General features: G+C 39.0%; 6 protein-coding genes across 10 annotated transcripts; 4 read left to right on the top strand and 2 right to left on the bottom strand.

The window, feature by feature from the left end:
- The first annotated feature begins 20,847 nt into the window (after window positions 1-20,847).
- ube2g1b (ubiquitin-conjugating enzyme E2G 1b (UBC7 homolog, yeast)) lies at window positions 20,848-24,636 on the top strand. The gene is made up of 6 exons (XM_046376049.1): window positions 20,848-21,298; window positions 22,051-22,153; window positions 22,258-22,355; window positions 23,067-23,245; window positions 23,555-23,665; window positions 23,848-24,636. Exons 1-5 carry the CDS (start codon window positions 21,256-21,258, stop codon window positions 23,639-23,641), a joined length of 510 nt encoding a protein of 169 aa, XP_046232005.1. The 5' UTR covers window positions 20,848-21,255; the 3' UTR covers window positions 23,642-23,665; window positions 23,848-24,636.
- A 570-nt stretch (window positions 24,637-25,206) lies between these two features.
- Window positions 25,207-28,819, bottom strand: arpc3 (actin related protein 2/3 complex, subunit 3). The gene is made up of 7 exons (XM_046376048.1): window positions 28,671-28,819; window positions 28,191-28,290; window positions 27,457-27,533; window positions 27,008-27,076; window positions 26,570-26,696; window positions 25,866-25,960; window positions 25,207-25,470 (listed from the first exon to the last, which is right to left on the bottom strand). The coding sequence occupies exons 1-7, from the start codon at window positions 28,674-28,676 to the stop codon at window positions 25,408-25,410; spliced, it is 537 nt and encodes a 178-aa protein (XP_046232004.1). The 5' UTR covers window positions 28,677-28,819; the 3' UTR covers window positions 25,207-25,407.
- Window positions 28,820-28,843: 24 nt separating this feature from the next.
- On the bottom strand, window positions 28,844-31,500 carry gpn3 (GPN-loop GTPase 3). The gene is made up of 8 exons (XM_046376046.1): window positions 31,307-31,500; window positions 31,043-31,151; window positions 30,467-30,634; window positions 30,056-30,180; window positions 29,802-29,917; window positions 29,569-29,665; window positions 29,346-29,474; window positions 28,844-29,239 (listed from the first exon to the last, which is right to left on the bottom strand). Exons 1-8 carry the CDS (start codon window positions 31,352-31,354, stop codon window positions 29,174-29,176), a joined length of 858 nt encoding a protein of 285 aa, XP_046232002.1. The 5' UTR covers window positions 31,355-31,500; the 3' UTR covers window positions 28,844-29,173.
- Window positions 31,501-31,625: 125 nt separating this feature from the next.
- On the top strand, window positions 31,626-37,187 carry rnf170 (ring finger protein 170). The gene is made up of 7 exons (XM_046376047.1): window positions 31,626-31,869; window positions 32,672-32,835; window positions 33,275-33,350; window positions 33,907-34,021; window positions 34,292-34,365; window positions 34,979-35,110; window positions 35,479-37,187. The coding sequence occupies exons 2-7, from the start codon at window positions 32,696-32,698 to the stop codon at window positions 35,746-35,748; spliced, it is 807 nt and encodes a 268-aa protein (XP_046232003.1). The 5' UTR covers window positions 31,626-31,869; window positions 32,672-32,695; the 3' UTR covers window positions 35,749-37,187.
- A 1,481-nt stretch (window positions 37,188-38,668) lies between these two features.
- On the top strand, window positions 38,669-62,585 carry hook3 (hook microtubule-tethering protein 3). Of its 3 annotated transcripts, XM_046376044.1 has the most exons (25): window positions 38,669-38,865; window positions 45,213-45,298; window positions 45,534-45,606; window positions 45,922-45,972; window positions 46,179-46,311; window positions 46,394-46,461; window positions 46,715-46,777; window positions 47,264-47,347; window positions 49,801-49,964; window positions 50,076-50,216; window positions 50,927-51,014; window positions 51,191-51,304; window positions 51,448-51,558; window positions 51,687-51,771; window positions 51,872-51,941; window positions 53,650-53,790; window positions 54,079-54,166; window positions 55,924-55,958; window positions 56,132-56,214; window positions 56,330-56,430; window positions 56,560-56,664; window positions 56,843-56,914; window positions 57,489-57,625; window positions 57,803-58,214; window positions 59,081-62,585. In XM_046376044.1, exons 1-24 carry the CDS (start codon window positions 38,809-38,811, stop codon window positions 57,813-57,815), a joined length of 2,163 nt encoding a protein of 720 aa, XP_046232000.1. In that variant the 5' UTR covers window positions 38,669-38,808; the 3' UTR covers window positions 57,816-58,214; window positions 59,081-62,585. The 3 variants fall into 3 exon arrangements, with proteins under 3 accessions (XP_046232000.1, XP_046231999.1, XP_046232001.1); XM_046376043.1 differs by lacking the exon at window positions 57,803-58,214 and having other exon boundaries at window positions 38,670-38,865; XM_046376045.1 differs by having other exon boundaries at window positions 38,670-38,865; window positions 57,489-58,214.
- A 10,239-nt stretch (window positions 62,586-72,824) lies between these two features.
- Window positions 72,825-131,224, top strand: trabd2a (TraB domain containing 2A). Of its 3 annotated transcripts, XM_046375832.1 has the most exons (10): window positions 72,825-72,898; window positions 74,016-74,085; window positions 75,181-75,295; window positions 75,380-75,696; window positions 76,670-77,230; window positions 101,116-101,262; window positions 101,792-101,966; window positions 121,822-121,912; window positions 125,902-126,174; window positions 130,148-131,224. In XM_046375832.1, the coding sequence occupies exons 4-10, from the start codon at window positions 75,595-75,597 to the stop codon at window positions 130,344-130,346; spliced, it is 1,548 nt and encodes a 515-aa protein (XP_046231788.1). In that variant the 5' UTR covers window positions 72,825-72,898; window positions 74,016-74,085; window positions 75,181-75,295; window positions 75,380-75,594; the 3' UTR covers window positions 130,347-131,224. The 3 variants fall into 3 exon arrangements, with proteins under 3 accessions (XP_046231788.1, XP_046231787.1, XP_046231786.1); XM_046375831.1 differs by having other exon boundaries at window positions 75,181-75,696; XM_046375830.1 differs by lacking the exons at window positions 72,825-72,898; window positions 74,016-74,085 and having other exon boundaries at window positions 74,982-75,696.
- Window positions 131,225-144,179: the final 12,955 nt, after the last annotated feature.

Below are 144,179 nucleotides of genomic sequence, written 5' to 3'. Positions count from 1 at the left end.
CAGCATCCCATACAATAACCATCGCTTACTTTCACTGCCTCTTTTCAGTTATTTTAGCTTGTGCACTAACTCATGGATTCAACTGCTTGTGTGCTTAATTTGAAATTCTAAAATGTGATAATTCATCCCTGACTAAACATTCAATTACAGCAGTGCAAAGGAAATTAAATGTAGTTAGTTGTTTTAAATAGCATGTTTTGGATTATTATTAATGTGCTTTTAGATTTTGACAGATATAATTCACCACATATCATCTGTAGTCTTCAAAGCAAACCTAGAGCATAATCTGACTGATGAAGGTTTCCATCCAGCAAGAAATACTGGTCACATGTAACCTTGTGAATGTTGTACTTGCATGTAAAAATGTAGCCAGGCTATGACTGTTATGTGCCATTTGTTAGTCCAGCTAGTGATAGTGTTAGTTGGCCTGTTGGTCCACTACTTTGGTCCAGACTGAAATATCTGAACAAACACGGCTTTTGATCTTGTGACACTTTCAGGTCAATTTCAAGTTAGGTTTGTGATTAGGGTATGACATCCCCATTTGCCGTAGCTTTACTTTGTGGTTTGTGCTTCTTAGCAAATGTTACTATGCTAAATTAAGGTGGCCAGCATGGTAAATATTAGCATTTAGCTCAAAGCACCTGTGAGCCTTGATACAGCTGTACAGAGCCACTAGCATGACTATAAACATTCAGTCTTCTTCAAGACAAGTTGTCCACTCAATCGTCATAAAATGTTAACGTTTCCCTCTGTTAAACTGTTGATTTGATTAAACATTAGTGTGCCTGCTAGAGAAGGTTTTGTCTTCATGTAATACGTCAACTTTGAGCTTGAACACTGGATTCATTATAAAGTTTGAAGTATACGTTTTGGCTCTCCCTTTCTTCCTTTCTTGCATTTTTCTCAATCTCTCTTCACTTTGTCATTGCTCCTCTGATGTCCTCTACCCTCCCACCCCTGGGTAGCCTTCCTTCCTTGGGAGACAAGGCTTTCAGGCTTTCAGCTTTCATTCCTTCTGGTTCTTGCATCAATAAACATCAGCATTCTTTTGTTCTGAAGATAAAACTGAAAAATCATCTTTTTAAATAAGCCCTCCCTCCCCCTGGGCTTTTTAATCTCCATATATAAAATGCATCCTTGACACATCCACTTGTCATATATTCAGTGTTTTTCATTTCTGTTTTGCATTGTTTTCTGCTGCTCGCATATATTTGTTGACCTTTAATTGTGATTTGTGCATTGTCCTTGGGTGACAGACTTGAAATTGTTCTTTGAATAACAAAAATAAAAATTATCAGTATTGTTCTAAACTGCAACGTGGAAATGTTTGTGTTTTGTGTTTGCATACTTAAGTTCTAGGAGACTATGGGACCACAACACAATGTCTTTTTTTCATAAATATTTTGGAATTGCAATGATCAGTGACCAGTGCATGATACCATGATATCATGCATATTCTTGTTCAAAGTTTCCCTCAAGAATAGCAGGACATATGGTAGATAAAGAGGTGCTTAACCACCTCCCACCCCCAAATATAATTGCACCAAAACTCAAATGTAACTCAACATTATAAACTCAAGTGGAGATGGTGAAATATTTGGAGTCCTGTGCAAGTTATATAAAGCAGACCAAAAAAGGAAAAAAGGAAGGAAATGGTGAAGAGCAGGAGGCACTTTGCCCACTTGATAATGATGTAAGATGATCTGTTATGGTGCAGAGGCACCCTGTTTCACAAAACAGTGTAAAAATCAAATAGGATTATTTCCCTGGATTTTACATTGACACATAAACCAAACCAACATTGTTTGGCATTGAAATCAATCAGTTAACATGGAGGCAAGAGATCTCAACATCATGCACTTGGGGAACCTGCCAATGCCTTTGGCTGAATATCACATAACTTATTGTGGGATGTTTAGACCTTTCAGTAAAATAAGTAAAGGCAGAGCATATTTTAAAAATATTCAAATATGTATCATAATAACAGAGTTCAGTGCAGGAGGGCAGCATCTGCAGATAGGCATCATGACAGAGTAAACAATTTCCCCTCCAGCAATCATTAGGGCAACATAGTCTGAAAAGACTACAGCAAGGGTTGCGCCTTCCACCCAGCAGGGTGTATATGATTAAATCATATCATATTCAGAATCTTGTACAAAAGGTTACTCAACAAACTGGATGAACACAGGCTGTAATCTGTACCTAGAAATTGGATCCAAGCCTAAGAATTTCCCAAATGCTAAGTCAAGTATAATGAGGAGGATCTTTATTTTACTGCCTCGTGTTCGTGGAAAACTGTCACGTAAAAAACCTCTACATAGAGGAGAAAATAAAACTGTCTTAGAAAAGACAGTGAGAAGCTTAAATGACAAGGAGCGACTTTGGGAGATCAGGCGGGAGACAGTTAGAGGTACAAAGGGATAATTGAGGGCATGGAGGTGTCAAAGTCACCTGGCAAGCTAAAGGAAAATTCTTTTTTTTTTTACAACCTGAGCCATGTTATCAGTAGCTGTGTACATCCCTGCTATTAAGGATTGGTATGTGACATTTTGCCAACTGACTGATCTGGGGATGCAGCAACATCGTTATCAAAGTCTGACAGGGCAGGGAACACAAGGATAATCAGACAAGTTATTTTAAACTGTGGTGCTTACCATTAAAAAATAGCAAAGAGGCAGAGAGATTAGAGGCTGGTGGTTAGTTTATAGGAAATGATTTGACGGAGGACAACAAAACTGAACATGAAGCAGAGATTACACAAATACATTTAAGCTGTCACTACTGTAGTCCTGTGTTTTTACATGGCCGGATTCATTCAAGGACGTGGTCAAAATTATTGGGAAGGTGGGGGGGGTCAGCAGAGAAAGAGAAAACAGTTGATATAACCTATCCAGGGTCCTGATTTCTCTTTAGTTATGCCATGCATGGCAACAAAATACATTTCACAGTGATCACATCAAAGTGGCCTAGATGTGTTTGGTCCTGCGCCAGCATGGATGGAATGGATTGGGCTGACTCTGATGTGCCACGACTCTGTGGTGAGCTCTGCAGAGTTGGCGTAGGCCCACTGTCGCCTCCAGAGCAACTCTGCCCTCTGGCTGGTGAAGCTGTGAGCCAGGCATGAGCTTTTCCCCTCGAAAGTTGCTTATATTGCATGGAAACTCAGTATAATGAAATAAAAATGTCCAGTTTGTAAAGAATTTTCTATATTTGAAGGTTGTGAGTTGAGGTACTCGGCATCAGGCAGAGACCTTTGGGTCAGAGTGAAGGTAGCAGTAAGTCTGTGAGGAGACAGATGGGTGGCGTCTCCCCTTAAGATTTATCTGATCTATTTGGGGACACAGGAGACACTCTGGTAGTAAGTGAATGGGCGTTGCTGGGGCAGCCAAGGTCACAGGAGATGTCTGCCTTCCTTGCTAGACAGTATAGTTTAGGTGTATGTGCGCATTCAGGGGCCGACAACAATAGTGTGGTATCTATGACATAGTTTGCAGCAGGTTTATGGACTGGCTGTGTGGGCCTGGATCTTCAAAATAGGGACTGCCAGCTTTCATGGCTGGTGTGCATGACTCTCCTACTCTTCTTGAATTCCAACCTCAATAAATGTTGCAGCCTACATCATCAAAGGCTCTACTTTCTTCACTGACAGGTTGACCATTGCCCACTGGAAAAATCTTCACTCTGTTTACGTAATCTACGTCTGCGAGCTCCAACAGTGTGAAGTTTACATTGAATCAAATATACCAACCAAACACTCCATGTTTTTAGGGCTTCGCAACCTCATCAAATTCAAAACTTTCTCAATATCTTGTGCATAACTTCATAGAATTCCCCAAATTTCAGCCTGACAAAAGCGAATCCCCACTAGAATTTAAGACTTTTTTTTTTTATTTTCAACACTGTTCAACTGCACAGCAGGAGTTTTCAGTGACTATGGAATATTTAAAAGGGAATTAAGAAAGTAAATGTTATTTATTTTAATGGTATGGGTCTGTTTGACACTGGCAAAGTATGCAGTCCTCTAGTTCTCCAATCCAAAGAAAAAAGTGTTAATTTTTACATACCCCAGTTTATGTCATTTAAGATTATGATATTATAAGTTGTGTTCAGACTTGGATACTGACTCAGAACTTCAAGATCTGACAGAAGATCAATCAATGTGTGTGTATGTGTGTGTGAGTGAGAGATCAAATACACTAACAAACAGCCAGATCTTTATCAGACCAAGTCAGTGTATCAAAGACAAAACACAAGCAATTGTAGCCTCATTCTAAACAATAATCAGGACAAGACAAAAAGACATTAGATGTCATCCAGGTAGAATATAAATTTGAGCTGATGGCATGGCACATTGGTCTGAATCTGTGGCATTAAAATCCTGTTTTCATTTCACTGAGTAGATATGATGAACTTTTGCAACTACATTATTAATAAGTGTCAAAGCTGTCAGCAGAAAATTGTATTATTCATACTGAATTCTAAAGACAAAAAGATATCGCACAGCTATGGAACACTTTGCAAAATCCTTTGCTGTAACACAAAAGTCAGAAGAAATTAAGTGAAATCAAATTGTATGTATTTAAAAGAACAACCCTTTCAGGTCCACCCCACAGCAAATGTCAGTGAGTTGCTTTGGTAGCACTCATTAAACCTCCCTCCAAGATTGAGTTCCTCTTGAACGTTATTCACTACCGAAGATGACCTTGAAAAGCAGGCATTTATAAATGAATACTTGTCTTACAATTAATTTTGCCATTTTTGTTTTATTTGTAGTCCCATGTCTTTAATCTCTGCCAAGGACGCTTGTGTTTGAGAAACACCAGATGTCATACCTTTGGGCATTACAACACTTTGGGGAAAAAACACCAATGAAAGAAAACACAACCTAGGAGGGTAACTCAAGTAACTCATATTATCTTAACTTGACAAGCTGCTCCTGCTATTCTACAAACCACAATAATAAAGACTCAGAAAATTACTCTGTCAAACAAAATGACATTCTTAAGTTTAAAGTATGCAGCCTAAGAATTTCTGACTTTTTCTCTAGAATCACCACAAGGTTTACATATATTTGTTTGTTTGTTTGTGGTATGTCATACGGACATTCATGCATTCATGCAGGCCTACCCCTCTGAATGGGACTAACTTTGGCGTGACCTTTGTCAGGTGAAAATTTGTTTTGTTTTGTTTTTCTTTATTATTATTAATTCTGATCACCTGCAAAACGAATGATACTCCCATCCACCTCAGCTCTACTTTGTAAACTAAGATGGTGAACATTATAAACAAGTACAGCCTCAGAGTGCTTCTAGCATAGCTGTGGACTCTTAGCCTTGTTTTCTTATTTGTTCACTTTCTTTGTGGAATCTTTCTGTAATCATGAGTGGGTGAGGATTATTGACATACAATTATAAAACGCCTAGTGTTAGTCATCCCAACTTGGGACCAATTTTATTTTTCCATCCTCAGGAAATGGAGAGGGCAAGTTCATTCTCTTTTGTTCATGACCAGCAGTAATAAAGGTACATATAGTTCAGGATAGTTCAAGCAACCAATCCAAATCTTCAGAGACTGAAATGAAAAGATAATGATTAGTCTTGTTTTTCTCCATATCCTTGTAGAGAACAAGTTGTCTGTAGTCCGACTAAAAACACAAAGGCTTTCATTTGGAATGGGTCACTGCCTGAGATGGATGATTTCTGTCAAATATAGCCAACCCATCTCTGAACTATGACCAAGACCCCACCTGAGTACAGAACAACACCCCCTACTCCTGATCCTTTCTTTTTTTTTTCTGCATGGACACATTGAGCCCCTTCCTGATTCGCTCCTGACAGGCTTCATGTCTGAGCTGGACTGGAGCCACTGAATCCATCATCCTTCTCTAACTCTTTCACTGTGGGTGTCTGATCAATGATACCACTAATAATAACTGCCACGCTGTCACCTCTGTCTCATCACCCCAACTGGCACAGCCAGGGGCAGCTCTCTGCAGATTGCCTCCACAGATTAGAACTCCATTAGAGAAGCTATTTACCCACCTTTCCTCCCCTCAGGCTCCCCTTCACTTTGTTTGCCCACCAAAAGACCCCATGGAGGACATTATAACCTTTTTCAAAGTGAGAAATAACTACTTCATGTATATTATTCCGGAGGCATCTGATAAACCTGGACTCAGGAGTTGTTTCAAGGTACAGCTGCAGTCAGGATCCTCTCAAAGTTTCAACTTTGGGGCTTATGGTAAGAAATTGCATCCAGCTTTTCTCTCTGGGCACCATTCATCATTTTGCAAGCGCACACCTCCATGGTATCGCCCACACTCTCAGTTAAAGGTTAGCTTGGAACAAGGCCACTCTTCTCCCTTTCTCTCTGTGATAAATATGCAGAACCACACTTGTCTTTGCAGGAATGAAAAAGGCTAATATGCATACATATATATCTTGTGTTGATGTTTTCTTTTTTCGTTTTTTTAGGATATTATAGGGAAAGAATGTTGAACTCACTGGTTCACCCTCCAAGCTACCACAACAGCATGATGACAGGAGGAGGTCCCGTAAATCACTGGCCCTGGCAACCCAGCCCATTACAGCACTCACTTAAACCAGTCATTACAGAAAGAAGACCCACTGCATCCCTGCCCTCTCCTCTGCCATTACCACTTCCATATTTATCATCTGCTTCTCTGCAGAAGGAATAAAGAAGAACCAAGGTCCTCATTTACCCCCAAAAACACAAAGGTACAGGTTTCTTTTGGCCTTTTATCTGCACAAGTAACTTGGCTGGAGTGGTGGATTTGGAAAGTATGGTTGCTCTGAATAAAAACTGATATAATACTGTATGTTATAGTGAAACCTTAATATAAGTGAACATACATAACTTTAGGGAATGATGACAGCTCCCACTGGCTCTTTTAATTAAGCGCAATGAGCCTTATAAATCCAATATTCAACCAACAGGGATTGATTTGTGGAAGAATGGCTTCCATTACACAGTAGAAAAATAGGTATTTAAGCAGATACAAATGATCGATTATGATAATGTAACTCCCTCATCTCTCAAATTTCCCAAAAGGCAGCAAAAAGTGTTTTGAATTTCCAGCGCCAATCTGCCCTTACGTGCAGAGAGAAATTACCAGAGTGAATCTCGTCTCTGGCAGTCCATTATCGGACCAGCTTCTCTCCAGGTAATTTCACTGGCAAGCGAGTAGTCCCGATAGACTGAATGGAAAGGAAAAATGTTATATTTCCTCCACCACTCTTTAATTCATGAGTCCTCTGCCTTATCAGACCACTGGAGTCCTGACCTGTTTTACTTTCTGCAGGCATCCATTGTGTGTGTGGGTGTTCTTCCCCCTGAAGACTTCCGTCTTTCCCTTCCCTAAGACTGTGTAGGCCAAGGTTCCCTTGCTTCCCCCAAGGGACTGATAACACCTCACACATACTGAGTCAAGGGGATGGGGTGGGATAAAACTTTGAGAATTCAGAAATGGTTTCCCTTAAATTTGATTAGCATTTCATAGTGCTCCATTTTCTTGCCCTGCACCAAGGGCAAGCAGTGGCATTACGGTATGCAGTCTACTTCATTTGTGCCAGATGTACGTAAAAATACAATTAGCAAAAATACCCAACATTTATTTCAAATTTCTGGGGTCACAGGTGGTATGCATACAGGACCACATGAGGATTAGCAACATGCTTGCTTTTTTTTTTTTTTTTTACATATTTTGTCTCATTTTTGCAGCTTTGGCCATCATTTCTATTGACAATAGAAACATTGCACTCACCTGGTTAATTGCTTAGATCTTGGAATGCTGCTGAATTGCCAAAAAGAAGTCCTGTGGGGCAAGAAACACAAGCTGTCATGCAGATTTTAAACCATGAGGTAAGCGAATGTTATTTGAAAAAACAAAGACAGACAATAAGAATCAGAATCAGAATCAGAATTCCTTTATTTATCCCCGAAGGGAAATTCTTTTTCGTACAGACATTGCACTTGCAGTATTCCTGACCAAGAAAGAAAAATGAAAGATATAAAAATAGGATAAACAACATGATAAATATAAATCTAAAAATACAGGTATTTACATGTGTTAAAAATCTAAAAATACAGGTCTTTACATGTGTAAAACCATACATACATTGTATATATAAAAGTATGTGTGTCCGTCACAGGACAGAGTTTAACAGTTTGATGGCGACAGGCAGGAATGATTTCCTGTGTCGCTCTGTGGTGCTTTGCTGCTGAACGAGCTCCTGTAGCTGATCAGCACATTGTGGAGAGGGTGAGAGGGAAAGTCCAGTATAGTCTTTATTTTGGACAACATCCTCCTCTCAGACACCACCGTCAGAGAGTGCAGTTCATCTCCCACAACATGGCTGGCCTTCTTGATGATGCTGTTGATACTGTTAGTGTCCCCCAGCTCTGGGCAGCTCCCCAGCAGCCAACAGCATATGTGATGGCACTGGACACCACCGACTCGTAGAACATCCTCAGCATCGTCCTGCAGATGTTGAAGGACCTCAGTCGCCTCAGAAAATAGAGGCAGCTCTGGCCATTTCTGTAAACATGTCCACGTTCTTGCACCAGTCCAGTTTGTGGTCCAAGTACACCCCCAAATATTTGTACTCCTCCACCACCTCCACAGTGGCCCCTTTGATGTTGATAGGGATCACTAGAGCCTTAGTCCTCCTCAGGTCCACCACCAGTTCCTTGGTCTTTGTCACATTGAGCTGTAGGTGGTTTTTCCCGCTCCATGTGACAAAGTTGTCCACTACCATCCTGTACTCTCTCTCATCCTCCCCAGTAATACACCAACCACTGTAGAGTCATCAGAAAATTTCTGAAGGTGGTAGGTCTCTGTGCAGTGCAGTCTGTGGGGTAAATGGTGAAGAGGAAGGGAGCAAGGACGGTTCCCTGTGGAGCACCGGTGTTGCTGATCACTTCGTCTGACAAGCAGCACTTCAGGCGTACAGTCAGATAGTCTGCGACCCAGGACACCAGTGGGGCATCCACCTGCATCGCTGTCAGCTTCTCCGCCAACAGAGCTGGCCTGATGATGTCAAATGCACTCAAGAAATCAAAGAACATGATTCTCACAGTGCTTGCCGGCTTGTCCAGGTGGGTGTAGACTCTGTTCAGCAGGTAGATGATGGCATCGTCCACTCCAAGGTGGGGCTGGTAGGGGAACTGAAGGGGATCCTGAAGTGGTTGGACCATGGGCCGGAGCTGTTCCAGGACGAGTCTTTCCAGGGTCCTCATGATGCGTGACGTCAGGGCCACAGGCCTGTAGTCCTTGAGATCACCCGGACGTGGCGTCTTCGGGACAGGAACGAGGCATGATGTCTTTCACACCACGGGACCCTCTGAAGACTCAGACTCAGGTTGAAGACATGATGAAGTACTCCGCTTAGCTGGGGGGCACAGGCTTTCATGACCCTGGGGCTCACACCATCTGGGCCTGCAGCTGAGATTAAAAGATTAAAATCCAACAGTTCATTTGTAAACTTTCATCCATATGAAAGTTTTTAAAATCTAGTTGTACTTCCTGTTGCTGTGGAAACACGCAGTTTACCTGTCCAATGTGTTATTAATAGCAGCCTATGGAATATGCTCACTTTTCCATCCAAAGTGAAAAACATTCTGGCTACCCTGGTGGCTTGTTTAGAAGCTGTCTGATTGCCTGACCTCTCACGTTTCTTCCCCCATCAGACTGATGTGAAGTTGTATGTATCACTTTGTTGAGCAGAAAGTTATCTCAGCTATTTGAAGTTATGGCCAAAACTACAAATATAAGACCCAAGTGGTACTAATCCAAAGTGATCCTCTAAAACTCTCACTTCTATGTTTTCATAATGGCTCTTGTGCCTCCCAATCAGCCCAGCGGCAAAGCAGGTTTATGTTAATGAATCTGCACGTACAAATAATATCCCTGTCTCTGATTGGGTTCATTGCACTGTGATTGAATCTAATCAAATAAAAGCAGAGCAGTTAAAACATAATTAAGAAGAGAATTAGATTGTGGATGGGCTTTTAGTTAAACCCATAAGTCACAAAAATTGATCAGAGAGGATGAGCAAAGACGTCGCCTGCCAGTGAATGACAGAGCACAGGTCAGACTGATCACTCTGTCGCCGCACTTCTGAGATCTAAACTTGTCAGCTTGAAGTTTTTTCATAACTTTTGACCTGCTGGTTAAATTTATTTGTTTCAACATGAATCAGCACAGGAGGGGGGTAACCATCGGTATACATTAGCTTTAATGTGGAGATAGCAATGTTTACACTAAAATTTATGGTATTCATATCGACAGAAACACACAGTAGGATTATGTCAGCCAGGCAGTCTACCATTACAGATAGCTGCTTGTGGGAATGTGGCAAGAGTGAGGTATTACCTGAATACAGCTTTCCATCAATCATAGCAGGCAGGGTAATATTTAGAACTAGGGAGGCACAGCTGACAATACAGCATCCATTTGTCTTGTCCTTCATTATGGTCTTTCTCTATTTGCATTGATTGGCTACAGAAAATGAATGTGAGCAGTGAGAGGGGAGATTTAGGAAAAAAAATGGTGAAAAAGACTGTGTGTGATAGGCAGCACAGGGGAAGAGACAAAGACAGACAAGATTAGGAGGTTAGGAAAACTCGAGCTAACAGTAATAGAGGAGCAGGAGAAAAACCGACAGCGAAGGCATGTCAGGATCGGGCAAAAACAGACAGAGTAAGTAAGTCATAGTCATGGAGTGAAAGAGAATCAAACACACACATGCAGCCAGATAATGAACCAGGTTAGGCACGGGTTTGGCCCTTGTCCAGATGGTCCAGGTCACAGGGAGGTCAAGCCAGCTACATCTATCAGCAAAGAAATGCAGGATAGGCTCTTAAATGGCCCAGTTCCTCCCCTTCCAGCCACTACAGAGTGATGACGGCCTTGTCTGAGATAAAGGCCGATCCATTGGTCTGATTTGTGGCCGGTGGGGCAATTTCAATACCCGTCTTTGGCTTGATAGATGGGGCCCCCGTTTGATAAAGGGCCAATTTGCCAAGGGGCCAATAGGGATGGAATTGCAGCAGTCGCCTTTATTTTGTCCTCTCCTCAATCTACAGCAAAACAAGACTGGAGGGAAAGAAGCACATAATGCAAAGTAGGCACAGTAAAAACAGAGTTGGGTGGAAAATTGCTCTTTTCACTTGAGGCAGACACTGACGTTGTTTTTGATCATGAGCGCACATCCTGTCTCGGCAACAGTCAGACTTCAACATATGCCTGCTGGAAACTAAAATAAAAATGGCCCTGGGTAAGGTCTGGGCTGTTCTAACGGTACACAAGGAATGTTAACTATCCCAATCAATAGGCTCAGTGCAGCTGAAGTAAATAAATGCTTCAGTCGCCCTCTAGTCTGAAGCTCACACTGGATAACTCTCAATGACAAGTTGGGAGGTTTGTCAAATTCAGATTGCCAATCAGAAATCTACAGATTTGGTGCCTACATCTAACTGTAATTGTGCTTTGCAGGATGGTGAATATCCCCGCTATTACTGCTCAAATGCCTGCATCAAGCTCATGGGTTCCAAATCACGCTAGAAGTGGCAGTATATCAGCTGAAATCCTTGGAGAAATGTATAGTCTAGAGGCTGCATATCTTTTCAATTTCAAGAAGTCAAGCACCCAAAATTGCCAAAAGCCTTTGGGAGCACTATCCTCTTCTTTTTTTGAGTCCCTGAACGTACCCACAGTAATTAGGACCATATGTGCTTTAACTAGTAGAATTGAGGACAAAGAAGTCTGGGACACCTTAATGTCACCCTTTGCACAAGTATACTGGGCGCTGTAAAAGACAGAGAAAAAAATAAATATATTTTTAACTGCTCTAAACTTACTTTGGCTCACTTTTGGGGGGTTTTGTTTTTATGGGAGGTTAGCACTCCATGTATATGCCTCATTAAAATATGTAAATCTGATTGGAGGTTGCAATCATCTTTAGGATGCAAAGCAGCTGGCTGACAAAGTTTTGATATTTGAGACAGAGTGCACACTTGATGTGGGTGACAGGGTTCATGGGGAACCTCTGTCTGCATAAAAACACTCAAAGTTTTTGATCCCCAGCAGCTGCAATCCTAATGTGCATGTTTTGGGGACTGTGAGAGGAATTCCCATCATTTTATCAAACTTAATATTAATAACTATTGATATGCAAGTGGACACAATAGTGCATATTACAAGACCTTCTCATAAAATTCAATCAGCATTTGTGCTAGTACTACTTAGAGTGGGAGATACTGGATGTTTCAACCATATATTCATCAATTGTGGCTATTTATCCATTGCCATTATCTACAAACTTCTCAACTTGTTGACTAATACACACTCTTCAGCGTGTTCTGTTCAGGTGCACTGGCTGACTCAGTGTGTGTATGTAATTTTTTAATCAAATTGTGATTTTATCAAATTGGTTGAGCTACTCCACAATCTTTCCATAAAGTACAAGTAACCTTCGCTGTGAATCACTCTGTTCATGATTTTGCAGTAACCACATAATAACAGCCGATTGCACTGATTGGATGGATAGCATTAAAAGGAGAAGTAAAAAACAGCAGTATTGTTCAATGAAAATAGAACATTTCCGTATGCTTTTCTAAAACATGGCATAAAAATGTTAGATTTTTATCAGATTTGTATAAATATGAGATTAGGTTTAACACAGACACATTAAGGCAAGATGGCAAAAGGTGATTATACCAACCATTGTTCTCATTGCACCACCTGTGTTCATTACAGTCATGTTGCAGAGTAATAAATCAAAATTCAGCTTCTCAGATGGAGGTTACCAGTAACCTTGTTTGTGCCTCGGTGTCTCATTGTACTTGAGAATTTCCCATATGTGAGCTCTCAAACATCAACGGTAAATTAATCCTAAGAATTGTCATTGAGCCTTAAGGACAAAGAATGGCTTTCCGCAGAAGAAAAATAAATACATTACAGTGCATCGGAACACTCATCACCCACTGAAGGAAATGAATCCTGAAAGCTGCAGCAAGTGTAAGAATATTTTCTCCATCTATCAACTTCTCCCTTAACAGGGATTTGATCTAAACACTTGAAGCAGAAGAAAAATTGCAAAAGAGAAGTCTTCCATTTAAAATCAACAGTATTTGTACACGTTGGATCAAGGGCTTTTATCCTCATGTAATACCACATAATCATAAATTCCTCGAAAGTAAATTAATATTTCAACATGAAGTGCTCTTTCAGGTGGGATATTAAACAAATTTTGCACACCCCTTGTCTCTGTCAACCAGTTTGCGTGCATGAATGGTTTCTGTTAAATGTTGCTTTATCCAGGTCAATCATGTTTTCATCCTGTAATCCTGTTAATCAGTCAATTTCCTCTGGTTCATAGCTTGTTGTGTATTCATATAGTTGAATCAGTCGGAACATTGATGAACACTGAATGAACATAAGCCTCTCATTCATGGCCACCAACTGAGAGGACAATCAGGACAGCTATTCCTGGTCATAAGCCTGAGGGGGCCCTCTGCCTATTACTTTACTAGACAATGTTCGGTGATTGGGCAATTGGTTTTTATAAGCACGAAGTGGCAAATATTGTCCCGGTTTTCCACAGGATGTACTTACAGAGGTGGTTTTAAATGTCCTGCACTGAAATGTCAACAAGCAATAAAAACACATCAGAGGCCTATTTTGCATGCAAGTATATTCCTTTGTTTTCAAAGGGTGTTATTTGTCACATTCAGCGATTATCTATAATTCATCTAAAAGTGGTATTATTGTTGGAGCCACTGTCACAAAGACAACCAGATCACTTTTCATATTCCTCACAGAAGCAACTATCAACAACACAGAACAAAAGTGTATTCATTAATTTAGTCTATAATGGAAATATGAAAGCAGATGGTAATGGTGCCAAGCTGGATCACCCATCAGCCCGCATTCTCCCAGGAGATTTTGTGCCCAATGGCAAACAAAATTGTATAGTGAAAGTAAAATGAATAGGGAGCCATGGTGCAGATGATGCCATTATTCTATAGCCATTACATTGTGCAATCAAAGTTTACTCAATAATGATGTGTCTATCTCCAGTTTAGACTCAGTAGAAATTGTGCACACTGGTCCCTGACCTTCATCACAAGTTACTGCTTTACTGTGGACATAAGTTGTGAGCAGTGTGATTTTTACTGACTTTTCAGAGACCTGGGGTTGGCTTTTCATAACAAAAAAGCAAAAGTTAGAATATAATTAGCATTTTAATGCAACAACAAAAAAAAATTAATCAATTTGTTAGCTACAGCTGTCCAATAAGAAGTAGGTTGACAAAATGAGAATACAAAATAAATAAAAAAAAAAACTTTAATGACTTTGCCTCCAAATGCTTTTCTTTAAAAATTCCTATATACTGGGAAACCTACTTTTACAAATCAGAATAAATTTGGACAGGCAGGGTGATATTGGAACCCTGAGTATGATGTGTTGGCTGTACAGTGAAAAAAATTAGATTTATTTACCAGTCATTTATTAATCATTTTGACTGGCCCACTAATTTCCGGGCAGAACAGGAGTGGGGAGGGTGGGGGTCTCCGGTGATGTTTGTGAGGGATGAGTGCATTTAAATCAAAGCAGGATGTAATCAGCCATGCAGGGTGTTGAGCAGTCCCTGGGGGGATTTAATACACCATTATTTAAACCAGAGTGTATGCATGTGAAAATAAGCACACACTGGTAAGAGTTACACAGAACTGTCAAACATCAAGCTTAAATCGTCAAATTTCACCTTTTATCAGATTAGGTTGTAGTTTCTTTCCTTTGTCTTTTTCTCAGGTCAAATCAGCTTTATTTATACATCCTGCCTCAGGAGGCTTTACAGTCTGTGCAGTGTACAACATCCCTGTCATTTGACCCTAACAAGGGACAAATGAAAGAAACCTCAGAGTCACAGAGGAGGGATCCCTCTCCTGGGAAGCACATACATGCAATAGAATGTTGTGTGTACAGAAAGTAACAACAGAAAAATACAGATTACAATGAAAACATTTTTGATGCATGTAGATGATTAAATGCATGTGAAGAATGTGGATTCAGGAGGTCAAATGAGCAGCTTGAGGCCCAGTGGGATCTGTGCCACCTCCTCTCCACCCTTTTGACCAGGAAGAAGACAATATTAGCAGAGTATAATCAGGATATACACAAACTGATGACAAAAATCTAGACAAATGAAAAACAGCTGAGTGATCCACATAGAGAAAGAAAACTAGAGAGAAAGAGGAAAGAGAGAGATACAGGGATTTCTTAGCTCCTTTCCAGACATTGTTTCCCTCGGTTAAATGTCCATTTAAACATGCAACTAATGTTTACATTGTTTATCTTAGCCCTGTTTCACAACGGCACCAATATTAGCCCTGTTCGGGTTAAAACTGTGCAAACTCAGAGCTAACCCAGCACTGAAGCAACCCTTGGCTGAAGTTTGAAATGTGTCTGTACCAGTGTGAAAACTTTGTTATAATGGACCTAATAGCTCCACAGCCAAGCGTATTCTGTGTTCTCTTGTCTTTCTGACACTTTGCTTAGGCAAATTTTCTAATCAGAGTTGAACAATTTCACCATAAACATTTCCATTGTCTTTCCTCTCAAAATGTACTCACTGATTGTTGCTGATCCTTGTCACTGATGAGTTCTTCAAAACTGTGGTTGTACAGAAAACACACATTCTCAGTACACTGTTTCAGGCTAAGTAAGGGCTAATTGCATAAATCCAGTGTAAAACTTGTGTTTTGGATTGTGTCCAATAACATTGTGTCATTCCCATTAGAGCTGTCATACATAGAATGAATAATTATTGTCTATTGGAAGATAATGAGCCTGTAAACCCTGACCCACAACGTATTATTCCAATATATAGTAGAACTTTACAGAATAACAGGAGAGTCTGTTCCATGAAGAGTGGAAAAAGCCATTGTGTGAGTGCAAAATTACACGCTAAATTCCCAAGATGATCAGTAAGGAAAGCTGGAAAGTGATGCTCTTATCTAACACATTTTCTTCACTTGTAGTTGCAGTGGGCTGCTCTCTGGTGTGTTTGTTGGGCAAGATTGTACAGAAAAATTGCATCCAAATCGAAAATTGCAGCAGCAACAATCTCTGAATAGAAGAAATAGATAAATACGTAAACTATCAAACGATTTGAATCACCAATGTTGCACGTTGCACGGTAATATTAAGCACTTGAAGACCTAGACGCTCTCCAGATAAAGTGTGAGACACACTGCCATCTGTTGAAAACTGACATCCATCTGCAGTTCATCTTCTCCACTGGGTACCTTGAAAAAAAAAGTGCATATATTATTCTCTCTTCATCTCCCTGTCTTATATTTATGTATCATCGCTATTATTTCACAACACCACAGGTTTCTAAGTATTATTTTCCCCCTTTCTTTTGAAGTCTGTGGCAGTTAGAGTTATGATTATTTTGGGGTGAGCATGACTCATCATCCTGAGTTAGATAATAGCATTTTTGCTTATTTATCTATTTATTCCTGATGTCTGCCTCAGAAATGTTTATTTTCTTTCCTGGTGGTTGAGTGGCCAGGTGGTGTACAAGCAAAAGATACGTAATAAAATCCCTGAAATAAACCACTTTTGAAACTGAAAGCAGCAAACGAGTCAGTGAGCCATCTGTATTTTGTAAGGGGAATGACTTTAACTTGAGTTTGAAGTCAAAGTCCAAGTCTACGTCAAGCTTGTATTAAAATTAGTCTTGTGTGAAAATCTTTCAGATTTTTTGTTGATAGCATACACAGTACTTTTGCTGAAAACTGCTGTTATGTACCACTACACCTGTCAGCTATGGAGCAAAATGATGATTCATAAACATAGCGTATTGATTGTATGTTATGTAGAGGGAAGTGATCGAGGACTTAGTTCATTTAAAGCTACAGTCTCTCTCTGTGTCTCTCTCAGGATGTAAGTTCTGCAGTACATAGCCCTTGCAGTGAGGACAGTTTTTACATAGAAGAAGTGAGCCCGTTGGATCTACAGTAAAGAAAACATAAACAAAGGATGAACTGAAAAAATCTAATCAAATTGTCTTCACAAACAATGGAAGGAAATGTTGCAAACTGATTATGAAATTTTTACTTTTTTCTTTTTTTGACTACAAACACCCCAGAAAATTCACTGTTAACCCACACAGTCATTAAAACACACACGTTGAAAAGATTTAACGATGAAAAGCAAAAGTAGGATTCAGTCAGGATTGTGTGTAGGTGGATAAACTCTGAGGGTCTCGCCAAACGTTCCAACTTCAAACCCAAACAACTATCAAAGGGTAACAGAAACGCAAAATGCCTGGATTTTCACATAACCTGATTTTGTAAGGAATGGATTTTTATTTCTATTGAGTCTTAAAGGCATAAATTACATGTCAAAATTAGTCTAATAACCTCATCACTGAAGTATATTAATGGCATTGAAGTTCAAATTGAAAACATTCACATTCTAAACAAAATCCATTCATTCAATAAATAGCCATTACTGCAATTAAATTTCCTGAAAACAATGTAAAGGAATTAGTCTAGATTACCACATTCAGCCAGCCAATGTACTTTTACTGACATCTACTGAAGCACGCTTTTAATTTGGTCTCGTGGGCTGGTCAGAAACAGTCAAGCAAGCACTGATCCTGAATCAAGAAACCACAGCACTTGTAGTTAACAAACCCTGCTAGAGGAAAGGTCAAAGAGTTACGAAAATCAATAGTTCTCCTCCTGCTGATGCTTGAATGTGCACTGCAACTTTCGTGGCAATAGCTTTGACATTCGTGTGTCAAAGATTGAAAAAAACAAACAGATGGAGATGAGCACACAATCTCCGCACCCCTGAGGTTTGAATCTATTAATTACTTCACTTGGTTTCCTAGATAATAAGATGTGCAAAGTTCAATATCCCCTTTGGTCTGGAAAGAATAAAAAAAACAACCCACTGTTGGTTCCAGGCAGTAAATTGTTGTGACCCTTTTTACAACTGTAGTCCCAAGAGAGTGAGTAATCCCACTAGCTTTCAGTGCAACAGTGGTAACAACCTTTTCGCTAATTGCTTTAGCACCATGACAGTGACTTTCCCCCACCACGCTATTTTGCAGTTTCACGAGTAGAATAATAAAGTACGTTTCTTTCTAGCTCATAAACGAATTAAGAGAATAAATGCATACTCTCACGACGGCAAATTTACAAAGCTGCAGTCTGTTTGACCAGAGGAATTACAGGTTGCATCTACAAATGTTACAGTATCAACTGTAAAACAATGTAACACAACAAAATCTGGGTATTAAACGGAACAGTTTGCAAGACATTTAAAAAATAATAGCTATCAGTGTGAGTATGGGTGTGACAAACGGTAACTATTCTGATTACGGACGTGGAGAAACAAGCTATTGTGGTCATGTGCACAGGGTTTGTGCATTAAATAACTGCAGTTCACCTTAAAACACGTTATAGATAGCAGTACACGGGGTCAAATTCACAGGTGACACTCTGGATCTATTTTGACCAAATTTTGTGCACAACCTTGTCAATATAGCTTTGATCATATTTTCACAATGGATAGAGACTTCTATGTTCAGTCGAGTTCAAGTCAGCAAAATGCCTTTACATCTCGGTCAGTTTCTATGAACAGCAGTGCCTCAGGCTCAAACTTGTGTTTACCTTAAATCCCTTTCAACAATCAAAGATGGAGGGTTACTGGGTTGCTGAATTCATAGAGCAAAACCCTCCCTGTGTATCAGACAGACTCCTTAAAGACATCAGGCACTAAGTTGTTTGCGTGATACATCAAATTCCTAGAGGAGCGCGTGAAACGTAATTCCATCGTTTTCAGGTTACATATGCCTGATTATCATTTATAAGCTGGTAGTAGATGGCCTTCATTATTAAGTTGTCCCTAGCGCTGATCCATCTTCAAAAGCCATCCTCAACCCGGCCAAAACAAACAGAAAAAATGAAACGGATTTCTCAGAGCCAGTCCCAATCTGCCACTTCTTTTTTCTCAGCAGACCTTTTTGATATTTTAGAGAAAATACAATGATTATATCTCTGATTTCCAGACTTTTACAGGTACAATAATGTACAAGATGTGCAATCTTCCATTTCATAGTAAATTCTCTAGTAAAGAGGTGTAGCTCAGTAGCTCTTTCACTTTCTAGGTTTAAAGAGTATCAATACCATACTCAAATGTGGTTTCGACCTCAGAACAACATTGAGACAGCTCTAATCAATGCAACAAATTACCTGCTATTAGCCGCTGACCAGGGCTCTGTGTCTTTTTCCTCTCTGGTTTGAGTGCATTCTTCGATAATATGCACAAAGGGAAATGCATAGAAGATTTTTAACAAGAGTGTACTATATCACTGGCTAAATGACACTGCATTTAATTGTATCATTAGCTTGCACAAATGAGACCGCCATATACACAGTAAGTATAGTTTCATTATGCCAGTAATATTATTAGCGCTCAAAAGTTCCCTCCATCCATTTTTTGCCACTTATCAGGGCCCAGGTCGCAATGGCAGCAGGCTAAACAGGGTAGTGCTGACATTTCTCTCCACAGCAGAGTTTCTCAGCTCCTCTTGGGGAATCTCTAGGCATTTTCAAAACAGGTGAGATATATAACCACTCTAGCACGTGAGGTATCAATACTCAGGTCTCTTACCGGTTGGACGAGCCCAGAATGCGGAATAAATTTGAAAAACTCTGATCCAAACAAGTATTTTTTTCTCTGTTAGACAAACTGCATGAGTCAGTGAAAGCGAACGAAATGAACCAACACAGCAGTGGAATGTTTTAGAGCTTAGATGATGTACAGTAGTGTTAAAAGTCAAAGGAAAATATGTAGCTTGAAATCATGATATCCAGGTTCATACAGGCCAATAAATAGAAATAAATGCTTACAAACTGGCTCAGAGTTTTATACATGGTTTGATTTCTCTGTATGTGTTAAAACATGCAGCAGACAGTAAAGTTATGAGAAGACAGATATGAGGTGTGTATAGAAAATATGTATCAAACACTAATATGTGAATTCTATATTTCTGTACAGCCAAACGATGATGAGGTTATGAAAGGAGAACTGGGTATTGCACCAGCAGATTTTTGCAGGTCTGTAGCATACATGGTTATTTAGGCATTGCTGCTAAGACAGGAATGGTCAGTTCTCACCAGTGTCAGACAAGTAACACCACAACAGGTATTTTCTTTCACCGATGCAGTGACAGGACCAACTGGGATTATGGTACACCATTATTTCAGAAGGGGACACATTTGAAGGAAAGTGATGATGTAATAATACTACTGAGACTAGGACACTTTTTTATGAGTTGACTCTTACTTTAGTGCAGACTGCTACAGCCTTCTGCACACTATATGACTGCGGTCAGGAAATACTGAGTGATTTTATTGTATTTTCAATTGCATTGCTACTGATTTAAACATACAGTGCACTATCGTCCAAAAGAGTCAAAACACCAACCTGGGAATACAGTTTTTTTTTATAGACATTGCTTTGTAACGTTTGTAACATTTCCCTGCAATGTAAATTTACATTTACATTTACCTACATTACAAATGCAGGTAATTCTTAACGTAAATAATGAAATTAACACCACACGCATTTGGCCTTGTTGTATGTGACATGGCTACACCTAAGGATGTGATGTCTCGAACACAAACAGAATGTGTAGTATTTATGACAAACTGTTAGTGGCAGTAATGCACCCGACAGCCTGCAGCGAAATTACACGAAGAAGAAAAAGATTTTTTTTTTTTTTTAATTAAATCGTATGGCTCTGGGTTAGGCCTCACAGGCAGCACTTCGTTTGCTGTGTGCGCAATAAATTCCAGCTCATTTGCCAAAATGAACAGCCATATACCCTGTCCATGGCTATGACTCTGACTTTAACTTTTATTTAACTAGTGAACCTCATGGGAACAGGGCACAGTGGGAAAGTAAAGTTTGCCTGACAGGCCTTTCTGAGGGCAAAATTAGCGCAATAGTGCCTCTTTCATTTTTTTTTAACTCATGTTATTGGTGTTGTCAGACAGACAGACTGACAGAGTAGAAAACGTGGACCGTGTGCTCTGCTTCCTTTGATCCATTGTTAATTTAACAGAGTTGACAGTTTGATAGTCAGTTAGCTTTCTTTATTAATACAAGTAACAACAGAAAACGTATACCGAGGCAGCTTTAAAATGACGGAACAGTCTTCGTTGTTACTACGTAAACAGTTAGCAGGTAAGTTGGCTAACTCTTGCTTCTGGAGCTTATTTTGCTGTATATTGAACTACCACGTGATACCGCTAGTTATGTTTCGTCCCTGTCGTTGTTTTATTTGATTAACATTCGTTTTTAGGTAGACATATACCGCTCGTGACAGGAAACTTTGAAATGCACGTGTAAAGACGGCGTAAATCTGTTACCGGACAGCTGTTCAGAGGATATGACTCAGGCTAGTTGCTCAATAAGCACTAAAGCTTTTTCAGTATCACCACACTCACCAACTAACTGTGAAGTACTTACTCCCCATGTTGATGTGCTTTGTCTCTGACAAAGTTTAACAGTTTATATTGCATTTGATCGTATTTTTACAGTTTGAGCTGAACGCCTTTTTGGCCTGTACATCTCTATGCACTGTCAATATAAATCCTAAATATAGACATGTCTACTTGTCTATATGTATATCTGTTCAGTATTTATGTTTTTGTACTATTTGTATTGTTTACAACTGACAAAAACATGTCACTTGTATCCAGACGTTTTATTTGAAGTTGTTGTTCGTTATCGTTATTGTCATTATAAATTTCACACACTTGCCCACGTAATAGGTCTGTCTATTCTTTACCTGTTTTTGGTTGCTTTGTTGTCCTTGTAGTAGCTGTTATGTATATTTCTGTGGAAGTACATTGACAGCATTAATAAAAACTGTAAAATTACTTGTATGTATACTTGGACAATAAAGCTGGTTCTGATTCTGACTTAAATTTCAGAGCTCAACAAGAACCCAGTTGAAGGCTTTTCTGCAGGTCTTATAGATGACGATGACATCTATCAGTGGGAAGTGGTCGTCATCGGGCCTCAAGACACATTGTTGTGAGTGAAATTACTTACCATTAAACTTGCAGTCACTTGCAGCTGAGCTGTATATTCACTCAATCCCCAGCATAAATTTTAACATCATCCTCTGTCATTTGTAGTGAAGGGGGGTTCTTCAAAGCTACCTTAACCTTCCCCCATGACTATCCTCTGAGGCCTCCCAAGATGAAGTTCATCACAGAAATCTGGCATCCAAATGGTAACTCACTTGTCGAGCAACTGTTTTCAAAGTATCAAAGAAAGCATTTGAAATTTGAAATTTTTTTGTTCTGCAGTTAATGTGAAATGAATGTTAAGATAGCTAAATACTGGAAGACTGTTTCTACAGGAAGAGGGAGCTGTATTATTGGACTTTCACGCCGACCCTTTGGTTAATAACACAGAAAAGAAAACTGGGCATGCTGAGCAAATGCTGCCTGGCTAGTACACAACACACAAATGTTTTCGCCATTGATATGAGCACAATGGCGTCCATCATAATTAGCCTGAAGCTCCCTGTGGAGCCGGGACACGTGTTTTGTGCACTGTAGGTAAATGAGGGATGGTCAGTATTTTACGGCAGCTATTGTGTTTGCCATTCTCCTTCTGAAGCAGTGCGCTGAAGATATTAAGCTTGACTTTGATTTTGCTCATGCGGAGCAGATTCTCGCAAATGGAGCACGAGGAGGAGTCAGAGGAACCTGATTTTTGTTTTATTTTTCAGATTAGCTATCGTACTGCTCTCAGGAGACAGCGACAGCTTCAGCAAATACGACTAAATGATTTTTTTTTATAAAAGCTACCTACTGAACCTTTATCTGACATCAACATTAAAGGGATTAGATTTGACTTTACCCATTTCTCAACAAGTGTAGTATCTCATCTTTTCTTTAGTACAAATGTGTCTCTCTGTCTTCTTGTTTTCTGCCAGTGGCAAAAAATGGCGACGTCTGCATCTCCATCCTGCACGAACCTGGTGAGGACAAGTATGGCTATGAGAAGCCAGAGGAGCGCTGGCTGCCAATCCATACAGTAGAGACCATCATGATCAGTGTTATTTCCATGCTGGCAGACCCCAATGGAGACTCTCCTGCCAATGTGGATGCAGCTGTAAGTGTCACATAAGAACACTCAAGCTGGGGTTATTATTTTTTTTTTTTTTGACCATGTTTCAGACTTTATTTGCAAGCCATAAGAGACCATAGAAGGCATTTAATTCCTAGTTTTCTTAAGGGTGTCTCATGTGTCTCAAGATATTAAAATGTGAAATGACTAAGTTGAATGCAGTTACTGCAGTTGACTGTAAAAAAAAAAAAAAAAAAAGAGCACACTTTTTGTGCAAAATGTGCTTTGAAGAAGCAGTGAGACACAAAGCACAAGAGGAAGTGTGAGGGGTTTTCTATATCTAATGTCTTGCAGAAAGAGTGGCGGGAGGATCCTGCAGGGGTTTTTAAGAAAAAGGTGGCTCGCTGTGTGCGGAGGAGTCAAGAGATGGCTTTTGACTAAACTCTCACTCCAGTCATCAAAATTGTAAGTACAACCACCCACCAGGGATCATTATACCATATTGCACACAGTGAGCTGTAGTTTGGATCTATAAAGGTACTGTTGATCATTTAGGTGAGGGCTGTCCTTGTAAAGCCATTTTAAGTCTAGTGTTTTATACATCAACCAATGATGATGACCAGACTGACACGATTATTTTGTTTCAGGGTGGAACTGCACAGGGAATTTGACAGCTCGGTACTCCAAAGTGAGCTAAATGACCACGGGGCACAACAGTATCATCATTCAGTATTCACTGAAAGAAGAAAAATACTCTGGGGAAAAAAAATATCAATCCATATTTCTCTACTAATTTGTCTCTTGCAGTTAGATTGAATGTTGCTGTGGCATCTACGCTGCCAAAAGTACTTTTCAATTTTCCACAAGATTTGCAACTGATGGTGGAAAATCGTCAGACTAATTCTGGTTTCATTCACAGGAGGACAGATGTGACAAATTATGCATATACTCAACAGATTTTAGGAGAAATGATAAATGCCACATTTTCTGAAGTTGGTTAGTTTGCTTTGTATTTACCTATTTATTTTGAGTGAGATTATTTTTAGATGCATCTTGTCTGTTATGGAGGTTTTTCTTTCAACCTGCCACACTGAGCCAACCGGTCTACGTTTATTTAACCAATGATGCAACTTTGGAGTTATTTGCAGTCGTTAAACAGATGGAAATAATAGACACTGGCTTGCACACCCTACATGTTCTGCAGAGAACGTGTTCCTTCTCTCCCTGAGGGGGCAAACTTATCACCTAGTGCTGCCTTAACCTTTACTGCCAGCAGAGGAAACTTACCTTCAATGAGGACTACATCTGAAGGCTTTTTTTGTTTTGAATCCAGAAAAACTATTTTGGACAAACCAAAGACAGTACATCAGTTAATCTGTTTTTAATGAACATGCTACGTTTTTTTTAACTGTAAATAAAAACTGCTTGTCCTTACTTGGAAAAAAAAAAAAACGTTGTTTAACTCCTCACCTGAAACCATAGTCACCTTGTCTACAGAAGAGGTTGTGTGTCGTCGTTGTACAGTAGAGCTTCAAACAAACCGTCTTCACATAAGACTTATTTTGACACATCGCAGCAGGAAGAGGGTATAAAGAAATTTATGGCTGAATTCCGCATCATTGCTTCTGAGCCTCCGTCACAGCTTACTGGGACACTTGAATGCAGCAGTTGTTAATGTTATTAGTAACCTGTGCTTTTCCTGCTGTGAAGAGTCAAAATGTCTGCTGGAATAAAAGCCTATAGCACCCACAAATTGATGTGCTGCTCAAGTGACTTATTAGAGGTAAACAATAACAGCAATTAGTATGCTTAATAAGGACAGAATTTGTTGAGTAGTAGTTTGATGCACCCACTTTCTAAATTATAAATGTTTCCCTTTCCCTCCTCTACGCAAGTTAGTCTAACTTTTCAGATTTAACTTTATTCAGTGCTTACTGTTAATCAATACCCAATGTGAGTGAATTGTTTTAAGTATAAAATGCAATAGTAACAAAATAGAGCACACCTTTATTTTCCAATCGCCTTGACTGCTTTATTGAATTAAGCACCAGCTCAATATGGTCAACATCCAGAGACATGAGATATCTTTAAACTGAAAGAGTATAAAATCATCTGAGCAACACAAAAGCACACCCCACCCAAAGAAAAAAATCCATCCATCCATCCATCTTGCAGGTGTAGAATAGAAACTGTGGATCCTGAGTTGTTCACTGTCCAGGAGCTGACAGACTTTTGTTCATGAATTGCTTCTTGACAAAGCACACCCACCACTGGAAAAAAAGAAACAAAGAAACTACCTGTGACAAGGCTTAAAAAAAATACAACTGGGCAGCACGTGACCTATTCATCACAAGGCAACAGGATACAGCATTTTAGTGCTGAAATCTGGAGAGAAACTATTTTGAACTGCTGCTCAATTTTCCTTTTCTTTAGTAACAAAGCCTTGCTTTCTATTACAATTTAAACTGCCCTGGGTGCAGTTAACCCAGTGATTATGTTCTGAACAAAGGTTACATTAGCCCAGAATAATTCACTCAGACACAGGAAATGTGGGTTAGAGTTGGTCCAATGCACCTTTCTTATCATGGTTTTAAACCTGTTCATAATTTATTAGATTTGCCAATTACCTGGTGTGAGTGTCACGTGCATATAAATCTGCACTCACCTTGCTGGGTTTGTCTGTCTGGGGGTCAAATACACGGTCACATAGCCTCAAGCCTGTCTCCTGGCGGATCTGCTGGAGGTACGCCCTCATAGTCTCTGGAGAAGGTTGCAGAAAGAGTAATATCATCGTCAACTATTGTTTTTAGCACTTCACTATGAGACAAGACACACCTTAGCACAATCTTTCATGCATTACTGCTACAGCCAAACTAGAAAGGTGGATCTCTCACCTTAACATATTTTATCTTTAGAACTAAAGCACAGTTTTGACAATTCTGAGAGGATTCGCTGCAAAATCGACATTGTGTTATTTCAGTAAGAGGGATGACTAAATGTCCAAACCTACTTCCACTGAGTTTGATCAACAACACTGCTGTAAGAACAAAGTTGGAAGACACCATGTTCACATGAAACAGCACTTCCAGGCTTCATAGAGCTGATGGGGCTCTGGTCAGTCGTTGCTATTTTGGGCTTGATATTAACTTCATGCTGGGAATTTGATGACGCATGAAAAATGAGAAGGGTACGAGGGAACTGGCACTAATTCAGACAACAGCTTGAATGGGCTTAAATGATCCACTGGTAACAATCAGTAGAAATATGGCTAAATGTCCGGCTGAGCAAGACATGCATTTCTTGTTTTCTTCTTACTCTTTGCCAACTACTGGAGGCACTATTAGACCTTGAATCGGGGTTGGTTCTTACCTTCCTCCTGCTTGTTTGCAGGTTTAACATACATAGCATTGAGAGGAAAGCCAGGTTCTCCAGGAATGGGAAAGTTGGTGATGCCCAGAGTATACATCTCCTTCTCACCCTGGCTCCTGGAGCTGCACTGTAAAAAGCACACACAAACACCAATGCAAAGGGTTAATTACCTGTTTTACAAGCACCCAACTAAATAAGCATTCAAGCAGCTAATTCACTCTCCCAGTGAGTAACATTCTGCTCATCATTTAATGACTCTCTAAAAAAAAAACCAATGATGTTGTCAGTCCCTATTGGATCCCTGCCACTAATTTAGGACCCCTACTTTAACACAAGCCTTCTAATTGTTGCTACAAATATTAATATTTGTATGAAGTTAGTTTAAAATGCACATGTCCACCACTGTAAACTCAGTATATTCACAAACATGCAGTTTACCTTCTGTAGCCTCTTTAGGCATTCAGAAATGTAGAGTGTGACATAGATAAGCGTCCTGTCCGCCTCATTCTGAAAGAAACAAAGCACACACACACATTACTGCCTGAAATGTCTGGAATTAAACTGAAAAGTATGTATTTTGTCTAAAACATAAATGTTGCTGTAATTGGTACATTTTCAGTCAGGTACAAACAGTAAGAAATTTGCACAGTTTAAATCCTGAGTGACTATGCATGGCTGAGGGGAACAGGAAGAAGCAGGCTGGGGCATGTGGAAGAATGAAAAGCACAGCTGCTTCAATACAGACAGACAGATGGGGAAGAGAAAACACAGACAGGAACGAACACATAACAGAGGTACATATTTGTCCCTCACCCAAACATTTTTAAAATTTTACACATCATTATTCCTTATTTGTAATAAATTACAAGTGACAATACATGCATTACCTTGATTTCATAGTTCTTAAAGAAAACATTGGCCTTGAAGTAGTAGATAGCCTCATCAATGATGTCTGAATCTATACCTGAAAGTTAAAAAAAAGTATCAATCAGTATGTCAATTCAATGCATACGAGTAATTTGAGAATTTGCAACTATAATGCATGTTTATCAGTGCAGGGAGTCATTTCCTGTTCTGGTCGGCTAACTTTTCTGTTGTGTAAAGCTCTATGTCTGATTTGTTATATCCTGTACAGGCTTCAGAGAAACTACCCCAAGCTTCCCTTGACTGCCATTGCTCGTATTAGTCAAATATTATACAATTATAATCCCCAGATAAAGTGTCGTAATCTGACGTTTACTGTTATGCAGTGGAGAAAAATATATCCAACTGTGACCCTACCATTTGACCCTGTAACAAAAATTCTGTTCACTACTTATTAAATCTTTCTTTAGATTAGGGACATCCACTTTACCACGCTTTAAGGACACTGAAAAGTTGTTAAATGGCAACAGACTTTAACGAAGAAGGTGAACATAAGAATGCACACTTCAGGCCATATATGGAAGTGAAGCTGCTGCATATATCAGGAACTGAGCAGTGCCATAACAAGGCACGAAACCCTGCATGAAACTGACTTATGCTGGTGAATAAACCAATAACACTAAAAATAACGTTTGTGTTTCTGTGACTAAGAGGGCTTGGCTCCACTTGTGTGACTAAAACGACCATAGAGCATTACCGTCTCCTCTGGCTGGGCCCTTGAACTGGGTTTTGATGGGGAGCAAAGCCATATTCCCCACCAGCCTGGTTTCGGGGAACATCAGGCTTGAGTGATACGCCTTAAAAAAAAGAGAAAAAGTTGCTGTCACCCAACGTTATATTTTACTAGCTTCATTTCTGTCAGATAGCATCGAAGACATCTCTACAGCGGTAACATATGTCGTAACGGCTAAGATACCAAATATATTACAGATACTGTACTAGGAACATTGTACAGAAAAGCACATAAAACAACGGCAAATTTGTCATTTCTGGCATGCCCTACATCACTAACTTGCGAACAAATGCTAACGTAGGTAGCGAGCTATGCTAACGTCATCACAGTTAACGTTAACTCGGAGGCCTTGTATCACACAGCTGTGTTTCTACGCAGATTTTTTTGCTTAAAATCGCACAGCTGACGCTTATAGTGGTCAATAATCAAGTAGAATTCACTCACCGGCATGTTGAGTGATATATATCAGTCCAACTGCTCAGCGAGAGAAAAATACTAGCACCTCAGAGCCCTGCTTCCGCCTGTCCCACCCTTCAGCTTAACAGGAAGTAGCTACATGTTATGTGGCGTAGCTACCACATGGGGGCGGTAAACACACGTTCTTCTCACACAGGCAGTCAAGTTTTTGTATTTCTTTTATTTAAAAATATATAAGTAATACATTGATTTAATAACAACTCTTTAAAACTTGACCATTGTCTTGAAATAATGAAACATGAATGGGATGAAATCACAATTTATCAGAAAAGCATATAAAAAGGAAAACTTTTATCACATAAGATAAGTGATGATGTTTGGAGAGTGTGCTTCCTCATGTCCCTTCCTCAGTGTCCTTACAGCCTCCATAGGTCTCCATATGGGTTTGATATCGCAAATCTCGTATCTTCATCAGCCTTAAATGTTTTATTAAAACTCTGACAAGTCCTTTTTTGGAGTCACATTACTCCTCAACTGTCCACTTTGTCTTGAAAAATCTCATCATAATTTAGGTTAGCAGACTCTTCATCAACCTCCTGCAGAAAAGAAAAAAAAATTGAATCACAAAAAATAACTTGTAATTACTTTATCCATACTGTTAAATGATATTTCATTGTGTTTCATTTTTGTTTGTTTCTTCACCTTTGGTTCCTTGAACTCCAGGTCCTCTCCATACTGTATAGAGAAGTCAATGTGTTGCAATACTATGTTAATACCTTCCTCATCTGTGCGGTCAAAGGGAAGGAATCTCACCATACTGTAGTCATCAATCTGGACGAACAGACAGAAAGAGACCATCTTATCAAAATAATTCTAAATCCTGACCCAAAACAAAATGAAATATCAAATTACAGACTTCTCTTACCAGACCACAGATGGCTTGAGTCAACTTCTTGAACTTTGTGCTCCTGATGGTATCTGAGTTATCTTCCATCATTGAATACATGTCTGGGTCCAGGTACCTGGTGAAAGCAAAGCCTGTTTAATTGGCAAGCTTAACTTAGTAAGAATTAAGAAAACAGCTGACGGCCCTCTTTTACAAGGCTTAGGTTTTTTTTTATAACAGCTTAACTGAGGTTGAAGCCATTAAAAACTTACTTTTCAATTTCCTTCTTGGCTTTGGGACTAAGCAGGTCCATTTTTGTCATGATGTTTACTTGAGGGATCTCTAATGACACCATGGCACTCAGAGCAGCCATGACTCCTGAGATGAACTGCATTAACAGACGAGGGGAAATGTTTCACATGCTTTCACAACTACTTTAAGTTATGTAAATTAAGAAATGAAGTATGATTAGACATAAAGGAGGCTCACATAAACAGATAAAGATAGTGTACAGATCAGCAGTTACCTTGAAAGACTCCACCATGAACTGGGAGTCTACCAGAAAGACTCCACACACTCGAAACTCCCACTGCTGGAGCTGCTCCACCAACTGCCTCATTACAGGGAGGTGTGTGTAAAGTTCAATCTGACCTGCAAAAACAACCCACTTGTCAAAACTGCATTAAAGCTGTGAAAACTGGTACAAAGCTGTATCTCTAATTCTGATGTAAATATTGGTGACACAGTAATTCATAATCAAAAATGCTGGAATGAAAACCAAGGCAAATCTCATTTTAGTATCTCCTGTTCATTTGTTACTCAAGCTGCCTTGCTCTTCAAGCAGTACTAATCATACAGGATCATACCCAGCACAAACAGAAGTGGGTAAATGCATTCTGCACTGGCTTCAGCGTTCCCACACTGCCACACTGTTTACCTGGGCAATCGAACAGTATGTAGTCATCCTCGACATGACCCAGGCTTTCCTCCAGCCAATCGAAGTTGTTAGCAAAGTACTCCATGCAGAAGACCAGGCCTCCATTAGGGCCAAATCTGAGAGAATGGTCTTCCATCACATCGTCCACCTGGATAAGCTCACGGATGTCTGAGGGCACAGAAGAAAAATAGGGTTGTCTTGAAGAACAGAACTTAAGCAACCCAAATCTTATCTCTTTATGATACAATGTACTGTTTTGTACTATTTTCTTATACTGTTTCTGCGACCTATGTGGTCACTGGTCATACTTAAATATGTAATATTTTACTTCACATGAACTAACTACCTCCATCCATTCATTGTTAGCAAACCCCATCATAGTGCTGTAGTGCTTTAGACATTAAACATTGTCTAATGGGTAATGGCTTGCATGTACATGTAATAACAATATTTCTTCCCTTAAAACACGTGTGTTTATTTTGTGACACCTCTGTTCTGGGTTATGTAAGACTAAGATTTACTCTTTGTAATTAGACGTAATTATCGTTTCATGTAAGTTAAACACGCTTTATTTACCTGCCATGACAGGATAGTCAAAGTGCTCAGCTGCTGGGTCCAGATTGACCACCTGAACTGAGCGGTTAATGGACTGTGAATGCTCGACCATGGTGGAGCAGTAGGTGCTCTGAAATGGAAAATAAAAACTCCAATAATAAACAGTTATAAGGCTGCTAACGTCTAACGTCATGCGGAGGAGAACCTCACGCCATAGCTTAGCGCCTTAGCCTAATAACATAGCAAAGGACGTCAGCACGTATAACTGAATGACGGACAACTCACCTTACCGCTACCCGCTGGGCCCATAACTAACTGCGCATAACGAGGCATTTTGCCTCAGTTAAAATGTGCCGTGGCAAAGTTTAGCTACCAAATATAGCTAGCTATATTTTACAAGTACTGAAGCCGATATTTTTTTCCCATGATGACCAAGCAAGTCATGAATATTTAAAGTCGGCGAAACCTTGTTCGTCCAATCAGAGCGAAGAAACATTACTGACGTACAATAACGGTTCTCGCGTTTCTTCGTTCGTGTCGCGGCCCTACGGAGAAGGGCTGTGGTTGCTCCTCGGCAATACTTCCTATATAATATATTTATAACACATTCCTATATTAGAGTTTCTTTGTTGTTGTATATATCTTTGTTCAGAGTACAAAAACGCTGACTGTTATGATTGGCTGGGTGGTACATGAACGCCCAATTTTTTTCTTCTTCTCTGCTTTGAATTCCTTCTGGCCAGTTATTGCCATCTTGTGTTCAGTCTCTGAAAATCTGCCATTTCTGGAAAGCAAAATATCTTGAGACTCAAGAACAGAGTGGATAAGTCTAAGCGGATCTATTATAGGTACGTGAGGTCATTTCGTCATGTTTCATCTTATACTGCAGTTTACTAGGTTACATGTGGACTTTATTAGCTTGATTGTGCTCGTGTGTCATAACGCTCTGTATTATATTTAGGTATTGATACTGCTGACGTTGGTAGACAATGTTGTGTCCTCCACTGTCAGACATTAGCTAGAGGTATTAAACAGCAACACAAGACGTCTTCTAAACCCGGGATTGCTCAGCATCCGAACACAATATTTAGCCTAACTGGCGAGTCATGGCTACTCTACGCCAACGCTAAACTTAGCTAACGTTAGCAGTGCAGGGAGCAGTAGTACGGTAATCTTACGACAGACAGTGCTAGCTCATAATGTCAGCAAAGTAACCCTAAGCAGTAACATCCTCCTTTGCTTTATTTATTTATTGTATATATATTATTTCTTATAATTTTCATTTTTGAACCGTCCCCGATGTTCTCATTGTGAAGTTAAAACTGCTTGCAATTGGGACAAACAGCAAGCTTGTGTTGTGCCTAGTGAAAAATGAAAAATGAAAGTGTTTAAATGTGAAGTGTTTTTAGATTGTTTTTGACAGTGGCAGCAAGAAAGTTATGATTCTGGTTATCTTCAAAAACATGACATTTAAAGCTCTCAGTCCTTGCTCTGGTGCGTTAAAGGATGTGTCAGTATTTACATAATTCATAGACTGTTAAAAGCAGTTTATATACATAAAGTACTTATTAATAATAAACATAGTATTAATTCAGTAACAGAACAGTGTCCAGTGAAATGCTAACCTGTTTTTGCCTCTTTGTTTCCTAGTGTTGTAGGATATGATTGTGGGTGATGGAGGACAGTCAATGTGGGGACTTGGACTACCTGATCCAAGATGAGGACACCCTCATTGAGGGTGTCAGCAACCAGGTCTTGTTTGTTGTGGTCCTCAGTATCACCTTCCTTGCAGGCCTCCTCACTCTGCTCTGCAGGTATACAGCAAATTCACAGTGATGTGAATGTAAAGAAGAATCACAAAGTAGATAATTCAGAGTTACTCTAACTTTTGGAGAAACTCATTTAGACATTTTTCAGTAAAAGGTGGTCAAAGGTGGACCACGTAGCAGACTGCTGGTTCATATTTATGAACATTAAAATTAAACTGATTGGACCAATCGTTTTTTCATCCCTGTTGGTAGTAGACAGTGATCAGTTTCGGCCACTGTGGTCAGATAATAGAGCACTGAATTTTCTACAACTGCCTGCCCTTTTACCTTTTGCTTTATATCATTTGAAGATTCATCCAATCCAAGATTTAAAATTTGGACATAAAATCATCTTATCAGTTTGCATAGTTTAAAGAGCTGTTGCACTCATAAGTTTCGACTGTGGAATATTATGATTCTAAATGTCTGCCTTTTGACCCTACAGACAAGAGGAGCAGAATATTCACCCTGAGAATCAGGAGCACGTTCGAGCTGTCCGACAACAGCTCCAAACAGAACAGGTACACAACCAAATGCTACTGTAGACATTCTGGACAAGTATGGTTGACTAAGATAACGTACAAACAACACAAATACACAAAATCTGTTTTTTTTTTACATATAAAATCAGACGTACAATAGTAATAAACACTGCAATTTCAGCACCTTTGTGTTTGGTTTAACTGGTAGTCTTGCACCAGACGTCAGACACGGGTATTACCATTATAATGCTTTCAAATATTTTTTGTGTTATTGTATCAAGATGTATTTAGTTTTGAGCACCATTTTAAGTATTTATACTAGAAAGTAGTAGAAAGCTGGGAAAGTAAGCTGAAAAGCCCTAAAATCACAGGAAGCTGCAAAGGGACTATGTTTCTTAAAATTAACCACAAACAAATTTTATAAATTTTTAAGAAATTTTTCCTCAATTACTATATTGTGCACTAGGTAAATATGCTTTATCTTTTTATCTTTCATACACTTGTATTTTATTTCTCAATCAACAGATGAATTTCAGAATCATCTACTCTGCGATTACTGTTTATCTTATCTGTGTGTTTGATTTCTTTCTGTTAGGATGAAAATTCTCAGGCGGAGACCAGACAGCAGTATTATACCGACATGTCTTGTCCTGTGTGTTTACAGCAGGCTGTCCTGCCTGTGGAAACCAATTGTGGACACCTTTTCTGTGGTAAGAGTGTTATAGAGATTCTAGGAATATGCACTATGCAAAGTTGTTATATCATGAAACAGAGAGAAAAAAGCAATCATCGCTTCTTGAGCATGTTTTCTTAGCTAGATTCGGTTAGCAGACACTGATGTGAGGCTTATCTTTAGATAATACACAGAAACAAGTATAGTTGTAAAAATTCAAATGACTCAAATTATAACTGAGGAGATATTAGCTCTTTTGTTGTACTTGTGTGTTTGTGTGATAAAGTGATGTCTTTGTCCTGTATAGGCTCCTGCATTATAGCTTACTGGAGATATGGCACCTGGTTGGGTGCTATTAAGTGCCCCATCTGCAGACAAACGGTGAGACTTGTGATAAATTTTGGGTGTAGAATGGTTGAGCTGAGCTTTATCAATAGTATTACAATTTTTCACATGGCAGACATACAAGTAACTGTTAATATTGCCTGCTTTCAGATTCACCCATAGAGATAAATGGAAAATCCTCATCTATGAACACTAACTTTGGTCTTTTGGTGCTTTTAATTGGGTCAGGCCGGTCTGTGGGCAATAACTCCACTGCCCAATCATTTTGGCTTCACGTTTGTACTCTGGAAGGAAGTGGAAATGCATCTTCTATGTTTATATTTTGTCAGTGAAGAGGACCTGTTCTGTCTGTACATATGAGACAGAACATATGTACATATTGCACACTGGACCTTTTATGTTTAGGTCTAATTGTTTTCTGTCAAAGAGAATGTATGATGGATGATATTTGTGTTAGTGAGGGTGTTTGTAGTCGTCCTGCTTCTTCTTCTGGTAGCCTCTGATCCTGTTTCACTTTGTTACACAGTAAGACTGCATACACAGTCTTTCTGTTTCTTCATTCAGATGTTTTTATTCATGTAGGTGTACGTCATACTATAACATTTTGGCATCAGTGTTGTCACGTGTTGATTATTTTTTCTTTGTCCAGGTAACATTGCTCTTCCCGCTATTTCATGAGCATGCCAGTCCCCAGAGGGTCCAGGATGGCGAAGCAGAACCTCTGCTGATATTAAGAGACATTAATGATTACAACCGCAGGTTCTCAGGCCAGCCAAGATCTGTGAGTGTACTACAGCCATATGTATACTTGGGCTGCAGTCGATTTGCTTTATATTCATATTTAAATTCTGTACACATATGTGGGATTTGGAACAGTTCTTGAAATAGAAAAGGGTTGACTATGCTGTTAGAAACACTCTTTGTCCTCTTATATTAAATATTATGAAAGTATGTAGAAAGCAGTATTGATTATTATGTTTTTGATTTTTTTGAAAGATTAAAATTCTATTTGTAATGTCCCTCCAAATTGTAGAATCCGTTAAAAGACACAAGTATGCAGATGAGAGACTAACTCATGAAGTTTATTCTAAGCAGATGTATATTTAGAACAGACTTTCTCTTTATATTTTCTCTCTTCTGTCTTCTCAGTTTATGGACAGGCTGCGCGATGTGCCTACCCTGCTTCGTCACGCCTTTAGGGAGATGTTTTCTGTGGGTGGCCTCTTCTGGATGTTCAGGATTCGTATTCTTCTCTGTTTAGTTGGTGCACTCACCTACCTGGCCTCGCCGCTCGACATCCTCCCCGAGGCACTTTTCGGTCTCCTGGGATTCATGGACGATTTCTTTGTAATCCTACTTCTCTTTGTGTACATCTCTATCATGTACAGAGAGGTGGTTACACAGAGACTGAACGGCTAGGTGCTCACTCACGAAAAGAGACCTCAGCTTGCTCATATCGGGCTCGGGAACAAGTGCAGCTTCTGAGGTGGACCTGCAAAGGCTGAGTAGACGCTCAAAGGACAGTCGATCAATAGTGCTGGTTCCCTCAGAGAGGTTTACTTTGAAGCCTGGGATGTTACTTCATCTCTGGAGAAAGGTTAACAAAAGATTAAGCTCAGAATGTTGACTCTACAAAGTGAATTCACCAGTAATGGCTCAGAGGTTGAATGAGGTCAAGGCGAACAACAGGGCAGCAGAAGGATGGCTGTGAAGGGATGTGATGTTGTTGAATATTTCCTCTGAACCAGACAGGGCGATCTTTTCCATTCTTTCAGGCACTTGAGAGATCCTCCCTAACTGGATGGTTAACATTTACTCCAATCTATGTCAGTATTGCCAAAACAGTCATTTTGGTTAATGTACATATCATCATAATGGGGCAACATGTGATATAATGTGATCTTGATTGTACCGTACTGATGGCAGTGTCTTGAGTTATATGCATTTAAAGTTGCCTGTTTGAATCTGAATTGTTTACTGTCAGACAACTGTGTCTTACCATCTGACTGTGTGCTATCACAGTCTGCTTATAAGTAACCTGTGACTATGCATATTCATAATGACTTGAAAAACACAACTTTTCATGCTTATGAGAAAATCACTGAATCATTGTGCCTCCAAAAGGCTACATTTATTGATCACATCTAAGGAAGTCTTGCTGCATGCGTTCACCTGAGCTGATGACACGCAGGACAATCCACCCCTTGCAATAACTTCTCAGCTGGCAGATTTCATAAAATAAAATGAGTAATCTCCTGATCATAAAAGAAAGCCAAACCAAAGGCATCAAAGACTTGCTTAAGTTATGAATGTTAACCTATTATCTCAAAGTTTACCTTGTCACTATAAAGGTAGGTGTGAGTTTTGGGTGTTACCTTGTCTCCTGTTTAGATCCTACAGTCCCGATCAGGCACAAAGTCAGTGGATGATCATCTTCTTGCACACTAGCTTTTGGAAATCTTCAGTTAATTTTTGGAACATGAGTGTCCTACTTTTTAAATATGTACGTAAATTATTTTAAAAAATAAATATTCAAAATTAGCTTGTACAGTATGTGATTCAGCTAACTTTTTGTGAATATTCGTAAAAAGAATTGAGTAAAATTTTCTTGGAGGCTAAATGGATGTAAAATGAATAAATGGGATCTCAGATTGCTGAAGTGATCAACTGAAGAGTTCTGTTAATAGCAGATGCACAGTAAAGATGCAGATTTGATTCTAAACCTTTTTGACTTGTGGCTTTTTAATTGAACCAACCGTTGTTGGACGTTCCAGCCAAAGAGACATACTCCATTTGTTTCTTAAATCTGTCTGTCAAACAAGACACCAATAAAACTGAGCGTTTAATAGAGACCATCATCACAAGTACATAATATCTTGAATTTATAGAGGCTAAATTTGTAAGCTGTAAGTTAAGCTTTTCTTGCCACCCTAAAGTTACTGTGAGTCCTTGCGAGGTCCTGACCCTGAAGCTGAAAATGGCTGCTGCAGAGTGGTAACTGAAACTATATACAGACCATTTGTTTTCTCAGGACTCTGCTTGCTGATCCAGCATTGACCCTCCCATTCGTGAAGAGTAGAGGGATGGAGTAGAAGCTCATGTGGCAGATGAGCAGCAGACTTTAAAATTCATATTTGTGCAGTTTCTCTGACAGTTTCAGAGCACCAAAAAAATGCAATTAGGTCTCACTTGGAAGATTTAATTTTAAGGTGTGTCGCGTGCCGATGTGCGTCACACCTTTTCACTGCTTCTACTAATCAGTTTGTCTCTGGGGTGTATAAGCAACCTCAAACCTGTTGTTTTCGATAGCTTGTGCTTAAAATGCTTTTGTTCTATAACTGAGAACTGGTTAGGTGAGAGTCTTACCCAGGTGGGAAAGTACTATTGCTGCTGCAAGAGTCAGAGCTTGGGTGCAATATGCATCAGAATTTCCAAAATGTTACTTCTACAATTTGAAAATACAACACCAAAGATTTATGCCCAAATACACATCAAAAATACACTTTGTAAACGTGTAATATGATGCTATATTTCCCTCTGCTCCTACAAGCTAACACCTACACATGTCATTTCACAGTATTTCTATTTCACTGACTCTCTCTGCCTTTCTCAAGATCAAAGTTTTTCCACAGAAAACTGCCCCAAAGTGACTGAGGCTATGAAACCATAACATGTTCAAAATGTCAGTGGGGATACCACTTGGTGATGCCTCAGACAAATCTGTCCAAATATGACACAGACACACCTCCACTACCGCCTTTCTGCAGAAGTGAGTTAGCTATGCACTTTCCTGAACTTGCATCTTGTCTCCAGTTTAACTTGTTTACTGTTATTAGAATGCCAGAAACATGTAGCTGATGATTTCTAACATATTTATGCTATTCTGTCTGTGCTCTTGTGGCAAGCAAGTAAGGCTGGATTTTGCACCGAGAGACCCCAAAGGTCTTCAAGTTGTTTGTTTGGCAGTTATTTTGGGGATTGCTCACAAATTATATAAAACAGACTTGTTTTTATTTGCACCAATCAAGCACAACAACACACACAACACAACTGAGGTTTCTTTAGCAATTTTCCCAAAGCTAAGGCTAATTAAAACTGTCTAATAGAAGGTAGACGGGGGCCTGACAGAAGCCAGCAATATTGCTTCAGGTTCCTACAGCAGGTTAAGCCAGTGCTGCAAACAAATGTGTTTTTTTCTCTTTATTCCTCACATTTTAAGTTTAAGTTAAGTTTAAGTTATTCAAGCACCACAGGTTTTCTTTTCAGTAGTCCTGGGAATTTTCCTTTATATGCACCATAGACTCCGCCCACCCAGCCTTCCTCTGGCAGACCCCGGACAGGCGAGTCAGCGCACCAGACTATTGGCCGACGGATTGTTAGACACCCAGAGAGCGAGAGAGACACCGCCGGGAGTGCATGAACCCGACTATTAACTTCAAGCTCTGTTTACTACTCTTAGTCGGGCTACGTTAGATAACGATGAGTACATCAGAGTCCTTGGACCGAATGGAGCTCTGTGAAAGCCTATTGACATGGGTAAGTTGACAAATATGAAGTTTTTTGTCTTCTTTCCACTGATATACTGCTCTCCGGCGCCGGCGATGCTAGCTAGCATGCAGGGCTAATGCTAGCTCGATGAGCTGGCTGGGGTAACGTTAGCAGGCTAGAGGAAATTGACACGGGCTCACTTTGGTTACGTATGCAGGCCAGCTGTTTGCTGCTGATGTATTGCATGCTAGCCGCCAACAAACCCGACTACCCATTGAAGACTATGATTTTGGTTATAGCTTTGTGCAATCGGGTGTTTGGTTAGCTCACCCTAATGCTCGGTCTTATATTGCAGTGAGATCCAGCGGCAGACATTGGCCCTATTACGGTTCAACGCTTTTTTTAACATGGGTTTTCCTTTTGGTTGGGGATATACCGTTACAGTGTGTCGGTGCTTTAGTTCGGAATTCCTGTCATTGTTGTCAAGCGCATCATTATGCCCCTTCCCCATTCCCCCTTCTGATCAAAAATATCACATGCAGGCTAACTATCTTTCCGTGACTGGATTTGCAAGCTCTAAATCGTTCTTGTCTTTGACTAGCCTGAAAGCGATATATAAGCTACCAAGTGGAATCAAGACACCAGATTGTAGGATCACATGCATGTTTACGTTGTTGGAATGCAGCTATGTGGTTGGAAGTGAGGCCTCATAATTTTATTGTACGTCCAAAATGCCCAAGTGTTTTTCGTCCGATTGTCAGTTCTTTGGGTTCAACAGTTAATGTTTTAATCTGAGAAAAAATAAAACTGCTGACGTGACTATGACAGCCAAGCTGATAGACGTTCAGTGTTCCCATCGTACATCTTAAAAAATAAACTAAATCTAGGGATCTCTTAAAAGTAATGTAGGCTTTCAAATAGCAAAAAGGCAACAATCAATGGAAGTGAAGACATATTTATGAAGCTTAAGCTTGCATATCAAAGAATTGTCAGATGTATAAACAGGACTGTGAATGTGTTGGAAAGTGCACATACATACTTACATGTTTTCACAATACACCGCCAGCATAAATCTCAGTAGTTTATAGTGAAAACATGTATGTGGTTATTGCAGAGGTTGGTACACACAAGTGACCCTGCTTCTGCATGGTCATGTGCTTCCTTACATGTCTTTGAAATCAATTGGTTTCCCTGTTGTGAAATTGAGAAGTAGGCCTTTCCAAGTTTGTGTGGAACATCTAGGGGAAAAAAATGCATTTATTAAAATTAAAATAGTTAATCTTTGTCAAAAGTGGATATTTAAAATGATTGTTCAGTATGAAAGGCATTTGGCAAACTGGTAAATTCAGTTCACAGTTACAGTCTATGTGCATTCTGCATCTGTCACTTCTGCCTCTTGTTGTCATAGCTTATCTTATCTATGACAACTCAAAATGACCTTTCTTATAGTTCCTAGTAATGATGTGACTGGCTAACATTCCTCACATACCTGTTAACTGTGAAGTCACAACACTTACCTGTCACAAAGTGTGAGACTATGGCTACGTGCACACTAGTACATTTTCATTTTAAAATGGAGTTTTAGAACAAACACAAAAAAATTTAGACCCAGCCGAACATTTTAGCACAATTTTAGATATAATCTATGTACATACTAAGACACATATAACGCCCAACGCATGACCATTTACTGAGCTGCTACTGACATTTTGTACTCTTACTTCTCTTTACTCACTTACTCTCACTTTTATTTTTACTTTCTATTATACATCACTTGTACAGATAATTTTAATATTAAAAAGATAAAGCTGGTTGTATTAGAATGTTATCAATGCCAAATGCTTTATTCTTTCTTTTCCATCCCAGTATTTTCAAGGTCCTTTTTTGTCTTTCTAAATTATGCACACTTGATGATGTAATGTAATGTAACATCCCATATCTCCAATTAAAACTAGGAGACTTTTTCCCTCCTCTCTGAAACCTTGTGGAACATGCATTGCAAATAACAATCGTGTTGTTTTCCTCTGAAACTGTAAAGACGTTCACACCAACAATGACATGTTTGGCTCTCTGATCTACACTGCATGACTCTACCTGGATGCAGCACTTTGACGTCATGAGCGTGACAACAGCGTGCTACACTTGTTGTTTGTCCCTTTTTCTCTGTGTTTATTGGGGGTTAGCAAACCAGTTGAGCTCACATTTACTACTGATGCTTATAGATAGCATTCACATGTATGTGTCTCTGTTGAGATTTGAATTGTGTTTTATTAAGAACAAAATAACCCTTTCTCATTATTATATTATTACTGTACAGTACCTTTGTTGTTACCTTTGTTTAAGTTGTTTTTATGATTGATAGCTTTTGCGTGTTTCCCTTGTGCATAGTAGGGTTGTCGAGGAAAAAGAAAGCAGTTGTTGCATATGGATTACCTATTGTCTTTGTATCAAGATGGATATTCTAATTGTTGCTTATTCCCCTGATGTGTGTTTACCCGCATATTCAGATGACTGTGTTTGCTGTAATGTTACTCTGCAGTAGTTGCTTGAAGTTGCAAGATTGTTTTCCCTGCGGCGAATGATAATCCTGAATCTGTAATCAGCATTGCTCACTTCATTGTTGACATCTTCCTGGTGCTTGTTGTTATCATCTTTGATCATTTACCGATGTACGTATTTATTCAGTGACCTTTTCCTCTACCGGTACATTGTGCCAAAAAATCTGTTTTGTGTGCCTAGGGTAATTTTTTTTTGTTAGTATTGTATCAAACAACCTTAATTGTGAGTTCATGTGAATGCTCTTGCAGCCCATTTCAGTCCTGGCCATGTGGGCACTTTGATTGGGTCCTCTTCCATCTGTTTCCATAACGCCTAGGTGTGGATTTCCTTTTTTTGACCTTAGTCTGCCCAGTCTCTGTTTTGTATGCCAGTGCTTACTTTGTGTACCTATTTTCAACGGCAATATCGTATTAATTTTGTTGTAATTTTTTTGCTTTTGCTCTGTTTTGCTCTAATTGTTTTCAGTGATTCATGGAAAATGTTGTCATTACATTGGGTTTTGTTCATTTGGCTAAAAAAGCTTAGGGTATCATGGTAAATACTTCTTTTGGTGAAGCATTTTCTGTCCTTAGGGTCCATTGTATAGCCTTTTAAAGTTTCATACACTTTCAGACATTCTTATTTTTCTGTGTAGGTCTGAGTTGCGGTGGACATTTGGTGGACGATGGTGTGATCAAAGCAGGTTGACTGTTATCTGGTTAGACCATGAAACATGAGCAAATCTTGTTAAACTCGAGCCTCAGACTTCATCAGTTCAAGTTATGTTTTCTTTCTAGATTAATTAGTTTTCCGTTATTACATTGCTGCTCACACACAAATTGGGTACTAACAGGACCAAATATACTGTGCAGAGAAATAACATTATTACGCCACTACACTGTGGTGGACATCCACTACTCATAGATCTGTTACCTAACCGGTGTTGTGGGGTTTCAGTGACAGAACAAAAAGTTAAACATATACTCAAAAAATACTTGAAAGCAATTAACTTAAAGCGACAATAAGCGTCATTGCCAAGGCTGAAATGTAAGAATGATTATGCTAACATAAATAGATAGGTCTTTCAAGAACTTCCCATAGAGTTTAGATAAACATTTAATATAACATAAAACATTTATTTATTGATTCTTATACAGTCTAGATTGATATCCAAAAAATATTATTTTTACCATGATGTATGTTTTGGCTGATTTAATAACCAAAATGCAATAAGTCTCTGTATATGTGATGTTATGTTTGATTAGGATCCAAGGCATCAAGTGTGACACAATTAACCTTTAACAGCACAATATATGTGCCATTAGTTATTCAGAAAAGAGCTGGCAAAATGGGGCTTTACTGACCGATGGCTAGTGCCTGCACAGTGTCCCACACAGCAAAAGAAAAGCTGCTTGCCGGCTCTGCTTGATGGTGGCTTTTCAGGAGACATCACATGGGCATATGTTCTGCTGAAAGGCTTTGTAATCCAGTGGTATGTGTACTACAGGTTTTGTAGACCTAATGAGAACTCATTGCTGCTTGGGAACAATAGTTTTAGCTGTCAAGAAAAAGCTACAGAGTCCCATATAAGGGGATAAAGTACAGCCAGCAAAATGCAACAGATTTGTATGTGTTGGACAACAAGTATTTAGTACATTGAAGGTGACTAATATAGTGCTTCAACTCATATTACGTGTTAGTGAGCTCAGTCTGAAAGGTCAGTTTAATGCAGCATGTTTGACATCATCCATTCTAATGTGACCTCTCGTTTGCCATTATTATATGGTAATAGCATATGAACACAGGAAGTCAGTGTGGAACCCAGGACATGATAATGTTGCATCACAGGAAAGGGTGTTCTGTAGATAGATTGTTCTGTAGTGTTAAGTTTGCAGTCCAGTTAAGTTAACTAAGTAGAATGAACAATTTGTTACCGATCAGTTTTCTCTCACTGGTAGTTGTTATATAATCGGGGCTATTGTTTTGGTTCTTTATTGGCTCAGGGCCAGTGGTTGGCTTTAGCTACTATGTTTCTTACTGATACACATCTTATTGCAACTTCTTGCAACCTGAAAGTCCTTGGGCCAAGTTAAGCAGGTTTTCAGTGTTTCACCTCTCGCAGCAGCATTATGCCACTGATCGTTAGATCAATGATTGTAACAACAAGCACCGGCTTGATGTCAACAGTAACGCAAGCAGTACTGATTACACATTCAGGATTATCCTTCGACAGAGGGAAACAGTTGTGCAACTTCACATTATAATTGCACTGTAATGTTACAGCAAACATGATCATTTGACAAACAAGGAGACACATATCTGTGAAATAAACAACATTGACGTCATGAAGGTTATTTGGCAGTCATTGCAGTGTGAAAATAGACAAAAGTTTCAAGGATCATATTAAATCAAAAGTGTTCCACTTTATGACCAACTATATCCAGTGTAAAGTAAAACAGCACTTATAACCTTGTATAAATAATATTAAAAGCATGGAATTTATAAGATGGTTTTGTGAATGTTATTTTAAGTGTCATGTAGTCCTCAAGTCATGTTGAGTTTGTCCTTTGCAGCGTACAGTGTCGAGTGTCTTCTTGTTTACTGATATCTCTCTCTGCTAATAAATAGTATTGCGCGGCTTTTCTTTCTTTGACTTAATGAAATGCTGCACAGTGTGAAAGACTAAGGGCATTATTTATAGAGAATTAAAAATAATAAGTTGTTAAAGCATAGTGAATTCTCTTTTGCTTCGTTCTTGCATCATGTTTATTTTAAGAAAATGAGCTCTTCAGCCAGTTTCAAGTTTGATAAGACATCAAGTAAAATGACATGTTATTGCCAACTCAATGCCTGTAGCTGCTTTTTAAAGTGAAATATTTCCAGCAATTTGAAGTTTGAGCAGATTTTATGTTGGAAACCGGAGTTATTGCAGTTACTTCATATGGATCCAGGATAAATCCTTCATCAGGGATTTAACCAGTGTCCCTGGTTGATAGACAGTCTCTCCAACCATTTGGCCAGTCTATTGAATCTGTCATTTGCTGCCTTCTGCTCTTGGCAAATCTGTGACTGAAGGGTTGAGAGCTGCCACAAAATGAAAAGCGCCGCAGACGGAGCGATGTGTGTGCAGGATTTCAACCTCGTCATTTTCTTCCTGTCAGAATTTCTGCTCTCAATTTCCCCTCTTCCTTTGGCATGTACACTGAAAAATATTCACTACTGGCTGGGCAACAGACTTTCAGTCTGGGGAAAAAAACAGTGGTGTACAGAGGATAGAAAGAGAACAAAGACATGCCAAGTGAAGTCTGAAGAAAAAAAGATCAGATAAAGCGATAGAGGTGATGTAAGAGAAACTGAGCAATGATGACAAGCAAAGTTGAGAGAACGTTTGATAAAGCAGTGTGATTGTATTTATTATTTATAGCTGCTGTAGAAAGACACCATCAATGCAGAGACTTGAAGCCTTCTAGCTCAGCAGTATCTTTTAAGGAGAACATCGAAATATAGAAAAAGGTAGAAAATGGTGGTGGGAAAGTAAGAACCCATTAGAACATCAAAGTGAAAGTGAAACGGAAAAGCAATCATCAGTTCAATTTCAGTATAAACTCTGTATTTCACTGTTAATATAGCATTCAGCTGGTCACCCAGAACCCATACAAAACATCAAGTTACACACATTTGAGCTGCTGAAACGTTGGGAGGAGAACCTGTTGTAGCTTATCATGTTAAATGTTTCTTGAATGTTGCTAAGAGATTATATTGCCTGAGCCCTCAAATAAACTGGCAACTTGGTGTAATTGCATACTTTTATACTACACCCAGTGCTTATGGTGTGTGTTTGCGTGTCTGTCTTTTAGATCCAGACATTTGGAGTGGAGGCGCCATGCAAGACAGTGGAAGACTTGACGAGTGGCATCGTCATGGCCCAAGTTCTGCAGAAAATGTAAGTTTTTACCCTCCAGTTTTTTGTTATCAGCTCCAGTTTAATGCATCAGTACTTTAAATATAACTCTCAATAAAACAGAAACATAATAAAACATTTAGTAGGACTGTCACTTCATCTATAAGAAAAAAAAAATCTGCCCATGCTGTCTGTGCCTTGCCTCTTCACAAGAGCACACAGAAAAAAGATAACACTTGTTAATCCCTATTTTCTCCTGTGTTTCTGAATTTTCTAGAGATGTTGTATATTTCAATGACGCTTGGATCAGTAGAATAAAACCAGAGGTTGGCGACAACTGGAGGCTAAAGGTGAGTATCAGTTATTGTTTGTTTCTGCATGCTTTAGGATTTGTTAGGCCAGTTTCTTTTTTCTCTATTAACTACATGACAGCAGATCTTTCCAACTCCAAAAATGTTGGTATGAATGTTGATCCATTACCGTTATGTTACATTTTAAAATATAGAATTACTTGATATTGGTTAAGTGTACATTAGTAATTTGTAACTTCATCTTTGAAACGTAGATTATTTAAACTTTGCTCAAGTGTAGCCTGTGTTTGATTGTGTGAATTGATTTTTCTGGTATTCGGAGGATTCCTCTACATAAGCGCTTTCTTGTTTCAGATCAGCAATCTGAAGAAAATTCTGAAAGGCATCCTCGACTATAACCAGGAGGCAAGAACACTCTATTGCATTCATTTTGAAGTAAAAAAAAAAATAAAACTTGATCAGTACCCACCATCCATTTTACATCAATAGTTGTGACGGCCTTCTCGATTTTTAAATAATTTAAGAATGGAGAAGGCCATAATAATTCAGATTCATATAATGAAGTAGTTCGATCATTAAAAAAAAATCAAACACCTTTTGTCCCTTTATAGATCCTAGGCCAGCATATCAACGATTTCACATTACCCGATGTTAACCTCATTGGAGAACATTCTGACGCAGCAGAGCTCGGCAGGATGCTACAGCTTATATTGGGCTGTGCTGTCAACTGTGAACAGAAACAAGGTGCATATCCCATACACGCTTTGCATTAATAACTGACTCAGAAGCTGGAATTTAACCCTACTTCTTTCTCTGTGTTCTCTAGAATACATCCAGACCATAATGATGATGGAGGAGTCAGTGCAGCACGTTGTCATGACAGCCATCCAAGAAGTGAGCTATAAATCTATTTAGACCTCTGTCAAATTAACTGCAGATACTGAATGATTAGTAATAAGAATAATGTGGGGTTGGTCAGGTGTAGATTAGTAACAGAAACAGGTCGTCAGTGGGATCCTGTGGGAGTGGGCAGATGTTGAATTGACACAAAAGTGCTGTTTGTCATCACTGAGCCAACGTCAAACAAGCATTGGTGGTGACTACACTTGTGCTTCAACCCTTAACCTGATTGTCTGTGTTTCTTTAGCTGATGAGTAAGGAGACTCCAGTGACGGGAGGAAATGACTCATACGTGGATCTGGACAGACAGGTACAGAGGCTTTGTAGAAGCTCACTGTGGTGCCTCTTAATGCATGTTTGAAATCTTAAAGTGTTACCACTTTTACCACACAGTCACTAAACTTGACTTTTGAGGTACAATATTGAACGTTCACGTGCTAAACTCACCCTCCAGTTTCCGGATTTCCCACTGAAACCGCAACATCCATGTTATTGCATACAAAGCTACACTATAAAACATCCTGTCTCACTCTCTTCCTTTTTGGCCACAGACATGTAAAACAGCTGGATCTGTGTAACAACTAGCTTCAGCAGAAGGGCTGTCATACTGGGTCATCATTACTGTGTACAAAGTGCCTTAAAAACATATCATGGTATTTTTTGGAAATTATGTTTATTTAGGCCATGCCTTGATGTAAATGAGTTTCTTTAGTCTCATCCAAGTGGACAAAAAATTGTGTGGAAATTAAATTAAATCTGCCTGGTATTTATTTATTTATGTTGTTTCTGTTCTCAGCTTAAGAAGACAGCAGAGGAACTGAATGATGCTTTGGCAAGCAAGGAAGAGATCTCCCAAAGGTGTCGTGAGCTTGACATGCAGGTTGGTCATATGCTGTCAGAACCACAATGTTTTAGGCTATTTAACTGCTGATTTTGAACATCATGGCACAGTGTCCTACTCCTATCACATGTATTAATAACCAAACCTGAAAAACATAACTCCACCAGTGCATCTGGTGAGGTTTTATATGTCATTTTTTTGAAATTATACTTATTGTTATTGTTGTTATTATGAAGAAAGTTTGTGAATAATTAACGTTGAAGTGGATAATATTATTATTTTTGTACATTTATTACCACAGGACTGTCTATGTATTCATAGCACTGAAAGTGTTAAAAAGAAATTCGTCAAATATCACTATGTTGATTGTCAGGCATTAAGAGTTTCCCTTGAGCACCAATACTTGTGCATGCAATTTGGAACTGAAATTAATCAGAAAAATCAAAATAGAATTCACTTTGTTTTGTTTGTTTGTTTTATTTTTACCTTATAAGACACAACAACATACCGTCAATAAATGAGTTTGTCTTATGTACAGCAATTATATAGTTTGCAGTAATGTAGCTGTTAATTAGGTTGAATATATTTAAACAGAAAAATAAGATGGTATAAATAAGTAGTATTCTCATATTCACCCAATTAAATGTTTTGTTCTTACTTTTTCTGCTATATTTTGCAACTCTTTTACTATCTAACTGATTGTGTCATACTGCATACTTTTCGAGCTATTTTTTGGTTGCACTTTAAAAGCAGCTCCCTTTTATGCACAAGTTCACTGTAATTATATGGTATCAAACCAAATGCTGCTGATGGCCCTTTCCTATGCTTACTTATTTCCCTGTCAGTTTGTAACATTAAAACTTTTGGAAAAAGAATGTAACCCACTTTTTATATCTACCTTCATAGCAGTTGATCATATTTTTTCACATGTAACGTACTGCTTATGACACAGTTAGTGCAGAAGAAACGGAGCTGTTATTTAAAGGGTGGCCTGCTCTCCTGTTGTGTGTCCTCTTATTTCCTGACTATTCCAATACTGTATGCCTTGCTTTAAAGGCCCTCCATGTCCAAGAGGAGCGTGATAGACTGAGGTTAGAGTTTAATGAGCTAGAAGAGAGGGTAAATTCAAACTTTATTTTTCTTTCTGTCTCTTTTTTCCATCCATGGTGTGTGGTGTGTCTGAAAGTCCTGGATTTTTTCAGTCTGCTTGCACCAGCATCCCCTTTGGAATCCAGAGTCCCCTTCTCCTACATATGCGTGCATGTGTGTGTACACGTTAGTGCACAACTGTTTGTGCACACGTATACACATGGTCCTCTTAGGGCACACCAGCCACAGCTGCAGTTTTGTCTGGGCGTGTCATTTGTCACCCCTTCACTAATTACCCCTCTGCCTTTTTACCTTGGTGTGGTTTATGCTTTCCCACAGCAACAGTAGATAAGAGGAAAAACTTGGCTTTTGGAACCAGGAAGGAGTTATTTCTTGGTGAAATATATGAATATATCTCAAATATTTACACAAACTTAAGATTATTTATACACTATACTGACTGGTTGAAAAAAATGCATATTAGGAACCTTGTCATTAAAAAGACTCCAGTCTGCTTGTATAACTTCTCACAAGTATACCTGTACCTGCTAAATACCTGTAGGAAGCCCTTTTCTGGTTCTGTGAATGAAACAGCTGAGTCCTGATCCCATTTCCCTCTTTTTGTGCTGTCCTGATCATGTCTTTGACATATTCAGTTTTGTGGATGTCCCATGTGCCAGTGTAGGCTCAAAGAAAAGTAACTTTCCCAGAAAACTCAGAAAAACCCAATGACATTTATTTCAAAGTCCCAAAATAAATAAATAGCGTGTTCATGTCATGTAATTGAAATATTTTATATTTATTCCTAAAAAATTAAGATTTAGAAAATAATATGGTCAGTTCTTATATTTTATGACATGCAGCAGACTTTGTAATTAGTAATGTGGCACATAAAAAGGCTTCTGCTTTGCTTTGTGTGCAGTTTGATACCCTGTCTATGATTCTGATTAGGCAACATCAAACCATATGTAGCCCTCTTTGCGAAGATGGGGTTTGTTGGTTTGCCTTGTTGACGTGTTTTTGGTGTGTGCTTGCTTTATTACCAAAATCAATGCTGCAGTGATTAATAGATTGAATGCTGTAAAGAAAATATTACATGTACAAGTAGCTTGAGAGATATACAATAATATGGATGTTTTTCCAATGACATTCCGTTCTAAATTGTTTGCCATCTCTTTCTCTTTTCTCCCTTTCTCAACATCCCTCTCGACAACTGTTCCATCCTCCATACCATCCCTGTTTTCCCTCTGTTTTTTCTCATTTCCTGTTATCCAAATCTCTATCTTCTCCCCCCTCTTCTGATCCCATGTGTCTCACTATTGACACCCTTTCATCCTGCTCCTTCCTCTTTTGGCATTTCTGTTTTTTGCCCCCCCCTTTTTTCGGTATTTTCCTTCTCACAGGTGGCAGCCCTGCAAGAGGAGAAGAGCAGTTTGCTAGCAGAAAACCAGGTCCTGATGGAGAGACTTAACCAGTCTGACTCCATAGAGGATATAAACAGCCCTGCTGGACGCAGACACCTTCAGCTTCAGACACAACTTGAGCAGCTGCAGGAGGAAACCTTCAGGTGCTTAGCTGCAAGAGGGAGAGAGATATTGTCACATAAAAAGCGGGAGTTCAGTTGTTGTCAAAAATCCTCAAATTTGAAAGATGATTATTGTGGTTAATTCTGTCTTAGGTTGGAGGCCTCAAAAGATGACTACCGGATCCGTTGTGAAGAGCTTGAAAAAGAACTCCTGGATGTAAAGTCACAGAATGAAGAGCTTGTCTCTCTGGCTGATGAAGCCCAGTCTCTCAAGGATGAGATGGATGTCCTCAGGTTAGGCGTGGAAGCAAAATCATGGCTCTGACATTCCCTCAGTAAAGCAAACTAAACCCTAATCAAGAAAAGAGATTCTGTTCATTGTTTGTAAAAGTCATTCCATTCAATCATTGTCTCACAGATCATGTTTATTATGTGTTCATTTATACTTTATTTTATTTTTTTTTTATAAAAGCTTTGATGGTTTAAAGTATAAGAGTCTAGCCAGCTCAGTCTTTCTTGCCAAGCATGTGAACATTTACAAGGAATTTGATTATGCATTTTGTTTGTCTCAGTGAAGATACATACTAATAGACACGCAGCAGTAGTCTACCACATGCTCATCGGTACTGCTGTAAGAGAGCTATGATCCTTGTTGCTTTGGCTAATGAGGCTCTCTCTCAGGTGATAATTTTATTTTTTTATAATCCATGACAGACTACATCAAATTTATCAAAATTAAGTATTGGCAGCAGCTTGCTAAACCAAAATTAAAGGTATCAGTGATTTGAAAAGAAATAGGTTTTGCACCAAGGACCTGATGGAAGTGAAAATGAGTCAAAAAACAGGAGGTGACACAAGACAAATAACATATAGTCGACCCATTATCCTGTTATTTCAGACTTGTGTTGTTACAGGTGTGCTGCTGCACAAACAGAGTTTTAGTAAAGCTTTCCATCCTCCTTTTCCGAATATAGCATAACACGAACCTGTTTTTTCTCTTCCAGGCATTCTTCAGACAAAGTGTCAAAGCTGGAGGGCACAGTGGAACACTACAAGAAGAAATTAGAGGACATGGGACTCCTCAGGAGACAGGTACACAGTCACCCAGACAACAGATGATGGTATCAACTTAACCTTGTGAGGACTTCTGCTGAATTTAAACAGGACCATGAGTGTCCATTTGTTTGTTTTGTGTTAGTCAAACAACTGACAATATTTATATGTTAAACAGCACAATTGAAACCTACATTTCTGTTGCAATATTCTAGAATAAGCTTATGGAGGAGAAGAACACAGTGTTAATGCAGACCAACATCGGTTTGGAAGAAGAGCTACGAAAAGCGAATGCTGCCAAGAGCCAACTGGAGACATACAAGAGACAGGTACCTCACTAAAAGTCATTTTGACTATCACATGCAATAATCATTACATACATGGAGGGCAGTGTATGTGTAACCCTCACACACGTGGTTATGTGTATTTTTAGAGAAAATGTTTTGTCATTACCCTCCCTTTGTCTGTTCAGGTGGTTGAACTTCAGAACAGACTGTCAGAAGAATCCAAAAAGGCCGACAAGATGGAGTTTGAGTACAAACGTGTCAAAGAGAAAGTTGACTCTCTGCAAAAGGAAAAGGATGTATGTACAGTTTAGTTCATTAACATAAGAACTGCTACATTAAGATAGAATAAACCAACGGTATTCTTTTTACTCCACAAAAAGACCAATATACATTTTTGCATAAGTCCATTTCTCTCCCTCTATAGCGTATGCGGACAGAGAGAGACTCTCTGAAGGAGACTATTGAGGAGCTCCATTGCGTCCAAGCCCAGGAGGGACAGCTTACATCAGGTAAAATGATCAAAAGCCATCTTATTTATTTATTTTTTTAGCCATACTTGGTCAAGCCAGAATAATTTCCTGCAGTAACGGTGCCATCTTTTTGTTTCAGGTTTGTTCCCATTGGCCAGCAACGACGGTTCTGATTCACTGGCTGCTGAGATCACCACCCCAGAGATTAGGTATGATTTTGAACCCAATGTTTTCTTGTTTCACTTTAGTTATTTGAAAAAAAGAGAATGTAGTGACAAAGAGCTGTTTATGGGGAACAAATATCAGATCATGTAATATATTTATGTATCTTGGTTTGGAAATTAATGTAAACATTAGGGAGGCATCAAACATGTTTGAGAGGTGCTTTACAATGACAGGCAAGCAGTTGAATTCTCTGCTGACGTGTGTGTGTGGCATGTCTGTGATGCTGGTGTGGACTTTGCAGCCAGATGGCGTTTCTGTCATCTTCCTCTCTCTCCCATTGCTGTGTTAAAGCCTAAAAAGAGCTGTCCCTGTAGTGAGTTATGTAATAGTTGCGAGTTACATCAGCCGAGTTGCTGCTTTCCAAGAGGGCTGGGTTTTCTGACGTGCTTTACAAACCAAGAAAAATGTGGATGTGATTTATTTATGTTGATTTTAATCCTCTAAAAGGTACAAATCTAAAGAAAACTTATTTGAGTTAACCCACTCCAGACTATTCTCTAGTGGTAGAGTAATGAAAAGCTTTTCTACTGTACCCCGAGGTTATGTCATATCCTGCAAGCATTTGAAAATGGAAGTAAGATGTTGCAATAGTGATGTTTCCTGTGAAGCATCTAAAGAGAAGAACTAGCTCATAACTGGGTGTCTTAGTTATTCACTCTCATTCCTGTCTGTTGGTTGTCAGTTCAGCATCTAACAGTGATTGTTGAGTACTGAAATTCTTTTTGCCAGATTCAACCTGTAGCTTTTATGAGCAACATCTGGAATTGATTTGTGCCTGCCACTTTTCTTTCAAATATAAAACAGCTAGAACAACAGCTGGAGATGTAGTTCTTCTTTGGATCTGCTGCAGAGTAAGAATCAAAGCTCCACCATAAGAAATATGATCATGTTGGTGTAATATTGTATAAGTATTATTGGCACCTCTTCTCTGGTCTTACTTTGCGATCTCTGGCATAACCTTTCCTGTCCAGCAACTGTGAATTGGCCTGGAAACATTTAGTGAGTTCTCCCATTGGAAAGTAGTCAGCAGCCACACCCTGAAAAAACACAGACTGAGACAGACTATGCTCAACACTGTCAAACATCACATCCAGTCTTATCTGTTAAGTAGATAGTTTGAAGTGGGAAGCCTGAGTGTTATGTATGTTCTGCTCAGTCTCACTCTACAGTATGACAAAGCTCTCTGTCTGTCTTCCTGTACAACATTTCTGTGTTCAGTCCTGCTTTTTAGTTCCATTTGATTGTAACCCCTTGGCTCTTCAGCATGCACAATATATAGATTTAGATGCCTCTAGATGTTGCTAAAGAATGGTGTATTTACAAACTGTTTGCAGCTTTTAGTCATTGCAGTATTTTTTATAAAGATATCAATCCGGCACTAAACTTGCAGATTGTGGTGAATCCATATTTATGATGAAGATATGTGCAACTTCATCCACAAAAAAACTGATGCATCTTGACTTATGCGTTTCCTCTAAAAATACACTTATGTAACTAAAAATGTGTTTGTTGTTGGTGATCTCTGTTATCTTTAGTCATGATAATGAAATGAATTAATGATGTAATGTGGTAAATGTTGTGTAGGGTTGTTGAGTCCCTATACAACCGTTATTGGTTTATTCCAGCTGTATATAATTAGTTACCAGTTTTATTAGAAATTAACACTTTCTTCTGTCCAATGTGTTTTTACAGAGAACATTTGATTCGTCTTCAGCACGAGAACAAGATGTTGAAGCTGGCCCAGGAGGGATCAGACAATGAGAAGATTGCACTTTTGCAGAGTCTACTGGAGGATGCCAACAGAAGGAAAAATGAACTTGAGACAGAGAACAGGTCTGCAAAAAGCACAGAACTGTGTGGAATTAACAGCAACTTGTACTTGTATGAGGAAAAACACTCTTCCTCATCTGTGCTCCTCTGTGTTCAGTATCGTGTGGAAAGATTGTGTTTCCTTCTGTTGGAATGGGGATCAATCTTCCATTTATTTCCCCACAAAGATTTCCTTTGTCTATACTAACCTTTCAGTCAGTGACCTGCCCCTATGTTGTTTTATCTGCCAGTGTGTGCATTTTGCTCATTGCTGTGATCTTGTCAAACTGGCCTTTTGTGCTTTTTATCTAGGCTAATCAATCAGCGTCTGATGGAGGAACAGAGTCAGGTGGAGGAGCTACAGAAGTCTCTTCAAGAACAGGGTTCCAAAGCGGATGATGTGAGTAATGAAATGTTTGGTCCAGCACTGCAAGTGTATAACTGGTACCAGTTGAAATGTTGGCAACAACCACACAGAGTCAAATTCTTATTATACTAATTTGGTAAATAAATATGTTCGACAAAGCTGTAGTACAGCGCTCCTTCCAAAGGCTCAGGCTTTTGATATTTCATTTTAACACAAGTGACTTGTGAAAGCAAAACAGCAAAATGAGTTAACAGTTTTACACATATCACATTTGTATGTGTGTGTACATGCTTGACCCATTGCATAGAGAACAAATCATTTTTGATCTCCTTTAGTTGTGACTAACTCCACCTAACAATAAGTATTCCTAACACAACTTGTTTTTCCATTTGTATGTCCTTTCTCATTGTTTCCACATTGTTTCTGTCTATAGCGTTGATAGCATCAGATCAGACCGTGATATAATGAGCAGCACAAATTTGTTGGAGATATTCCATGACATACTGGGAGCATTTTCATTTTCTCTGTTTTCCGTCTCCTTCGAACTAGTCTTTAGTAGAGAACAACTGGTTAGGAAGAAGAGCTTTTGGAGCATCTCCCAAGAAGGTTTATGTGTGAGAGAGAGCTTGCATGTTTGACGCCATCTTTCATGAGCTGCTGTGTTTCTCCACCATGTGATTAACCACAGTAATAACCAGTTTAAAATACTAAACAATCCTGTCCGTCTGTGTAGCTTTTGCATGCCATCACCAACATTCTATACGTTTCTTCTTATTATTATTTTAATCATCTGTTTTTTCACTCGAGATGACCAGAACATGTTGTTTTCGGGATTTTATAATAATGTAATGTGATAAAGTTTATAAAAAGTACACTTAAGCTAAGACAGTGCACAAGAGGTAGAATTGTCAGTACAGTTTCAGTCATTTACGTTAGGAGCTAGTGTGTCACCTTCACAGATTATCACACGGATGTAAAATCATCCACATTTGGCAGGTCTATGATTCTTGCCAATCAATAAAATATTTGTGCATTTTCTTTTCAAATAATGCTCCCACAATCAGACTATAGTAAGTATAACTTTGTCATTTATGACAAATTTCTTGAATCTTCTAAACTTTCACTGTTTGCTTTAGTCTTTGACTTCCTGAAACAAATGTGTAACAACTCAGAATGTAATAAAGTGACACATTTTGCAAACTGTACATCATACATCTTTAGAGAATAAAATAAGAACTACAAAATACAGTATATTTTCTTTGCGAGTAGAATTATAATCTGTCCAGAATTACCTCAGGAAGGATTTTTATGCCATTATTACACTGAGTTGATGCACAAAAGTAAAGAGAAACTTTTTCCTAGCAATGTGTTGGGACATTTTCCTAGTAGAATCAGAGAGGCATCTTTAATTCTTCATTCAGCCCTTTGCCATCCTCTACATGTAGATTTTCCCTTCCTGTGGTCACCCAACATTCCTTGCTCCTTGATGTTGTTTGATGCTGCCTACATATATGAAAAAAATGAAAAAAGGAATTACAACCTTTCTCTAATTCTAAAAATATAAGTATTAGAAACATTAATTCTCTATTGGTTGCCTGACAGACCTGACAGATTTTGCAGTTCACTATTCCATACTGGTAACCCCTTCCAAACATTATTGGTTCTACACCTCCCTCTGTTGGATAAGAAGGGAAATACAACTGTGATGTTGACTGAGTGTTTCTAGTTTGTAGTTTATGTAGGGGGTATGGGTTGTAATAATGTTACAATATATCCTTTGTCTTTTTCAGTCTTCCATTCTGAAGAAGAAATACGAGGAGCACATGTAAGTTATGTACAGACCTTGAAGTATGTTTTTTTTCTTTTCTGTGTCAGGCTGACATTAAACTCGATGTAAAACGACAGCGTGATTTAGTCTTGCATTACTGCAATGAATTTTAGGTAAAGCTGGACCTAAAACGATCACTTTTGATGTTGATATTTTGTGTTCTTCCTCAGGGAGAAACTACGAGAGTTAAACAATGAGTTACTGAAGAAAAATTCCTTCATTGACGAAATGGAGCTTAAACACAACACCTGCTGTGAGTTTGGACCTCTGTTGAATTCTGAGTGTTGACCTGTTAACCTCCATCCTCTCTTTTCATCTGTTCTTATTATTTTTAACAAATATGTGTGTGTGTGTGTGTCACCCCTCAGCCCAACGAGTGGACGAGCTTGAAGAGGCTTTGAAAAAGAAAGATGAGGACATGAAACTGATGGAGGAGAGATATAAGAAATACCTGGAAAAAGCCAAGAGCGTGAGTACATTTTTCTACCAAAGTTCAGGTGATCTTTCTTGTGCAAGGTGTACTGTAATCACTGATGCTTGTTATAGGTGTGGGTCATCAAGAAAATGTAGATGATGTGATTGAATGTGTCCTCTCCAGGTGATTCGAACCCTGGACCCCAAGCAGAACCAGGGTTCAGGTCCAGAGGTCCAGGCCCTGAAGAACCAGCTGCAGGAAAAGGAGAGGATGTTGCACTCATTGGAGGTAATTAAGTATTAGATGGCAAATTAGTTGGGTGTACCAGTTGCCTTATGGATAACTACTGACAGGAGAAGGAAGCCTCTTGAAGTGTGCAAAAACTCTTTTGGATGACAGTGTATTATAACTTAAAAAGCACTTGGCATTGCTTAATTTTTTGTGGCTTGATGTTTCCTCCAAACAGAAAGAGATGGACAAGACAAAAGGCCAGAGAGATTATGAGGAGAAACTGATTGTGTCAGCCTGGTACAATATGGTAAGAAGGACCTGCAGCCTGACATTGTGAGCCCAGTCACAGATGTCAGATGCCGGAGTAAAGCTACTCAAGTCATCATATACAAAATCCTTAATATCAAAGTAACCAATTAAAAAAAGATAAATTAATTAACAATAATTAATACAGAAAATAATTGTTGGATTAATTTATGTTAAAAATATTTGTTAGCTGTAACCATAAAGTAATGCAGACTTTTTTTTGCCAGTCACAAGTCATTCATGAAGGTATTTTAACCACTAGAGGGCAGCATATGCCTTTCTATAAGCTTAACAGTCAACATTTGCTCTGTTACACATTTGATCAATAGCTAGTGTTAACATTCATGAGTTGTTAAATTGGCGCTAATATTTTGTTCAAGCTAATTTGCTTTCTCATGCATCAAGATTAGTTGGCTGACGGTAGCTGATTCTGCGGTGACTCTCTCACTCTGTGTTAAAACAGTTTAGTGTTCTGGCTCATACTGTGCTATTGGGTCTCTGTGTACTAACTGACATATTATACTGACAGTGACCATTAAGAACAATGATAATACTCCCTCTGCATCTTTTCTCAGGGTATGTCTTTGCAGAAGAAGGCGGCTGAGGACAGACTTGCCAACACCGGCTCCGGTCAGTCCTTCTTGGCCCGGCAGAGACAAGCCACCAGCGCACGCCGCTCCTATCCAGGCCATGTCCAGCCAGCTACCGCAAGGTAGATGGCTGCAGGGCAGAAAAATACTGCAACAAACTACCTTAACAAATCCCTTGAACTTTCATACAGTAGATGTGCCTTTTTTTTAAGGCACTCTATTTCCATTCATTTCTAATGGACGTTCTTGTTTCCCTGCATTCTGCCTATTGATTTTCTTTTGTTTTTCTTCTTGGTCAGATCCATGAGGTAGAGATACCAGGCAAGGCTGCCCAAACCACTTTTTTTCCAACTAAGCAGATTTTACCCTTACCTGTGATGCCAGGCTTTTACCCTTTTCACTCTCCAGCACATTTGATAGGGTCTGATTAATCACCCCAGACACCCTCTCTTCTTCCCTGTGAACCACTGACTTTAATCAGCCTGTACTCTGTGGCAGATGTTTGCCAGGCAGGTGACCTGGACCCCAAGGCAAAGAAGAATACACACCCTCTTCACAAGTTACTGTCATTTTTGTTTAGAGGAACCTCTTTGTCTGCTAATGCAGTATTTATGCACATCTCTACCTGTGATAGCATTTGAAGTTCAGCTTGTTTTTTGACCAGAGTTGTTGGATTTACAGTTTTAACTCTTAAGCTGTAGCTTTCAGCAGGTAACAGAAAGTTTCATTTACATGTGTTCATGTTTAATGTTTTGTGAATTTAGATCAATTGTCAGCAACAAATACAGTGAGACATAGGAAGATGTACAGACAGCACATGCATATCTTCCATTTGCTTGCTAAATGGTCTGAAGATCTCTAATAGGACAATATGATTTGGAAAAAAACAGCAATAATTGTGAGTGAAAAATAATTTTCCCCTAAGAAAATAAGCAAAGTAGCTACATCGGTTGTTGTATCTGTTTCAAATGTTAAGGTCCACAGGTAGATGACGCAAAGATCAGTGTGCTCCATAACATTTTGGACTGGTTTTCATTATCTGTCATCGATCAAACTAGGGAAGGCATCAGTTCAGTTTCACTCCGACCAGCATTTACCCGGTTGTCTCAGACAACATCTCATGTGCCATTGTGATAAATTTAAATGCATGGGCCACAGTATTTGGTCAATATTATCCTTGCAACACTGCAGGCTTCCCTCCCCACACCACAGATTTGCTTACTGACTCATTTGGTTATCATAGTTTTAAAAAAAAAAAAAAAAAAAAAGTTTTCAAGGATTGTTTAAAGGGATTTTGAAAAATACAACACAGTTGCTTATGCCACTTAAAATAGGAATATTAAGCTTATTATGTTTGTTGCAGATGTTAAAGTCCTCAGCTTAACTAATTTTTTCTTCAATTCTGTTTACATTTTCCTTGTTTTTAAGGCACATCATGACTGATCTCTTATTAACATGATGTACTTTTAGAAGCCTTCACATTAACTCTGTTCTGTATGTGTTCACATTAAGGCCAGAATTTCAGGCTAACAGACCTCGCAGTCTCACCGTTGTTTCTCTTTCTCCTCCCCCAACAGCAATGTCACTGCATGACTGACACACCAATGAACTGGCCAAGCCTGGTGTGGCCTGGCCCGGCCTGTCTTTGGCCAACAGTTGGCCAGGCTGAGGCACACGATGCATGAACTACCTGCCTGCCTACTTTTTGCATGACTTTGCATTGACTCGAGCCTGCGAATAACCAGCACAGCAGCGGCAGCAGCATGAGCACTAACAACCCTCTGCAGTGTCATGCGTTGTAACCTCCAGATAAGCCTGAGGAGGGATGGGGTCAGGAAAGCAAACCTTCACCCTTCTGCTCCCAATTAAACTCCTTTCTACCCCTCCAGTTCCCTATTCCTCATGTTCTCCTGTTCTTTGTTATGCACTCCATTGCCCTGTTTCCCTCCCCTTCCCTGTTCTCAGTCTTCATGGACATGCCTGCTTGTGCTTCCACACCACATCAAGTCTGTTACAATTCAACCTGTTACAAATACCTAGGATGGAGGCAGAATATTGCAGTACATACTCAAGCAGTTTGTCTGTTAATAAGCCTTTTTATGTAATCCTTGCGTGTATTTTTTTCATTTGCTTGCTTCTTCAGGATACCTCAGTGACATAATTTCACCTATCTGTTTCTATCGACATGGTTGGAGGGGAGTTTGCATCAGTGTGAGAGAAATATTTGAGAGGTGTAACTTGCTTAGTCTGCATAACAAAAAAAGCAGTCGGCTCCCCTGTAAACTTTTAAGTATTTATCTCCTGCAGTGGTTCTGCCCAGCCTCTCTAAACATGTGGCTAGATGGCATCTGTAGAAGTGGTTTTATCTCAAGTATTAGTGAGTACAACATGTTTTGGACTAAATAATAAAGCCTATGGGGTATTACTGTGTTGCCCTGTAGGCATTTGGACAGTTTGCGGTCTGAGCATAGGATGGCAAAATAACTTCTTTTTTTTTTTTTTTTTTTTTAATGAATAACATTGTTACAGATATGCTTTTATTTACGATAAAAGCCCCCATTAAGCCTATTTGCAATTTTTGTTCAGCTTGAATTAAATGTGTGTTTAGTGTCTTATTTTCCATAAAATGCACATTTGATAGAATTTTTATATAGTGTCTCTTATGTTGGCTGTAGTGTTATTTGTCTAAGTAGCGAATAACCCATCATCTAATTGAGCCAAAAACAATTTGATTGATTCACCTCAAAAAGTATTGGAAAAGTAAGTATATGAACTTGTTCATTAGCTCATGTAGGCTAATGCACTGCATTTGGTTGGATTCAAAGGGCCAGCCGTTTTAAAATGAAGAAAGGGAAACTGTTCGGTAATATCTAAAGATCCTGTTGTTCACAGGTCAAACATTCATTCAATATATATTCGAAGTTTACACCACACAGTTTATAGTAATCCTGCATGTATTTCACAGTATTTCAGTGTTTTGCTAGTACACCTTCATACATGATAGTATCAGTAACAGGGAAACTTAAGTTGGTGTTACTGTTACATATTGTACATATTGTGTAGCTTTTTAAATAAATTTGTTATTTAAATTTTATTTCCAGAGCTTATTAATATTGTATTAACACAATGGGTGAGAAAGACTAAAAGAAAAACCTAAACCCAAGGGTATATGCATTCTATAGGCATAAGTGCATATATTTTTCTAAGGAGAGAGAGAGATGGTTGAATCCTCCAATTTAGTGCCTTTATTTTAAAAAAATAAGACTGGCTGGTCTTAAACCTTATAGCAGCGAGGCATGCCGTCTTTTAAGACCAGTCTTATTGTGTTATTTGAAAAGAGAAAAAAAATTAGATGAGTTTTAATCTCATTCACGTGAAAAAAAATTGACAAAAATTAGTATTGTTGAGATTAATTAGGCTTAATGAGGGCTTTTTTGTTTTTAAACTATTTTATTCATAAATGTTATATTGTGTAACCTTGGTTTAATTCATGCCGTGCATTTTTATCTTAATGGCTTATTTATTCTTTTGCCGCTTGTACAGCAGTGTTGTTACTTTTTTTTATTAATAGTATTATTATATCACCACTTATACTGTTACAATTGATGTTAAGAATTCATACGACATCAAAATACTGTTAAATACGTGTCTTATGCAAGAATAGGCGGAGATGGTTTTGAAACAGCGTAGCAGTTGTTTCCATGTAATGACAGTGGTGTCTCAGATCAGTGTAAAATGGGGAAAACTCATGGATTAACCTCCTGTCTTTTCAGGACTGGGAGTTTTTTAGAAAGTGACTTTGCTAAGAAAGTGGTCATGTTTGAAAATGAATATTTTCTCATTGACAAAAAAAGCACATTTTACACTGTTAATTCACTGAATATTTGGTGAATTTATGGTTACTCTGCAATTGATCATATTTCCAGTGTTTTAGTGATACCAACAAAGGCTGGTATTGCGTGTGGGGGGAAAAGGCTCATTAGATGTTGCTTATGCAAATCTTATTGCATTAAAATGAAGTTAGCGCATGAGTTGGGTTAAGTTGGCGAAATAACGATAAATCAGATTCTACAGAAGTGGGTGGAGAAAAAACAAACTTTTGCAGTATATTTGCAAAAGTAAAGAGATGCCATGTTCTGTCCAGTTATCTTCTTGTCCTCTCAACATCTGTGCTTTATAAACCATCGACCGTCAGTTTGAGCTGTAAGCTATAGTATACAGAACTCTTTTAGCCGTCCATCTCCATCGGTCTTTGGTTTGGTGAGAAATCTGTATATAATGGAATGCATCCACATTGTGGTTGACCCGTTTAAATGTATATCAGGGACATTGGGGATACATTATTGTTATTTAATGTCACCATTCATGCCCCATCTAGTCAGCCACTGTATTTTGTTGCTCCATTTTACTGGCAAATAATGAGATACTGGCAGAAAGATTGTCACAGGTATTATCTCAGTAATCAAACCAGAGGGACTGTTTTTCAGAAGCTAGCTAGCCAAGTACAAACCTTATTAATGCTAATTTCTCATCAAAAAATTAGTCGACACCTGGATGTGTTGTCCGAGCTATAACCCTAAACCTTTCCTTAATTTTTATGAACAATTTACTGATTGAGTATTGCAGTAATTTTCACAAAATGTGGTGTATTACATACCCAAGCTAAAATGAGCCCACTGTTCCCTAGTGACTCCTAACAGCACTGTGGGCCAGTCAAAGTGTGTTAAAGAGATGAAATAAACAACATGGCTGTTAACAGGTCAGCATTTATCACTACACATGCAGTGTTCGCTGTATTTTTTTACTCATTGGCAAACTTCTTTACATATTCAAGTAGCAAATAACCTTCCATTTGCCAAGTTTTATATTGCTTGTATAGAAACATACTATGTACATTCTTTATGTCACAGTGGTAGAGGAGATGTCTGGCCATTTGAAAGTGAGAAAAATAAAACTCATGTCTACTTAGATGGATTTCATAGAGGCCCAGCATCTGTCCGATGAAGACCTCTTGATGAAAATGTGCTTCCTACACTGCAAAACTTGGAAATGACATTGTAAATAAAGCTTGTATAAAACAGGCTACTTGTCTGTTTTCTAATTTTTACATAACATGATGACCAACGAGCTCTCAGATACCACACACGTCCTGATTTGTTCCGGTGTCTGGTTTCTATGACAATGGGTCATAAATGAATGACTGTATATGACTATAAATGCATCACTCCCTGCTCTCATACCATCGTAGTCGGCCACAGCAGGCAGCTGAACTGGCAGTCAGCAATACAGCTCTAAAAACCCACTGTACCTGCTCAGCATCAGCAACAAAGAGCAGTCAGACACAACAACTAGCTGGTGAACATTGAGCCTTTAGCAGCTAAAGAGCCTGATGTTTTTCTCAGAGGCAGGTGGAAACCCAAAGCAGAGATCCAAGTTTATCAAGTTGATAAATTTCACTCAGTGTAAATTCCAATTTAAATTTAGACGTTAAACAAATTCTAAAAAGTGAGGCCGCAGATGGCCTCATTAAAACACATCACATTTGAGCAGGAAAGAATAAAAACCTTGAGGATTAAGTAAAGGTCATTCCCAAAAGTTCACGCAGTCATTTTGTAGCAAACAAAGCAATAAACAAAAACACTCAACTTTAGGTCTGTAGTGAATTGTGAATTTGAACAGTTTCTTCAGCTGCTTCACCAAACCCCCTCTAGCAGTACTCCTTTGCTCGCATTAGGTCATTAGCCAGTCAGAAAACAGGGGAGAGATGATTCCAATTGTTTTTATGTGTCCTGAAAATATCCTTAACGAGGCAAACTGGTTTTCCCTAGCCTTCCTATCTTTGGTCTTGGTGTTACAACCACTCTTACTAACACAATACTATTCTGTCATAGTTGTGTATTAGCTAAGGATCATGGTGAATTCTGATTTGTTAAATCTTCTCTTATGAACTGCATCTGTCCAAACACAAGCACAGCCCTGACTGGCAATTGAAGCCTCAATGTCCCTCAAGGCTGTGGACACAGGAACTTCCCCGTATCAGTGTCCCATCCTTTAATCCTGAAAGTTTCTTTCTGTCTGTCCAACCTCAGCCTCTGGGTTCTCCCTCCTGACATTTTACGGCAGAGGTCCAGAGTCAATAAAAATACACTTCTCTGGTTTCTCACTCACTGCCATCATGACAGGTCTGAATGAAAGTCGGGAAGACCATGGTTACAGTCCAGTGTGTTAATATCATTTTCCAAACCTCAGTTCCTAGGCCTAGATGGTGCTTTGTGTTATCCTAGTTAGGTCCCAAATACAAATTACTTTAAGTTTAGACTGTTTACTTTATGTCTACAAGTTTGACCATTAGTGTGGTATTTTAAACAGGACCCACATTTGACAATTAAAAAATTGTTTTCAATTCTTGTCTGTGTAACCAGGGGACATATTTTGTTCGGACTGTAAGCACAAATCTGTTAAAATTAGTCATTACTTCTCTTTTGCCAAGATAATACATCCACCTGACAGGTATGGCATATCTAGATGCCGATTGAATAACATGATTATGACACAAGTGTGCTTTGGAATTGTGGCAGTAAAAAGCTCTAGTCCCAGTTTGCGCCATTTTGCCATTAAGTACATTCAACTGCAATGAACTGAGAAGAAAAAAAAACAAGTTCAGGGAAAGTCAATGAGAAAATGAAAACACCACAGACAGACAGTGAGTCACGGACATTATGAACAGGATGGTCAACCAGCAGCACTGACACGATTCCACTCATGTGGTCCAGACAAAAGCCCCTCTTTCTTCCACTGTTATTCGAAACTTGACCACAATGTGTCCGATTCATTATCGCTCCATTTTGGTTACCATACAGTATTCTCTCAAATGTAACTGACAGAGACATCAACAACAACCTCTGCATGAACAGAAATAAAACTGTATTTGCAAGAAAATTTTGACACCTTTGAAACACGGCGACTAAATGGCAACAATTGTATAGTACACCCATTTTACAGAGCACTGTTGTTCTTACCAGCAAACGCTGTCAGAGTAGGAACATTGTTTTTAAAGAAAATGTTGTCATTGATCCCAGATGTGTTTTTTTTTTTTTTTCTTTTCTTCAACTCTGTGTTTCTCAATATTGAAGTAATTATGGGATCATTCCACCTGGAGGAAAATCAGAGCAAATGAGTGCTGCCATTTCCCTAATGAAAGAGCCTGTTATTAATTCTTCATAACTTAGCGTTTGGCTGACAATATGGGCTTTATGACATTTTCAATTTACATTTCAATCAGACTGGTGTAGGGCGGGTGGCAGAGGCCTGATAACACAAGGCCCTTATTGATACACACTCACACACAATCAGACATGCAAAGATCAGGTGGTGTCTCAACACTTTTGGATTGGAGCCTGCCAAATACCTTATGTGAGATTTTAACGCGCACATGCAAAAAGCACAGACACACACTCCCTTCAGCACACACACACACACAAGAGCACTTTCACCATCAGCCAGCACACAGGCAAACACTCTACTTATACATGATCATTTTTGGCATGACTTCAGTGAGACACAGGTGAGAAGTGCACTGGGAAAAGTGAAACTTCATGCTCAGCCTGTTGACACAGAGACTGAAAGAACGGAGTGGCTCTTTTCTCTCTCTCTCTCTCTCTCTCTCTCCCTCTCTCTCTATCTCTCTAATTGAGCCTTGTGAAATAGGAGATCCTGGTGGAGTTGGAGGGGAGCAGTTTGACTGACACCCGCTGCGTACAAGAGGCCATGGTTTATAAAGGGATGTGATGTTTCTTGAGACACAAATCTCTTTCATTTGACATGAAGATTTATTTATTTCTGCCAGCCTCCTCTCAGGGCTGTTACGCTGTTAAAACGTCTCTCGTTGAGCGATAGGTTCCCAAGGTCGCTAGAATAAACAGATCTGATGTTCTAGCCAACATGTCGGCTGACATTTTCAACCAGATTCTCAGGCTTGCTGCCACTTTAAATCTCCTCTGATATGCTGTTGTGTCCAGCATCAGAATCGTTGGTCTAAAATGATTATATAGAGCAAAGAGTGTTTTCTTTTTACGCAATTGTTCTGGGTCATCCAGCCTTTTCAACCTAGATGTATTTTTCCCTTTTGACCATGCTGTCTCAGACAAATACATGTACCACGTGCTTCCGTTTTCATTTTGACTTTTGATTTTTAGGCTGACATTTGTACATATGTTTTTGTCTCATTCTTGTTCATTTCTCTCATTGTGTTTGGAATATCTGGTCATGGCACATGAAAAAGCTAGGAATGCTTGTAATTTCATGAGTTTATTTTGATTGGTGTGAAAGCTTATTAAAGACAATGAAATGACATACTCATCAGTAGACAGGAAAACAACTGAAACCTCACCGAACAGGTATTACGGTGTTGGCATGGAGAGAACGGAGAACTTTTCTCCCAGTTTTGACAGCTTTAACCTGATAGTTTTTCTGTACAGTATTTGGCAGCGTATTGTATTTCGTGAGTTGTTTCAAAGGTATGAGGCATTGATTTCAAGTGTTTCAACACTGCCCTTGTACTACATGGTTTTAACCACTGAAAACCATGCATTTTTTACAGTTAGTAACACATTCCAGTTGACTTGACTTGGTGTCAGGATCGTGGGGGTTTTCTGTATGTGTCGACATTGTAAGCTGGAGGCTACGGCAAAAGCAGGGAAAATAGAAAACTTTCATGCTTCAACTACTTTTTCATCTGCCTGTCTCTGTGGTCGTTCACGTTTCCCGTTACAAGTAGGTGCTCACGAGAAACATGAGCAGAAGAAACGTGCAGGAGAAATGTTCATGATACCAATTAACAGTATCTTTTTAGATCTTTTTAATGGGGATTAGTACAACATCTCTGTAGTTGACTTTTTCCTTTTCAAACTCATATTTCCAGGTGTCTGTATTTAACAAGCTTCGTAACTTACCACATGCACAAGTCATCAAGTTCAGGTGCAGCAGATAAATTTATACTCTCTCCCTCTCTTTCACACACACACACACACACACACACACACACATACTGTATAAACACACACAGAGAGAAAATTACCGGACCAGGGGGATGAACGTCTGAGTGATCTCCACGCTGTTTGAGCCAGAGTGAGTCACATCGGACTCCGTGACCACTAAATCAAAGAGTTTTTTGAACAGCTACATTCCTTCACACCCCTTCATCCCTTCTCTCTCTCTTTCTTTCACTGTGCAGTAATACCAATTCTGGTTTTGCTGCTCCCCCCACTCCACCCCTCTTCAGTAATGTTCTGGTGTGATGGAGATCAGGCATAATGGAAAAAGAGTGCAGAAGTGAGGTAAGTCATCCTTTTACTGTGGACAGGTTTTCAGTTGAGGCTTCACAGAAGCAACTGCCGCTGATTTATGGACCCATGACAGCCAAAGTGAGTCATTATGTACTGTAGCTTTCATTTGTTCCCACACAGTTGCCTCACTATAGAGTCATATATTGTTGGGCCATTTGTTTGCATTGACAGGCACAGCAATTGCAAATGTATGGACAAACCACAAAAACTTAAACATCTTAACTTCTCCAAATATTTGTTGGGGGTCTCTGGATTTGGATAAGATCTGCATGGTATGAAGTGTGGCAGCTGTTTATTGAACTGATCACAATACAGTTGACTGTATGTTGTTTGATATTTCACAGAATATTGTGCATCTTAGAATAGTCTCTGCTTTGAAGGTATTTCCAGAGTCCTCAAAGATGCTTCCAATAATCTGGATGAAAACAATACTCTGTCTGTTGCATTATGAAATCATTCTGAGCCTGTTTCCTACAGTTATGCCTCCAAATCAAAACAAATATGGCTGCCAGAAATCACAAAACTCCTTTGGTTGTTTTGTATGACACAAGGTGATATGAAAATCTGAAGTCATGAACATGTATGAAAATCAAAAGTAATAAAATACAATGTCAGACACAAATAAAACCTTATTTTTTTGTCACGCATGGCTCCATCAGCAGTGCCTTCCTTAGCAAAATGTTTGGCTGCACTTATTGTGCATTATTGTTTTTACCTATTTACCTGTTAGTGGCCCACAAGGAACCAACTAGACTTTCTCTATGATCTTTTTCTCACAATGAAAATTTGGTGGTCTGTACTGCCATGATAAAAGATTCCATGCACAAAGGCTGGAGTCCAAGTTCATGTTTGTAATCCTGCCCGTAAGTCAATGATGACAATATACCCAAAATACCTTTAAAAGTACAGACTTCAAATCAAATCCACAACTTCGATGTTGCCTTTGGCACATTTGGCACAAGTATGATTGTTTCCATCTTTGAACTCAACATTTGCTGTGGGAACACTGTGGCCTGAGAAAAAGTGACCAATGAGTTATTTTTCCTTTTCGAATGAAGATTTAAATGTTTTAAATGAAGCTGGAATTACAAAGCAGGTCAAAAGAGCCAAGACATCTACGTCTATATCCTGACTTGGTTTTTAATCATCATCTGAAAATCTGCTCCTGAGAGGAATTATTTCAAATGTAACTCATTTTCATAAAGCTGCTTTGAACCTTAAGGAAAAAAAGATAATGCAGAACGGATGATACATACATGATGAGGTCCTTAAAACTCCACCCTTGATTTGTGTAAGTTCTATATCCATTGTATCAAGATTGATTAAATTTCCAAAATTTCTCTTTGGAAATGTGCGTAAATAATTTCTCAAGAGAATAAAAGCAAGATGAGCTTGCAAACAAAAATTCGGCAATAAAGATCAGAGTCTAAGTCAATTTTGTAACAGTCAGCATCTACTTCTGTTTCTAAGTGGAAAAGAAATGATGTTGAGCACTTTAAAGTCACGCATCAATTTAAACATGTCACCATAAAAACTAATGATCTGAACACACATGCACGGAGCGTATCAGAGAGAGGCAAAGCGAGAGAGGGAGTTTTATTGCAATGAGCTGGAAGTTGAGGGTGGAGTTGGAATGATAATAGTAGGAAAAGATAATTATTATTTTTCTTAATAAACAACTCAAAATCAACTTTTGACCTTAACTGACGACAGGCCTTGGAAAAGCAATGGGATACATTTCACTTTTTAATTGTATGCTGCTGTCAGGAAATCAAAGGAATAAAACTGAACATGTTTCTTTGTAATTGTTTTGACCTGTTTGTGATTTGATGCATACCAACATGCCAATAATCCAAGAAATGTAAGCCCCACAGCAGCAGACTGTCAAGAGCACAGGTAACTTTACACATGGGAATGCCATATCATGACATGTTAAGTCTTAAACTCATGGCTTACACTCATCACTGAGAAGGCAGTTGTGGTTTGATTATAACTTCCTCTAACCTCCTGAGTTTGGACATTTTGGTTATTATTAGACAAAATACAGCTGACAACGTGGTTTGTTGTTAATCCTTGTAGTGGATATCAGGACATTTTTCATCCTTTCTCTCTGCAATACAGAAGATACCAGGACAGAACAACAAATGGACACTGAAAGTTGTTAGCTTAAAATGTAGCCGTCAGTCATTCAGTTAACACTTTAGTGCTGTGTTTTTTGATCACCTTATATATACATATACATCCATGGTCAAGTCTCCTAATGTATAAGATGGTAAATAGCTTTGTTTTCCTTTCATCCCTCAAATCATAGCAGTACTAATACTTCACCCCAGAGAAATCAGCTTTTCTTCTGCTGTTTCACAGTAAGATTTGCTAACGTAAAAGTGAATTTGTGATGATTTGATTTTAATCAGATCATAGAAGAAGTGATATACAGTGTGTAAACAGAGATTACATTCTAACTAAGATTGTTACATTATTAATTATATGGACTGTTTGATCATATAAACATTAACATAAACATTTTTAACAGTTTAAATTTGCTTGATTTTCTTATTGGAGGTTTGAGGGGAGATGATCATAATATATATTATTATTATTATCTGGAATGTCCTTGGATACAGATCAATGATATTGGAAAAATATGTTGCCTAATTAAGAGAGGAGAAACAGGAGATTGGTGGTGGGGGGTGGGAGCTGAGAGCAGACCTTTGGCGCTTGTATATGTGGTATGTGTGTCTTCCCACAAAGCTGCCAAGACACCCTGGATTCCAGTAAATGCTTTTTACCATGGACACCATTTTTGCTTTGATGCTGTGACTAACGGCTCAGTCACACAACCACTTCCATCACAGCTAATCGTGCAGTCATGTCTTTTCTGGTCTGCGTGTCGTTTGGTGTTAATGTTATGTTTGGTTTTGAAATCTGAAACTGTACATGTTTACAAGAACCAGATAACTCAATGTGTCGTGAATATCAAAAACAGCAATCATGTGGTTTGTACCCCTGCTAAAACTGGAAGGTCGGTGTATAAAACTGACTGAAGTTGAGTTATCTGGAAGGTTTGTTTGCTTGTGTTGGGAAGTCCTAGATTAAGTATTTTCTCTTGTCTGACAAACACAGGAAACAATTTTTGTCAGTAAATGTCTTTTGTAGATGCTGTTAGATGCAAGTCCAAGTCAGCATTTTATGACCACCACAATGTCTTTGACTGTTCACGCCACTGAATTTAAGGAAGTCACTAAGCACGGTATCTGTTAACTTTTTGTTTGTTTGTAAAGTTCCATGTTGAAAAGGAATATCCAAGAAAAGTCAAAGTCCAACTGCAGCAGGTAAATTAATCATTTTAAACTGTATTTGTATTTGCTGTATTAACCTCCTCAAACAGACAGCAGTTCAGTCAGCCAATAGTCAGTGTCGTAGCCATTTATGAGAGACATGGACTAATGCAGCACATGCCTGGTTGGGGACAGTTGTTTTTACAGTCAAGATGTCTGACTGAATACACTAAGAAAACTTTGACTGAGATGTCTGAACCCCTGTGGGATTGTCAGGCAGCTTTGAACCCACAGACACAAACCTGCAGTGTATTTATCGAGGATATCTAACTTCAGCTGGTACCTTTTACGACAGTGTGAGCAGGGAACCATTAATACATGAATTCAGACCAAAACTCAAGTGAAAAGAAAAGCTGGCTCACGTACTCCAATGTTGTTTCATAGCTCTTGATTTCTAGATATACAAAAATAAATGAAAATAACATATGATGATGGAAATCCAAAATATCTTGATTAAAGCCACAGTTTTAAAAAAGAAATCTGATCTTGGTACCCCATTGAACCATAAACTGTTTCTGGTAACGTTTTGCAGGGAATTAGATGAGAACATCAATGATAGATAGATAGATAGATAGATAGATAGATAGATAGATAGATAGATAGATAGATAGATAGATACTTTATTGATCCCGAGGAAATACAAGGTATAGCAATGCTATATAGGTACAGGCAGCAGATAGCTGAGGAGGAAAACAACAATTTGAACAGTAATGGCTGGCTTGCCATGACCAGATTTTTATTTACAATTTGTTTTTCCAGCCTCCCTCATTATTATATCTTGTTAGTTCAGTATGTACAAATCCCAGACAGGCTATTATGGAGCCATGCCAGCCATTTCATCCTGCTCCCAGTCTTTAAGTTAAGCTAAACTGTCTAAGTTTAATTATTAAATGTGACAACTGAACATTTGACTTAATTTCCTAAGTGCATTCAGCAGAACCTCATGTGTAGGAAACATCTCACCTGTAAACAGCCAGCATATACAGCCATAGTGCTGCATGCACACACAGTCACACAGTCAGTACACACACATTCGGAACACTAGATGCTCATGTCAGGTCTTTTTCAATCAGAGTTTAATGTGCTGTGAAGGAAGTGGACAATGGTCAATATGACTGACCATCTGTAACACACACAAACTCAAACTATTACTGGAAGGCTTACGCAGTAGTCTGTATACTTCACTTTTCTTCTATAGTCTGCTTACTGAAAGTCTTGTCTTCTGTGATCTGTTTTCAGGATTAGAAAAACACAGAAATTACTGTAGCAGTTTGGAAGCATTTGCAAGCTTGCACACATATACCCTTTTTGTTTATTGCTATTTATGTTTTTCTAAAATTGTGCAAGGTTTAGTCAATCAGAAATCTGCCTTGCGTTAAGACAGAAATGAAAAAACATTAAAAATAATCTGGATATGATGTTTAACAAAGAACTAATTATCAATATGTTCTCATTTTGCTCTTCCAAAGAGACAGACAGAGCTGTATGGGTCACCTGAAAGGATCTGGTACATCCACCTCCCAGTCTTTATAAAATGAAACATATGTGGTCATTTCCATACTGTGAGATCCTTTTTGAAGATTTCTCTAAAGAGGCAGAATCGCATGTTTGCTCGGGACCCCTCAGAAGACCCCAGTTCTCTTTGATCTTCACAAACAGAGCCACTTTAAAGTGGAAATGTACAGATGTGCTGTAGTATCAGTATTGACAGGGATCACTGTAGTCCATAACAGGCTTCAAACAGATTCCCTTTCGTAAAATGAGAGAACTGCATTAAAACATCGCATGACAATAAATTCATTCATCATTCTTCATTTCAGTATTATTATTTTTTTTAAAGATGATGTTAGATGTTTTGAATGAGTTTGACAGACATGTAAAGGGTCATGCAAAGAATTCAGTTAAAATAAAACGCAGGCATACTGCAAAAGAAAATGAATAACAAAACATCAGAGGAAAAAAGCAGACTATTTATGACAGCCTGTTTTGTCTATTTGAAAAAGAATGTCCATTGTTTGCATATGTCATAAATGCCTTGACTGCTGGTTTAAGCAAACCTTAAGTTTAATTACACTTTTAAATAAAATAATTGTCATTCAAACATAATCCTGGCATGATCTCCAGTATAAAAGAAGAAATTAGAAGAGGACAAACTGTGAAAGTTGGAACAATATTACAAAAACACTTTTCAGCATGTAATATAAGAACATTTTGTTACTTATCATCTCCTTGTGCATATGACTGTTGATGATTGAACATTAAGCTCTGTGTGTGATGTAGCTATGTGTGGCTATGTGTCTTAGATTCTCAGCATCCAAAGAGTTGTGAAGCCCAGTCCTGATCCCACATTTAGTTTGAGCAAAAAGCTAAAACACATGTTTGCAAATTGCTGCCATGAATCACAAAAGATTGTGAAAAAAGTGCAACATTTAACAGGTTTTTACCTCTGACATATATGAAACTACACAGAGCTGGAAAGGATGATGTATGTTGGGGGGGGGGTTATAGAATATCCTCTGTGCACTAAGTGGAGAGATAATGGAAATAAGGAACAGGTGTGTGTTCGTGTGTGTGTGTGTGTGTGTGTGGCTGCACACAGATGCCTCTCCACAAATCACACGCTTCTCAACCTTTTCAGACATTAAAGAGGAAGCAGCTGCAGGTGTTCTTTTTTACCTTTACACAGATGCACAACACAAACAAACACACACACGTAAGTCCTCCTTCATCCTATTGCTGCAGCATGTGATCTGGCAACAGCTTGAAAGAGAAAATCATCTCAACAAGGTCTTATATGGATAATTGGTCTTTGTGTCAGATTTTCACACGTTTCTTCTGAACTATTTATTGAAATAAGCGGGATCTAAATCTGAATATATTTAAACTAAGGAACGGGTTATGCATTAGCAGTGCCATGCTTCATTTCATATCCACAAGCCAACTTTTAATAGTTTTGCAAATGTGAGAGTGTGAAGATGAAACAGTTAAACTGTCGCTGATCTGTAAGGCAGAGCTTGGCAGGCTTCCATATGTTCCTTTATTTATTTGTTTGTTTATTTGTGGCCATTTCCTTCTAGGAGTAGCCTTGTTACACAAAAGCCCATGACCATTATCCCAAATGCTTGTTGTGTCCCCAGGTGTTTTTTTTTTTACTTTTTTGCAGTTTAGAAAAGAAATGTGTGAACAGAGAAGAAGGTCACGAAATTGACAGAGAAAGAGACCAATATTTTGGGAAACATTTTTTGAGGTTGATGTTTTGGAAAGACATCACTCAGTTTTCACAAAAACAGTCTCTCTAACTGAGACTCGCAGCTGCTTCTTTTCTGTTTCTTCTCTTCTCGTCTGTTTTCTGTCCTGCCAGCTCTATCTTCATTTTCACTTTCATCTTTCGGTCTGCCTTTTTCCTCTGTCAGTGTTAGAAACAGAGCTGAATGGTACGCCTGATCCTGGTGAAGTACAGGGGAGTTACCTTTTTAAACCTTGACTAAACAAGAGTGGCTTGAGAAAAGCACATGGGGCAAAAATAATCTTCTCCACTAGGGGGAGCTTTAACAGCAACGGCAAAGTTAGGACAGAAACACTGCAGAATTTGTCTATTAGGTATGCATAGTCTATCTGCATATATTTTTGCATACATTTTTAAAGGTCAGGCATAACAAGGTATGTTCTCCCCTTATCAGCAGAACCACAGATGTCCGAAATGTCCATTAATTAATATGATTTTCATAGTCTAAGTTTTCACAGCTTTGAGAAAATCCTGAACTGCTAAAGTTTGTCATGCCAGACTGCCTTGATCCAACCTTATCCTGATTTGTCCTGCCCGTTCTTAGACTGCAAACAACAACCAATGAAAACGAAGCCGGGAGACATCAGACCAGAAACAAACATGACTCCTGCTCTGTGAGTGCAATTCAGAATCTGCAAATCTACATTTCATATTTGACTCTCTTCTCAGCACTTTGTGCAATTTAATATTTTAAACTTATTTTTTCTCCAGAAATCTTCCTGATTAAAAAAAGCTCACTAGTGGGTGATTATTGCACTATTTCACAAAATCCTTTTTTGTGCTTCAGTATATTCTTAATTCATTAACTATCATTCACTAGTTTCCGGCTATAGGGTTAAAACCTTATGGCAATACAGAGCAAGAACACAGTGATGAATGGTCACAGAGCTACACTATGAACAGATACATTTTTCTTCCCCCATGCTAAAGATTTCCCCTTTCAAACAAAACACCCATGGGAAACAAAGCTGTTTTCCACACAATCTTTTACTCAATTAAAAAAAATGCAAGATTTCTCAGCTTAATGCCCCCGGTTTGTCAGTCATTAACTACAGTTACTACCCTTGATTGCCTGTAGGCCTTCTTTGGGGAAGCACCAAGACATCCATTCAGCCTGAAACTGAAAATAAAACACGTAATGGTGTGAAATGAAATCAGAGATACAGGCTATTCTTAATCAGGGGGATTAGTCAAAATATTAGCATTAATTTGGTTTCTATTCCTACAGTTACGGTAAATCTTAATAGTTCTAATGGTCTGCGGGCTTCCACACCTTGTTTATTGACATGAATGATGTGAATGGAGACTTTACGTGTCGCGCGGGAGGGGTGATGTTAATCAGATTACAACTCTGTGTGTGTGTGTGTGTGTGTGAGAGAGAGAGAGAGAGAGAGAGAGGAACACAGAGGGAGGGGTATGCAGACGACCCAGGGGGTAGGTGGAGTTGCCCGACAGAGATGCTCTCTCTCTCTCTCTCTCTCTCTCTCTCTCACACACACACACACACACGCACGCACACGCACGCTCATATACGTCCGAGAAAAGAGAGCTGAAGTTACTAACACTGCAGACCTGGCAGAGTCGGTTCGCAGAGAAGTTTGGGGTTGAAGACTGTAGAGTGCAACTCTTTGCTCATTCACACCAGATTCATGTGCACCAAGCGCACAACTGGGAGGACAATCCTGACTTAAACTCATTTTTGGCTTCAGGTGCGTTGATGCGGCGCGGACCTGCTGGTTCAGTTTGGTTTGGAGTCTTCACATTCGCGGATAAACTCGCGAAGACTTTGCAGAACATCGCGAAGAGGGCGATGCGGAGAAGGAGGTGCGGGGAAAGCAGTGTGAGACCGGCTGTGAGAGGCTGATGTGACCCTGCGTAAACTCCAATGACCACCCCTCTCTCTCCCAGACACACGTGAAACGGCAGTAGAGCGTCCATGTCCAGGCTCAAGCCAGCATGACTCTGTCCGGCGGCTCGTCGGATACTTGTCAGCTCATTTTACGCGACCGCATGGAGCCGGCGCTGTGCAAATAGGACTTCATCCATGCGTTCTGGGGATTAGTTGGTGCAACACGTTGGGAGACACAAGCTACACACCCTGGTCAACTTTGGAAAGAGCTACGATGCGGGGCACTTTGGGCGCATTCATTCAGTCCTGTTTGATACTCCTGGTCCGAGCGGACCAGTGGAGGTTGAAGGACGCCAACTGCGAGCTTAACAGGAAAGTAAGTAAGCATGAATCATAAATATAAGAATAATTCTACTGTTTACGTGTTACACAAGTAGCTGTGATGGGTATGTCCGCTACAATGTCTTCATTTTGTTGTCTGACTTATTGTTCACTTTTCTACATTCATTCCACCTTCTCGAAGTTAAGTTTTATCTCTTGTTGCACTTGTCTAATGTTGGAACCTTTGAACCCTTTAACTAATGACTTTTCGTTGTTGATTCCTATGTTTGTTGTGTTTTCAATTAACCCATTAACCCACAAAACATTCGCGCATCATTAAGTCCCCATTCAAGTTTTTTTTTATTTTGGAAATAATATAGGGATAATCACTGGTGAACATTATGGTTAGTCGATTAATCTACTAATAATTTCAGCACTTTTGTTTATTGGCTTTGACAAACATGTAGACTTTACACACTGCCCAGGCAGGCGTGTGTGTTTTGGAAAGTGCCATCAATTCAAGACTTATTCTGTGCTTTTGTTTGCATTTTCTAGTAATCATTTTAACTGATGACCTTTTAGTCTCTCTTTGTCTTTTACTTAAGCGAGTCATGTCAAGTCTCACAGACTGCTTCTGATCCAGCAGAAACAGGAAGGCTAAACATTCAGCACTGACATGTGTATTGTTTGCTTGGCACGTTGGCACTAAGTGGCCTGTTAATAAGTCATTATTAGTCTGTTAGTAGTGTGTGTAATAAACACCCTTTCAGACAAAGTGCTGGTGTCAGACAGGCCCAGTTGGTTCAAAGTACACGGCATCAAGCAACTTTAAGTGAAGTCTCATTTTGTGAATTCAACACTCTTTTATTCCTGTCTGTTTCTTTTCTCTTTCGCTTGCTGTCTTTTGGCTCATTCTTGCTAATATGTATTGCTGAAAAATAAACTGATAATCAAACATTCCCAAGTCACAGCTTCTCAAATGTGAAGATTTTTTCTATTCATCTTTTTTTTTCTCCTTTCTGCCCCAGCAAACCGACCTGAACTCCTTCCTGTGGACGATCAAACGGGACCCTCCCTCATATTTCTATGGTACAATCCATGTCCCCTACACACGTGTTTGGGACTTCATCCCTGAAAACTCCAAGCAGGCCTTCCAAGAGAGCAACATCGTGTACTTTGAGCTGGACCTGACGGACCCTTACACCATCTCAGCCCTGACCAGCTGTCAGCTGCTCCCTCAGGGTGAGAACCTGCAGGATGTCCTGCCCAGGGACATCTATCGTAGACTTAAAAGACACCTTGAGTATGTAAAGCTCATGATGCCTTCATGGATGACCCCAGATCAGAGAGGGAAGGGACTCTATGCGGACTACCTTTTCAATGCCATCGCTGGAAACTGGGAGAGGAAGCGGCCTGTTTGGGTGATGCTGATGGTGAATTCGTTAACTGAGGCAGATATTAAGACACGAGGTGTGCCAGTGCTGGACTTGTACCTGGCCCAGGAAGCGGAGAGGATGAGGAAGAGGACGGGGGCTGTCGAGAAAGTGGAGGAACAGTGCCATCCGCTCAACGGGCTCAACTTCTCCCAGGTGAGTTTGAAACTATACTGATTGGTGCTCAGTCGTGTTCAGAATCATCTCTGTGTGTGCACCAAGACACTCGCAGCTGTTGTTTTCTGTGTGAGCCCACACAACGACATTTACATCATTGCAGTTCAACAGTACAGAAACGATCTTATTGCATTCATTCCAGGCCTAATCCATTCATTTGGTGTGGTTGCGCGTAAAGCCTAGAAATCATCATGAATCACTTTGGTGATTAGAATCATATTGTTCAGTTCAGTTCAAAGATTCATAGTCACTGCTTAATAGTCTTCAAAATTTATGTCCGTAAGCGAAGGCATTTGTGTGTTTGTGTGACTACAACAATAATTCTGTCAACAGTGTGTTGCTGGTCCAAGCTGTTATGTACACTTGCGTACAAAACCAGCACACTAAACACTAGCTACACCTCAGCAGCTTGTTATTTGCAAGAGTTACCAGTTCATGATTGCTTCTGTTATTTTTGTTGTCTATTTAATAAGACTTTTAACAATTTTGTTATTTAGTTATGTAGATTTTCTTACACTCTACACTTTCCACCAGAGGTCATTCTATAACTTTGCATGGATGAAATACACTTCATCACGTTCTGTAAAACGTAATTCGAAGAACAGCTCAGAGAAAGCGGACTGATGTAATATCTAATGCTACATACAGTTTAGCAGCTGGAGTTAAACAGATTTTTTCTAAATTGTAGGCAGCTGTTAAAAGTTACACAAGCCTTAAAAAGGATCTGGAAAATAAAAACGAAAGCCTCCATAAGAATTTAGGCCTATGTGTAGCTGCAGCTTTAAGTTAGTTTACTTGTATTATAATCACTTCCACACACTGGGTTTAGCTTTTACATTTTGGAAAAGAAAGAGCACAGTCATTGGTTGATACATGGTATTAGCTGAGTTTTATAAGCGGAATCAGAACAGTTACAAAAAGATGGATTGATGGATCCTTCAGTTGAGCACATCCTGGTTACTGTACTACAACTACTTCCTCTGTCTGACCTGTACATTGATCTGTGCTACATGACGCAGCCTTTGGGTTTATCCTTCAGATATATAAAGTTTGTTTCAATAAACTCAATGTCAGATCTGCTCTTTTGAAAATAAGCCAGCTCAAAAGATTAAGCTGTGTAAAACAATTGACAAAGACCAGATGTATACATTAAGATTGTTATTATTTTACAAAAGAGGCCTGTAGTGTTATCTTTTCCTATTTTCCCCATAGCTTAGTCCAGCAAAGAAAGGTGTAATGTTAATAATCAGCTGTATAAACATTCAACCGTGCTCTACCACAGGCATTGTTATTAAAGAAGAATGGATCCTAATGACTCAAGTATGGAATTGCCTGAAAAAAAGGGAACCTTGTTCCTCAAACCTGCACACTTAAGTCCCCTTGTCTTCCTGTCTGCCTGTCTGTCTGTCTGTGTCCCCCACTGATCCTTTCAACATTACATCTCTCAAAGTAGCAGTCACAATGAAATCATGTTGTGTATTATTGAGGAATTTCTGCTAATGCTGGTCAGGAGCTAAGGGGATTACACTTGACCATTTACCCTAACACCCAGAAGCTTAAAGTGTTGTTATTTTAAAGCAGGCCTTGTTGGCCCCTCAGACTACAAGTCTCTGCCCAAACCACCCAGCAGCAATTTTCTTAGCATTCTCTCCCGTTGTAGTTGAAGAATGGGGGATGTCAATTATCACACAGGATATGTAATCAGTCAAATGTAACATTAGGATACCGATGATTTTTGTCAGTTCTTTGCATGGACAGGTCCCATGGCATCAAATTCCCAGTCCATTGTCTGTGTCTTGATAAAACAATTTTTCTGAGAATGTTGGGTTGAATGATTTTATGTACAGCGTTTCTGACTTTGACATCTGAAACCAGGGTTTGCATCACCTTTCATTCACTGGTTTCTTTCAACCATAGGAAGGTTAATGCAAAAGTTAATGGGAATCCCAAGCAGGTTTGCGGTAAAGATGTTATTACTAAATGTTTGTTCCCGAAAATGAGTAAACTTTTACTAACTTTCTTCTACTTCCTCAGTGTTCCCTTTATGATTAACAATCTCCACTAGCATTAGAAGCTTGCAGGAGAAAACATAAACTTGTGGTGCCCATGTGGTATCTATATAGTCCTAATGTGTAGCTATATTTCTGAGGAGGCATATGTTGCTACTGTGTATACACCTGGCTACCATAGATGGCATGGCTGAAGCGTAATCATGACCATCATCCTTCTCAAACTTTAACCAAGAAGTTTATTAACCTAAATGAGGTGTCATATTAGCATGAGTGATTTTTGTAATGGTGAAGTTGGTCTCTTTAGGGCATTGAAAAATGACTTATTTAGTCTTTTGGAAATGGGAACTTGCTGTTATGGATATTGAAGAAAGAACTTGGGTTGCTGAAATTGGGTTTGTCAACAGGGCCATAATGAAAAAAACCTCCCATCTTCACAGTTTTTATTGAATTAGGTCCACAAAGCCTCCAGAAGGCTCGATAATAAATTCTGATGTCCCAGAAACAACCTTTACCCTGAAATTGCACCAACTCAACTCACAGTTTGGCACTCCATAATTTCCATCCTCAGCTTCAATCTAATCAACAGCAGCTTGACGGACGCCTTAGCCCCGCTGGCTTGAAGCAGCTCACTTAATATTTCAGTAAACATTTTTTCATAGTTCTGCAGTGTAGTTGAAAAGGGCAATTCCATTTAAATCCTTTTAGCTCAACTCAACTGTAAGATGTCCAGATAGAGTGTGATGAGTGAGATACACTCTTGAAACAATGCTGCCGCCTCAGCTGCCATTCTTGACTGAAAGAACTGTTTAATCAGCCTGTATCCTGGAGAACCGTATTTATTATGGTCTGTAATAGTCTCTGTAATGTTTTCACTGGCCATTTACATCTGGCATTGAAACAGGCCTTAAAGGAAAGGGAACGGCAAATGGAAAATAAAAATGTTTCATGTACTGAAGTAGCGAAAATTTCCCTCTCCTCTCGTTTGTTAAAAGTAAACACAGAATGACATCCTACCTGTTTGTTACCTGCAATATGGTTATAATACAAGTGAATTATCAGTGCAGCAATTGCAAGAGTTGGTGCAGGCATTGTTTTCTTCAGTGAAACATCAACACAAACCCTGTACACAGTTGGTTGCATGAATGCACCACTTGCCGTTCTGTCGCTGGTCTGGTCTGGTCTAATCCTGGAGATGTTTGAGATGAGAAAAAGCTATGCTTCATTTTACCGCTACAGCACAATTTCAAAAGTTGTTGGTGAGTTTTGAGTGATTTCAAGAGGGGACTAAATCACACAACCATCTGCTGTTTTGGATATTTTATAACATTTTTAATGTTGGTGAGGCACTGATTGGCCTGGCATATCCATTAAGGATTCAAGTCTAAGTTGTCAATACTAATTGTCAACTAAAATCAAAAACTAAAATAAAATGCTCTTCATTTCAGACAAGGCAAGGCACGTCCACTATAAAAGGTTGTAAGAAAACTTGCTTATGTCAGTTTTAGTATCTCTTTCTCATTACTTTGACAGTCCACTGTCCTGATAAATCCTTATTAAGGGGAGCATTCCTTTAAAATATTTTAAAAATATGATGTTCATTACCTTTGCAGTTATTCCTCAACTACAGATAAGGAAAGATTAGCAAACGTGATTGTTCTTACATGTTGATAATTAAGTCCGGGCTTTGTGCAGCTATGTGCTTAGACTCAGAATATAACATAACTTAATGCATTTTCTGAAATACACTCCTTTTTTCCATCTCATCTTCCAACTGATATGTCCATTTTTGAGTTTGCCCGCTGCTATAAATTAAGCCCGTTGAGCTCATTATTTTCAAACCACAATGAATTACACTTTTTTACTCAGATGTCTAATCTGGCTAAGCATGACTGCTCTTATTCTTGCACGGTGCCCCTCATCTTCTGAAGAGCGGGTTCAGCCTTGCCCATTACACTAAGTGAGCTTGTTGAGGGCAACAATAGCCGTATGAAGGCCTGCTTTCTCTGTCACTGTTGTTGGAAAGCCGCGGGACATTCCACACCTCAGTGGAGCAGACCTGCTAATGAAAGTGTTGTTTCTTTCCTCCCATCACTGGGAGTAATGGTGCATGGAGAGGTGATGAATGCAGATCTCAGTATTCGCCTATGAGAACAGGGAAGGAATGTTTGAAGCCCATTTGTTTCATTCATGACGAGGAGGGACTGGAACAAGGAGAGTTGAGATGCTGACTGAGATCAGTAGAGGAGCCATTAAGGACGGAAGGCGTGACTCTTGCATTAAAGGTATCATGACGTTACCTCTGTTTGACAACCTTGTAACTTCAGTTGTAGTGTTTTCTTTGCACTTGAATTGACGGGCGACAGGGTCCCCGGATTTGCTGGGTCTCATGAGACAAGGGCTGATGAAATCCAAACAAAACTTACTTTTATAACCTCAGAGAAATGCAAGATTGTCTTCTGGAAAAGCCTTGTATAATGGAGCAGTTCATTTCTAGTTACATTTTCAATTCACTTCTCTTTCTTTTCTTCATCTGTTTCTTAGCTTGAGGAGAGACATAAGATATGGATCAGAAACTCAGCCTGAAAAGGGATCAATAGCACTGGCAATTTTAACCCAATTATGATATCTTCTTGTCTGTCTGTAATTTAGACATTTGCCTACCAACTTCCAAAAACTGTTCCTCCTTAAATGTGGCTGTAATGCATTTATTAGGCCCATATCAGACTTCTACATTTAATATTTCCTTTGTCTTGTTTCAATTTAGATCCCTTAACATAACACCTTTCAAGATTTGGGATTAAAGGATTTAGCTACAGTTTTTAAACAAACCATTTTGACCCATTGGTTAAGAAATAGTCTCTGCACACATGAAGCCTTTTCTCAGCTACAACACAAAATGTTAACTTGAACACTGAAGTCAGTTTGTGCAGTGCAGTTTGTTCTTGAATCAGCAGTTTTGTGGGAAAATATCTCTTGCCATAAAAAAGACCTCATGTCGCATGTGAACCTACGACTCATTGAAGTCACCAAAACCAAAACTCATTGGACAGGACAGATGCTGTCACAAAGTGTGTGTATCTCCAAACTCCCACAGTCAGTGTTTTCTTGATTGTAATGGCTGCTAAGTGTGTACATTATGTAGATTCTATGAAAAGTGAAAAAGACATCCTGGACAAAACAAAGGCTGTGCTTATTTTCTAGCCCAGCATGGGCAGTGCTTTGGGCGAGCTGCCACTGATTTCCAGAGTTTGCCCACAAAGGAAAATCCATCTCAATCTGCTCAGTAATGAGATTAGATGGCAAAATGAAAATGTTGACAATGGTGATGAGTAGGGGTGGGAAACTCTGGGATTCCTATTCCTATGGAGATTTTTTTTTCAGCTGACCAGGGTTGGGTAAGTTGTGCAAAGTGCTAGATATTGAGATGGTCAACTGCTCTTATTTGTTAGTGCTAGGGTTTGGTGCCGCACTTCATTAATGTTAGCTAGTCTCTGGTTAGGACAACTCTTAAAGGAATAGTTCAACATTTTATGAATATGTCATATTTGCATGGTAAATACAAATCTGCTGCTAGCAGTAAATCCACATACTGATAATTTTAAACTTTGCTTTCTGTATTGATTAACAAAGCAAGATACAATCTGTTAATCTCCTTGTTGTAGCTTCATATTTACAGTAAGAGTCTTATCACTCTTCTTATCTAGTTCATGGCATGAAAGCAACCAAGCGCTTTTCCCATTATGTCACTATTCCTTAAAAAAAACCCTTTATCTTCTGAATGGTGAATTGGTTGATTCACCTACTTGGTTTATGTCTATGTGCGTGTTTGTGTGTGTTTGGGTGTGTAAGGTAAAGAGAGAACATATGCTGGCATGATGACAGCAACTCTGATTAAATCTCATTTATCCCGCTGGAAAGAACCACAACTATCCGGTCAATTGAGTCAGTGATCATCAGTGCAGAATGGCCTGCAGTGATGAAATGTATAAGTATGCTCACATGGGTAGACACAGCCAAAAACATGACAAGAACAGCTATAAATTGTAACCTGTACTTGAATTTATTAAGGTCATTAAGGTACTTAGAGTTGGACTTTAATGCTATGCCAGATGATTGTCCTGGCTTAAAGAATAATCATTTGTTATTTGGACAAATGATGAATCTTGTGGACATTTTTAAATAACTCATGAAAGAATTATTCCAAGTAAATGTCAGTGTATGAGATATTAACAGGAAACATGCAATGTATTAGCTTAAAACCAGAAAAAAGTACATGTCAGTAAGATAGATTAAAGTGAAATATGTTAACGTGCACTGAACATTTCACCTGCTAGACTGTTCACTTCTTGTAGTAGAGCTACGAATGTATTCCCACTCATACTACAGTAGACTACTGATTTTTATTATTTGTGCACAATGCGTGCACGATATTGTCTTAAAATGTTTTTGTTTTTTTGGTCCTCTGATAGTTTAGAACTTTTCTTCACTCTGCTATGATCACCTTTGCATGTTGAGTTGCAGTGTGGTGTTTTACTGTCCGGTGTGTAGTCGTCCTTATAATTGGTTATATCTGTTTATTATTGCTTGTGTCTGTCTGTCTCTCCTTTTCTGTGCATGTTTGCAGGAGCTCATGTGTATGTATGAATGAACATTTCTATGTGTATGTGTGCATGTGCGCATGCATTTCTATGCTTGAATTTCCAACATGTCCTCACAGCTTCCTTTGACTCCCTGGTTTCAAGTGGTAAGGTGCTTGATTTCCTCCCCACTGTTGACCAAACAGTACCATATTAGGTGTCTGACATTCTCTCTGACGTTATCTGTCAATCTGTCTGGTTACGTGACACCAGAGACAAAGATGCAGCGCTCATCTCATTTCCAACCCTCACATCCTTCATTTAAAAAAAAAAAAAAAAAAAAAAAAATAATGCTTTATAGACAGAAATTGAAGCATAAAATCTGTCAACAAGTCATCATGATAAAAAGCTGCTGAGCAAACAAGCAAAGTCATCAGTGTCATGAACTAATGATTAAGATTAACGCCAGTGAGTTTGCATGGATTATGAGATGATTAGAACCAGCCTCACTTGGACTTTTAGAGCAAAATAAAAGGAAGGTATGTTTGTTTCCAAACCAAACAAGGCAACAGGATGGAGAGATTTTTTTACCTTGTGCAACATACGAGGAGTTGAATGTGTGCCGGCTGGTCTGTTGATATCCAAATGACCTTTTTCACCAGACAGAAAGAACCGCATTTCAGATTCAAACTCATGACCCACAGGATTTGAGGGACACCTTTTACTACTTAGCTGCTTCCATATTCACAGTCATCACTTTGAGTATCAAGTGTGAGGACACTGATAAAATCAGGCTCGGCTGGTAATGATTTGTAATAGTGTTTTTGATTTTAATCCAGTGTCTAGTTTCTTTGCGCTAAACATACTAAAGAAAATCTTTACCTTTCTAAAACACGACAAACATTTCTGTTGAGAATCCCTAAATATTTTTTTGATATGATCATGAGCAAATCACTCTCTTTGAAGGTAGAATAATTTCACAAATCAAATGTAATATTCCTGTTTAAGTCGACTCATTTGCAAGCACTTGTTTTTCAGGCATATTTGATTGAAAGTGAATCGGATGCAGCTGGATGGTGCCAGCCGTGTGCCAAGAAAAAGAGCTTAGATCTTTGAAAGTATATACTGTAACACACTCTGGTGGAGCAGAGCCTGACTTCTGGAGACTGCTGCAGGCTTTTCCTGGTTGTGTAACACAGGCTTCTGCAGCTCAAACAGGGATTTAATAGCTTGTCTCTCTGACTTAAGACTAGATCACGAAAACTTGTGCAGGCTGAGGAGCCTGGTACCACAATCATTGCTTTGCACCCCTGCTAATGTTTGATAGCTCACAATAATCTGCAATGCCTGTTACTTAATGCCCGTAACCCCAATTTATCTGCACTTTTGAAAGCATGTAAAATCTCCATATTGAGGCCTTTAACTCATGTTGATCAAACACAACAGGACTCTTTGTGCATTTTTGCTTAAAGGTCAGTGTAGAATTTCCTAAAATACCCCTCTGTCATGGCATGTCGTGTTGTTGTTGTTGTTGTGGCTTTTTTAAATATATATTACTGTAAATGCACAGTGTATTAAAATAGAGTGCCTTTGATTATACAAAATACAACTTGCTGTAATGCTTTAGTTGGTTAAATGGGTCCAGGGTAATGCCCAAGCTGAATGCAATTCATTACAATTTAATTAATATCTAACAACCCAGATAAAACATGTAAAAATAACTCGCAACATAATTATAGATGAAATAATAGATGTGTCTGCCACTGCTGTGTTTTAGCAGGCAATTTTCCATTGACTGTTCCAACACGATTGTGAAACCTTGCAGAGGGCAAACTTCCCATCGAGAAACACATTTGTATTTGGGCTATCTCGCAGTGTGCCTCCACCTTAATTTGAATAAGAAGAGCTCAGCATCTACAAATGTACTTAACTCTCATTAATAGCGGCTTACCCAGAGTGTAAGTTATACGTAAGAACCATTAAAGTAATTACGATGCTATTTCAATTTGTTTGGGGCCCATCATTCCCTCCATTGTTGTGTAAGGTAAGATTTTTGTATGTCGAATGTGACCCCAGGGTCATTGTTATTACTAAACCTAGACCAATCGGCAATGAATTAGCATGTGACTAATAAAAATGAAGGAATGCCATCCCATGTTCCTTGGGGGAAAAAGTAATTCCCATTTACTGAGAAAATACAACCCGGATTTAACTGAAATAAGAATCTTTTAGAGATCTAAAGTATTAGTTGTGAGACCCAGCTTTCTGCTTCAGGTTAGGAGAGTTTCTTGTCACATCAAAACCCTGCAGATTTCAATTAAATCTTACACACCCTGTGTGAGGTTTCCATTGTTTTAACTGTTCTAACTTGTCTTACCCTAGAGGGCACAATTTTCAATGACTGATTTCATGTGAGACTGACTGACTGCACTGTGAAAAATCCCATCCTGTAATTCCTTTTTCCCATAAATGACACAGAAACATATTTTGCAGGTTGAAACATTACTTGTTTTGACTTTTAATTGCCACTTGCTAATTGAAGTTGTTTAACAACATTAGTATTTACTTGACTAATAGCTGTCAGTATTTTCACTCTTACTTGCAGCTTTTACTATTGAAGCTTAGTTTTGCCTTTGAGGAGAGCTGACCTGATATTGTTTTGTAGGGATATTGTATCAGTTGCAGACTTCTCACCATGTGGTATCATCACCCCTCATTTCCCATACTGCTCGACTGGACAGTTTACCTCAACATTCATTTTCTGCAGAGAAGCCTAATACCTCTGTTGACGGACTAATGTTTAATGAATTAGGACTATAATCTTACTGGTACAGTGACCTCCAAACAGGCATATTGTAGACCACCCAAAAGTTACTTGCATATATTTGGCTTAATTTTGAAATTAGGAAGCCTGTTTTGGATTCACTTTCATATTCTAATTAATGTCAAACTGAAATAAAAATGCATCAAAGACATTAAATTGATTTTAAAAAATAAAATAAAATAAAGATTCCATTTAAGATAGGACTTTAGTGTTCAAATGAGCTGTAAGCCATTAGTTTGACTGCTGGTATGTTTATGTTTTCTCTGTACTGGTCAGGTTTGTGGCTGATCTGGACTGAATTAAACTTATTCTACCGCTGGTAGAAATGAGCCAAACCCTGGCTGGGCTTTAGCCAAGCAATATGAGGCCAAAACTGTCCACAAGCTCCAACCCAGAAGATTAATCATTTTTGCTTCCTCACCTGGTGTCACTGGGAACCTTTTTGCAACAGCCACTTTGTGATTTGGGATTAAATTGGTTAAATTAAATTGGTTTCTACTATTTATGTTGAAGTAACCTCACTTTTACACAGAAATGTTGATTTAATGTGGCTTTTACTACTAACTTCAATGAAGAAGCATAAACCAAATGATATAAAAAAAAATCTTGTAGTATTCTAAAATTGTAGAAGTGGAACTTGAACTAGAGTTAGAAGGACCACAGAGTTTTTGAGCTGAACTAACCATAAATCCACTTGTGTCTTTCTGGCTCCATTCCACATTTTTTGGTGTCTTTAGTGGAATTTCACAGGTGAGCACCACACAGGAGGGCTCTGTGAGACTGCAGATGTTTTGACCAGACTTAGTCTCAGACAAGCAAATATCCCACGCTGTTACATTTCCACATGTACTGGGAGTAAAATGAAGAGTTTTGTCCTAACACCAACACAAATTTCCTTCAGCTGGATGAAATTTTCAACTAACTGCTCTCCCTGTTATTAATGTGGTTACTCATCTATTGCCCAGACCACCGTATTCCCACTGAGCAGTGCTTGTGCATCGCAGAACCACTTGCCTTTTCATTTCAGTGATCATGGTAACAGGTTGGAGTAGCCACAAAGCCCGTGTGAGCTGCGTGGCTCAGGTGTGTTTCAAACTATGCTGCAGTGGACCAGCTAGATCTACATGAAACCTATTTGTCCATGTGACTTGGCTCTCATCAAAAATGGGCAGTGAAAATGATCTGTTAATAGTCTTATTGATTCTGTAGTAACATGACTCCATTCACTAAATAAAAAAGGGTAAAAAAGATATTTATTCCAATGAAAAAATACCCCACAAACTTTTAACTCAGCACTTCCTGTAACTGTTTCAAATTAATTGCTGCTTAGCATTTCTGTGGGCTGACTTCTTTCATTTTTCAACAAGGCTTTTATAATAAAATGCAAACTCAGTGTTGAAAGATACGTAGCAGTGCAGTACTACTCCATACATGGGAGCTGCAGCAGCTCAGCAAAGTCACACACAGGTGGAGGTGAACAGTGTGCTCTTAGGTTAACTTGACAAGTGAGTGTTCACTGTCTAAATAATTAATGTTAAAGGTTGTATGAATCATCATTACTTGCTTGTAAGATATTTCACTGTATAGCTGTTTCTCTGAATTTTCTAAAAAGTAAAATGTAACGTACTGCAGTTGCATATGGACATCATTTTGAGACAGTTCACAGGCCTGGACACACAGGATTAGAAGCACAACAAAAGTATGCAACAAATTCGGTTCAGTCAGTACAACTGGGATGTGCTCGAGGAGGTGAAATTATTCAGCGTGAGTGTTCTGCGTTCTGTTCTGTGCAAACTTGCCCACATAGGAGACAGGAAGTGTATACAATTTCATTACATTGCCTCAGCTTGAAATGGGTCATCTTTCATTGTTGAGAATTTGAAGTGTTGCAAGTGTCTGTATTAATATGACAGTTAAACAGTATACTAAAATATGTTTCTGAAAAATGTTGGAGGTGAGAAACAGGGAGTGATTATCACTGCCCAGTTTAGACAGTTTGATCTGAGCTGCTCTTCTCTCGATCTGACTTGTGGGCTGATTATTTTATGGAAATGCTCTGGGTGTTGATAAAATGTTGTTCATTAGCAAATGCTACTCATTAAAGCGAGATGAAAATCTGCAAAGTTTCACTTTTTTGAGGAATTTTAGTCTAACGTGGTCTGTATAGTTTCTGTCCAGCATGTCAAAAAACAGTTGCCAGCTCTAACAGCCTGTAGTTGTAGCTTCTTGATAAGATCTTTTCAGGGGAACACTTTTCGTTTTGATTAATAGTTGTTGCTTCTTGGATGACTGACAGATTGGCCTGAGCACTACTGGAAATGTGATGGTCCGTTGCTCTGACTTATTTTGTACCCGTAAAGGAGAGAAAGGGACAGATGTTGTATAAACCTGTGGTGTGTGCTTGTGTTTTTGTGTGTGATGAATTTCTGTCCATCTCTGTGGTACCACATGTGTGTGCTTTTGCCCTCTGCATGAAGCAAGCAGCAACAGTAGTGTATCTGACTTCTGATAGACACTTGTAATCCTCTTTTTTTTAGTTTCATTCTGTTTATATGCATAATAACGTTGTTGTGTTGTGATGATGGTGCATCATTACGGCATAATCTGCCTGTGTCTGTCTCTTGGATTCAAGCTAAGGTAGACACGTGCACCAGAATCCCCAACAGACACACAAAAGCATACACACACACACACACACATTGAGGTGTGTGTGGGCTACTAAGTGCACATATGCTTTTAAGCATTCGTGCAAGAGTCCACACACTTCAGACTAACATATACATAAACATGTGTATCAGATTCCTCCCAGAGTCCACCCAGAGTCGGTTCCATGCTGTGGATGAAGGCTTTCAGGGTTGCTTCTACCCGAACACTGTTTGTGTTATGGGGGCTTTGTCTGCTTGCGGTAGCTGAGATCATAAAAGCTGCCAGACCTTAACAGCAATGCCACTGTTTGGCCTCCCAGCTCATTTCACCACTCTCTTTCATTCTGTGTGTGTGTGTCGGTCTGTCTTCTTCATGTTTTCATCTCTTTACAGAAGTTTTCACAACTCTGTTGTTATTTTCATAGCATTGGCCACTATTCTGGATATGATTTGTTTTAATTTATTATCGCAACATGGCTTTATGGGATGGCTGCTGGTTGCTTGATCCACCACTTTGGTCCAGACAGAAATATCTCCAAATCCTTTTGGTGGATTGACATAAAATCTGGTGCCATTCATGGTCCACAGAGGATGAGACCTAATAACTTGGGTGGTCTTCTTACTGTCTAATGCTACCAACAAGTATAAGTTTTTACATAAAGAGTGCAATATCTCAATTTTTACATGATGAATTGGCACAGAAGTTGGTACAGGCATTCATGTTTCCCTCAGAATAGATTAGTTTGATGATCTCTTAACTTAACCTTTTGAAGCATTATCTAAAAACTAATTAAATAGTTAGGTTTTGACTAAATATCTACAAAATTAATGACATTTTAATCAACCCTAACACACTAAACTAAGACAAACATGGTGATATTATACCCGCTAGGGCCAAGTCAGCATGTTAACATTGTCATTGTGAGCGTGTTAGAATGCTGACATTAGCATTTAGCTCAGAAGCACTGCTATCTCTGAGAACAGCCTCACAGAGATGTTGATATTATTGTGATTCTACACTTCTCGAGTCTACAGTCAGGCCTTGTATCAGTTCAGGCTCGTTATTCAACAGACACAAGGCCATACTCATGTTACTCAGTTTTACCAGGGATTGCATGTGATTGTAAATGATCTGGCAGGTTTTTATCAAGAGCCACAAGAGCCTTCATTTTAATAAAAAGATAAGATAAGAGAGATAATGAAAACAGAGATTCTGCACCTCTGAAGTTCAAAGTAATATGGTGCTGAAACAATAAACCTTCCTTAATTGACAACAATTAAGGAAGTTTATAAAGAAATGTTTATTTGTTAAAATCAAAAGAAAAATGCAAAACATTCTTTCATCCAAGCTTCTAAAATGTGGGGTTTTTTTTATTGCTTTTGTGTCTTTGTAAGTTAAAATGTTTGGGTTTTGGGACACGGGTGGTTGTGTAAGTCACTGTGGGCGGTAGGGAATTGCAACGTGTGTCTTGCGCTATTTTCACATTTTATATGTTTCATCAGTTATTACTTATGAAATGCCTCATGGTCGAATATGTTACAAAACCAGGTTTGATTCTTAAGAATACTTTGTAGCTGAATGTCCAAATCAGGATGTAAAATCAGATGCAAATCAGTGTCTCTCAGAGTGCCTTTCACTTGCTGTTTGTCTTTCCACAGCACTTCTACTCCCTGATCTAAAATTAGTAGATTTTTTTTTTCTTTAGGGTATTTTGTATCGTTTGAGTAGCTTTGACAGTTGTTATTTTGGCCATAGCTTCACATAACGGGAGTATGTTTATTTGTGTACCATCCTCGGTGAATGCAAAGTGGACTCTTTTTTGAAAACTGAACTCCCAACACTTTTAGGAGGTTTGGATGTTTTTCATATTTTGTTGGCTGTTTATAAGTCTGTGGTTGTGAGGCTGTGGGTCGAGGCAGACGTCTGCACAACAACAGCCATCTCTCTTTTCACTCTGTCTGGCTCTCTCTGTGTCTTTCTATCAGTCCACCTCTGTCTCTTCATCACTTTGTCTTTTCTTTCTTCCCTATGGGCCTGCCTCTCTCTTTCCTCCCACTGTCTGTCTCTCAGTAGTGTTTTTCACCTTCTGTTTATCTCTCTCGGGCCCTTTTATCTCCTTTATTGATCATTCTTTTGCCACAACAAACAGATGCATGTCTCATGGTTTGGATCCTACTTTCCATGACATAGACTCGTTCTGTATATGTGTGTGTGTGTGTGAGGTTTAGGGTCTGTATTGATGAGAAAGGTCGAGGTTGAGGGTACTGTGCTTTGAGTCAGTGTTTTTGTTTAGAAGAAAGGAATTGATGCAAGCTGACGGAAAGTGTTTACATGCATATTAATGTGAATGCCTGGCTGTGTGCTGGTGTGTGTGGGCCTGTTCAGCGGGGTTTGCCAGTGGTGCTTCGGTTCTCAGTCTGTGCCAGTGGTTTAAGGGATTGCAGATACTCGGAAATATGACTGTGTGGCTTTTTTTTTTTGTTTTGATCCCTGCTGTCTCTCTTTATCTGACTTCTGCAGAGACAAAAGTTTGGAGATGTATTTCTGGCGCTGCTGTCTTCTGTTTTTACTGTCCAGTGCTAAGAATACGCTGTCTTAACAAAATCGTACCCATCATGCTGTGCAGTAAAGGAGCTGTCTCTCTTGAAAACAGGTTTACAACAGGAGTTGAAAACCTGACATGTGAGCACCAAGCAAAGCAATCTAAGACATGAAATTTCAAAGTAAGAAGTAAGAATAAGAAGTCAGTAAGTAAGTAAGTAAGTAAGAATTGTTCACATCTTCTGAAAACAGTGTGTGTGTGAGAGAGAGAGAGTGTGTGCGTGTGGGTGTGTTTTTGTATACATATATAGATAGATACATGATTTTCTTTGGACAGTAATGACGCTTTTTATGTGATTTTCATTTCCCTTAACCATAATTTGATCATTTACATTATTAAAGATAATTCAGAAAATGGTTGAAACTTGGCCAAAAGAAATACTTAAACTGGCTTCAAGATTTGGGGAAACATTTCCAGTAACCATTCTCTTCTCTTTGTTACTTGTCTCAAACTCATGACTGTCAATTTTACCCACTAAATCAAGACATAAAATTACATAAGGGACACATATTACAAAAAGCTTTGTACATTTATTTGATGTGCAGTTAAAAAGTGGGACAATATCATGGAACACAGAATAGTTTGAAAGCCAAACGAGACCATTGAAGCAAATATTTATATAAACTTATATAAACAAAATAGGAACATAGTATTAGGGCCAGTGCTATATAAAAAAAATCTATATTTTAAGATATTTGGGAAAAATAAAAAACAAAAAACAGTCTCGTAGCAAACAGTTGGGAGCTCTCCAAGATATCCAAGGTCAAATAGATTTCATAAGTAAACATATCATTAGCATACATTTTCTGACAATTGAAATGATAATGAAACTATTATGATGTACGAATCCACAAATCCATCACTGAGTCCCACAGGATGTAACCCTGTCAACGTATTGTAAACATAACATGCAGCATTCTGCTGAGCATAACATTCAAACTACAAACCAGTGAAATGTTATGTTTTTTTTCCAAATATACTTTATACGAAAAATCTCAGATTTTTGTCATAGATAGTAATTTAATACAATGACAAATACTACACGTTTAAGTTCTTCCTAACACACTGGGTTATCGTCGGTGGTTGGCAAATTGTACATAACTACAACAGAACATAATGTTATACCAAGTGACTTCACATTCACATGCATGAAAGAAAAGTATGAATGAAGTATTTACCTCCATTTTGAGCAATTTCAGCAATGTTATCCATGTGACCTTAGTAATGGAGCAGTGTAGGAAGGTCTGTGTAGGAAGGTCCATTAGTGACCTTGGACTCTTGAGGAGGTGGAGAGGTCAGGCTGTCTGACCTCACCAGAAGCTGTGTGTCTGTGTGTGTGTTTTTGTGCTGTCCTGAAATATGAAGCACATCAAAAGGATTGAAGTCACGAATACTTGATTACGTTTTCTTGCCTCAGATTGACAGCTGGGGGATTGAAATAGAGCCTAAAGTCTCATACAATGCACTGTGTTATGATGTTACTGCTGCTGCTTTTTGCCTGCTTGATTATTTGTGTCTCCCCGTTTGCATGATAACGCACACGCAATATGAATACTCAGATGGTTAGTGCGCATCCATACTAAGTGCTCACAGCTGTACTGGTTTAAATCTCGGCATGAAACAGCTCGGCGGTGTTGTTCTTGACTTGCGCTGTCCTGAAGATTAACAACGTCGCTTCAGTCAACAGACAAGTCGTAGAGATTGATGGCTGTTTTTCTTGTGGCTCACTGTGTTTTCAAGACCCTGTTGTTTCTTAGTGGACTGACAGACTGAGCGGCTGCTCTGTGGGGTGTTTTTATGTGCATGTGTGTGTGTCTGTATGTGTGTGTGTGTGTATAGAGAGATAGACAGATGGACAGGGCGAGAGAGAGGGAGGAAGAGTGACATACATAAAGACAGAGAGGAGAGGTCTGTTAACAGTGCAACTCCTTTTGTTTGTGAGAGTGTGATGACAGGTGCCACCACAGTGCGTGTTTGCGTGTGTGTGTGTATGTGTGTGTTAAATTCTTGTTGTGGGGCTTAGAAGAGTTACTTTGCTTATTCTTTCCAATTGATAATCACTCAATCAACAAGTGAGATCAGTGTGAGAAATAAGGAGAGACTTGAATATTGCATTGACTGATTAATTATATTGCAATAATCAAATTATATTACTAATCTTAAATGAGGGTACCATACTTGATTTTTTGAGCTTTCTTTGATCAGTTTAGTTTCTAAAATGGCAAAAAACCACGAAAGGAGGTCAATAGGATATTTTCAAACTGCTTGTTTTGTCAAAATCATTTAATTTTAGTTACAAAAGAATCTTCACATTTGAGAAGATGGAGCCATCAAATAGTTGACAGTTTTCCTTGAAGGTCAGTCATAATTGGCCCTTTATTTCTTTAAATTTTCATTAATTTCTCACTGTTTTGTCATCACTGTTCGACTCATGTACGGCTTGTTCAGCAGGTAGTGAAGCGAGATTGGGTGGGGGGGCGGTTAAGAAGTTGACATTTCAATCACCACAATCCCCAACAGACACACAAAAGCACGCGCGCATGCACACACACACACACACACACACACACACACAGACCTCCAACTTTGGTTTGAGGCTGATTCCCTGTGACAGCCTAAATATTTGGCTGCGTCCGGGCACCAAGGTAAATGCACCCCACAAGAATGTTTTTATAGCGTGTGAGAGAGAGAGAGAGAGAGAGAGAGAGAGAGAGAGAGAGAGAGAGGGAGGGAGAGAGAGAGAGAAAGAGAGGTTTTGGACAGAGATAAAGGAAGAGAAACAGAGAGAAAGAGAAATGTGTCCACACCTTAGCAGAAATGTGATAGTTTGTGTGTTGACCATCAGTGTAATATACAGAATCAAGTGTTCATTTAAAGAAATCCACAGGAGTAAAATACCATTGTAATTAAATACATTATGTGTAAACTTCTTAAATGACACGACAATGGAGTGTTGTGTTGTGCATTTGTTAGGAGGGATAGCTGAGTATCTTGACAGGAAAGGGGGAAGAGAGAGGGAAGACGTGCAGTAAAGGACACGGGGTCAGATTCGAACTCTCACTGCAGCCTTTGTACATGGGATGCAAGCTCTGCCAGGTGAGGTGACCCAGCTCTTACTTTTTTAGGGTTGCAAATTGACTACCTTTGGTTTTTGCACTGTTGATCAGCTGGAACAAGCAATGTGAAGAAGTTAATGTGAGCTCTGGGATATGCTGAAGGTGCTTTCTAATATTTTATAGCTTGAAAAATTCATTCATTTCTGGTAATAATAATAATAATATAATAATAATAATAATAATTGACTGCACAGTCAGTGGATATCATCATTTGATGAGACTAAACCCTCCTTAAATGCTGTCCAGTGGAAGCGAATTCTTTTCAGGCACATTTTGAAGAGAAAGAAACTTTCTGTGTGCACACAGACCGCTATCTGGCTCTGTGAGAGAGTTGTTCAAGTCAACATTCATTGATTGAACATTCAAGATCAAAAGGAATAGGATATATCAATTATGCCGAAAGATGGATTTTCCTTTCAAAAAGAGGGAGGAAAAACAATTTTTGGTCATCATTATTGTCAAACATGCAGGCCTGGGGATTTTTCTCTGTGTGGTTTGGCAAAGAAACCCTCGTCTTCCTTTTTGTCTTTTTCACTTGCTCCTTTCTTTCTCCTCTGTGTGGGAAATCTAGTCCCCATATTTCCTTTCCTTTGTTTCATATTGGAAAATTAATAAAGCTATCTTCAAAGGTCTGCTTTGAGCTCCGCAGAATGTGCAGTAATCCACAGTGATGGAGCATTTAAATGCATACACACACACACACACACACACACACACACACACATGCGGTCATGTATTCATGAACATACAAAAACACAGAGAAAAGACCTAATCTTGTACAGGTGTATACACACTTACATGTATAGAAACACACACACGCAGCAAGGAGGTCATGAGTGACCTGAGGAATGCAGGGGTCAAATCTTTAAAGACCTAACTGATAGAGGGGATGTATAGGATCAAAGGAAAAAGAGAGAGAGAGAGAAAGGGAGGGAGAGATGGATGGAAGGAGGAGAGGGAGGGAGGGAGGGAGGGAATGTACAGGATCAAAGGGGAGAGGAAAGGAGGACTGAAATGATGGCAGGATGAATGGAGGAGTGAGAGTAGAGGGTGGAGAAAAGTAAAAGAAAATGTGCTCAGGGGGAGTTGGAAGGAGAGAAAAGGGGAGACATGGGAGGAAAAGGAGGAGGTAGAGGTAGGATAGAGGGACAAAAACAATATAGATAACTCAAACTGACAGGTGTGTGTGTGTGTCTGTGTTTAAAAGCTGGGTTTTCTGCCAGAAAGTGAAAGCTCACTTGTGCAGTGCTGAAAGATTTATGTATGTGCAAATGTGTGTGTGTGAATGGGGAGTGAATACCTGCTGAATGGAACTGTGGCCATTTTTTTTGCAGCTGCAGTAGCCATTACCTGCTTTCGACATTTCTCAATAAATGTGGATAAATTTCAAAATGATTTTTTTTCCCCCAATTTTTATGCCCCCAGTCCAAATAGTAGCATTTCCCAATACCACAAATAAGTTGAAATTTTCTCAAACTTTGGAAAACATTGATCTTGCACTGTGAGATGTAGGCTTCAGATGGCGTCAAACTGAACAGGGAGAAAGAAGAGATTATGGCTCGGTATTGAACCTCAATACTTTTTTGGTATTGACCAAAATATGTTGAAAGCACAGAGTAATGAAAACTACCACATACTGAAAGTTATCATTGAATGCCAGGTTAGTAATCTTATTCTTTGATTAGATTGTTGCTGATTGAAATCAGAATTTTGCAGAATCTGATACCATTTTATTCCCATTCATTTGAGACCTCCAAGAAGTCTTCAGTTTTGCCCTCAGGCTTCATTATTAATGCACTTCATCAGTTGTGCAACTGTATCTGCCATTCACATGAAAACTTGCCTGGAAGATAAAATAGAAGACAGGTTACTTCCTGCAGTTCAGACTAAACAATGCAGTCAAAATGCCAGGTGTTAGTGTGTAAATATAGAACAGTTCCTCAGAGCTGCTGCTTGGTGAAAGCCTGGCGGTGCTGCTGGGCTCCTGATCCATCTTGTTTTAAGGCTCAGACTAACGTGTCACTGATAACATCACTCACAGGTAACTCAGAATCCTTGTCTCTGTCCATTTGTGTCTGTCCTCATCTCTGTCTGTGCACTCCTCCTCTGAGACTTCACAGATAACATCAGCACAGAGAGTCCATTTCTGTCCTTATCTCTGTCCTTCTGTCTCTGGCTCTTATTGGTTCGGCTGTTGTGTTTCTCCCTATTCTGATTTCTGAGGGAAATCATAGATATGTCTATGTCTGAGTGCATGACAGAGAGAGAAAAAAAAGGCGTGTTAGTCTGATAACATCAGAGAGTCAGGAGGAAATAGAGGAGCTGTTGGAAGTCTTCATTTGCACTTGGGAGACAGCCAGGGCTCATTGAATTGTCTGCTTGTACTGTGTGTCAATAGCGTGGACAGGCTTTATTTCGACCCAGAGGCATGTTCTGCACATATATAATCATTTAGAAAAACAACACACACACACAGTAAGGCAGATGCATCCAGAGACACACATGCTGTTCTGTAGCTCATCAAAATTCATTTGAAAATGAAGTTACAGAAACACTCCTCAACTCCAGTGCCAGCGCTTACAATCAGAACAACATCAATTAGCCGGAGGCTTTACCATACAAGGAGCTGATCTTGGTTTTTACAAGCTGCTCACATCGCAGCAAATTTATACTGTGACAGGACCTCACATACAGTTTACATACAGTATACATTTATATACAGACACAATGTGTTGCTGACACTTTGTTGCTGAGATCGAATACCTCAAGTTATCTTTTCTGTGAGGTCTATGGTGAATAAGACGGCATTTACTGCAGATGAAACTGAAAAGCAGTGAAGCTGAACTACACTTTAATGGTGCAGGCTGTTGTGCCGTCATTCCTCACTCCTGGTGAATGTGTCTTTGAATGAATGAAGGAATGAATTAGAACTAGAACATGTATTAAAATCAGATTTGATCACACAGAGTTCATCACCCAATTCTAAACTATATTCCCAAGCTGAAATTGTCCTGCTTGTAAGTGACAGTAAAAGCGACCCAGTGCACCATTTGGGTTACCTCATGACCTCATGACATCTAGCCTGTTTGATAACTTCTGTGTTCCTTGACAGTGATGTATAAGAGGGTCCAGCGCACACATCTGTCAGCGTGGCAGTTTAAGTCTACTGTGAAGGATTTAGGGGCAGAAGTGGAATATAAATTCCATAAACAAGTATAGTCACCTCAACCAAGAAGCGTTCAACATTTGGCAGACGACCCCCTAACTCAAAAGACGAAACTATTGTGTCCTTCTGATCTCAGCATTAGACAGTTTCATTTTGCAAAATTGGTAAACAGCCGATTTGGCCATTCTTGGTGTATCTCTAACGTGTTGTGATGAGTCCTTTCAGAAGAGTTCACTAGTTTCCTTCTTTTTGGTGAGAACAACTCTTGTTTGGCAATAGAGTGTGCAATAGGTCTGGATGAGGCTTCAGTTCATTTATTTGGATAGATCATTTCTGATTGGATGTTTAGTTTTTTCTTCGATGAACAAAAGAACGTGACAGCCCTGCGACTCGCTCTGCTGCATCAGTGCGATAATTCATGGGTGCTTGTGTTCAATGCATGGTCTGCTTCTGTGGAATTATGTGAGACAGGTTGAAATGTCTCACTTCTAATGATGCTTACATTTTTTTTGTCTCATTTTTTCTCTTTCTTTCATAAATGCAATTAATGTAAGCTCTCCTCAGAGATACTCCACTAAGCATATTTTTTCTTGCAAATCCTAACCGAAGCCAACACACTTCAGAGCAAGAGCAGCAAAGGTTTTTTTTCAGCAGAGCCTCCGAAACACTCCAGATCTCCACATGTGGGAATCTGACTGTGATGATGTTTGCTCTGGATGCACACACCCACCCCACTTCATCTCAACAAGAAGGGACATTTCCATGACAAAGGACAATTATTGACTTTCATTGGCTCCGCTTGCTTTGATATCAGCAAGGGGCGTGTCTGTGTGTCTGTGTGTGCGTGCTGGAGGGGGCAGGATAGGGGGGGGCAGCAGTGGAGGAGAAGAAGAAACAGGGGGACCTGATGAAAGGAACCGAGTGGGAAAATGCACCCACTGACCCACAGTGTACTAACAGAAGAGGAGGATCACAGTGAAAAGAAAGAAATCATTCATACAGGTTTTCTTTCTTCACTCGTCCTCTGTGCACATGTTTTCTGTATCCTACCTCACTTTTTTGCTCATGTTTTCTTGCTGTTTATCCCTTCTCTTTCCTACCATAAACCTTTTTGTTGCCTTTCTTTTAACTGGCTATGACTGATCCCCCCTCCACCACCACCACCACCACCACCACCACCATCCTTCTCAGCCATGATTTAAGGGGCTGAAAGGCACGGCGAGTGGAGAAAGAGGAGAAGAGGGAGCTGAGAAAAAGGGGAGACCCTGCAGATGAGGGCCTTCCTTCACGGACGTGGCACAGATGTGAGGGTGTTTTTGTGAAATGAGTCGGGGAGGGGTGGCGATAGGCTAATTTGCGTGGCATAAAGACGGGGTCCTTTTCATATGCAGAGCGCCACTTTGATGCGCGGCTGATGAAAGCTGGAGGGAGTGCAGAGGAGAGAAGAAGAGAGGGTGACGGAGGGGTTCTTTGTCCCCTGACAAGAAGGCATCTGCTCCACGCTGCCCTCTGCTCCTCCACTCCTCTACTATACCGAAGGCTCCCACAATGGGCCAGTCGAGAGAGAAAAGTGTCATCAGAGCACCTTAGAAAACCGAACATGAAAAAAGAGAAAGAAACAGTCGCTTGGGTCGGCCTGGTCGCCGTACGGGTATGCATATCAACAGAATTCATTTGACAAAGATGTGAGAGTACATGCACATGTGCGCACACATACATACACACACAGCCAAACGATCATTGAATTGTAAGAATATACAGACATACTGTAGGCACAATTACACAGTTCCACACCTGACAAAACTTATCTTCACTCTGACTGATGGTTGCCATTGAGAAACAAATAAACCATACAAACTCTCTTCATTCATGGGATTCAACATCAGTGGTTTGCAGGGTGAAGTTTTATGTGTGTGTGTGTGTGTGTATGTGTGTGTGTGTGTGTGGTGTAGAGATCAGAGTGGGACCATGTGCCTTGAGGTGAGGAGCGGTGATGGTTTCTGTGTGTGTAACTCGGTCTTGTTGTGTGTAGATGTGCAGGAGCTCCAGTGTGTGTGTGTGTGTGTGTGTGTGTTACTGTGTACTTGTGTGCACGTATGCGCAGTGTGTCCCTGTGGCACTGATCATAGGCGGCAGGCTCACCAGGGCCCTCTCACCAAACACTGGCTGATTTCACGCTCACACAATAGTTGAGTCGCTGCAGCAGAGCAGAAGGTGATTTGGCAGGAGAAACCCAAACTGTCTCATTTGCCTTAATAGTTAGTTCAGTAAATCTGAAAGTAAATCTGAACATCAGAGTCTGAATTCCTTTATTTATCCCCGAGGGGAAATTCTTTTTATACAGACATTGCACTTGCATGGAGTACATTGTACATCTTCTGTCAATTAAAAGATATAATAAAATCAAAATGACAGAAGATGCATTTTCTTGTGCATTTCTGTACTGACATTTATGGTCCCCAGAGGGTGAATCCCACTGACCCTGGTGTTCCCCTGAACTTTTCCTCTGTTTCCGCGGCCAACAGGTCTAAGGTCTAAGGTCTAGAAAGATCTCAGCATTGTACAAGATGAGAGTTGGTACAAATATTCACGGTCCCCAGATGGTGTATCCTGATAAATTTGGTGATGTCTTGATATATTTTTTTTTAATTACCACCATAGAGTTCACATTTGCACTGAGTACCTTTAAACCTCTCATGTTTTAGTATATTTGAATGGATAATTATGTGCATTATTACTCATGTAACCTAATTTATTTCTATTATGTAGTTCTAATAAATGTTCCTCATCCTGCAGTATTATGCATTTGTTACATCAATTCTAAATACTTCTACAGTTACTTACTCATTCAGTACAACCGTGATCTTCCTCAAGGGTAAAAACAAATTGATCAATAACAAGCTGTCATTGTCTCATTCTAGGTGATCTTTGCCCTGAACCAGACGTTATTACAGCAGGAGTCTTTAAGGGCAGGAAGCCTTCAGGTTCCATATACCACTGAAGACCTGATCAGGCACTACAACTGTGGCGATCTCAACTCCATCATCTTCAATCATGACACCTCACAGGTCAGTCTTCTCTTATCTTATCGTATCTTATCTTATTGTATCTTATCTTGTGCAGCATTAGCCTTAAACTACTTTCACTCTAGTTAATAAGCTAAAAGTCAGTTTGACCCTTTGACCTTCTGGAGTGTCCCAGTGACACGACCCTTGACATTTTACCTTCACCCGTAACCCTCTCAAAGGCCTGTCATCCCCCCACTACTACTCCTCTGCCCACCCATCTTCTACCAGCTTCTCTTACTTTTGCCTGTTTAGTCGACCTGTTCTTTGCTTTGTTCTTCCCTCCACCATCTTTGACTTGTCTTTCTCAGTTTGATTTGCTGTCACCTTAGTAATTCCTCTGATTTTTGGTCAGTCCAATTATGTTTTGTCAGTATAAGAAAAGTGAAGCAAATTTTGGTGCATTTAGCATTCCTGCCTTTTCTTTTGTGACATTTGAATGAAAGCTCTGAAGAAGACAAAATAAATCTTCTTTCACCCTTTTTCTTTTCACCTTCACACCTTGACTGACCCAACACTTCTTCAACCCTAGGTCCCTAACTTCAATAACGTGACACTGCCACCCAGCGAGCAGGTGACAGCCCAGGAAATTGATAGCTACTTTCGACAGGAGCTCATCTACAAGAGGAATGAGAGGATGGGGAAGAGGGTCAAGGCACTGCTAGAGGAGCACCCTGACAAAAGCTTCTTCTTTGCTTTTGGAGCAGGTTGGTGTAAAATACATGCTATAAAGGAATGAAATGAAATAAGGAAGCAAATGCAAAAGCATCAACTTCACAGATGCCAGTGTTTCAGACTAAAATGTCAGACAGGTGATTAGTTCTTTATTAGTTTCTGGTCCTTATGTGTCTGTTCATCAAAGCACTCAGTAAGATTACTTTTATCCCTGCAACATGACTTAAATTCCTCTTTTTGTTCAAACAGCAAGGAGATAGAAGGAGTCTTAGTCTGAGCAGCTTAACAAACTCATATAGAGAAAGAGAAAAAAAGACAACTTAAGAAAGTGGCGACAGAAATCTCAGCTGAGCAGAGAGGTGGGACTCATTCATTAGCTTTCTAAACAGCAAGGCAGCACAGCCCCTTTACACATACACACACACACTTTTTGTTTCTTCCCCTGTCATTACTTATTGATTCTGTTTGGGAAATTGCTGTTGATAAGCAGCCCTGTAACTGATCAGTGGCTTAGCAGATGAAAGCAAACCAGACTAGACTAAACCATTGATATACACCTTTATCAGCTTAGGGACCAAGTAAAACACAGTTGTGCTGTTTTTTTCCTCTGAAGCAGAGGCTCAATAAAACATCCTTTCATCAGTTCAGGACTGACCAGAAACAGACATGTGGAATCCTCTCACATAGCTTTAGACATGTCAGTTCAATAGGCTACTCTAAATTCCTCCATAACTATGCCCACAACCAAATAAGTAGTACCTGCCAGATAAGAGAATTGACTTAAAGCAGGGAGGATAAAGAGGCCAGATAACAACAGAGAAGATTCCACAAAGTTGTAGACTTAACCGTGGATAGCTTTCTCTGTGCGTGCGTGTGTGTGTGTGTGTTTTCATGTTTCTTGGTTAGATGACGTGTATCTAAGGCAGACAGTCTTTGTCCCGTGGGAGTCGTAACGGTTTGCTCGACCTCCTGTTGCTTAAAGCATTGTTCACACCTAATAAAGAGGCTGTTTTGTAATCATTGACCCAAGAGGGTTTTCAGTCCAAATAAAGTTAGTTAGTTTTTATGTCATGCCATAACATTTAACATGTAACCCTTTAACAAGACACCTTACAAAGCCACAAGAAATCAACCATAACCTTGCGTTTACATATTGTCAGCATATGTTTATGTGAAAATATGTAAATACCATCCCACACACACAAAAAAACATTTAATTGGCACACTGACATTTCAGAGGCTGTAGTTGTTAATTAATTTAACAATTATAACAACTAACAATAACAATATAACAATTATGTATTATTTAATCACATATATGCCTTTCTTGTAAATAATTAATTGAAATGGCTTCCATGCAAGATAATTGCCCAAAATCAAATGTAAATCAGTTTACATAAAGTTCAAATTGTAACGCTCACATAACTGAAATAGTAATTTTCTCAGATTATACAGTGAACTAAAGAAACGGATAGGAAGGAGACAAGAAATAAAACAGGCCCAGAGCAAATGTCATCATGAGTCATAAATCTATCATCAGATATAAAACAGTAATGGAGTAACATTATTATTTCATGTAAATACACTCCAGCTGAATGCTTGAATAAAAATGTCAGTTTTGCAAGTCATGAATTTGTAGTTCATAAAAGCTTTAAAAAAGTTTATGATATATTGACAGTGAAGGCCACATACACTTTGGAAAGAATCTGTTCCCCCCATAATTTCATTTAGTTCATTATAGGATATGTATGGAGGAGAGAGGATTAAATTTGAGACCCATCAGTTCCACAGTCAAACTTTCCTAGTGATGACATCGTCAGAAACATCCTCATCCAAAGGTTCTTTGGTCATTTAGAAGCTTAAAAGCAGCAAACTCTGAGCAGAGAGAGAGAGAGAGAGAGAGAGAGAGAGAGAGGCCTTCACAGTCTGCTGGTTTCTGAGCTGGCAGGAAACAGCTGAGGTAAAGCAGACACACATATGCGCACACACACACACACTCGAGCCCTAACAAGGGGTACATTTCACGACGTGTCCCTAAGGAGGTGCCTTTACAAGGGCTTGGTCTAAAAAGGTGTGTGCCTCTGTGTGTATTTACGTGAGTGTGTGTGAGCTGGTGAGTGAAAGTGATATGGGCAATCAGCCCAGAAGCACTAGTGTTAGACATACGGAGGGCAGGTTGGGTCGGCATGTACAAGGAACGGGATGGGGCACATTAGGGTGCATGCACATGTGCTTATGCACAAACGCACACACCTAAAATGTACACACACATACACACACATACACAAACTACCCAGTCCCAAGCCATACCTAAGACAGACCTGGGTAAAATGTGTCCTTAATTATGTCTGGAGGGGTCAGAGGACACACATACACACACACACATTCACACACACGCACTCGCACACACACACTACAATGAAGCCCATTATGTTCTCAAACTTCTCTCGAACTTCACAATCGGGCGTGAGACCTGTCTTATCAGTGGCCGTCTCGCGTCTCTCTAAATCCGCACAAAACGACTTCGAAATGATTCAAAATGTGATTTTTGTCTGTTCTTCACCTTGTCAACATGACGTGTTACAGCGACCAGAAACTTGGAGATAACTGGCCTCTCCAATTGTCATACTAAAAGCTTTAGTGAAATTATGATTATTTGACATACACCCAGATTTGACTTCAAATCGGATTCAGAGGAATTAGCTTTCCACTTTTTTGAAAGAGCAACTGCATATTTAGCATAGTTCTCTTCCCCAGTAATGATCCCATTAGCCAGCAGGAGTTGGCCTGCAGATTCCAGACTGACCTATGTGGAAAATTGTTGAGGGTTTTCATTTTTCCCTGTAATAAGCTTTATTGCCCCAACAAGTTAACAAAACAGTTTATGCATGATAATTTATTCCCTGTCAAATCGCCTGGTTGGATGCAGATTGTACTTTGCCAAAGGAAACTTGAGTTATCACAGAAAAGTGCTTGGGTATCCTGGTGATTTATTGTTTATGGAAGCTCCATTCATGTTTGTTTGTCAGGATTGATGACAGTAAGTATCTGAACAAGTAAATTGCAACTAAATTTAATCCAGTAAGGTTAAGGGAGTAAACTTTGTTGCAAGACTATCATAATCATTCTTAAATGAAATACATATTTGCTACTGCTGCTGCAGTAAGTCAGAGTGCTCCCAAGTCATCAGTTTTTACCTTCAATTTTTAATGTTAGCAGAAATGTTAGAAAATCATAATGAACTCAGGCTGCAACAGCCCGAGTGAAACGGTAGTGAAGAAAAATGTATAAATGTGCTCTTTTTCATTGTTATGTGTGTTTATGGGGACAAAGTATTTCGTGTTTGCTTGAGGTTTTGGAAATTGTTTATGGAGAGAGCATTAATGGTCAGCAGTCACACACTGCCAAACCAGAGCTAAATTTTCTAACCCTAACTGAATTCTCATGTGCTTAGTTTACTTGCTTAGTTTCACTCAGTTCCTGACACCTATGAGATCATGGTTATGTTATTTCATCCCATAGATACTCAAAAATTAAGCCAAGATAGCTTAATGTTACTATTTGACATAACTTTAGACTACACCAAATAAATAAAAAGGTTTGCCCCATAACATTTATGGTTTATGGCTCCGGAAAAGTGTGGAAAAACCCTCCTACTGTGTCTCCGAACTATTTAAATGCACATTTGGGCTTCTTTGTTATCTCCTTTTGATAACTAATGTAAAAATTACTAAAACATTTGGAGGCCTATCTCCCATTTTTAAAAACTCTGTATTAAGACATATGTGTAAAAACAACAAATCCAGTTTTCTGTTAATGCTATGTCTAGTCTTGTTCTGTGACCTTGAGATATTTGTAACCAAGAAAGTTAAGGCTGCCCCCACTAAAACAAGATTATTTTGTCTACAACCATGTGCCATTTATCAAAGGTCTCTTGGTCAGTGGGTGCCGAGTCAATAAACACAGTGGAAGACGGATAACACACGAGGTGTAGTTTGTGTGAAACCTTTTTCACTGAAATCAAGTATTCTAAATAGTCGACAGAATCTTACATACATGCTGCAAGAGTCATTTGCCTCCCTTTCTAAGTTACAGATTCTTTGGTTGAGTCCAGACCCATCAGAATGAGACCTGTGACCAGTTTTTCATCCCAGCCCTCACTGTTGTTTTTCCAGAGGTCTGGTCAGAGTCGTGGTCATGAAGGCAACAATTAAATAAACAGAAGTGGTCACTGGTCAGCTCCGAGACACACATCTTTCTGTGTCTCCCAAACTCTCTCCCACACTGTCTCTTCATCTGCGCACCATACACTCCATTTCATTTTTTATTGGTGGCATCTACCTACGATCTGTCTTCATCTCATCGTCTTGTCTATAGGCATTTAAAGCTTCACTACATAGTACAGAGAGGATCCAGACATGAGCAAAGAGGGGAAAAAAGTGAGAGAGAGTGGGAGGTGATAAGAGCTGCTTACAACAATGTCACATTTATGTAGCGCACACCCACGATGACCACCCACTAGTTTGTTTGATATTATGGCAGGCGTTCATCATTTTTTCCTGATTTATCTGAACAGCTTTCAGCCTCTTTCCGTTGAATTAAACAAAAAAGGGGTTAGTAGGGTTACAAAACCTTCGCCTCAGCTTTTACTTTCATACACATCCAAAAAGGCTCTGACGGCAGTTTTGTAATTTGGCATGGCTTCAGTGATCTGCTCATGTTCATTGAGCAACACTGCTATAAAACTTGCTTGCTGGCTGGATTTTTGTTTTTGACAGATAAAAGCGTAAGAAGAGTAACTTAGAGAAAACATAAAGCACTCTGGTATCTATGAGAGGGAATAGAAAGGTTTTCTCCAGTTTTTCGATCTATAACCGAAGCGCTGCCTTGCCTCACCCTGCTTTGAGTTGAGGGTATTGTCATGCCTTGCTATACTTTACTTATCTGTAAGTAAATACCTCCTAGAAATTTGTCTTTCCCCCCCACCTGTTTGTCTGAAATAACATGGCCATCACTCAACGTAAATGATGATATTGAAAAAGCGTCATATGTTCTGACAGGCATATGGAAGTGGTTATTACTGTGCTCCATAGGTACAGTAACCCAATCCATGTATACAATCTGAACCCATGCTCACTTTATGATCTCCACTGTACCCTGGCACTTTTGATTTTGCTAAAATGATGTGTTTATCGTTGAAGGTTGAGGGCTCAGTTTCTTCCGGCTCTTACTTATTCTTGTCTTTTTTTTCCAGGGTGAACTTGAATGCATCCATGTTTTAGTCTCAGCCCCAAGCTGCTTAGCACATCATGATTCCCCTCAAACTCTGCTCCAAAACCACAAATTTAAATATTTGTGGTGGTGTAATTGCCAGTGTGGTTGACAGGCTCTAATGGTTACTGTACTTTGAAATGTTTGACTCTTTTCACAGACAATTAAGGTTTGCCTTTGGATCTTTCACTATTTAGGTTGGTACAGCCGCGCTAAAGTGAATACCCCTCGATTAGTGACCTGTTTAGTGCGGTGGGTAGACTGCAATAAATGGATGGCTTGGCCTGTGAGATCATGACAGAGGCTGACATGAACTCATAACTCACACAGAGCACCTTGAGTTGTCAGTATGTGGTATAGCTCTCGGTACTGGAGTGGGGAAATAGTAATTTCATACACTGTACTTAGTGTGTTGAGCCACATTTAGTCATAAAGGAGGAACATGACTTAATAGGTGTTAAAGGTGGTATTCCTCACCTTTGGCATTTGATCCTTTATGTTTTCTGCAAATGGGAATATGTCAATGGGACAAAGGGAAAAACAAAGAGACTAAAACAGCACACTTTCACGCTTTAATTTGCTGCTTACACCACTGGTGACCTGTGACCAGGAACTACAGGTAAAAATGTTTAATTAATTGTACAATTAATATATGCTGCAGTGCCCCAGATACATTAATGGTAAAAATAAATAAGAGCAAATTCAACAAATTATGTTTTTATTAGTGTACATACTAAAAGAACTACAAAACACACACAGTTAGGCTGTATATCATCATTATAAACTCTGTGCAGCCAAATTTTCAACAAACCCACATAACTTTATTTTGAATTGTACTAAAGATTTCTAAGTTTCTAAAGATACCAAATATGCCAGGGCAGAGTGTTGAGAAATGTGGCTAAAAAGATGCAAGACATCTGGAGTATTTCCACTGGACTGAATGTTGTAGCCATATGAAACTGGCTCACTTCCCTTAGTGTAAACATCAGAGAGCTCCAATAAAGATCTGGAACAAACAGATGCAGAATAGGCTGTATATGATACTGTGGTGAAATAGGATTATTTTAACTTTATTTAGCAAACAATCGTAAGAGGATTCAGGGAATTTAAAAATAAATTAAATACATATCTTTCTAATGCCTTCTGCATTTAAACTTTGCTTTAACTAGACCTGCATGTGTGATATGTCAGGCTCAAAGCTTTAGGTGACTGACTAGACACTCTTATTCAAATTCTGTTATAAATCTCCAGCCAAACATTACTCAAACCTGGCCCAAATCCCTCTAGTGAGTTTTCACACTGAGCACCACACCGCTACACTCACTGCCCTCTTTTGACTTTTTTTCTTCCCCAGATGGTGTGAAAGTCAAAAACGTGGTGCGTTTTCACGGCACATCACCCTCATAAACAGCCAGTTTACAGCTGTTTGGGGCAGTCACTGACATGAGTACACACATGTCATACAGCACCATTAAAACCCAGACCAGACCTACCACATACTTGGTAGGAAAGCAGGCAGGAAGGGGCAAACTGTCTGCCAAATCTGGATTAAGTCCAGGAATTAAGTTTGAATGACACCTTTATGCTACAGCTTTTTCTTAAGGTTTTCAGTTTTAAAGGGGTACTTTACTGTGGTCATTTGTAGCAGTTTTTGGAGGTACTGACAGGTAACATTGTCCAGCCAAAAGCAGTATGGGAACAGAATATGTTCAGAAGTGTGATTTTGTAAGGCAATGATGAACAAAATAGAGTATGTTATTGTTAGTTTGGAGGATTGCCATTCCACTAATCAATTTATTTTGTAAGTTATATGTTATAATCAAATCAGTAATTGATCAAATACATTAATACTCAAATGCACTGAGCTCAAGCATATTCTTTAAAAGTATATACTTTTGTAAATGTACTTTACAATAAAAGCCCTGTTTTTTGCTTTTAATGTGAACTTGCAGTAATAGAAAATGTTTGGTTTGCATTAGCAGTAACTTAATGCAGCTGTAGCACAATGAAAGTAAACAGTGATATCAGCGAGATACAATTACGACTGTTGCTGGATTAAATACATGCATCATTTCCAATGTGAAGGGCATTTGAATCCAGTGAGGGAATGGCGGACTCCATCACTAACAGTGAAAGCTACTTTACAGAAAGGTTAATGGGTATTGCTGCATAAAAGGTCAACCGTAGTTTAAAACATATTGTTTATTTCATGAAAGTTTTAATGTTTATAGCTTTAAGACCTTTCCATGTAATAATATCTCGATGACATTTTCATTGAACAAAATGATTTTACTAAATATTACAGGAAAACTGCAGTCAAGTTTTCCATGATCTAATGCATAACACAGTTCATTGAACATCAGCATGGTTATTAGTGATTTCTAGGTTAATTTACCTGTATTGGTGTCCATTCGCAACAGATGGAAAGTTGTGATGACAGTGTTGGTCCCTTGTATGGAATGTGACACACTGACTTACAGACCTCCTGTCACTTTTGACCAGTCTGTCTGTTCGGAACTTCCTCTTCAAGTGTGATGTTAGCTTAGATATTTACAATTCTAAATACAAGGCAGATAAACATGAAAAACTTTTAACCAGTGAGTTGTTAACATGTCAGGAGGGTCTGCAATGTATCATCTGGTACATCTCTGTCTCTTCTTAAATGGGAGGATAAACCTGTCAGCCGCTCCGAATAACTAACTGACTGTTAAGCTGCTGAGTGAAAAGCACCTTAACATATACATTTTGTTGCACTCATCGGGTTAAAGGCCTCCAGTCTCTGTACTTGAAAGACATATTTCATATAGCTTACACTTCTCTCCCGGTCATAGCAGTGAACCCTTGTCACAACAGCTTGTTGTGATTTATTGAAAGACTTGAACTCCTCACCCCCGACCCCATTCAAACCCAGCAGTATTTCCTTATGCACCTGGAATGGTCTCTTTACATATCTACCCAGGGGCTAAACTTTCATTTGAACCAGAAATACCTCGCTCCTATATGAAAGGGAAAGGAAAATTATATATGTAGCTAGCGGGCGGCATTGCATCCATTGATGATTCCGAGTAGGAATTGTTATGAAGGAGTCGTCCCTTTTCATTTTGGAGCTAAAACATAAGGGAGAGCAACACACAGCCCAGAGGGGATGAAGATATGAAGAGACAGAGGAAAACAAGACTTGTGTGATTTGTGGCTTCCACTCTCTCCCAACCCGGAATACTTTTTTTGTCTCACTGGAGTGAGTGAGGAGTTTTCTGGTACATTGTATGAATGTATGAATACCTGTGTTGTTGGCTGTACACAGTCTATGGACCTAGTCGCACAATTGGACAGTAGGATGTCACAAATTAGCTTCATTGTATTTATATATTCATACCTGTCAAAATTCAGCTAGTGAAAATGATTTCTTTAGATTAAGTATTTCTGGGTCTACGTCCGAACACATGGGGATATTTTTGAAACTGCAACGTTCTATCTCAGTTTAGAAGAAAAAAAAATCATGCACAAATCTTGGCTACGAGCGAAGAATGTAAGAGCATTAAACATGTCGAGATTTGTAAAGTGGTTCATTGAAAAATGTGAGTGCCAAATTTGCTTGTCTAGCAAGGTGTACTATGATCAGAGGAACTGGGAGTAGATTCAACATTTTCAAATACATGACCTGATGAAATGAAGTATTTACTGAATGCATCAAATCTAAGGTGGAAGAACCTTGAACAGTTTCACTGGATAAGAATGAAGTAGAATTATGTGATAATGATGTAGTACAGTACTATAAATCAAACAAAATCTACTTGTTCAGAAAAGTGTTTGAAACTCCTTTGGACGGTGCTATGGGGTTTGGAACTTTTCTATCCGTATATCTATTACAGTATTTTCAGAGTTTCATCAGGCCTAAATCCTTAAAATAGACATTAGGCAAAATTGTCTTATCACTGATGCAGCAATAACAAAATAATCTCCTTGATTCAACGCAAACAAGCTCAATTTTAATTACCTTATGTTTTGTAACTTCTGTTTTACGTCACTGAAAGTCTGGAGCAAACGTGAGATTGCGATCATAAAAAAAACAATTTTCTGTTTTTGTAGAGGCTGTTTCATATGCTTTAGTAGACGCAGATGTAAAAGTTGGCCATGTTTCGCTGTGGTGCTGAAGTATTTGCAAAAGACCTTCTGGAAAACAAAGCCCATAGCTCTGTCCATGACACACTCTGGTTACCTTGTTAGAGATGGATAGAGGAAAGAATAATTATGGATTAAATGAGATTAACAGATGTTAAGGATGTCAGAGAGACACAAACATGGCATTATAGCTAAAAAAAAAAAAAAAAAATTAAAAGGGAGCCAAAAAACCAAGAAAGAAAAACGAAAACTGAGAGATAGAATGAGATAAGAGAGCCAAAAGCAGATCCTGTGAGAATTTACAGTCCTTTAATCTGTAGATCTGTTCTTAGTTATAACCTACACCAAAATCACAGATGATATGCAGGCCTCATTTCACATCCACAAGATCTCTTTCAGATTACTCAAGCTAAATAGGCACAAAATTGTACTCTAAGCCACATGTTGTAGATGGAAGCTCTGTGAGAAAACATCTGAGAAAAACTACAATGAAGAATGCTTTTTGAAAAGGTGAGCGGGCATCTGACTCGCCTCAGTTTCCTTATTTCTGGACTGAGACAGTTTAAAGGCTGAGCAGAGACTCACAGCAGGATGTGAGTCTGGCAGGGATGTTTTCAGAGGAAGTAGTCTTGAAGCTGCAGTATGCAAACTGCAGGAATACATTTTGGCAGGTTCAGACGAGCAAAAGCACACTTTTGAAGAAAGGGGGGGGGGGACAAAAGAAACTCTGTTACGGCTTCAGAACGCCTGCTGGTTGAATGAGTGGAGTGATTGTGATCAAACCTCTGTTGGCAAGACAGTCTGCAATTGATCCAAGGTGTAACATGGCTGGTCGTGTTGTATGGTAGAAACCAATCTCAGTTTCCTTCTTCAGTTCACTTGTGATGAACAGTTTAAAATTTGTACTGCTGCTAATCCAGTCCATTTGAACCGACAGTTTTATACCTCAACTCTGCACTTTGTGATTATATGGTCTCATTCAGTCAGGCAAACTTTTTGACGTATAGCCCCTTAAAACAAAGCTTTTCCTACTTGCAGATCCTATTCAAAGATTGCAACAATCTATGTGTTCTAGCTGTTTCAACCAAAGATTTATTAGATTTATGAGCCTATAATGTAAAAATGACTCACAAATGAACAAGATTAGAAGAAAAGGTTCAAGAAAATTAACCAAATGTGTTTTTCCTGCTTTTTTGTCCCATTGTGACTGCGGTGACACACCTGGTATATTCCTCAGGTAGATTTCTATATTATAATAGGAATTTGCAGCACAATGAAGTACAATTTTTGTACTCCCTTAACATAAAGTTTTGTAAATGTTATACACGTTATAAGCTCAACATGGGAAACTCTTTTCAGTCAGCCTCAGGTCAAGTGGCCAGGTATCCAACCCCACACTTTTTAAACTGCTCTTTTCACTTGCTTTTATAGTAAGAATATTCTCTGAGACAGTATTTATAAGTAAAAGGTGGCATTCAGTGGCAGTGCTCTAGTTTACTTTGTCAAAACTGCTCACTTTTATAGAATTTTCTTACTTTAATCACTCTTTCATAGCACAGTGAATGGGCTGGTGTGTGTTCATGCGCCATAATATCTTGGCAGAAAGAGCAAAACTGAGGACTGCATCGACAGGGAGTCCAAAGACCATTGCAGCCTCACAGATGTAATCCCTCTCACCGCTCCAAAGTGCTGTGTGCCACCACAAAGTTTGAGTGAGAGTTTATTTAAAAAACAACCTCACACCACAGGCCTCTTATGTGCTCTGTTTCTCATTTATTCTCAGCATAAATTCAAATCTTAAGTTGCTCAGCATGATCTCAGGAAAATGTGTGCAGACAACGTAGCCGATTTTACTCCAGCAGTAAACTCAGTGAAACATAACTTACGTACAAGAGAAGGCCATTAGCAAGATAAAGCATTTAAAATGTTGGCATGTTTACTGATCCATCTTCTTAATTCTCACAAGTGAACATAAAGCTGTAGAAAATTACACATTTTGCATGCAATTTTATGCATCAAGCTGTCTTTGTAAGCTAAACAAATCCTTGGTCCCATCATTTGTGTCACATTACCCCAAATACTGTACATAATAAATTTCACTTATATGCTTTTTAGCACTTCATAAGTCTTAAACATTTGTCTGGGGTGATGACATTAGTTGTAGAGACCTTTAGATGTGTCTACCGTTAGATAATAAATTAGCTCAGATAAGCAACACATCCTGATATGTGAAAATTACAGATGAGGTGAAAGTGAAGAAAGTGTTCAAATCACATCTCCTCTGCCACATAGGAACTACTGTATGTTTAAAGTTTTCTGATATAGGATTTTTCTTTTGGCTTGCATTTCTTCAAAGATTTTATGGTTTACCTTTGCTAAAGGAAAAAAAATGGTTGAATACCACTTCAAGGAGCCCTGGTTGCACTCCTGTTTCGTAGGGCAGACTTTACATGGGCACCATGTCAAACTACAGTCTCCATAGTCTCAGTAGATATGTTTCAGTCCTTTACTGAAGGCCTTACAGGATGGTCTTATCCTCAGCTATCACAGTCTGGCATCTGAGGACTTAACATTCCTGTGTTGTTTTGCATGCCTCTGTCTTTAGTCTCTATTCCTGTTTTTCTTTCCAAGAGAAATTCAGCAATTGACATCAGCGCTCATTCTGCTCCTTCGTCTGTTCTTCTGTCTGTCTTGAATCACCTTGTTCTTTAGTCAGCGTCTGTGTCCTGCCTGTTGTTTTTGCCTCTGCTTGCACCTCTCCATGTCTCCTTCAACAGCCCGTGTCTGTTTGTGAAATAGTGATTGGTATCAATTTTACAATAAAGGGGTGACATGTTCGATTCAGCCTGTTTCTGAACTGTGCATCTCACTATGGCTGAAAGAAACAGAAAGAAAAATGTTTTGGTGGTGGTTGAGATGTTAGCATTCTTCGGCTTGACTTAAGAAAGGCTGATTTCATGGAACAGAGGTGTATTTGTGTCTTTCAAATTCACGCAGCCATATCACAGCTGTCTTTTATCACAGCTTTCTCACGTCATGGTATCTTGTATTCAAAACCGTATACTGGAGAAATTTGAACGGAAAAGCAGTCTGATTCTTAGGCTAAGTTGTCAAAAATATTTCAGGGTGTGCCCTATAATTTATTTTAGTACTAGTATTTGCATGTTTTTCTGTTCTATTTGTTTGTATTACTCATATAACAATAATTTCCACAACATTCTCTTGTTCGATCATGATATTTTGAGTCATTGTCATTTGTGACAGTCAGTCTTCGTTTTTATTGTATTTGTATTTGCAGTTAAATTAAGGGGCAAATCACAATTTAAACCAAGTCTATGGGGTGAAAAAGGACAATTTTAAAGTTAAAAAACAATGAATAAATGCAACAAAGTCCCAAAAATGAACCAAAATGAATCTGGAGTACGGAAGGTTAAAACTGTTTATTCTGACACTTCAGCAGCGCAGTTCCAGGGATTGTAATGCTGGTCAGTTGGCTGTTCATGGTGCTCAGAGGATGGATCAGTCCCCTACAACTTGTGTTCCCATTGCATTTCATACTGTAAATGCTTTTCGTCCAGGATCTAGTGTAAATGTAGGTTTAAAGTTTTCATTCAAGCATAGTTTTGAAGGGAACTATGACATCATCTTCAGAAACGGGGCACGTACAGTAGGTCATTAATGACTGAGCAGCTGAAAATTAAAACAACATTTGGACGTTTGGTTTGGCTCAGTCAGTGGTTTCACCCTTAAACTGGACTTCTGAGGTTCTGCGTCAGTCTACATGTGTATATATGTACATACAGTATACAGCATATGTGCATAAAGTGCATCCTTTGTTCTTATAAGATACATTACAAAGATAGATAATTGAGAAATGCAACAGACTAAAGCTAAAATTTTATGTGTTATAGGATTTGGACTGATGTGAACCATTGACAGTAAAGATTTCATTCCCTTGTGACTCAAGTTCAGTTTGTGGGCTTGTATGCAGACACATTTAACTCAACATATCTTGGTTTTGGCTGCTGGCTATCCCTTCTATGCTATTATATTAAGAGTATCCTCATCCTGCAGGGAATTTGGATCAAACTGACAACATATAGCTGCACATAATATCAGACTAAATTGATTGCTGGCAAAAACATTTTTTAAAACTATTTTCCATGGCCCATCCAGTGGTAAAGAATCTTGGTGCCTGCTAGGATGAATAGTATATTAACATTAAGAGGCTCTTCTCAACACCGCAGGTTGGCCACGGTGCATAAATTATGGAAGAAATTTCACTTAAATAAACAACAGTAACTGCTGCTGTCCAGAAATTGAATTGTGGTTAAGATCACTTTACATAAAACACTTAGAGGCACTAAGTGTTTTATGCTATGCTCAATTCCTGTCTTGTTACCTTCTAAGATTTTTACTCTTTATTTTTACACTCTAGCAGTGTGGCTCTAATGATGCAGGTGTTGGTTTTTTGGTAGGTCTAGACTGAAATATCTCAACAGCTGCTTGATGGATTGCCTTTTAATTTTGTAACCATCCTTCATTATTCCAAGAGGAGGAATCCTGCTGACATTGTGAACCACTCAGCTTTTGCTCTAATGCTACCATGAGCTTGACTTTTTTGTTGTTGATATAATGTCTCTGTAACAATTGGATGTATTAAAACCAAGTTTTTACAGACATGGATAGGGCCCAGATAACGAATCCTAATGGCTTTACTGAGACCCTGATTTGTCGTCATGCGTCACCAGCGGGTCAAAATCTTGGCATAACCAGCAAAATATCTCAGCATATTCCAAATGGATTTTTCATGGTTCCCTAATGAGTTTGGTGATGCACTGAGATTATAATTGAAGCCCATTACTAAGTCAGTTTAATTTGTCTAATACTCCTACTAGAAAGCAGAATGTTAAGATTGTGATTGTTAGCATTTAGATCAAAACAGTCCTGTGTATAAAAAAGACATAAAATGGTATGATTTAATGAGGGATAAGAGGAAGTGCTATGTAAGCGGAGCTTGTATTTCCAGACATTTAATATGAGTGTTAATATTGAGCTGATATTGTTTCATCATGATGACTGTGTGATCTTTATGCCAGTGGATAAACAATAATTTTTCTGTTATTTGTCTTTGACATGACTTTACTTTTATGGATGCCTGTGTCTCCTTCACCGTTGAAGACACTGAGGTTTTACTTGTCTTTGAGCGAAAACGCCTGGTCACTGCCTCCGATGTCATAGAAATGGAAAGTCTTTAAACTCAGTTTATTATTTAGGCTTGAAAATAGTTTGAATCGCTTAAATCTCTCTCTCTCTCTCTCTCTGTCTGTCCTCTATGTGTCCTGTAAATTAAGCCACTGTTGTGTGACATATCTACATAAGAATAGAATGCAAGCGATAGAAAGAAAGACAAACCTGGCCAGCTGCAAAGAAAAATTCAAGCCAAAGGTTTGTGGTTTTATGTCATTGGCAATAAAAGTTACTTCCAGGAAGTAACAAACTAAAACACTGCATGCTACAGACTAAAGAAAGTACTGTACACCTTACGGTCATCTCATCCAGTAAAAGGTTCCATTCAGTTGTTAGTGGTAATGATTATGGGTTGCTGGGCACAGCTGACTAGCAGAGAGTATGTGTATATAAACAGCTAGCAGAGGCTATATGGGGAAGAATGGCCTCAGTGCTGCCTGTGGCGTTTGTTTATCCAACATGCTGTAATGTTATGAGAACTGCTGCTTGGGCCTGGGTACAAGTTGTAATGTAAATATTAATGTGTATGGAAACGTAACACAATTTAAGGCTTACCATATGTTCTAATAATTTGAGCTGCTGATAGTAGGGACTGGATGTCTTTTGCTGCCATGGTTCTCGTCTGATGTTGCTCTGACTGAGGGAAGGTGTGCAGATAGGTTTCATTCAAGTCAATTACAAATCAGATTTTTGGAAAGTTGCTGTAGTTTACTGTAGACACTTTCAGCTGGTCTTTTACACTTAGTTGTCCTCTTAAAACAATAATGCAAACATCTGTGTTCCTCATTACAGTCAAGACTGTAGTACAGTAGGAATAAGTGACATCCAGGGAAGTAAAGCTATTCCACTATAATAAAGATGTTTTTAAAAAAATAATAACTGAAAATTGAAAACAGCTGTCTTATCTATTATTTTTAACATCATAATAAGGAAAAGTGCATTTAATCTACAGAATCTGCAAAATGTTTGTGGTCAGCGTATTTTCTTGGTAATGATTTTATGATAAGTTAAAAAGACCTTCTGGGCACCGTGGTCTTAAATACTGAAAAATATAGCATTTATTTAATGCACAAGATCTGGACTTTTTCAGTTTTTTAACTAAAACCACAATCTTTCCCTAACAGTAACCAAATGTTTTGTAACAATAACCTAACAACATATGGGAGGATGTGAACCCCAGTTTGTATAACCAGCCCTACCTCCTTCTCCTCCTCCTACATCTTCTATGCTCTACATCGCGCTTGTAGACTTCAATTAGAAGTCTACAAACTTATATTGCAGGAGGTGGGACTGAAAAGGCTTCTTTTTAATAATTATAGTTACTTTTGAGTATTATTACAATTACAATATATAATTAACCTCACCCATTGAAAATTTGTACTTGTTTAGCATAGACAGCCAAACTATGCCACCTGATTGTTCAGCATTATTATTACAGCTAGTGCTTTATATAGAAAACGTCAGTAAGTATATACAAACTTTTAAGTTTCTATAACCGTGACATGAGCTAATCTGTGACCCTTCAACTAAGTGGTCCCATGTATGAATGTCGCTGCATGTAGGGAGTTAGCTGTGAATGAGAGCTTTCAGGTCTGTCCCTGGCCTTTATCTCTACCATCTCCCCTCTCTCAGTGCTGCTGGAAAGACATATAGTCAACATATTGTGCATGGATGTACGTATTTTTGGCCCATTTCGTAAAGTTAAAATGTATGAAATTGGCTTACATAAATAATCTGTGGAAATATATGTCAGATGTCACAGATGTCACTCCAGGGGTGTGCTGCCTAAACTGTGGATTGGGCCCTACTGTGGGCTGTAGGTTTCTAGTCGGAGCCAAAATTAATATGACTACTACAGTTTCTTGTGTATGGAGCCTAAAGCAACATTGAAGTGACACATTTTGGGCCTGAAGGTGGAAAACTGTGATAATCTCCAGATCAAAACAATGAATTAATTTGTTGAAGTCACATAGTGGAGACTAAAATTCAGTAACAATGTCTAAATTAAGACTGTACAGTGCTGACCAAGAAATGTTTTCATTTTGATTTGCCGTGAGACAACTAACAAGTAGAATAAGTGACGGTGACTGTGAGTCAACATATTTAGCAAAGTCATGCAGTGAAAACATCTGTGAGTGGTGCAGTCTTGTTACAGCGCAGAAAAATGCTAAAATGCGAATGTGTCAATTGCACGGCATTAGCATTTTCACAATTATTATGTGTTTTTTCTAATATTGAAGTGTTAAAGCAGAAAAGTAAATATAGAAGTAGTCCTGTAATCCTGAAGCTTTGAAAATGACTTCTGTGGCCCAAATGTTGACTTTTTTTTTTTTTTTTTAGTAAAAAGATGCACAGGTGTTTTCTCACCCCAATGTCCACCTTTTAGAATTGGACAGCAACAGTAAATCTTAGAGACACATGGGAAAACATAAAGGCATATAGAATGGACCTGTTTAAATTTAAACATGAAATTAAGATTGTTGTATAGATAAATAGGGAAACTTGTAAATGTTAGTTATCACTTTCAGTTATTGCATGCAAAATTTGGATATATAATACAATTGACCAAATAAATAAGTAAATAACTTTGCACCTTTGGCTGTGTATGTGTAAACGACGCACTTCATTTCACCAAGACATCCAGTGTCTTGGCTTTTTCTCCCTTTCCAGTATATTGTCTGTCATACCTTTTTTTCTTTATTTCTTCAGAATCAGAAAAGCTTTTATTGCCAGGTAGGTTCCATCTACGAGGAATTTGTTTTGGCATCTGGTGCATCTTCATTCAATACATTGTTTGGTGCCAACTGTTAGCAATGTGAGAGAGAAACAGAGAGAAGCAGTTGTCACAAATCATCTCACACGTTTAGACCTAAAAGTTCATGTCAGTTGCCAAAGACAACATCATACATTAGGAAAGTTTTCTTCTAATTTTCTGTTCCTGCTTTCTTCCGGGACATCAATCATTTTTAATAGGAGGTGTCTGAATTTCGTTTTTGTTTGTGATTCCATGACTTTGGCACACCAGCAATCTGCATGTGATTTTTTTCTTTTTCATTTTCAAGTATGAAACATGTTCTTGTTAAGGTGGTCTGCTGTTCATAAAAAGAACTGGTCTTCATGTTAAATGCTTGTGGCATGGTATTTGCTTTAGATTTATCCATTTTTTACATCATCAAAATTTTAACAAAAACTCAATAGACCTCAAAGTCTCAAAAACATTTGGGCCACACTGGTGGGACTGAAAGCATATTTGGAGAAAATCCACTACAAAAAAGAATTTGTGTGTTTACCTAAATAACTTGTCACAGAAAAAGCTTCACAGAAATTTCACTTTTTTAATGTGTGCGTGTGTGTTGTGCTACAGGGTTTTTAAATATCGTCTTTTGTCTTAACCTTCTAACTTTTTTTTTGGTTCAGCTCACACACTCAGCTTCCACACTGAAGCCTTTGGGGACATGTCAGGATTGATGGTTTACCTCCTATTAGAATTTGCATATTTGTGTGTGTGTGTGTGCGTGCGTGCGTGTGTGTGTGTGTGTGTTCCTTTGAAGTTTTTGGAGTCCGCCCACCCCTCTGTGGCCCTACATTGTGCTGAACAGCTCCATTTGTCCCACCTTAATCCCCTGACGTAAACCCACATAAATCACACTGAGTTGTTTCTAAACGTGGGCAGGCTGGAAAACTTGGTCTCTGTCTCTCTGTCTTGCTCTGGTTTCCAACTCCCGTGGAGAGTTTTAGAGCTGCTGGGTATTCATTTAACTGACCACCTGTATGGATAATGATTTCATTTCAAACAAAAACAAAAAAAAAAAATAAATGAATGACTCTTTTTCATGGTTAATGTTGGTTGTTCTCACACAAGAGCCCTTGGATGATTTAGAGAGTGACATAAGATGATATTTTTCTATTTAAACTCACTTGAAACAGAAGGTAATAGCTCTAACAGTTTTTTTTTTAAGAACCATCAGCCTTGATTCTTATGGGACATTTTTCCTCTCAGAGGAGCTTAGACAAAATTCAAAAGTAGACTAGTTTGAAAAAAGTTATTCAATTCTGCAATATTCAGTTCAGTTCAGTTCACTTTTTCCATGCCTACTACACACTGGGACATAGTTTAGCCATCACTTACTATTTCTAGGGTTGGGGAAGCATCATGGCACCCTTAGTCCATCTAGGCCAACCTCCCTCTCTCTATCGATGGCTCTGGGCCAGATTAAAGTGCCGGGGCTCATTGTTTACACAGCTCTGTGGTGCCACGGCTGAGCAGGCCCAAACAATGGGCCCCTGCTCCCCCTTGTCAGAGTGAGGGGAAGAATGGAGACCTCTTGACATGGCAACCTGAAGCCTCAATGCCCCCACTTCATGTAGCTGAGAGGGTCAGAGAGAGAAAGAGAGGAAGAGGGAGAAGAGGAGAAGTTAGAGATAACGAAGGAGAATGGAGAAAATAAAATGGGCGGATGAAAAGAAATAAAGAGGTGAAGAAAAATGGATCATTTGTGAAAAAAGAGAGGAGAAAAGGGATGAGTCTTGGCAATGATGGATCTAACAGGAAAACAGCAGGTGTAAAAGTAGGAAATGGGGTGCGGGGCAAACTCAAGCCCTAAAAGCGTTTCGGGAAGCAGTTGAAGGATGGCAGGAAGTGAGGAAAAGAGCATCTGATGGCAAGAAAGGAGTCTATACTATCTCTAAATTCACAGTGGTCCCACCTTCCAATACATTATCTGACAGTGTTGATTGATTTTGATTTTCACCTCATTGGTGATAAGAAGGCTTTTCACACATGATTAAGATGGAACCGGTGTTTGGATTTTCCATGAACTCAAAGAAATAGTTTCAGGGAAAAAAAAACTCTCATTCTCTTCCTTAACTTGAACGAGAAGGTCTATACTGCTCACATGTTTGTCTGTTAGAGAGCAGGAAGCGTAAGGCATAAAGCAACTTGGAACTTTTCTTTGCACAAATTAAAATGTAGAATTTTGATCATTTAATAAATGACACAAAAGTGATGTAAATGCATGTGATTTAAGTGTGTGTGTTTTTGTTAAGCACAGACCAGCCTCTCCTCTCTGTTCAGTGTTCTCCATTACATTTATTTCTTCATTAAAACCGTGCATAGGTCTTCAGTACACTTTTGATCTCCCGAGACAGTGCAGTTAAAAGGACAGTAAATGTCTGCTTCAATTTGCTGCAGTAGCTCATCATTAGACTTGGAGGTCATCTTTTCTTGTCTTTTTATGGTCACAGGTCACTTTCTAGGCAACAACACAGTCATTGATGTGCTTCGTCGGCAGGGATATGAGGTGGAGCACACCCCTGCTGGGCAGCCCATAAACAGGTAAATTTACTGCTAAAATGCCCTTAAACACACACATACATCATCTAGTGACACATTTAACTGGTCTGGGATTTTGTGATTTATCACAGCAGTGCACCATGAAAATCTAATAACTCTGACGGTGTTATACGAGCTTCTACTTTTACAAAATTACTGATTTATTTTAATTTTCAGAAGGATGAATTACACTGCCAGGAATCCCTTCCTATAAAAATCCTACTTCAAAGTGCAGAGAAACATTTCCTAATGTTTGCCTCAAAAAGGAGAAAGCTTTAGTTGCAGCAATGACAGCAAATTAATTGTTGGTGAGACTGATGGGATAATTTCTGATAGGAGACAAAACTTGAATTTTAAATGTTTTTTTGTTAAAATGATTTACAATGAAAGGTGTGTTGTGTTAGGCAAAATTATTCCGGGAGACAAAGATAAAGGACTAAATTTCTCTGTTCCAGTGAGTTTTGTGAAATTATGTTTTTAGTGTAAGAGACTGCTTTGGGGTTATTTAATTTTTAGGAAATAGTCTTCCTTAAAAAACTGAATAAATGTCTGGGAGACATGAGAAGTAACTAAGAAAATAGCAGAGAAAATGAAAAATACTAGATAAAGAACTGGGCAGAAAATATTGTGTTTCTCCATCGTTGTTGCACATTATGATTTCTTCCGAAAACACACGCCTATAAAACTTGAAGGCCCATATTTTATCACTTAAACGGGTGTAAGGTTTCATTTCCCGGCCACATGATACAGGGCAACCGCTGTCTCATGGCCCTGACAGGAATATATATTTCTCTCAAGTTTTTAACTGACTGGATTTAAACTGGGGAATCATTTTCCAAGTAAGCACAACTCCATAGTTGGTCTGCGTTCATTTAGAGACCCAAAACAGATGTTCAAGTTCTGCTTCAGCCCTTGTGAGAAATGTGATGTCTGCAAATAATCAAAAACTGCACTGCTAGTTATCCTTTGAGTGACTGGAGAGCGTACTCACTCTTGCCAAATGTCTCTAGACATGAATGTTTTATCTCCTCAATTTGAAGTTTGTCATTGTTCAATTTATTCTTACTGGAGAGCTAACGTTTTGTTTATTTACTTGTAATTGAACCACTACTTCACTAATCACCTAATAGGCTCATTTTGGTGTGGATGTTTGTCGTCACAGAAAAGAAACAAAGCTCTGTTGTTACAGTAGGATAAAAGAACCGTCTTTAAACTTTCAGGGCTAGAATGTAAATTTACTCAGTCAGTGTTTACCTAATACAGTTAACTTCAGATAGGCTTCAGTGACAGATTCATTTGCTGTATTTTCTTACCATTGATTTGGTCTGAAACAGTGAAGCAATTAACTTTATCCAGCAACGATGAGCTCTAAAGCTATAATCTTTAAGATTTACATGCAACCAGAATCTGTTTTGGATACTATGTATCACTGGCATTTTCTCAAAAATATCCGTTCAGTGTTCACTATATGGACAAAAGTATTATGACACCTGACCATTAAAAAACCACTAAAAAACATTCCCATCCCTCACCTGAATTCAATAATAAAGAGGTGCGTCCCAATACGTTTGTCTATATAATGTATTTACTTCTCAATATATTAGTACATTTATGTCACTGCTGTTAGCCTCCTTGTTTACTGCTCACTGTCCTAACATCGTATCACAGCTGTATTATTCAAAAGCACTCAGCTGAAGCAGTGACTGGCTTTAATTACAAAGAGATTCCAGGAGTCATCAAAACTGTGTCTAGATGCAAAGGTTCTCAGTAAGGAAACCAACTTTACTCCACTCTGCCATCATGAAGGGCATGAAATCAAATAGCTGCAGTCATAATTGACTGACTTTTATTAAATTCCAGTTTAGTTTCTTTGGCTATACTGTAAACATGTATACCTGTTCCTTCTGTGCTGTTGTGTTTACTGAATTGAACCAAACCTACCATCCCCACAACTAACCACAGTCATAGCCAAATCAACTACTGCTGAAATCCTAAGGATTATAAAAAAAGAAAGAAAAGGAAAAAAAGTATAACTTTTATTTGGAAATGTATGTGCAGTCAAAGAGGTGATATCACAGTATACAATCTAACCCTCCCCAAAAGAATACTGAACATTAGGTGCAAAACAAATAAATGAAGTAAAATTTCTGCAAGCAGAATTGTTTTGTGAACAATATATAAACATTTAGGAGTGTGATTTGTGATGCAAAACTCAAATATTTCTCATGAACCAAGCTTGAGCTATTTGTAAAAGGAAGTTGCCTGAGCTGCAGGCCTGTATGTCTGACATGTCTTACTGAGTACGCAGTGCGGTGCCATGGCGGGTTGGCTGTTTGGAGCTCGCATTTTTATTTTTTGGTTTTAGGAAAAAACATTTTCACTGATATCTCTTTCATTCATGGGGACCTTTTATTTTTTTCCTGTTATGTCCCCTATGTAGCTTGTTCTTAAGATAAATATGACAAAATCCCCACCAAGTGAAGTGATGTTGAAAAGGCCAGCCTCCTGCTGTGAAGCATGTAGTGCAGTCTACCATGGCACACTGTGCGGGTGGCTATCTCAGGCCAGATCTGTGTGTGTGTGTGTGTGTGTGTGTGTGTGTGTGTGCAAGTGAATGAAGAAGTGAATCCACTTTCACACACACAGGCTGTGTTTGATGCAGGATTATGAGCCTGTGAAGAGCCGACCCAAACGTGTGTGTGTGTGTGTGTGTGTGTATGTGTCCACATGCATGGTGGCTGTTAGTTGACCTCATTAGAGATGGCCAGCAGCTCATCAAAACAAACGAGAGTGTCTTCAATCAAAGGGATGAGTTTGGGTTTTGCTCTCATACTTCCCATTCTGATACTTCAATTTGTTATTCCAGAAAATCTTGGGTATGTTCTCTATTAGACTCCATATTGGTTGCTGGAAGGTTCACGGCATCCTGTTCGTACATAGCAGGAATTCCTCCTCTTCTCTACTCCTTTCCTTTCCTTTCTTTTTCTTTAATCTGTATTTGGCCATGGTTTCACCTTGCTTTTCCAGGCTGAACATCTGTAAAAATTTCAGCGGATCATCGCCTTTCACCAGGTCACATTAAAGGAATACACTACAGCAAATCTATAATTTAATGATCACTGACTTTAAACTGCGAGTGGCTCTGTTTTTGGAGATGAAATGTATGACAGTCTTTATAGAAACCACTCCAGTGGTTGGTTCAGATTCTAATACTCACAGGCAATTGATATCTTAAGGATGGATCTTTGGTGCAGGATTCCTTTTTACTCTTTCCCGACAGTCAAAAATCTGCATCTCTCTACAGCTTTTGCTTTTCATCCACTGCAATGATAGGAACTTGCAGTGCGACGAGCAGGAAAACCAGTGTGGCTTTGTCTGCTGTAATTTGGATGCAGACAAAAATCTTAAATCTACAGTCTTTACTGAACAATTATTGATGATATTGTGCAGGAAAGATAGGTCACATCACACTTAGTGTATGCTGCTGTAAAGATTGCATTCAACTCTGAAGTGCTTCTTTCAGAAGTATATTTTATAGACAAAAGTATTCAGACACACCTCTTCATGGGACAGTTTTTCTGGGGCTGAGCTGAGCCCCTTACTTTCAGTGAAGGGAAATCTTAATGCTTCAGCATATCAAGACATTAAGGTCCATAAAGACATGGTTGGATGAGTTTGCTGTGGAAGAACTTGACTGGCACCATCACACCTCAACCCCATCCAACACCTTGGGGATGAACTAGAGCAGAGACTGTGAGCCAGGCCTTTTCATCCAACATCAGTGCCTGACTTCACGATTGCTTTACTGCATGAATGAACAAAAACTCCCACAGAAACACTCCACAATCTTGTGGAAAGCCTTCCCAGAAGAGTGGAATGTGTTATGGCTGTAAAGCTGTTAAAATACAATGTCATTAAAGTCCCTGTTGGTATAATGGTCAGGTGCCTCAATACTTTTGTCTTCTTATGTTCCTGTGATGTGTATCCTTCAGAAAATCATCATCCAGACCTGCCTCGACAGAGACAGAGGAACACCATGATGAATCCCCACTCCTGGAGCCTTTCTTCCACGAGCTCCCCCACAAAGAGGATGATCAGCGGAGTCCCCTGGAGGATGATCTGCTACCCCATATGCTTCTACCACCAGATAGCCTGGAGCTGATGGAGAAAGCAGAGAGGAAAATGCTGAAGAAAAAGAGGAAGAATAAGCAGAAGAAGCAGCGGCACCGACATTTTAATGACCTCTGGGTTCGCATTGACGAGAGGTAAGAGTGTAGGGAGGGAAAGATGAGCACACGGGGTCTTGGTTTTTATATACTTCTATCATCAATGACAAGTTTGTCTCTTTTCTTTGAATAGGGGGGTGAGGAGAAGTGTAGAACAGGTCACAGGTGTTGAGAAAACTCAAGAGTATATGAGAAGAAAAACAGGAAGGATGTGAGTGGGGAAATTGGAAATGTGTAATGCAGTCTTTCCACTTGTCTATAGAATAAAACTGACACTTCCTGGTGTGGCGCCGTAGGCTCCAACAGTCATCATATCACATCACCTTTCTCTTCATGGCATCTGCACACGCTTCAATTGATACACACACCTTGCAGTAGGGTATGAGTCCAGACCAGTTCCTACCTGGTATAAGTGTCCTAGATGTGAAAACATCAGCCTGGGAATTCCTACTAAGTATCCGGTTTTGGTCTCACAGTAGCTCCAGGCAGGGACTAACCGGACAACAAAACAAGCTCACCTTTCAGACAAAAAGGAGACCTCTGCACAAGGTGTGGTCTGCTGTGTTGAAACTTCTCTCAATAATGGCAAATTTTCATGTTTTATAGATATGACTGTGCACGTGGGCAGGAAACAAAAAGGTTTATTTACCTCTTTTCTGTTCAGAGCACACACAGGGTGGATTTAGTCTTTCACAAGGCCAACACAGATAGTCAGACAACCAAATTCCTTCACACTTGAGGATAATTTTAGTTTCCAATTCACCTGACTTCCACATCTTTGGAGTGGGAGAGGAAGCTTCAACACCTTCACTAAACTCACACAGACAAGATTCTTTCTGTGAGAGACAAATTTTTATTTTACAACTCGGTGTTAATATCAGCTCAATTAAATTTATAACTCACTGTCTAATTTGGGGAAAGTGAATTAAACTGCACAATCACCAGCCTAAAGGTCAAAGCGACAATCTTAACTTATGACTTTACTTGGACAAACTTTTCTCCTATTGAGGAAACAGAAAGTTTATCAATTTACTCTTCAATTCAAACATTTAAATATATTTTGTGTGTAGCTTTATGTTTTCCCAAAGATATTCAGTTATATTGTCAGAAAATCACATGCTGTTTCTTAGTCTAGGAGCAATCTGATTAAATGATTGTAGAGCTTACTGGCCTGAAATTAAAGGTTGTGCATCTCACATGCACCTACTACATAGAGGGGGTATAGAAAAGAATCACCTCCTCTAAAATAATCACATTTTGTTGCTTTGCGACTTGAAATGAAGACAGACACAAAATAATATTTTTTCTAGCTGTATTTACTCAACAGTTAAGAAAACAATAAAAAAAAAGAATCACTGGGAAGGATAAAGGAGCACCCCCTCCTAAAAATGTTAGTCAACTCAATCAGGTGTAACTGATCACCATCTCAGTGGCACACTGAGCTAATTGACTTCCACCTGTGAACCATTGTGATCGTTTGAGTAGCTCAGCATAAAAACAGCTATTCCTGGGGCGCTTCAGCCCCTGGTAGTACAACTAAAAGCAAACGCTGAAGTGAGGGGTTTCAAGGCAAAAGATCTCTAGGATAAAGTTGTGGAAAGGCACAAGTCAGGAGATGGGTGGGAAAAACTGAGGCTCGGTGGAAAAAGGTGTTATTGTCAGATAAAACCAACATTGAACTATTTGGCCTCAAACCCAAATGCCAGACAGTTCACCATCCAGTGAGGGCCATACCTAGAGTAAAGCATGAAGCCTCCTGCTGTGGGGGTGTTTCTCTGTGGCAGGGAATGGGGCAAAACACAACACTGTCAGAAAGATGTCAGTGGGGAGAAGGTTCATCTTCCAACATGACTATGACCCAAAGCACACCACATAATTGACCACACAGTGATTGAAAGAGAAAAGTGAATGTCCTTGGATGGCCTTGTCAGAGCCCAGACTTAAACCCCAATGAAAATGTGTGGAATGACCTCAAAACTGCAGTCTTGAACAGTTCTGTAAAGAAGAATGGACACATATTGAACAGTTTAGATGTGCAAAGTTGGTAGAGACATATCCCAACACGGTCAAGAGACAAATACGAAAGTCAGCTGTTGCAGTTTTTCTTATTTTCATTTCAGAGTTTCCCAAATCATGATCTTCAATTGTTGCTAACTAGCGAGTGAGGATTTGCAAAACTGCACCTGTGTAGGCTTCGGCTCTTAAGCGTGTACTGCTTTTTACCCCCACAAGAGCATGTATTTTTCCATGTACAGTATATACTACTCAAAATTAGTGACGGAAAAGAAAAATATCCAACTATGTAGCCTGTGTTCTTAGCAGGAACAGAAGGGGTTTTGTGAACATTTGTGTACATTATGTCTGCAGTGTTTTCTCTCTTTCTGAGAGACTCTGTATTTTGAGCCGAAAGGAAACAGCTTGTTTGTGTACACATGTTACAAAGTGTGCACACGGTGCACGTCTTTGTATATTTTAACGTCTGAAAAGGTGGTCGAGTGAGAAGGGAAGAGGGAGTCTGAGGAACAGAAATGACTGCAGCGCCTCAGCCTTCTGTTGTGTTTGGTGCAGTCATCCTGTTCTTTAGGTTGCACATGGTTTCCTTACACGGCCCCTGGCCCTCAAACTTAAATAAACCAGCTTCATAACTTCTTTCTTTCAGTACCAGGTAAATTTTCTGCGTAGTGATTGGTATAATCTACCATATTAAAATGTATTTAATTACGAAAGCATAGACTAACAAGCAGTTGTGCTTAAGTTAGTGCAAAGTAGATATTATTAATAAGTATCTGTGAGTAAGTCCATCACTTGAGGTTAATTTAGAAATTATGGGGAAAATATTCAAACCCTTTAATCGAATCTGTTAACAAGCGGCTGTTTGATTTTGAAGAGGATTTTTTCCTTTTTAGTTCTGGCGCTTTTGAAAAAAATTCTGGTCATCTAGTAGGAAATTCCTCTGTACAGTTTGGTAATGGGATCTATGTTCTGTTGCCTATTTGTGCAGTGGTTCTCTCATTCATCACTGGCTGTAAGACAGCATATTCTGGCCATTTGTTTTGACTGGCGCTTAACTCTCTAAACTCTTCCAAATGTGTCCTTACTTCATCCAAAGAGTTTGCAGCCTGCTTCGAAGCATAGTCTCATTTGTCTGCAGACAGGATGGGGATATGATTTAATTCCAGTTTTTAAACTTATGATAAATGTGTTTGTATTTTTCTTTATGTTCTTTATGTTATGCTTAGCAAAAATATCTTTCCCAACAGAATATAAATACAGTAAAATGTACATTCTATGTTGCAGTCACTTTTCTTTAATATCTAATGCTATAAAATAAAGAGAGAACTGGAGATAGCGTAAGAGTGCCAGGCAGATTAACATTGAGAGAGGACAACAAAGAGAAGAAATAAGAATTGGCACTTGGTTTAGAGCTGTGAGCTGATCAATGAGTTGCATGGCCAGAAGTTTTGTATTTGTAAAAGCTGTCCTAATTGATCAGTGCTGTAACAGTTGATCCCTTTGTCGAGGAATTTTTTCCTTCGCTGGCTTCACCATCAATAATATTTCCATAGTTTTACTCTTGCGTTCTGGTTATTTTCTCTGACCACAGTGGTGATATGGGAAGTAGTGAGAATTCTGTCTTACTCAATGATTTTTCTTTCAGTTAAACAGTCTGAAACCCTGCTCTGTGAGGACTGTGTCAGTGTCATTTGATCACATTTAATTGCCAGTGGCAAGACAACATGAGCAAACAACCTCACAAGTGTTGCTAAATATTGGTAAATACTGAAGTATGTGACAGATTCTTTCCAAACCATCTCAAACCATTGAGGGGAACGCAGACAGAAACACGACCAAAGTGTTTTCCAGAAAATTATATTCACGTAGGACCTCATTCACAGTGAGAAACTGATGTAGAAAACAGTTTTTAGGGGGTTGTTAAGAGATAATTATGGATAAAGATAGATTTGTTTTCAAACTAATCTGTCTACTACTCTGTCTCATCTTCCCTCCACAGTTCTATGGCCCAGTCTCCACCTCCCCCACTGGTTCGCATCATTAATGGTTACATCACAGTGCAGCCACCCGACAGAGCCCACAGCCACAACAGCTACCATCACATATCTTCGGCTTCAACCACCTCCTCGTCCTCTTCATCTTTACTTGTCTTCCTCTGCACATTGTTTACAGTGCAGACATGGACTATGTTCCTCTAGTAGAGCAGTAGTCGGGACTACAGAAACAGTCAGACTCTATGAACTCTCACATATGGAGGTCTGATCACGCATCGCAATATGTAGAGAGAGAATGCTGACTCTCTCAGCCTGTTCACGGAAAAAATAAAAGCATGGAGAATGGATGTGAAATCAGCTCTAGCTGTCAGGTAATAGTACACTCCATGGATGTTAGGTTACAGAAAGTTTGAGTTATTGGGACTGAATGGTAAATCATGTCAGTAGAGTACGTCTCTTACAAATCGAAGCCTTTATGAGCATGTAAGTTTGTATAACGTTAGGTTTATTGGAACATTTCACAAGGTTTGCATTATTGTACACACATACACACACACACACGGCAGGAGAGATTACATAGAATGCAGCAGGAAAGAAAACAGGAAGCATTATGGGACGTCTCACTGGCACTAAATACATGTCAGCTCCATTACGGATTATAGTGTTACAATAGTTGCTCATCACTCATCATCCCACATTCAAACCACTGACAGTATGAGATCTCACTGAGTGTTTAGTGGATGAACACAGGAACGCTGTAGAAACTATTGCTGAATATGGTATACCTTCAATATGTACAACTGGAGTGTGTGTGTGTGTGTGTGTGTGTGTGTGTGAGAGAGAGAGAGAGAGAGAGACAAACAAAATCTATCAGCTCTTAACCCCACCGGCCTTGCGAACAGAGGTGTTCCTCTTCAAACCTTAATTTATTCTTCCATTTTAGAAGAATTTGTTTAAAGTTGCATAAAAGCCTGCTGTGGGGGGAAATTGTACATATTGTTTCTAAATATTATAGATGTATTTTAGAATTATAAAAAAAAAAACTATTAAAAGTTTTGTTGTTGTTTATATAAATCTATAAATAGATATGCAGTATATTTTTGAAAAAGCAGGATCTAACCACCATAGCCCATGTCATGTGTCTCACTGAAATGAAATTTTTGGAAGGGACATATGATTTTATTGTACTTTATATGTATCAGTGTTATCACTTGCTTTGCTGTATGTGTCTGCTGAAAGGATTCATGTTATGTGTGTGAGTGTGTGTGGGTGTTTTCACATAGAGATCATTTGTTTAATTTATTTAACTACTATAGTTTTGCTTTAGCCAGATGAAATGTTTCCAATGTTTGTTTGTATATGTTTTTTGCAGTCACAATGATGTCCAAATGTGTTACTTCAAATGTTTTCGACCACAACTTCAAATGCATACGATGGTAATAATAATTCAGTTTTAAGTCCACACAGATCGACCACATACGGCATAATGTTTTAAATAGGCCCTTCACATTTCACATATGGCATGAGATGATTGTAATAGTATTACCATGACAACAATAAAATATTTATCTAGACTAAAATCTTGTTTTGTTACTCATGCTTCTCTGCAAAGCAAATCAGTGGCAAGTCAGTGAGGGCCTGCCCTTCATATTTATTGAGTGTTTGTTTTTGTTTGTACAGAGTGTCACCTGCATGGCTGTATACCATGTCATATTTTGGCTAGTTGCCAAAGTGTAACATTTCAAACTTCTAAACATATAGAGACTTTAAAGCTGCTATTATCAGTATTGTCATGTTAACAATAGATCAAATGACTATTTGCAATGTGACAGCAGTTTCCCTCAACCCTACAGAGCATTTTAGTATTTTTTTTACTCATTGTTTTGATTTGACATTCTGCAGCTTGTATTTTTCAGATGCAACAGGTAACCGATTTCAGCAAAGAAATGCTCTTTAAACCCACCAAGCACTATCTGCCCGGAAATCGTTAAACATCACCCTGATCAAGTTGGCAACTATCTGGTAATCATCCATCCATCCATTTTCTATACCGCTTATCCGTCAGGGTCGCAGGGGAGCTGGAGCCTATCCCAGCTGACTACGGGCGAGAGGCGGGGTTCACCCTGGACTGGTCGCCAGTCAATCGCAGGGCCAACACACAAAGACAGACAACCACACACTCTCACACTCACACCTAGGGGCAATTTAGAGTAGCCAATTAACCTAATGTGCATGTTTTTGGTATTGTTGGGGGAAGCCGAAGTACCCGGAGAAAATCCACGCAGGCACAGGGAGAACATGCAAACTCCACATAGAAGGGCCCAGACCGGGATTCGAACCTGGAACCCTCTTGCTATGAGGCGACACTGCTAACCACTGCATATCTGGTAATCATTTTGGAGCATTTAGCAGTTAAAGATCCAGATAATTTGGGGTTTGTGGAGATGAAAATGGCGGTAAGAGGTGAGAGAACATTCGCGCTCACCATATCAGTAATGTACAATGATGTGTTCACAACTTCTTCCAAGTGTACAAATGTTTGTCTCTGCGGTTCAAAGGTTATGTGTACATGCCCAGGTACATGTTCACATCACAGGAAATTAAACGCATGCAGCACCTAATATGACTCAAAGGACTTCAGGTTGCTAATTGTTGATACAAGTCAGTAATCTGATCAGTGTAACAGCATCACACTGTATTTTGGCTGTCCTGAACAAATGTGTGGGTGGGTGTACATGCTGCACTCCTGCCCTGACCCGGGGTTCATGGCTTGTTTATGTGAGGTTAATGTTCTGTGATAAGGCTGCTATTAGGGACTGTTTGATGTGTGCATGTGGTCTGCCACAAACAAGGCAGCTGCTCCTGCTGGCGTATGTCGACCCTTGCAGGAAACAAACAGGAAACCAGCACTAAGGGATTCTTTAGATGTACAGGAAATGAGACATAATTGATTTGTTATATCAACAGGAAAAGAAAGCTAATTGACTTGTTAGTTTGTGCTTTGATTTATGACTGAATGTGTGCTAAAGGAGGTCAGAGGGGTCTGTGCGTGACTGATGTGCACGAACAATGTTAGGACAGGGAAAACAACCTTCATCAGCATTAAGTGAGGTATGAGAGGTATCTACAAAGTTCTTGCAAGGATGGAACTGAGCTCAGTAACACTGTTTAACAACCTCAGTGATGTACTCTGAAATCCTGGATGCATTTACTGTTTTCCATTTTGCTTTTGCTTTTTTTGTGATCTGATATTTAACACAACAGCATCTGGATTTTCCCTTTGTGAATTATTGAGGCCTGTACCTGTGACACATTGATTAATCAGTTAACATTTGTAATCTGTCTCCCTAACAAATTACACTCCTTACTTCCTCTGCTGATCTCACGTGTAAAAGCACAACTGAACAGTAATTTTCACTGTGCGTTTGTGCGCTAGAAAGCAAATGTGCAGAGAAAAAGCAGACTTCATAACTAAAGGCATCAAGTGTAGCGAGTGCAAACACAAAAACATTAAACTCACGTCTTATTAGAAACAGTATGTGACTTTGAACGAGATCTTTCCTCTGCTACATGTAACAGAAAACGTTAAAACAACAGATCTTGTAAGTCACTCAGTCATTCCATAAAAGTATAAGCAAACAAAGGTGCAGGACACTCCTCTAATTGCCTTCCGTTGAGTGCTTTTACTGACAGATGTTACAGCTCATTTACTATCAGAAACATTGCATAAAGCATGGTGGGAATACCATAAGTCAAACTGAGTACCATAAAAGCTAAGTGCAGAACAGAGACATGAAACCAAGATCAGCACCCGAGATCAGGACACAAGGTCAAAGCCTGATCAGCAGGCAGTTACTTTGACTGCAGTTTGAGTGATATTTTTCTTGTGTTCATTTACTTTCCCTCTCCCTAACTGTGTTCCACATGTAATTTAAGCTTCCAAAGCCTGCATGTTGATAACAGGTGAGTCCAGTTCCAGGCTCAAACCCAGGAGTTCAGTAAACATGATAGACATGAGTTAGCTGCAGCGCAGAATTTCAACCAGAATCATTTGCAACACATGCGCATGAAAACATGCTGTCGCACAGAATTGTTATGGCATTGTTGTTATTTGACATTCAATCTTTTCATCAAGTGACATGTAACTTTTTTTTAGGATTTGTTGCTACATTAGCTTGTAGAGATTTTACTTTCATTATCCCCTCATTTATTGCAATATGAAATCAGACTGCTTTTGACAGATATGTACTTTTTAAAAGGCAATCGAATAAGAAAATGGGTCTTACGAAAACACACTGGACGCGAGGTGGGGTTGCCAGATTGGACAAAGTAAACCTGTAGGAATTGAAAGCAGATGTCCTTGCAGACGTCTGTTTCCTGTGGAGCACAAAACCGAGAATAACTGAAGACATGGCGCTGGAAATCTATGTAGTTTTTTCTTGAAATAATGAAATCCTCAGTTTTTGTTGGGTTTTTTTTTTTCTGGTGCAGCTGAAGTCCTCATTAAAAATGTCAGGTCCCTTATGAAGAACTGACAAATCACAATTCATAAGTGGAGATCGTGAAGGACGGAACTGGTGGATGGCAGAATGACTAATTTTCTTTCTCATTTCTTAAAGAGAGGCTGCAATTAAAAAAAAAAAAAGTTTTTATAATACGAGAAATTCTTCCTGTTCTGTTCACCGCATGACTTTAAGTTCTTTGATTTAGTCCGGATTAATCAGTAAGGAAATCAGTAAGGAAACTGATAAAAATTTCGCTGGTTTATTATCAGTCCATTAAGACATTTATCCACTCAGTTAGACTTTGGTCCAGCTGTGTATGCAGGCAGACCCTCTTTACAGTTTAACCCACAAGATCATATCACTTTCCCATTGTTGAAACAAGCCCAGCATGTTAGTGTTTATGAAGCACTGGTCAATCCCTCACAGTCTAACACAAATAACCCTGTGTGTAAAGTAGGTCTCGCTGTGGCTATTATTACTGCATCAGTCTAAAAGTCACAGCAGTGTGTTAACTGAGACTCATGGTAATAAGTGCTTTGCTGACTGAGTCCCCTGTATATTTAAGTAAATCTCCCTGGGGTTATGTGTAATATGTTATCAGTGCAGGCTGGAGCTTTGACCAATAGGAGCTCATAATGTAAACAAAGGAGTTAGCGAATGCTTGTCTCTTGGATTGTCTACTGACATTTTAACACAAGGGAGAGCAAAAGGAGAAATTATGTGTGTTTTGTGACTGATCTTTTATTCTGGCCGGCTTTTCCACTCTGCCTCATCTCTGTCCATGCTTTTACTTTTCTTTATCCATTTGTCTCTCCAAAACAGACAATTTACTGTCTCTATAACTTTAGCTAATGATGATTTTCCTGATATATATTAGCAGTAGCAGCAAGAGCAGGAATCTGTTCTTTAGAGAGTAACCAGACATTCAAGACATTTATGACTGATTCCTCTTTAACTTTTAAATGTTACCACTGCAGAGAGTGTTCTGTAATCGCAAGTAATCAGAATATATTCTGTGCTAAATAATCAATTAAGAAATATATTTTCAATTCAGTCTAAGAGGAATTGGCCTCTTCTTAACTCTCAAAGGAATTATCAAAGCAGTATACCTAAATTAAAATATAAGCACAGTAGGCGTTTTAGAGGAAAACACTGTTTATGTCTCTCAGTGTTGGTCTGCCTGTGATTGTCAGCTTATAAACAAATGAACCACTTGTGTGCTGGCGTTACACCACAGGGTGTCACTCAGTTACAGCTTGTGTCAATGGATCCCATTCATAGGAACAATTTTTTTTTATTTGTTGGGGGGGGGGTTAATGATAGAGGGAAGCCCACACTGACATGCATGCACATACACTGTAATGCACAAGACAACAGTGCGCACACACACACACACACAGCATACCATCTCTGTACACACATATAATAGGGTAAGACACATACAAGCATAAAGCCTACATGATTAAGCAGTCCAATTGGACCCTTTTGAGTTTTCACCTTCCATCTACGAATAACCCCCCCCCCCCAGCAGGCTCTCAGATTCAGCTTCAGGAATGTGCGTTCAGGGTCAACACGGCCGCTGGGAGGGAGAGCACTCAGGCTAAAAGGCCATGATGACCTGAAATGAAGGGCAGTAAACACTTCTCTCTCACCTGTGTCTCCTGCAAACAAACAGTCACTCATATATTAGGCTGCAGTTGTTAAGAGATTTTATTGCTTTGCATTATATTATCTTCTTTTCCGAGTCTATATTTTTGCAAATTGCACCCAAGTGTGGCTCAAGCAGGTGTATGAGAAACAAACAAACAAACAAATCTTACATTATCTTATTTTATCTTGTCTTATTAGTTTATGGTGGCTAATATTTGTCACTAATGTGAATTAACTATGATACCTTCCACTTGTGGCCACAGTTGCGCTTGTTCAGCAAATATTATACAAATTCACTTTAAATTGCAGAATGCTGATAACTTAAATTGTTTCAATACATTATCACTGAATTCTGTAACTTATGTTATCCAGCATCATTTTCTTAACTCATTAACGTCAACTATTACTTTATTTCTCTTTGTATTTTCACGAGCTGCAGGAGCGTATCACAAGTGTGTGAACCCCCACTTACAAAATGGCAGAATGATGCGAACTGATGTGAACTGTGAAATATCAAATTGTGTTAAAGCCTGATACATAAAGAGCCTCAGCACTGATTACAAAATACAAGAAATAATATGCTAAGTGAAAAAGACACCAATGTCTTTAAGAGACTTGAGGATTTTTCCATTGATATTATAATAGAATCAGTCAGTTTGCCAATGAATATCTATATTTTATTTCATTTTATAAAAGAAAACTGCAGATTATACCAATTATAATGATATTTCACATAAATCAGTGAGGAACAGTGAGTACAGTGGCAGGTCTTGGCTGTTCTGCGCTTTATAACTTTTCAATAAAATTGTGTGCACTGCTGGCCTCTGCTGGTAAGCTGGGGTACTTGGTCTCAGTTGATGGACAGGTCTTGACAGCAGCCCTCTCAGCAGATAAAGCTCTTGCTGCCTCCGCATCCTGAGCTTGGCGGCAGGTGATAGCCTCATGTTTCAGCCCATCAGGCAGGTTTCATTTCTGAACATTTCCGCTGTATTTTGGTGTACATACCTTGACAGCTGTACAGCTGCTGCTGTAGATTCTGGATGACAGATTTTTACAGATTTTAGACCACAGCCAGCGCTCACACGAGATTGGCCATTGGAGAGAGGAGAGGTGGAGGAAGAGAGCTAATACATTTACTTCATAAAAAAAGGGCAGGTAAAAAATATAGACTCCTACATGTAAGAAAGTAATGGCAACAGAATAATAAAGTTAAATCGGTCCTTAAATGTTGTTGCCTGCAAGCTATCACAAAGCTTTGTTATTATAGTGCAATTTCTAGAGTTATCCTGCATTTCATACCCCGTTATGTTAATTTTGTGGTGAACTTCATCTTTACTGTTCCCATGAGTGGCAATTACTCTCACAGCAAATGCTACAAAAAAAGGACGAAAAGGCGGACAAAACTATTATTATTATTATTATTATTATTATTAATATTAATATTATTATGTGTATATACATGTACATAATTTGTATATGATAAACAAAATAGCAATAGCACAGAGATTATTGTATTTCACAGCCTAGAACAAAATACACACGATAACATCTGAAATATTGTTTGGAGAGAATGGACAGATACACAGAATTTGGCTTCTTTCCCAAAGTCCCTGCTGTTCAAACAGATAGACTGCACTGTTGAAATGTAGTACAGTCTTATTTTTTGGAGCTCCCAGCTGCATGACACTCATCAGTGTGGAAAATATATCACAAAAACTACAGAAGATGCATTTCTGACCACCTCCATCCACCATCCCCACCACTGTAATAGCTAATCCATGCTTATACACATTTGCAATATCATTGTTCCCCTGGGCTTCTCTGTACAGCATGTTAGTGTAGTAACCCTCAATGCACATATCTGGGGTTGTTTTAAGATTAAGATGCATCTTTCCTCCAATCTTTAAAAAGGCTCTATTATTTTTATGCTCCATATTTATTCCCCATGTTCTATTATTTCTTCTTTTATTTCCATAGAAAAATTTGAACACAGATGACATGGCATCATGTGTTTAGCTCCACACTGGAGCTAAATAACAAATGATTAATCAAATGAATTAATAATTAATGAAAAATGATTAATCCTTTCAGTCTTATATATTGTAGATTTTGGCCATAATAAACAGCAGTGTTTGTACTACATGAAAAGTCACTTGAGAAGCTCCTGTATACTCCCTCTCAGTAAAACATGTCACCATGAACAAACTGGAGAACCTGAAAGGAGTGTAGAAATCATTTATGTGTCATGTTGACACCTTGTCGTGCTGTCGCAAGTTGAAATGACTGATGGGAAAAGGTCTATCATGCTGCGATCATAGAAGAGCTGGACTTCACTGTAAAAGCGAAGACGTTTCACCTCTCATGCTAAAGGCTTCTTCAGTTCTGATTAACTGGTCTGGACGGGTCCCAGGTATTTAACCTATATGGTGGACCTGCCCAGCCAACACGTGACTGCTGCAAGGGGGCAGGATGGGTTGTAGTCCATGGACTGTGGAAAATTTGGGCTGTAGGTGCTTTTGGCTACTGCACAGGATTTTTCCTTCAGAATCACTAAATTTTCATCTTTTCTCTTAAAAGGGCATTGAAGACATTCTATATTAGGTATCATAAATTCTTATATGCAGTATTATTCTCAGTGCGGCCCTTTAGTGGGTGAAAATTAGGTACAAATTTCAAGGAAATGGCTGTAACCTTGGGGGTAGTAAATTTATTATTATTTAATAAAAAAAGGTCTTCAGCAGATAAGCCTATTTTCAGTTCTAGTGAAGAATCATTAGACCTCATAAGGCCAAAGGGATAGTGTTTTCATCTAGACTAAACCATACTGAATGTGTGCACTGGTGTAAAGTATCCAGCGCCCGTTATTTGGATTCTGCACACTGCCTTCTGTGGGGCCCTGAGTGGAATTGATGAGGAAGAGTTAGCACAACTGCGGTATAAAAACTTCGTATTGTCTTTATTCTCAGATAGACTCAGATGAATACAATATTCCTGTTAGTTAAGTAGCATTCTTTCATCAGTAATCCAAATACACCAAAGTTAATCACTTGGTTGGTAATCTGTAGCACGTTAGTTTGCCCAAAACTCATTCAATTATTCTATGAATTATAGCTTTCTGATGTTTTTCCCATTCTTCATTTCACCATTTGTATTCATCCACCTACTCGTACTCATTTCTCTGATGCATGACCAGAAAATAAACTATACAGGTGTTGATGTAAGTGCAGCAAAATTTCAATCTCCAGAGGCCCTCAAGATGCAGACATCAATGACATACAAATTTCTACCTTTTTTGAAAGCTGCAAAATGCCTTTTAGCACACGACTGAGGATTGAGATGCATGCCTGAGATGTAATACGATTTACCAGGATCTCAATCTGATGAAACTATTGATTAATGTAAACACATGAGAAAACAGTCTTGATCTTATTTCTAGATTTTAAAACATCACTTTATCTGTCCTCTGTGTCCTCTCATTTTCTGTCATTTTCTCTCCTTTTGCCTTCCACTATTAGCTGTACTTGGTCAGCACAGACACACACACACACACACACACACACACACACACATATAGAAACACCCATGCAGACACACATGCCCTTCTCGTATCTCCCACACCTGCCTCCATCCCTTGCACTGATGCTGCTACGGTGTTTTTAAATGAATATCTATTAAAATGCCATTATAAGAAATGGGGAGTGATGTCGTCCCTGGCAGGAGTTTATTGGAGAGTAAATGTAAGCTCCCACACATGGAACACCTCATTAACCCAGTGGAGCACTTATATTTACAACCCTGCTGCATAGGGGCACAGGCAGGGATTGGGGCCTTGCTTATCTTAATAGTGTCTAAGCTGATAGGACTAACTGTTCTTCTATTCATACCTACACATTTAATGGGACTTACTCTACCACTAATGACCTTTATTGATCCCTGCAGGGTGGCTGCCATTTTCTCAAAACCCCCCAGAAGCAGAGTGTCAACAGACATAAAAAAGCATCACTGCAGCTGGTAGGGACTGACTTCATAGTGCAAGGGCACTCTGGCTTTTAGTCAAATGAGAATGCAAATACAAAGCAAACTATTGAAGGGTGGATGATCCGTTTTGTTCGTTTTACCATCACTGTTCCCAGTTACGGCTTTTAATTACCCATAAGTCAATTAAAAGCCTAAAATCTTTGCTCCTGCAATACTGTGGAGGGGATTCAGAGAGAATCAGTCCCTCATTCAGGCTCATTCAGGCTGTGAGTCCAATAAAACTGCCATAGATTATAGCAACGTCACGTTTCTCCTTCCTCACAACTTGTTAGAACATGTCCACAGATACAGTCATCAAATACAGACTGTCTTGTGAATGAACTGCCTTAAATGAATCTCCAAAACCAGCACAAATAAGTGAAAATGAAAAAATCAAATGACATTGGTTTAAAAATTGTGAAATGTCACAAACAAAATCAGTGCAACAGTTCAGCTACAACAATAAAGGGAATAGCTGTAGACTGGAATCCCTGTAATGTTATTTTATTAGCAAAAAAACAACTACACTAAGACTCAGGAGTAATATTAGAAAAGGTGACATGCATCATTCCCCAGGTGCTCATTTAAACCAATTAGAAATACCTTGGCTTTGAAAAAGTTGATAAATGAATGGGTGATCGCAACAGGAAACTCTCGAATTGGGAGACTTATTGGAGTTTCTCAACCCCTTGGCCCCTTAAGGTTTTAAAGAGAATTTATATGTTAAGTCCTTTCTTGTTGGCAGAGCCTTTTATTATAGCCTATATATCTCTTCAGAAAGAAATAATCAAAGCCTTGGTATATTTTTGTTTCTTTATTCCAATTCCCCCCATAGGATCTATATGTACTCCCTGTAGCCGGTCGAAGTGTTGTTATCACAGTTATAGGGAGCTGTGATTTAACTGTATGCAGATACTCCTCGTATTGAAGTTTTATTGATTGTCTTGAATCCCACTTATCCTCACTACCCTAACTTGCAGTGTTCACCTGCTGTGCAGCAGCCTTCTGTTGGCGTGTTGGAGTAATAAACTGAGCACATACTGACGTGATAGATACAGGGGTAAATGTTGTGTGGCAGGGGAAGTAAAACATTTCTGTGATCCACACGTTACTGAGCAGTCAGCATTGAAAATGAATCACTTTCCCTTGTCATATTTTCAGTTAACCCATTTTCAAAGATTCTGTCTCTATCTGATACATGGCTATGGGATTAGGAAACAAGACAATTATGTGAACATATTTATATTTGCAAATTAATAAAACTTAATAAATTTAAAAAACCTTTTTTTGAGGGGGGGGGTTAAACATCAGAAAACACTTTTGGTCACCATCACCTTTGTTTACCCATAGAGCAGGAATCAAATCTAAATTTGCCAACAACATGCAAATATTCATTTGGATATGGTGCATTAATTCAAACTCCACTAGCACTTTGGACACATTGGACAAATAATCATTATGCATGCTACATTTCACCAAGTATTATGATTTGATGGGATACATTAAACAAAGTGCCTTGTCAAAGTTAATGTTTTTTCTGAGTTTACCCTTTGTAGTCCTTCAGCAGAGCACGACACCATTCATTAAAGTGTCTGTCACTCAAGTAACTGCACGTTTTGTTGCTTAGACATGACAGAAAATGCTGCCTGTCGCACAAGGATCATGTATTAAAAACGTCTGTGGTGTGGCCTTTCTTGAGACATTTCAGCTCTTTCCAAGGCTGATTCCTCACATTTTTGAAAGATGAATGGCAGCACTACCAGCCCCTCTGAAATTCCTAGCCATTCTTTCCCCCCTCTCAAATGTTAGTGTGAAGTCTCTCCAAGTTCCCTGTCTCCTCACCTCTGCTTCTTTCTGAGCACCTGGAGATAATGTTACTGAATATAAAGCACCTGAGACCAGCTCCTCACCCTGCCAAGACTGATTTCAAGTCAGAGTCTGTGAAAAAGTTGCCAGAAAAAAAAGAAAAAAGAACTTTTCTGAAATGAAACTGTGAATTATCTCCCTGTCCCTAAAACACCTACAAATACAAGGGTTCCTCCTGAAAATCTCACAGAATACGACTCTTGGTGTCCGTTGTTACTGAACTGACAAAAGTTAATCTGTAAATCAGTATTCTTTTTTGGCTATTGTGGAGGGAAGGTCTAATCATCACTTCCCATGTCTGTTAACATAAGAATTTGATCTCTAATTTCCCATTTTTTTGTATGTGGAAACAAGCAAAGTTGTGTCTTCATGGCCAATTATACTGATACCGTAAACAAAAACACCTCAGCAAAATGATAGATTGGCCTAAGCCTCCGAAACTATGCTCAAGGGCAAATTAATAGTCTCGATGTTTACCTGCCTGTCAGACTTTGGCCTGTTGAGACAGCAATTAAAATGGAGACTGCCATCGAGCCTTTTTCCTTTGATTCACGCTTCTCCATCCTTTCAGTGTAAAATTACTGAGATAGACAGACATCATGAAATAAAAGGTTACTGCTGTTTTTATAACATTATGTACTTGTGTGATGTGAATGCATGGAGTTATAATCTCATCCTGGAGTGTGTTGGCAAAAGATGACCCATGACACTGAAGAGTACCACCGTTTTCTGTTAGCTTTTACGACTGAAAAGTGCATGTTTTTGCAGACATTCTTTCAAACACTCTTCTGCCCCAATTATTTACTCTAATTTCAGCTAAAAGCTTCTCTTTTAAAATGGGTGTCCAGGCTTTGCACTGGACTGCGCAGCCACAGTTTCGTTACCTATGTCACTGTAATAAGCTGCCTGCCCTGCTCCATATAAATAGCTCATGATTGCACCTCAGAGTGTTGTGTGGAGCATTCATTCCACACAAAAGAAAATTATTTTCCTGCGATTTTAACTTTGTTTCAGTTGAAAGACAAGGGAGGGGCAGGAAAGGGACACATTCCAAGCACAGTTCTTTTGTCCGTCCGGGCTCACCATGAACAGATGTCATCATGTTTTCATGGAAATCCAAATATCACGTGGAGGGAAATTTTCATCTAAATGCAGCATGGCAATTTAAATGTCCCAACTGACGTATAGCTGCCAAAACAAACCCAGAGGAGGATTGCAAATAGTGAAACAGAAAGATGTGACCTCTCCTTAACTGCATGCCAAGGCTGCAGAAATTATGAAAACTATTATGAAGATGTAGCAAAAATTATAGCCAGAATTCCCTCTTTTTGACATCTCACAAGGTTGATGTTTAGTATGAAAAACTTTTTTTTTCTTTCTTTTCTTTTCTTTTTTTTTTTTTTTATCAGTAAATCAATGGTAAACCAATCATTAAAAATGTTTGTTCCCAAGCGCACATGGGTGAAGGTCATACAATGGATTTATTTATTTTCATGTCTTAAGACTAATTTACTCCACACTTAATAGTTGATGGAAGATTTGTGCCGTTACTTTAAACTTAACAGACTGACTGAATGTGCTTGGTGGTAATTTTAAGAGGATGGGGAATAAAACCTCCAAATTTGTCCTGACCTAAAAATCTAATTACTAAAGCAAATCTGTTTTAACTATTTAATATTCAGCTTATGTTGGACAGCTTACACACACACACACACAAAAGACAAGAATCATCCAATCAAGCAAACTGAAGTGTTTGTAATAGCTTAATCATTTGCTACCCATCCAAGATGGCATAAGCACATATTAGAGCTGCTTTCCCTTCCACGGTGAGCTAAATGACTGAGACCTTGTGGTATTCAAGAGACAGACTCAGATAACTGACACTGATAAAGGAAAGCTGGAGCGCATGAACCTCATCGACTCCTGAAAGCATCACTGATCACAGCCATGACAGCACTGGAGATGAATAAAAAGGGAGATTGACACCAGAACAGGAGAT

Source organism: Scatophagus argus, chromosome 20, assembly GCF_020382885.2.
Source record: "Scatophagus argus isolate fScaArg1 chromosome 20, fScaArg1.pri, whole genome shotgun sequence".
In the NCBI taxonomy this organism is placed as follows: domain Eukaryota; kingdom Metazoa; phylum Chordata; class Actinopteri; family Scatophagidae; genus Scatophagus; species Scatophagus argus.
Note: the sequence above shows the minus strand (reverse complement) of the source record. Positions and strands in the feature narration are given on the sequence as shown.

Excerpts from the sequence above, each read along its gene's own strand:
- rnf170 (XM_046376047.1), top strand. The coding sequence starts at position 32,696 with ATGGAGGACAGTCAATGTGGGGACTTGGACTACCTGATCCAAGATGAG. Across the intron at positions 32,836-33,274 it reads CTCCTCACTCTGCTCTGCAG|ACAAGAGGAGCAGAATATTC; the intron begins GTATACAGCAAA and ends TTGACCCTACAG. Across the intron at positions 34,366-34,978 it reads GCCCCATCTGCAGACAAACG|GTAACATTGCTCTTCCCGCT; the intron begins GTGAGACTTGTG and ends TTCTTTGTCCAG.
- trabd2a (XM_046375832.1), top strand. The coding sequence starts at position 75,595 with ATGCGGGGCACTTTGGGCGCATTCATTCAGTCCTGTTTGATACTCCTG. Across the intron at positions 75,697-76,669 it reads ACTGCGAGCTTAACAGGAAA|CAAACCGACCTGAACTCCTT; the intron begins GTAAGTAAGCAT and ends TTTCTGCCCCAG. Across the intron at positions 101,967-121,821 it reads CTTCTTTGCTTTTGGAGCAG|GTCACTTTCTAGGCAACAAC; the intron begins GTTGGTGTAAAA and ends TTATGGTCACAG.
- arpc3 (XM_046376048.1), bottom strand. Across the intron at positions 25,961-26,569 it reads TGCAAACAAGCAGGAGGAAG|AGACTATGAGGGCGTACCTC; the intron begins GTAAGAACCAAC and ends AACCTTCTCCAG. Across the intron at positions 25,471-25,865 it reads AGACAGACAAACCCAGCAAG|TGGTGGGTGTGCTTTGTCAA; the intron begins GTGAGTGCAGAT and ends CTTTTTTTCCAG.
- gpn3 (XM_046376046.1), bottom strand. The coding sequence starts at position 31,354 with ATGCCTCGTTATGCGCAGTTAGTTATGGGCCCAGCGGGTAGCGGTAAG. Across the intron at positions 31,152-31,306 it reads GCCCAGCGGGTAGCGGTAAG|AGCACCTACTGCTCCACCAT; the intron begins GTGAGTTGTCCG and ends TTTCCATTTCAG. Across the intron at positions 30,635-31,042 it reads TGACTATCCTGTCATGGCAG|ACATCCGTGAGCTTATCCAG; the intron begins GTAAATAAAGCG and ends CTGTGCCCTCAG.
- ube2g1b (XM_046376049.1), top strand. The coding sequence starts at position 21,256 with ATGACGGAACAGTCTTCGTTGTTACTACGTAAACAGTTAGCAG. Across the intron at positions 21,299-22,050 it reads ACTACGTAAACAGTTAGCAG|AGCTCAACAAGAACCCAGTT; the intron begins GTAAGTTGGCTA and ends CTTAAATTTCAG. Across the intron at positions 23,246-23,554 it reads CTGCCAATGTGGATGCAGCT|AAAGAGTGGCGGGAGGATCC; the intron begins GTAAGTGTCACA and ends AATGTCTTGCAG.
- hook3 (XM_046376043.1), top strand. The coding sequence starts at position 38,809 with ATGAGTACATCAGAGTCCTTGGACCGAATGGAGCTCTGTGAAAGCCTA. Across the intron at positions 45,299-45,533 it reads GCCCAAGTTCTGCAGAAAAT|AGATGTTGTATATTTCAATG; the intron begins GTAAGTTTTTAC and ends TGAATTTTCTAG. Across the intron at positions 45,607-45,921 it reads GCGACAACTGGAGGCTAAAG|ATCAGCAATCTGAAGAAAAT; the intron begins GTGAGTATCAGT and ends TTCTTGTTTCAG.